The sequence below is a fragment of the Carassius auratus genome, chromosome 35 (assembly GCF_003368295.1).
Source record: "Carassius auratus strain Wakin chromosome 35, ASM336829v1, whole genome shotgun sequence".
NCBI lineage: Eukaryota > Metazoa > Chordata > Actinopteri > Cypriniformes > Cyprinidae > Carassius > Carassius auratus.
Genome location: NC_039277.1, coordinates 3,758,186 through 3,880,321, shown reverse-complemented (window position 1 = coordinate 3,880,321; position 122,136 = coordinate 3,758,186). Strand labels below are relative to the sequence as shown.

Sequence of the window (122,136 nt, the reverse complement as noted above, 5' to 3'; positions counted from 1 at the left end):
ATTTAATTCAATTCAATTCAAGTTTATTTGTATAGCGCTTTTTACAAAATAAATCGTTACAAAGCAACTTTACAGAAAATTATGTTTCTACAATATTTTGTAGTAGCTAGTAGTTTGTGCACATTTGACAGGATTTTAGAAAAAATAAAAATAATAATAATAATACAAGACGTAGTCAGCTAGACGATGAACTATCAATATTATTAATTAAGTTATTATATGATTCAGTCACACATTTAGCAATAATTGTTAGTTCTGTTTGTTGATTCAGGGTTAGCATCATCTGAGGTCCTCTGAGGGTCAGCATCATCTCTTCTCAGGTGTTCTGGATCCAGACTGGAGCTTGTTTAAATCCTAGTTACCACGGGATGTAAATCCTGTGGCGAAACATAGAAACAAAATACAGACATCATTAGCATAGCTGCTGATCCAACAAAGTAAAATTAGTTTAACCCAAGCTAATGAATAAAAATGCACCTTTGAACAGATGCAACTACACTCACAATTAAAAAGATACATTATTCGAATGCTTGGCGAAAGAGATGTGTTTTTAATCTAGATTTAAACAGAGAGAGTGTGTCTGAACCCCGAACATTATCAGGAAGGCTATTCCAGAGTTTGGGAGCCAAATGTGAGAAAGCTCTACCTCCTTTAGTGGATTTTGCTATCCTAGGAATGACCAAAAGTCCAGCGTTTTGTGACCTTAGGGTGCGTGATGGGTTGTAACGTGGTAGAAGGCTAGTTAGGTACGCTGGAGCTAAACCATTTAGGGCCTTATAGGTAAGTAATGATAATTTGTAACTGATACGGAACTTAATAGGTAGCCAGTGCAGAGACTGTAAAATTGGGGTAATATGATCATATTTTCTTGACCTCATAAGGACTCTAGCTGCTGCATTTTGGACTACCTGTAGCTTGTTTATTGAAGAAGCAGGACAACCACCTAGAAGTGCATTACAATAGTCCAGTCTAGAGGTCATGAATGCATGAACTAGCTTTTCTGCATCAGAAACAGATAACATGTTTCGTAGCTTGGCAATGTTTCTAAGATGGAAGAATGCAGTTTTTGTAACATTGGAAATATGATTTTCAAAAGACAAATTGCTGTCTAATATAACACCCAGATTTCTGAATGTAGAGGAAGTAACAGTACATCCGTCTAGTTGCAGATTGTAATCTACAAGATTCTGTGTAGTGTTTTTTGGTCCAATAATTAGTATCTCTGTCTTATCCGAATTTAATTGGAGAAAATTGTGTGTCATCCAATCTTTTACATTTTTAACACACACTGTTAGCTTAGATAATTGGGAAGTTTCATCTGGTCTCGTTGAGATATATAGCTGAGTATCATCAGCATAACAGTGTAAGCTAATTTTCCGTATTTTCTAATAATATTACCAAGGGGCAACATATATATTGAAAATAGAAGGGGACCTAGGACGGATCCTTGTGGCACTCCATATTTTACTGATGATAAATGAGATGACTCCCCATTTAAGTAAACAAAATGGTAGCGATCGGACAGGTAGGATCTAAACCATCTTAGAGCCTGCCCTTGAATACCTGTATAGTTTTGTAATCGATCTATGAGTACGTCATGATCTATGGTGTCGAATGCAGCACTAAGATCAAGTAAGACTAGAAATGAGATGCAGCCTTGGTCTGACGCAAGGAGCAGGTCATTTGTAATTTTAACAAGTGCAGTTTCTGTGCTATGGTGGGGCCTAAAACCTGACTGAAATTCTTCATACAGATCATTTTTATGCAGGAAGGTGCTCAATTACGATCTTATCGTAATTAAACCAGAAAAATGTAAAGTAAATGAACAAAAACAATTTTTAAAGTTTGGGCTCATAAATATTAGATCACTCGCACCAAAAGCAGTTATTGTAAATGAAATGATCACAGATAATAGTTTTGATTTACTCTGCTTGACTGAAACCTGGCTAAAACCAAATGATTATTTTGGTCTAAATGAGTCTACTCCACCAAACTACTGTTATAAGCATGAGCCCCGTCAGACTGGTCGTGGCGGAGGTGTTGCAACAATATATAGTGATATTCTCAATGTTACCCAGAAAACAGGATACAGGTTTAACTCTTTTGAAATACTTCTGCTAAATGTTACTCTGTCAGACATGCAAAAGAAATCTAATGTATCTCTTGCTCTGGCTACTGTGTATAGACCACCAGGGCCGTATACAGAATTCCTGAAAGAATTTGCAGATTTCCTCTCAGACCTTCTAGTTACAGTTGATAAGGCGCTAATCATGGGAGATTTTAATATTCACGTTGATAATGCAAATGATACATTAGGACTTGCGTTTACTGACCTAATAAACTCCTTTGGAGTCAAGCAAAATGTCACCGGGCCCACTCATCGTTTTAATCATACACTAGATTTAATTATATCGCATGGAATCGATCTTACTGCTATAGATATTGTACCTCAAAGTGATGATATTACAGACCATTTCCTTGTATCGTGCATGCTGCGTATAACTGATATTAACTATATGTCGCAGCGTTACCGTCTGGGCAGAACTATTGTTCCAGCCACCAAAGAAAGATTCGCAAATAACCTGCCTGATCTATCTCAACTGCTAATTGTACCCAAAAATACACACGAATTAGACGAAATTACTGACAACATGGGCACTATTTTCTCTAATACATTAGAAGCTGTTGCCCCAATCAAATTGAAAAAAGTTAGAGAAAAACGTACTGTACCATGGTATAACAGTAATACTCACTCTCTCAAGAAATTAACTCGTAGTCTTGAACGCAAATGGAGAAAAACTAACTTAGAAGTTTTTAGAATTGCATGGAAAAACAGTATGTCCAGCTATAGACAGGCTCTAAAAACTGCTAGGGCAGAGCATATCCACAAATTCATAGAAAATAACCAAAACAATCCAAGGTTTTTATTTAGCACAGTGGCTAAGTTAACAAATTACCAGATGCCACCTGATTCAAATATTCCACCAACGTTAAATAGTAATGACTTTATGAATTTCTTCACTGATAAAATAGATAACATTAGAAATACAATAGCGAATGTAGATTCTACAGCGTCTAACACTTCAGTTTCATCCATCGCACCCAAAGATAAACTGCAGCGCTTTACAACCATAGGACAGGAAGAGCTAAATAAACTTATCACTGTATCTAAACCAACAACATGTTTATTAGATCCTGTACCCACTAAATTACTGAAAGAGCTGTTACCTGTAGCAGAAGAAACACTTCTCAATATCATAAACTCATCGTTAACTTTAGGACACGTCCCAAAACCATTCAAGCTGGCGGTTATCAAGCCTCTTATTAAGAAACCAAAACTAGAACCTAGTGTACTGGCAAATTATAGGCCTATTTCAAATCTTCCATTTATGTCTAAAATTTTAGAGAAAGTTGTGTCTGCTCAATTGAGCACCTTCCTGCATAAAAATGATCTGTATGAAGAATTTCAGTCAGGTTTTAGGCCCCACCATAGCACAGAAACTGCACTTGTTAAAATTACAAATGACCTGCTCCTTGCGTCAGACCAAGGCTGCATCTCATTTCTAGTCTTACTTGATCTTAGTGCTGCGTTCGACACCATAGATCATGACATACTCATAGATCGATTACAAAACTATACAGGTATTCAAGGGCAGGCTTTAAGATGGTTTAGATCCTACCTGTCCGATCGCTACCATTTTGTTTACTTAAATGGGGAGTCATCTCATTTATCATCAGTAAAATATGGAGTGCCACAAGGATCCGTCCTAGGTCCCCTTCTATTTTCGATATATATGTTGCCCCTTGGTAATATTATTAGAAAATACGGAATTAGCTTCCACTGTTATGCTGATGATACTCAGCTATATATCTCAACGAGACCAGATGAAACTTCCCAATTATCTAAGCTAACAGAGTGTGTTAAAAATGTAAAAGATTGGATGACACACAATTTTCTCCAATTAAATTCGGATAAGACAGAGATATTAATTATTGGACCAAAAAACACTACACAGAATCTTGTAGATTACAATCTGCAACTAGACGGATGTACTGTTACTTCCTCTACAGTCAGAAATCTGGGTGTTATATTAGACAGCAATTTGTCTTTTGAAAATCATATTTCCAATGTTACAAAAACTGCATTCTTCCATCTTAGAAACATTGCCAAGCTACGAAACATGTTATCTGTTTCTGATGCAGAAAAGCTAGTTCATGCATTCATGACCTCTAGACTGGACTATTGTAATGCACTTCTAGGTGGTTGTCCTGCTTCTTCAATAAACAAGCTACAGGTCGTCCAAAATGCAGCAGCTAGAGTCCTTATGAGGTCAAGAAAATATGATCATATTACCCCAATTTTACAGTCTCTGCACTGGCTACCTATTAAGTTCCGTATCAGTTACAAATTATCATTACTTACCTATAAGGCCCTAAATGGTTTAGCTCCAGCGTACCTAACTAGCCTTCTACCACGTTACAATCCATCACGCACCCTAAGGTCACAAAACGCTGGACTTTTGGTCGTTCCTAGGATAGCAAAGTCCACTAAAGGAGGTAGAGCTTTCTCACATTTGGCTCCCAAACTCTGGAATAGCCTTCCTGATAATGTCCGGGGTTCAGACACACTCTCTCTGTTTAAATCTAGATTAAAAACACATCTCTTTCGCCAAGCATTCGAATAATGTTTCTTTTTAATTGTGAGTGTAGTTGCATCTGTTCAAAGTTGCATTTTTATTCATTAGCTTGGGTTAAACTAATTTTACTTTGTTGGATCAGCAGCTATGCTAATGATGTCTGTATTTTGTTTCTATGTTTCGCCATGGGATTTACATCCCGTGGTAACTAGGATTTAAACAAGCTCCAGTCTGGATCCAGAACACCTGAGAAGAGATGATGCTGACCCTCAGAGGACCCCAGATGATGCTAACCTTGAATCAACAAACAGAACTAACAATTATTGCTAAATGTGTGACTGAATCATATAATAACTTAATAATATTGATAGTACATCGTCTAGCTGACTACGTCTTGTATTATTATTATTATTTTTTCTAAAATCCTGTCAAATGTGCACAAACTACTAGCTACTACTAAATATTGTAGAAACATAATTTTCTGTAAAGTTGCTTTGTAACGATTTATTTTGTAAAAAGCGCTATACAAATAAACTTGAATTGAATTGAATTGAATTGAGCAGACACAACTTTCTCTAAAATTTTAGACATAAATGGAAGATTTGAAATAGGCCTATAATTTGCCAGTACACTAGGATCTAGTTTTGGTTTCTTAATAATAGGCTTGATAACCGCCAGCTTGAATGGTTTTGGGACGTGTCCTAAAGATAACGATGAGTTTATGATATTGAGAAGCGGTTCTTCTGCTACAGGTAACAGCTCTTTAGTAATTTAGAGGGTACAGGATCTAATAAACATGTTGTTGGTTTAGATACAGTGATAAGTTTATTTAGCTCTTCCTGTCCTATGGTTGTAAAACACTGCAGTTTATCTTTGGGTGCGATGGATGAAACTGAAGTGTTAGATGTTGTAGAATCTACATTCGCTATTGTATTTCTAATGTTATCTATTTTATCAGTGAAGAAATTCATAAAGTCATTACTATTTAACGTTGGTGGAATATTTGAATCAGGTGGCATCTGGTAATTTGTTAACTTAGCCACTGTGCTAAATAAAAACCTTGGATTGTTTTGGTTATTTTCTATGAATTTGTGGATATGCTCTGCCCTAGCAGTTTTTAGAGCCTGTCTATAGCTGGACATACTGTTTTTCCATGCAATTCTAAAAACTTCTAAGTTAGTTTTTCTCCATTTGCGTTCAAGACTACGAGTTAATTTCTTGAGAGAGTGAGTATTACTGTTATACCATGGTACAGTACGTTTTTCTCTAACTTTTTTCAATTTGATTGGGGCAACAGCTTCTAATGTATTAGAGAAAATAGTGCCCATGGTGTCAGTAATTTCGTCTAATTCGTGTGTATTTTTGGGTACAATTAGCAGTTGAGATAGATCAGGCAGGTTATTTGCGAATCTTTCTTTGGTGGCTGGAACAATAGTTCTGCCCAGACGGTAACGCTGCGACATATAGTTAATATCAGTTATACGCAGCATGCACGATACAAGGAAATGGTCTGTAATATCATCACTTTGAGGTACAATATCTTTAGCAGTAAGATCGATTCCATGCGATATAATTAAATCTAGTGTATGATTAAAACGATGAGTGGGCCCGGTGACATTTTGCTTGACTCCAAAGGAGTTTATTAGGTCAGTAAACGCAAGTCCTAATGTATCATTTGCATTATCAACGTGAATATTAAAATCTCCCATGATTAGCGCCTTATCAACTGTAACTAGAAGGTCTGAGAGGAAATCTGCAAATTCTTTTAGGAATTCTGTATACGGCCCTGGTGGTCTATACACAGTAGCCAGAGCAAGAGATGCATTAGATTTCTTTTGCATGTCTGACAGAGTAACATTTAGCAGAAGTATTTCAAAAGAGTTAAACCTGTATCCTGTTTTCTGGGTAACATTGAGAATATCACTATATATTGTTGCAACACCCCTGCCACGACCAGTCTGACGGGGCTCATGCTTATAACAGTAGTTTGGTGGATTAGACTCATTTAGACCAAAATAATCATTTGGTTTTAGCCAGGTTTCAGTCAAGCAGAGTAAATCAAAACTATTATCTGTGATCATTTCATTTACAATAACTGCTTTTGGTGCGAGTGATCTAATATTTATGAGCCCAAACTTTAAAAATTGTTTTTGTTCATCTACTTTACATTTTTCTGGTTTAATTACCATAAGATTTTTTCTAGATCCTACATTATATTTATATTTTGACCTCACTATTCGGGGAACAGACACAGTCTTAATAGGTTTTACAGCGCAAGCACCTTTAGCATTTAAGCGGTTGGAACAAAACTCATCATAATGGTTATTTGAGAATTGTCTTACTAGTCACATGGAGCGAAGTGTCCTGGAGATGTTGTCAGAGAGAAGCTCCGCTCCAATTCTGCTGGGGTGTAATCCATCAGAGCGAAACAGTCTAGGACGCTCCCAGAAAAGATTCCAGTTATTAACAAATAGCAGTTTCTGTTCTTTACACCATGACAACAACCATTCATTTAAAGCAAAAAGTCTACTGAACCTTTCGTGTCCTCGTCGATACGTGGGCAGTGGTCCTGACACGACGATCGTCGCCGCGGGCGTCGTGCTGCGAACCGTCTCGATCAGGCTGCTGAAGTCCCTCTTCAGCGTCTCCGTCTGCCGCAGCGTGGTGTCGTTAACCCCGGCGTGAAGCACGACCGCTCTGGGGCTCTCGCCGTCCTTCAGGATCGCGGGTATCTGCGCAGAAACATCGAGAACATGAGCACCAGGCAAACAATGAGTGTGCACTTTACCTTCGGCTAACGTAGCACTTACGTGTCGGACGATGGAGTCTCCGATGATCACAGCGTCGCGTCCTGTCTCGCGGAGGGGAGCGAAGCGGTTCTGGATGGAGATCTCGAAGATAGGAGGGGGAGAAGTCGTCGCCCGGGACCCAGCTCGCGTCCTCCGTTGTGGATGCACCCAGGGTCCGTGGTGTCCCGGCGTCGCAGTGAAGGACATCTGGGAAGATTGCGTCCTTGGTGCACCGGGCCTGCGCAGAGAAACACACGGAGTAGACGTGGTGGGACTGTTAACAGCACGCTGTATACTTACCCCGGACTTGTGAGCGTCAGCCCGGGATGATTCCAGCGCGGCTCTCCGCTCTCTCAGCTTGGCCTGCCTATGTTCCAGGTCGCGAATCTGCTTCCCCACGGCCTCGAGCTCGAGCTGCACAGAGTGGAGACATTCATCCGCCATTAAAGCAAGTAACAGTGAGTACAGCAGTGGTAATGTGTGAGAATAGAGTATTAGCAATGTAAGCGCAGTTAGCAGCAACCACGCTTGCTGATGCTAACTGGCTAAAAGCTAATAGCGGACCCGGGAGATCAAAATAAAACTAGTGATAGCGAGGCGCTCTGATTGTTTTTGTTGCAGAATACAATAGAGGATATATTCACGCGTTATATAAATGGAAACAATGATGTATAAAATTGATTTTTAAGTTAAAAATAGTCAATGAAAAGAATATAGTGACGGAGCTCAAACGCAGTACAGCCGTCAACAACAAGCAGGAAGTGACGTCCTTATATATATATAAAAAAAACAAGTATGGGGCCGTTGAATTTAAGTATTAATATATTTTTTTTTTTTTTTTTTTTTTTGCTTTAGTAGAGTCAAAACCTTAAAAAAACACTCACTGACTGCAAACTTCTAAAAATTGTCTCTCATATTCACAGAGGCTGCATATCCAGTAAAAACAGTAATAGTGTGTACAGTTTAAAAACAAATAGTTCCTGTGGGAATATATTTTTAAATGTATTTTATTGTAATTACATACAATTCAGACAAATTTTTCCTTGCAATTTGAGAAAAAAAGTTAGAATTGTGAAATGTTGTAAATATGTAAATTACATATTTTACATGCATATTCTACACATTTTTTGTAGAAACCAAATAAAAATTTTTTTCTCTCTATTATTTTTGAGGCAAGTTTAAAACAACACTTATTTCAAAGCTGACCCCAAGCTTTTGATCGGTATGAATCAAAGTCTCGTGACATTTCTGTGGGAATGTATGATCTGTTCAGAATTGTGCATACAGCGAAAGTCACTGGGGTCCAAATATTGTTTGGGACTTCTTGGCTTTCATTGTATGGACGAAACAATTCAACAGTTCAAAAGATCTTCTTTTGTGTTCAGCAGAAGAAAAAGTTGTACATGTTTGGAATGATGTGAGGGTGAGTATATATCTTTAATTTTTTCAGAACAGTGCACAGGTGTGTTTACATGATTTAAAAAAAAATGCTTGGTATTTGGCAGCTATTTTCTATTGCATCATTTCCTGTTGCCCCCATCACTTGATCTGACGTCATTTCTTTTGATCAATTTGATATCAGCCCAGTAGTTTCAGTGCATATCTGTGTAAATAATGGCGTAACAGCAATGCAAATAAAGGCACAGGGATGTGTGTGTGCTGGCGGTCAGTGCTCAGTGTTTGCCGGGCTGTGTGATTCACTACTAACAAGTGTTACCAACCATCTGCTCTCCCAGTCCTCCGTCAGCGCTTCACTCACCCGAAAGCACAAGCGTTCCCTGCCATTCTAAGAATTCCTGCATCCTGAGGCCGGACTGTTGTGTCTCTTTGTATTATCTGCTCTATGATCATGTCTGTGTTCTTGCCCACAGGACACCTGTCAGTGCTTATCTCGTATCAGCCCATTGTTAGGAGAACAGGGCATGGATGCAAATGAAAATGCTGTCTTCCTGACAACTCGCTGTTATTTTCTGTAGGCAGCATCACTAACATGAAAGAGTCGTCTAAAAGTTATCTCTGTTTAAATATTCATATCGATGCATTATTTATTGCATTCTACTATGGCTGTAAAGAGTTAATTAAAAATACAATTGCTGGCGAATAGAGAGTTGATCAGTATTTAATATTTTGTGAAGTTTAGAATATTTTTAATACATTAGGCATTTTGAAAAGTATGTTTTCTAATGGACGTTTGCTTGTGCATACAATACATAAATCAGTCGAATAAAACACTAGGTGGTGTGGACTAAAGAGTGATTTGTTTATCGTCTGTTTTTAGCAGACTTACTGAACTGGAAGTTTCACAGTAAATGCTGAACTAATAAACAATGCATTCAACTCATGCAACGAGTTATTTTTGAATGGCGTATCTTATGACAGACAGTCTCCTAAATTATCTAGTGAGTGTACAAATTAAATAAATTAAAAAAAAATTAGGAAAGAAAGAAACGCACGAAGCCCACATGACATCCGCCACAAAAGCTTCTATTTACATAGCATTTGGTTAGACTGCTACAAACAACCTTCCTATTACTAGGGTGGTGGGTGGTTACCAGGTTACCAGTGTTGCTATCTGAACAGACCTAACGCGCTGTGAATGTTAGAGTGTTGTGGCTGGTTGCCAGGGTGATGCGAAGCAGTTGCTAAGGCAGTTGCTAATTGTTACACCATTACTAGTGTGTCATACAGCTGGGCTCTGAAAGTGCTCGAAAGTGTTATTACACGAGTAGTAACTACTATGAGTAACTAGAGTGTTGTGGGAGGTTACAAGTGTGCTGTGACACCGTTGATGTTCTGAATGGAGTTAATGCACTACTAAGGTGTCTCCCAGAGTGTTTTGGGTGGCTGCTAGGTGGTTGCTTGCTTGCCCGAAAGTGTCACACCCTAGTTTGATATTCTGTTCTCTAGATATGACTCCATCAAGTCTAAGGATTGTTTTCTGCCATTGTTGATACTGTGTGCAAAGGCGTGTAGTGATTCAGTTGCACAACAACATTTTTCCAACACATTTTTCATCTGTCCTAACAGTGAATGATGGGCTTATTCATCGCGGTGCCTAGGCAGTTGTGTTTGGCCCTTTAAATAAACACTTCAGATGACGATTCTTCTGAAAGTTCCAGTCTGGTCTTCATAGGGTCCAGAGTGCACCTAACTCACTGGTAACTAAGCAAACCTGATCAGTGTTATCTTAAGGGCTTTGTTCATTCACAAATGTACATGTACTGTAATTGCTCGCTAAATAAATCTGAGGGGGTGTAATTGTTCTCTAAACTTGTTGAATAATTGACTGCGAGCTGCTAAACGTACAGAAGAAAAACTCTCCTCTCAGCATTGGTTGATTAACACACTTGTCCTTCCTTGATGGCTCGCTGAAAGGAAATAGCTGTTTTACATAAAGTCCCAGACTGTTTGTCAGTGTACTAGTTAAAGGATGTTTGAGTCCAGGATTATCAGTTGTTACAGTGTTACACAGGCTCTGAGTTGTCTCTGGGTAGGTGCCAGGGCACAGAGAGGAGCTGCTGAAGCTGAAGTGTCTAGTTCAGCTCTACAGACAGGACTGCCGCCTGCTCAACAGCTTCCTCTCCCTGTGAATGCTTCTCTTTGTTGGACTCATCCCATCATCCAATCAGCACACTCTTAAGATTAGGGGACATGATCCAGAAAACCCCAGCTGCTCTCTGGATAAGATATTTACTGTCAAACTCAAAACGGAAGAGGAGTTTTACTAAATGTGTCCCACCAAACCCCTTATAATGAGGTCACATAATCTATCTATCTATAACATATAGTTATAAGTATGAAAATACATATGTAAATTTGAATACATAGTAATAACTGATTATATAAATTATATCTATCTATATACATCTGTCTGTCTGTCTACAGTATCTATCTATCTATCTATCTATCTATCTATCTATCTATCTATCTATCTATCTATCTATCTATCTATCTATAGTATCTATCTATCTATCCATCTGTCCATCTGTCTGTCTATCCATCCATCCATCCATCCATTCCGTCTGTCTGTCTATCCATCCATCCGTCTGTCTGTCTATCCATCCGTCCGCCCGTCCGTCTGTCTATCCATCCGTCTGTCTGTTTGTCTGTCCGTCCGTCCGTCTGTCTGTCTGTCTATCCATCCGTCCATCTGTCCATCTGTCCATCCGTCTATCTGTCTGTCTGTCTATCCATCCATCCGTCTGTCTGTCTGTCTATCCATCCGTCCGCCCGTCCGTCTGTCTATCCATCCGTCTGTCTGTTTGTCTGTCCGTCCGTCCGTCTGTCTGTCTGTCTATCCATCCGTCCATCTGTCCATCTGTCCATCCGTCTATCTGTCTGTCTGTCTATCCATCCGTCCGTCCGTCCGTCTGTCTGTTTGTCTGTCTGTCTGTCCATACATCCATCCGTCTGTCTTTCTGTCTATCCAGCCATCCATCCGTCTGTCTGTCTGTCTGTCTATCCATCCATCCGTCCGTCCGTCCGTCTGTCTGTCAATCCATCCATCCATCCATCTGTCCGTCAGTCTGTCTGTCTGTCTGTCTATCCATCCATCCGTCTTTCTGTCTATCCATCCATCCATCCGTCTGTCTGTCTGTCTGTCTATCCATCCATCCGTCTGTCTGTCTGTCTGTCTGTCTATCCATCCATCCATCCGTCCGTCCGTCTGTCTGTCTGTCTGTCTGTCTGTCTGTCTGTCTATCCATCCATCCATCCATCCATCCGTCTGTCTGTCTGTCTGTCTGTCTGTCTATCCATCCATCCATCCGTCCGTCTGTCTGTCTGTCTGTCTGTCTGTCTGTCTGTCTGTCTGTCTGTCTATCCATCCATCCATCCATCCATCCATCCGTCTGTCTGTCTGTCTGTCTATCCATCCATCCATCCATCCGTCTGTCTGTCTGTCTGTCTGTCTGTCTATCCATCCATCCATCCGTCTGTCTGTCTGTCTGTCTGTCTGTCTGTCTATCCATCCATCCATCCATCCATCCGTCCGTCTGTCTATCCATCCATCCATCTGTCTGTCTGTCTGTCTGTCTGTCTATCCATCCATCCGTCAGTCCGTCAGTCTGTCCATCCGTCTGTCTGTCTATCCATTCGTCCGTCTGTCTGTCTATCCATCCGTCCGTCTGTCCGTCCATCCATCTATCCGTCCGTCCGTCTGTCTATCCATCCGTCCGTCCGTCCGTCTGTCTGTCTGTCTGTCCATCCATCCGTCCGTCTGTCTGTCTGTCTGTCTGTCCATCCATGCATCCGTCTGTCTGTCTGTCTATCCATCCGTCCGCCCGTCCGTCTGTCTATCCATCCGTCTGTCTGTTTGTCTGTCCGTCCGTCCGTCTGTCTGTCTGTCTATCCATCCGTCCATCTGTCCATCTGTCCATCTGTCCATCCGTCTATCTGTCTGTCTGTCTATCCATCCATCCGTCTGTCTGTCTGTCTATCCATCCGTCTGTCTGTTTGTCTGTCCGTCCGTCCGTCTGTCTGTCTGTCTATCCATCCGTCCATCTGTCCATCTGTCCATCCGTCTATCTGTCTGTCTGTCTATCCATCCGTCCGTCCGTCCGTCTGTCTGTTTGTCTGTCTGTCTGTCTGTCCATACATCCATCCGTCTGTCTTTCTGTCTATCCAGCCATCCATCCGTCTGTCTGTCTGTCTGTCTATCAATCCATCCGTCCGTCCGTCCGTCCGTCCGTCTGTCTGTCAATCCATCCATCCATCCATCTGTCCGTCAGTCTGTCTGTCTGTCTATCCATCCATCCGTCTTTCTGTCTATCCATCCATCCATCCGTCTGTCTGTCTATCCATCCATCCGTCTGTCTGTCTGTCTGTCTGTCTATCCATCCATCCGTCCGTCTGTCTGTCTGTCTGTCTGTCTGTCTGTCTGTCTATCCATCCATCCATCCATCCATCCATCCATCCATCCGTCTGTCTGTCTGTCTGTCTGTCTATCCATCCATCCATCCATCCGTCCGTCCGTCTGTCTGTCTGTCTGTCTGTCTATCCATCCATCCATCCATCCATCCGTCTGTCTGTCTGTCTGTCTGTCTATCCATCCATCCATCCATCCGTCTGTCTGTCTGTCTGTCTGTCTGTCTGTCTATCCATCCATCCATCCGTCTGTCTGTCTGTCTGTCTGTCTATCCATCCATCCATCCATCCATCCGTCTGTCTGTCTATCCATCCATCCATCCATCCATCCATCCATCTGTCTGTCTGTCTGTCTGTCTGTCTATCCATCCATCCGTCAGTCCGTCAGTCTGTCCATCCGTCTGTCTGTCTATCCATTCGTCCGTCTGTCTGTCTATCCATCCGTCCGTCTGTCCGTCCATCCATCTATCCGTCCGTCCGTCTGTCTATCCATCCGTCCGTCCGTCCGTCTGTCTGTCTGTCCATCCATCCGTCCGTCCGTCTGTCTGTCTGTCTGTCTGTCTGTCTGTCTGTCTGTCCATCCATGCATCCGTCTGTCTGTCTGTCTATCCATCCATCTGTCCATCCATCCGTCTGTCTATCCATCCATCCACCCGTCTGTCTGTCTGTCCATCCATCCATCTGTCTGTCTCTCTCTCTGTCTGTCTATCCATCCATCCATCTGTCCATCTGTCTGTCTGTCTATCCATCCATCTGTCTGTCTGTCTGTCTGTCTGTCTATCCATCCATCCATCTGTCCATCTGTCTGTCTGTCTATCCATCCATCTGTCTGTCTCTCTCTCTGTCTGTCTATCCATCCATCCATCTGTCCATCTGTCTGTCTGTCTATCCATCCATCTGTCTGTCTGTCTGTCTGTCTGTCTATCCATCCATCCATCTGTCCATCTGTCTGTCTGTCTATCCATCCATCTGTCTGTCTGTCTGTCTGTCTATCCATCCATCTGTCTGTCTGTCTGTCTGTCAGTCCGTCAGTCCGTCTGTCTGTCTGTCCGGAAATAGTTTTGTCTTCAGTTGTGTGTCACAAGGATTACTCACCAAAGAATCACTTGTGTTCAGTGACAGACGTGTGCCAAAGCATAAACCCCCATCATCAACTGCTCTCGAGTCGGTGGGTTAAATTACTTTCCCGAAGGCTGGATCAGTTTTCTCAGACCCTGAGTGCTCTGAAGCCCTTGTGCAGGCTAGGTCTCATTACAAACCAATTTCTCCTCACCCACACATCCTTGAAACACAGTGCAGCTAATTAACAGCAGCACATCAATGGCATGCTAGTGCAACATCACCACTGGCAGAAACACTACAAATTCAAGGGGTTCTTGTGAGTTACAAGGAAAAGCACTGATTTTTTGCATTGATGTGTTAAAAAGATATTCTGGAATGTTTCACTCTCCATTGACAGAGGGTAAAATGATTTAATGATTTGTGATGTGTTTTGCAAATGCATATTAATGTGCTTAAACTGTACATACTCTAATGTTACAAATGTAATACATCTGTTGCAGAGCACAGATGTTCACTCCTCTCATGTGCGGTTCTGAATATTCATGTATGGTTTCCACCAGTGTGAGAGAGAGTATGCAGCAAAATACTTTTTGGAGTACTTGTGTAATGTGAATGAATGGGGTTTTGGGTCTTGCCCACTGCTGTTAAGAGTCTGGAGGGGATGACTTTCACATGATGCCTTATAGCTTATAGAGGTCATGGGACATATTGCACTAGTAGTTTCCCCCTGCCTATTAGCAGAATAAAAATGTAAGGAATCTAGAGCTGCAAGCTCACATGTCCTCTTAGTTTCAGTGGAATGAGGATTAACCCTGCTTTTACAAAGTTACACAGCATTTGAGATAGCATGCTACCATACTATACTTGCCATTTCTGCAATATACTTTGCATAGTATGCAAATGTTTGTTATGGCCTCCTACATTAGCATTCTACACAATGAATTGTGCTAAACTTCATCTTCAGTTTCCATCATATGGGATGAACAAAAAATTATATCAGGAGTGATTTTTTACTTCCTCCTTTTTTGATGGGATTCCCAAACGCTATTTTTAAATACAAATTTGGATAAAAAATTCGAAACAACCATTAGTTATGCCACATGCAACGTATTGAGGTCATGTGACATCAATATAGCACACTATTCTTAATATCATTGTTGCAAAAATAATCATGTGTTTATCATGTATACAGTATTCAGTAAGTATGCCATGCTAGTATGGAAGATCAAATAAAAACACTAACTTGACATAAAAAAAACACCTTTAAATGTTTGTCCAAACTTATGTCTTTGCGGGTTAAACTGTTTTTATTTTTATGGTTACTTATTAGACCGTACTAGAGATTTATTTATTTTCAAATTATTATTTTAAAAAATGTAATTTATTTATTTTTTTATTTATTTTATTATTCTTATTGCATTTTTATTTAATTATATATACACATGTATATATATATATATATATATATATATATATATATATATATATATATATATATATATATATATATATATATATACTTGCATGCATATTTACTAATTTGAAATTGAATTACATTTTAATTACAATTGTTAAATGTAATGCAAATTTAAATACGTTTAAAAACTGATAAGTACATGTGACATTTGTAAAATATATATTTTTTTGTTTAGCAATTTCATTTAATTTTTTTTTATAATTTCTTTTTTTATTTACTTTTTTGCTGATTTACTATTTATTTTGCAACTGTCTGATTCTGCGACTGGTGTAGCTCAGGTTGTCTGCTTGGACATAACAAGTCAGTGTTTGTAAGCTAACTGTTAGCGTCCGAATTCCTCGTTGCATTGTTCTCATTTTTTCTCATTAGTGTCATATTCTGTGTGCACATTGCTGTTAGTATGCTAGTGTCTTTTTGGATCTCAGTTGTGGATAAGAGCAGGTGAGGCTTCAGACGGAGGCAGATGTAATGCAGTCTGGGTGTGGCGTCTATCTTTCACACACACAGAGGTATCTATGTCTCATCTCGCGACTGTCTCCACTGGGGAGTGAGAAATCTGAGCTGGCATTTGTGTAGGTGTTGAACACTGGCAGTCCCACTGGGCCATCTGCTGTAGCAATGTGTCACTGTAATTAGGGCTGGATGGCTTGTGTCAGATAAGACTGCTCCTTTAAAGCGCCGTCTCCTGCAGCTGCACACGCTATCAGCTGAACAACGCTTGACTGCCGGCTGGACACACTTCTGGCCAGGAAGTTAAAGGATCTCATTGCAGGCAGAATCATCAGTCCACTCTTATTATGAATGATCAATGTGAATGATTGACTTGTGCACCATTCACCTATGAAGTCAGACTGAAGGAATGGTTCCCCCACTAATGACCTACTTTGTCTTGATTTACTCGTGCTTTTATGCAAAAGAAGTAGTTCTGAAGAATGTCTTATCTGATCACAATGAATGTGGATGGTGATTCTGAGCTTTAATAAAAAAAAGAAGCATAATATCTAAACAGTGAAAAAATGAATGATTTTGACACTATCACGAAAGTCCGCAGGGATCCTCTCTTTGATATGGTTTCGTCTTTTATTATTATTATTATAATTTTTTGCTAAAGTTTCCATGTTTTTGTTGGTCCCCATGAATTTGATCTTTTATAAATAATATATCTATTTTTTAATTAAACATTACATTTTGTCTAAATATTTTTAAATACACTACCATTCCAAAAGTCTCTAAGGCTGAATTTATTTGATGAAAAATACAGTAAAAACAACAATAATGTGAAATATTATTAGAATTTAAAAGTTTTCCAATTGCAAAAAAAAAAAAAAAAAAAACGTTTTTTAATAAAGTATATGTATCTACTGTCAAGTTTGATTAATGTATATATGTTCTGACTTTAAATATAGTGTGCTAATAACATGGACTGATGTTGTGAGGATGTGCCTGCAGAGTCTCATACCTGAGCTGAATGATCTTGTGCTTTAAATCACTTCAGGACTTCCAGATGCTCCCAGCCACAAATAGGATGCATCAGTACTCTATGGATCCAAAGCACTCATTCATCTCCATTTACTGGAAACACGATTCAACACCAGGGATGAAGATCTGGCGTGAGAGACTTGATATGCTATATTTCTGTAGTAAACATAAATCATGTTTGCCAGTTCACAGACAGGTCTGTTAACAGTAAACATGCTGAACTTGCATGACAGAGACAGAGGAGGCAACTTAGGGAAATGAATCTTAACGGAAATGAAACTGTGAGCTTTTATTGAAGCTCATCAGCGTATCTAGTTTCTTTCATTTTTTGACAGTTTCTGATGTGGAAAATTACTATATCTACACTGTCAGCCATAATTTATATATATATATATATATATATATATATATATATATATATATATATATATATATATATATATATATATATATATGAAGCTTCTTTACATTATGAGAAAATCATATTTCAATCATGCACACGATGTGCTGTGGATTTGACCAAGTTATATCTTGTGAGAAAATCTTGTAAGTGTAATGCAGAATTTAACTCTATTAAATCATTTTATTAAAATTAATTTCATTAATCGCCCCAATTGGCTAGAATTAGCTTTGTGTGTGTTCTGATGCCCTCTTGTGGTCTAATGATTCGCCTCTTCATAACCTGACAGGACAGTAAAAAACTATTGTAGCAAAACATACATTGTTACAACTGAAATTAAATTATTTATTTTTTTCAGCACATGATGTTTAAGTTGCATTCATCGGTAACCTGTCAAACAGCGTGCTACATTGTTGTCATGATCGTTACTTTGTCGTCCATTACGTTGTTATCATCTAGTCATTAGATATTTGATTATACTGAAATAACGTTTGAAAGTTGTAGAAATTACTTTAGTTTTGTCAGTGCAATCAAATAAGTCGAAGTTCATTTGTCGCTGAATTAGGCCTACTTCCAGTTCATTTGAAACAGAAATATAAGTTCACATATTAGTTTGTACTTATTTTGTCTAGCATTTATTTCTCTGCTCTTTTGACATTTAGTACAGTATCAGAAGGTGACCAGATTTCTGAAATGAAACCGGGGTCAAAATATCACTGAAATCTCACTTGCGATTATCTCTGACTTTAAAACAGGGACAATATATATTTGTATGTTTTTGTTTTCTAAATGTTGTGGGTTCCATATATTAATATCATAATCAACAATAATTAATTACAGTGATGTTTGAAGATCAAATTGACCCATTTAAAATTTCTTTAAATGCTTTTAGAAATGGATCTAGTCAGGGTTATTGTTTTGCGTTTTAGGCTCATTTTGAACGCAATGTATGTGTTTGCTGCAAATGTAATTGTGCGAGTGTAATTGATGTGTTTATTATTTTTATATCAATTTGTGGTTGTGACAGAGGAAGTTTCAGGAATGTTTAATCACTGTGTGCAAAAGAACAATCCCTCACGTACCATGCCTCCTTAAAAAGTGCACACAAACACTATTACTTCGTTTTAACATACATTTAGTATGTCTGACTTTTACGGTTTAATTGTTTTGAATATGCTGTTAAACAGGGACATTTCTCGGGACAGGACACCAAAAACCGTGACCTACTGTACACACAATCAAATCGAATATCAGCCCCGTCATATTTTGTGTTCGTTTACTCATTAATTCACATTATCTGCTTTATAATGGCCTCTTATACAACATTAACCTACTTCCTGGTCGCTAGAGCTATTTTCCTATAAGGAAGTTAACATGTCCAGGAAGGTTACATCAGGGTATAATACTACACTGCTTTCTTACCAGGTTGTGTTCCTGATGACAGGCTTTCCAAGTGTTTATCACGATGCTAAAGCACTTATAAGCAGTTTTCTAAATGCCTTAAAGGGACAGTTCACCAAAAATAAAAATAAAAAAAATCAGTCATTTGCTCTGTCAAACCTGTGTGACCCTGACTCGTTAGCATTGACTTGCATCTTATGAATCACCAAGGACCACAGTTTCAGCTAAAAATCTTCTTTACTGTTCTACTCCAGAAAATAGGAACCTCTCAGATGGTCAGAGGGGGAGTAGATTAACAGCAAAGTTTGGTGATTGTTTTCTTTAATCAGAGCAGGTTTAGACAGAGCAGCAGATAGCAGAGTGAGTTAGTAATAAGCAGAAGAGGTTAGAGGAAGACCGTTCAGTACTTTTACAAACGCAAACCATTCTCTCTTCAGATACAGGCACTGAAGAAGCACGACTGTGTTTGCTGAGCACTGAACACTGAAGGAAATCTGCTGAATTAAGGACAAATCCGGAAGGAAAGACATGAAGACGCAGAGGACAGAGGAAAGTACAGATGTCATGACATTTATTCAAAGCATGCTACAATTAAAGTTGATTAGGAAAACGTCAGCAGGGTGGGTAATAAGAATAATAACTCTAATAATGAGTATGCATAATAATACGCCATTCATGAACAGAAAAAGAAACGCTTTCTACAAAAACAAATTAAAAAATACAAAGAAAATCTCCACTCAATCATGCACTGCAAAAATTAGAAAATATGTTTCTTTAATAGTTTATCTTCTATTTGCATTTATTACATCAAACTCATAAACTGGATACGCTCATCTCTCTCCCCAATTCCCACAAGTCACACAAACGGCTTTACAAATGAAAGCTGGTACTGGTATGATATCAAAATACAGAAGACAAACTGTGTTCTTATGTTAATTTCCATAAATATAAAAACCAGTTCATATTGGTGTGTGTGTGTGTGTGTGTGTATCTTGTTCCCCGAAACCATTTTAAACATTTTTTTGGCCAGGTTAACAATAAAATAATAAGGGAACATATATATACAGCATTTGTTTCCGTTTGGTAGTGAAACATTCATAATAACTATAAATTAGGTATTTCATTGCGTGTCGAAGCATCCTGAGATCGACTCAGGCACTTCTGTGTGTGCGCTGTGCTTGAGCGACACCTCAGTACGCTAATTTAGTCTAGCCCCTCCCTTTTATGCAAATGACACCAGGCAATTTTCATAATAAAAGCCCATAAATTTAGTCGCGAGAAGAAAATAGAAAACATCATGGCTGAAATTGAAATTGTTTAGATCGTAAGGGTCAATTGCATTGTAATAAAGCGATTCAATCGATTTCAATTCAATCCAGTCCTTTGGTTTCAGTGGTTAGTTTGTCGTTATGGTCTCGTACGTTTTAGAGTAAAGCTTTTTAATGGAATCGATGACGATATAAGCAACAAGTGTAACCGCTTTTCTGTTTTACAGATTGTGGTGAGCTGTTCATGAAATACTGAAAGTGTAAGGCGGTTCGAATGAATCCATGAGGGCCTGGTAACACATTCAGAATCTGGTTTGACGGGGGAAAGGATATGGCTTGACCTTTCTGGGGGAAACGAACAGAACAGACTCGTAACACGATCGAGAGTGAGAAATACAAGACGTTTGTTGGTTTCTGATATACAGCCAGGAAATAAGTTACAAATAAGCTAGATGAAAGGCACATAAACTTTGGTCCTGCATTATTTGTGACTTTTTCAGTAAAAAAAAACCTGAAACAAAAACATACACGTGTGTGAGTGAGCGCGGATATCGATGAGAAAATGTCTTACAGCACAGAGGAACGTTGTTGCCTGAGTCAAGACGTGGTTGGAAAATGTTTCGCTTCGAGAAACAAAAACAAGTGACTTCTTGCGACTTCGCGGACACGTTTATGGAGTCTGGCTTTTCTCCTGTTGATAAATAAAAAGCATCGCAGCTCTTGGAAGCAGATCGACTTTCTGCTTGCGCGGCTGCGTATATTTCGCCTTTCCGAGCGCTTCTGACGGCCCTGACCTCTAGCGATCGCCCTCGTTCCCGTTCGCACACATCGGTGGATTTACAGACCCAGATCTGCTTTTGTAAAGAGGCAGAGTGACAGACAACAATCTTGAACCAGTTTTCACACTCTTAATAAAGAAAATCAACCCCCCCCCCAAAAAAAAGAGCAAAAAGTATCACAAAAGAGCAAGAACGAAACAGGCCTAAACCCCTAAAATAAATCAATAATAAGATACAGTAAATAAGACACAACTCCAAAACACACAGGCGGAGGTCTCAGACATCAGCATCACTGGAAGGCAGACCTGAACACTCAGAGCGAATGCTGTGGGCTTCTGGGTCTCTGCGCACTCGTTCTGAGGCACATTCAGACGATAAGAGATGATACCAAGCAGATCACACAGTATATGATACAGTCCACATTGGCAGATATTGATTTCTGAGCGGTCATTCTCATGAAAAACTCGCCGGCATTACATTATGGTTTGTGGGAGGTTGCCAGAATGTTGCTATATGGTTGCGAAGATGTTCAGAGTGGCTTTAATGCATTGCTATGCGGTTGCTAGGGTGTTGTGATGGTTGCTAGGCGGTTACTTACTGGTCCAAAGTAAAAAGGACCCACCTCCGAGTCTCTAGATTAGTGGTCGATCGATTTTGATTAATTAGAGAGCAAGGTGGCCGATATAAATATGATATATCACACTGTTTCATATAAAGATCGTAAAAACACATGCACACATAAATGAAATGCATATTTATTTTACATAATATTTACTGAATGTTAGAATTTGAAAAATGTATAAATAAATAAAAAATAGTTGAACTTAATGAAATTAATAGATTTAATTAGAAGGTAAAGTTTGCAAGTCAAATTTACTACATATTCAAAGTCTTTTGATTAAATTGCACGCGCATTTGATGACGGTAGAAAAAAAAAAGTATTACTATAGTTTTACAATACTTTTTAGTATAGTTCTGTGTACTAATTTATTAGTCAAAACTGTTAAACAGAGACGGTAAACTAATGAAGATGGAGAACGGGCGCTGCCAGAATAAATGTCCTGCGCCGTCAAAATAAAAGTCCCACTTCTGATATATTGGGTAAACAGAATTGGTGATACACCTTGGTGATATATATCAGTCGACCACTACTCTAGATATGATTTGGGTGGCTCCTTTAATGAAAGTCACAGAATTTTTCTTGCCCTTGTTTTAACAATTCGCTTGGCGAAAAAGTGTGATCACATAGAAAAGAACAGAAACTTCACAGATGTGCTCATAACAGCTCATAAATTCATACTATTTAATAAGAACAATACGCAAGCTTACAGCAACCTCCATCTCTGAGCGCAAAATATTTATATCAGAGATGGGAGGAACATAATTGTGGCCTAGAGAGGCTTTATGTAACAATGGTACGCGGGTCTAGCATACATATGTACACACACACACACACACACACACACACACAATCATCAGCGAGGGAGAATAGAGACCCACAGCATGCTCTGAACATTGCTGAGTTCACCGTTCATTTTTCTAATAAGAGCATTCACAGCACCATACATCATAACTTACATCTCATTTCATATTAAGACCACATGGTACTGAGTCCCCACAAAATGTACATCTATAAGCTACACAACAAAAAAATTAAAATACAAATCAAGATCAAAATAAATCAACCCTCTCACCAATCCCACAAAATAGTACATAGGATATTTTAGGTAAAATTTCTAAAACCTATTTGATTATGAACACATAATAAGGCACGTAATAAGAAATTAGGTAAATACACAGTAAATATGATTTTTTTTCACCATGATTTCTTGAATGATTATAGTGGTAGAAAAACCCGATGAGGTTTCAAATTTGATGTTTTTCTCTTCCATAAAAAAGAACAAATTACCAAAAATAAGTAACTTTTTTTTTCTCAAAAAATCTTGACAATCCTTAAGATATATAGACCTGAATAGTTTTGACTGTAAGACTGTAAACTTCAACAAAATTCAATTTCTTTTGAGAAGTGAAAGCGAAGTTTAGAATCGCTTCAGGTGAAATCGGTCAAAGACAAAAAAAAGCCACTACCCCTTGCCTTGCATGAACATGAAGATTGTTGATTCATTTCATAACTGTGATTCAAATGGACACTGATAGAGGATATAGCGCACAGGCATCGAAGCTGCTCCCTTTAGATGCTACTCAACAGGTCTACAGTGACCCTCCTAGGAATGTTAAGGCCAGATTTTCACTAAATGAAACAGCACCTTGCATCGTACGCACAAGAGTCATCATATATCCCAGACAGTCCCAATGAAAACAGTGATTATACATTAGTACTTACTAAACATACATATACATATACATATACAGAATCAGATTTTGTATATGCACACCATTGCCATGATCCAAAACCTAGTGAGCTGCCTATTTAAATGACATTTTAAGGCATCACAGGTGCGCTCCTGGCACGAAGGCTGTTCCATCCTTCTAGGATATCCAATTTTGGCCAAATCTAAGGCAGCACTGCATGTAACCGTTGTAAGGCAACCCCAGAATGCACTGTGAAGCTCATTCAAGACGGTGGGCGAAACAAGGCAAATGTCGGTAAGGAATATACTTATAATTCACTGAAAAAAAAAATCTATAAATCTGTTTAACCCGTTTAAAAATGGATTATTTTGACTTCAGGCCGAAACACCCTAAAATGAATCAATCATATGAATCTACTCATTCCAGAGCTTGACATTAGCATGTTGCTAGGCTAATGTTGTGATACCTGAAGTATAGAAATGCATAGCACAAGCAAATATTGAGTATGTTCTAAGTATTTTAACATTTATGCAGTGAGTGATGTTTGTCTAGACTGTCTATACTGAAAACAAGTCAAATTTCTAAATCCATTTGTCCTGTTGTCGGAAGTAGCGCAAACGTTTGTAGTATGTCAGAAGTAGAACAGGGTATCAGTTTACTGTTTACAGTCTACCACTGTAATAAGTGTAAAGAATTCATAGCAGAAGCTCAATATTGACATGTGCAATGCATTTCTACGATCAGACTCATTAGCTTAGCAGCATGCTAACTGTACTAAAATCAATCAAATCCAATGCTATCCTTCAAACGCTGCTCAAAACTTATAATATATTGATTTTTTTAACAGAATCAATGAAGGAGATGCTAGTTTTGGAGTATATTTGGAGCATGCAAGCATTTCAATGATGCCAAAGTCTTTGTGTAATTGGCATAGAAGAACATCTCTACCTCTAGAAGAAAACCTCTGGCCTGGACTCTATTGGAGGTGAGTTTCCTGTGCTATTAGTCCGTTTTAGAGCTCTCCAGATCAGTCACTTATGGGCTTTCATGGCAATTATGCAATTCATGCAGCAGCTCACTAGGTTTGGGAACTAGGCGGCATCTTCAACTCATTCTGAATCGCTCTTTCCTTTAATATTTGGTTTGGTCAGATGCAGAGGCATTTAGTTGGGACTGCAAGGCAAGAGAGAGTGCCACCCTCTTTTCATTTGCTGTGACTCAATGAGCTTCACTACGGTTTCTACAGAGCCCATGGCTGAAACTCTCACACCTTTGGCCAAAGGCGAGGAGTGAAAGAACAGAGTAACGAGCACAGGACCTTCTGCCCCTGTGTGGAAAGATGGAGAACAAGAAGAACGAAAGGAAAAGACTCAACTGAGAGCAAGAAGGGGAACAGAATGGAGGAAATCATCAATTTCCCATCAAGATCACGGGCTATACCATTCACATTGGGAATTTCACTTAGGAGGCGGAGCCTACTATCAGGCTGGGCGTTGCTGATTGGAGCGTTCCAGTAAAGTTGACAGCTGGCCGTAAGTTTTCCGGAATGATCGAGCATGTTTGAAAATGTTCACCCCGGTTCAGAGGAACCTGATCGACTGGACAATGACACCGCGCCATTGCACACAGATGTCCTCTGACAGCATTGCAGGTGCAGAGAGCCCACAAAAGGCTGGTCTGTCTGATATAAAATTTTCATAATACAAGAAAAAAAAAAAAATCACGCCATTCACTATCTATTCACAGATGCCTACCATCTGGCTATACATCTTTGCACAGTAAACAGATATGAGGATGCCAAACATTCCCCACGGTGCCTGTCTTCATTTCAAATCAAAGTGCTGAGAAACAAAAGATTTGTATGCTGCGATTTTTAAATGCACTCATTCTTGAATCCATAGCACTCTTGTTTTAATGCTACTCTGAAGAAAAAGGACAAGCCCATTGGTTGAGACCGTCGCTACAGATTTTCTTTCTCCAGCAGCACCTTGATGATGCGTTCAACACATCCCACGGGAAATGCGGTGCTCCGTTGAAATAGCCAGTGAAAATGAAGGTGTTATTTTTGGGAGGAGGCACAGAGGAGACTCTGCCCTCATTAGGTCTGGGGTAACAAGGCCATTGGGCTACAGGAGAGTCAGTCTCCAATGTAATCGGCAAGTGTGCAGTGAGGAAACTTCCTCAGCATTGACTTTTTTGAGAATGTTCTCATGTTAGTTTGCGTTTCACAACAACAAAGTCCTTGCCAGTCGACTAAAGGGGAAGTCCTTCTTCCTCCACACGGAGGTTCCCAGAAATGTCACATTGTCATGGATATCCCATGTGTCTTCAGCCCTGGTTTCGTGAGAGTAAATCATTCTCACTCTGAAACTGTCTAAAGGTTCTGCAGTAGTCTCGTATTTGCTTTTTTGTCTTTTCTTTTGAAAATCTCTAAAACTACCCCATGAATATCTATAATAGTTTTTTTATAGTTTGTCAGCCAGTCTTATTCTCTGAACGAAACAGTCAGACTGCTGAAGGTTGAAGGGCTGGAACGGGGAGGATGGGGAAAGGGTGTGTTTGTAGTGAAGGCGGTGCTAGATGGTGGATTTGGAGAAGGACACTCGCAGATGGTGGTTTTCTCCAAGGTCATGGTCGTGGAGGTCGATAAGAGCCTGGATGGCTTCTTCCACCGAACCCAGCTGGATCAGCGCCATCTTGCGGTCTTTCCTATTAATCATATATGGATAGTGAAAATCAGACACTGGGTGATCCTGAAACAACTCAAGATCAGCCAAAATGTAGGACCAGTTGGTCCAATGACATAGGGTCCGAGATAAAAAGAAAAGAAAAAGAAAATCTTTTGAAACTAAGTTTAAAACATATTCGTGAAGGTTTCAATTGGTGTTGAATCAACATTTACAGAAATTTTAACAAAAACATTTAAATAATTTTAATGACTACTTTCAAATTGTCACATGGGGTAACCATAAAGTAAAATGTTAAATCATATTTTCCTTACAAAAAACTACTTAAAGGGAAAACCTGAAGTGAAGCATGTTGGTAACCAAACAGTTGCTGGTAGCCACTGACTTCCATACTATGGAAGTCAATGGCTACCGTCACCTGTTTGGTTACCAGCATTCTTTAAAATAACAGAAGAAAGAGCTACAAAGGAACCATCCCTTTAAATAATGTGAAGTATGAATGTCCTTTCCTGCTCCTAGAGGGCCATTTAGTTACACATTGTTTCCTAGTAAACTTAAAATCAATGTTACATTTTTAGAGAATTATGTAGACATTGTTGATAACATTCCATTTATGTTAAAAAAAAACCTAATCCTTATCAGCCATGTTGTCATGAAGAAAGGAATAAGCAGACTCTTCCCCATGTGAACAAATACTTACTAAAATCAGATAAATGAAGGATGAAAAAAAACTAAATGTGAACAGAACTCACTGGAAAAACTTGAAGGCCTTGACTGTGTATCCAGAACCGGCAAACAGGTCTTTCAGAAAATCATCCGTAGTGGAGGGACTGGGGGAGGAAAGAAACAATGAACACAGTGTTTATAGAGGACAAAAATAACACCTTATCTACTGCCAACAATAGTGCTGTACTGAGCGTGTGGTGCGCAGTGCGTGGGTGTGTGCCAGTCACTCACGGGATGTTTGAGAGGTGCAGGGTGGCGGAGGGAGGGAAGATGTTCTGGAAGTTCTTGGAGCCGGGCTTTTTGAAGCGGTGCAGCGGGCTCCCACTGAAGTCTTTGGTCAGGCCTTGGTCCTCCTGACCCTCCCTGGGGAGCTGCACCGTCTGGTGCTTGGAGATGGTCACACGGATCACCTTACCATACAGACGCTGACCGTTCAAATGACTCATCGCTTTACAAACAAACCCAAAGATAATGTGTTACAGATACGCTTTAACCCTGAGACACAAAGTATTACACGCATTTGAACAACAAAATGTCATGCATACAAGTATATTTCAAAAGGAAGTTATTTCAAACACTCGACTGATGATGTGGAGTAAAAACATATTACCGTTCTGGTAACACTTTATAATAACTGCATGCTATTAATCATTAGTTAAGCATTAGGAAACAGTTAATTCATCATTTATAAAGCATTAATAGACATTTATAAGCAGTTTATAAATACAGATATAAATGCTTTATACCTGATTTAAAAGCATATCTATAATGTATTTAATAATTGTTTTTTCATACTTTATTAATGATCAATTTATCATTTCTAAATTAAGATTAGCATTATTTACACACCAGTTATTAAGGAGTTGTCAGTGGTTCATAAGATCACTTAGAAATTGTAAGTAAATGATTAATAAACTATTTAAATGTGCATTCATACATATTTTTATTCAGGCATATAGTAATGGTTACTTATAGTGTTAATAAATGGTTTATTAACATGTATTTCTACTGTAATTCAGGGTTAATTCAGGTAGTTATAAAACATATGTAGTTGTTAGTTAACTATTTATGTGAGCTCATCTAAAGTGAGGACTATTTATGCCGTGTAAAGCTTTTACAAATGAGATTTAAAGGGTGTTAATATTTCTATGTTCTGTATCACTTTGTTGTGTTTGTTTCTGTTTTTTGTTTAGAAGATAACTGAGCCTTTAAATATCCTTTATAAATGCTTTACAAGGCATAACTAGTCCTCACTTTAGATGAGCTCACATAAATAGTTAACTGACCACTACTAAATGCTTTATAACTACCTGAATTTACTACATTTCTTGTGATCTTATGAATCACTGGCAACTCCTAAATAACTGGTTTGTAAATAATGATATACTTCATTGAGAAATGATAAATTGATCATGAATAAAGCATGAAATTACACATTATAGATATGCTTTTAAATCAAGAATAAAGCATTTATATCTGTATTTATAAACTGCTTATTACTGACTATTAATGCTTTATAAATTATGAATTATCTGTTTACTACTGCTTAATTAATGATTAATAGTGTGCAGTTATTATAAAGTGTTACCATATTCTCTTTATGTTGGACAGCAGGTTTAGAAATGCTACTCGCATGTGTTACTTTTTCAAACGCACACATTCAAAACCGATAACATAAATAAATAATAATAATAAAAAAAAAAACAGAATAATGATTACTCTACAGTCCTAGCATAAGAAATCTATCAGACTGCAGGAGTAGAAGTGGGATCGAGCGGGATTTTGTGTTGCTGCCCATTTTATGAGACATTTAGCAGAAAAATGCAAGCTTTATAAATATTTCATTCATAGCTCTGGCTACATCCAGCAGCGATACAACCACACTGATTTGTAGCTGTCATACAGACACAGAATGCTCTGATAAAGACGCCTGAACAAAGGATGAAGAGTATGTGTCGAGATGAAAAGGATTTGAGAGTAAAGCCTGACGTACCGAGCTGGGCTTGCGTGGCGTCTGCCATCTGTATTAAGGCATTCTCTTTCTTGTTGAACAGAATCTTGACTCTGTGAACATCTCCGTACACTCCTGCAGGGATAAAAGAGAAATTACGTTTTTTGGCTGAACACAATTTACAGCAAATAATACGTTATCTGCGGATCTCAGGGTTTCATTATTGAAGGCAGAGGGCGACGGCAACTCCTCAGATGCTTAGACGAGAAAACATTTGAAAGGATATCACTCACACTAAGGTCTGTCTCTGATGTTGACAGTTATTAAATTGTAGGGACCATAACAATGACACACACCGAGCGTGTGAATGGGAGAATTTCCAAGATTCATAAAACGGGTCACAACACACAATCTGCAAATAATCTCCCGAATGTGTGTGTTCGTAAGGAAATGGTCTCATCGCTCAGCATCTATCCTCTACTGCCTTCATAAAAACAGCCGTCTGCGCATCTGATCTAGAGGAGTAATAAATTCATCCTTACCGAATAAAATGAAGAGCCCGTGTGGTGATATGCTCTGCAAGAGATGGGACAATATCATAGATATCATTCAGTACTGAAATGTAAAAAGCGCTAAAAAAGTAAATGTATGAAGAAACATTAATAAATGATTTTCTGTGAAACACTGATCACTTCAATGTGAATGCCGGCCACTAACGCTGCAGAATTAACAGAAGACAGAAAAAAAAAAACTATATATACTGTATCTATACTATACATTTTATAAAACTGATATATATTACACAAAAATATGAAGCATCCAACACTGATTATAATAAGAAATGTTTCTTGAGCAGCATATCAGAATGATTTCTGAAGGATCACGTGACACTGAAGATTACAGTAATGATGAAAATTCAGCTTTGCATCACAGGAATAAATTATAATTTACAATTAATTCACACAGAAAGCAGTTATTTTAGATTGTAATAATATTACACAATTTTTACTTTATTTTTGATTAAATAAATGCAGCCTTTGTGAACAGAAGAGACTTCCAAAAACTTAAAAAATATTAATATAATTTTATATAATATTTTGAAAGTACCTAGATCTGTAGTCTAATTATCAGTTTCAGCCATCAAATTTCATCTCAGAATCATACTAATGTCTACATGTTAAAAACCAATCTTTTGTGTGCTTTTTAAAAGCTTAAAAAACATTGTTGTTAAGTGGAATTAAATAAACTTTAACTGAAAGTAAAGAGAAAAAAAATGGCATTCCTTATTTTCATTTAATTTAACTTGATGTACTAAAATGACTAAAACTAAAACTACATAGATATTAAAAAATGAATACAAATTCAACTAAAATGAAAATAGAAAAAATACATAAAGAAAGACTCTTTCCTACCATATATTATGACATATAAATGAGAGATTTGCGGTGGAAGGGCTCAAAGAGAAGGGTAAGTCACTAATGTTGACATCAGTTATGTCACGGGATGCTGGTGTTGAGGGAGGGGATAGACACTCACTTCAGGGTTGAGGTTGGAGACGAGGAGCACAGAGTGGATGGTGGTGGGAGTCATGCCGTGGATGGTCATCCGTCCTGTCATTGCTGATGAAGGGATGGTGAGAGGTCCCAGAGCACCAGGCATGGCCTGCATAGACAGACCTGAGCGGAGCGGAGCGGGATGGGAAGGGGAAGACGGGAGAGGAGGAGGAACGTGAGAGAGAGGACAGGAAACGTTCTCACAACCTGTTGCTGCTTTTTCAGATAAACAAAATAAGGTCTTCTTGTAATGGCTTTTTAAATCAATGTGTTGAGGCATGCTGGGTAATTTAAGTCCAGATGAGTATTGGACTGGACATTTAAATAAAGCCAGCAGCAGAGATCAGGGTCAGGACTGGGAAAATAGTATTTTTTGCATTTTTTGATCAAATAAATGCATCCTTGATTTGAGCAGAAGAGACTTATTTGAAAAACATTTTAAAATCTTACTTATCCCAAATTTTAAACAGCAGTGTATATATTTAATATAACACATATTAACAAATTAAATTGTACAAATAACATTTATGTTAATGTTAAAATGTTGTCTCTAAGAAAACATAAAATAAGACTTTGTAAGTAAAGCTGCACACTGACTTTTAAGTTTTAATATATGATGAAATATGTAATTATAGATCAGTGCAATGCACTTAAATTGGATGGATATTGATTAGGGGTGCACGATAAACATCAGCTGATAATTAATGTGCATCTCGTCAGTAAAGCCAGTTCTCTAATCAGTGGTAAATTCCATCACGTGTGGTTACACATAGAGCAGCTGTTTCACCACGGAGCTGTGTTAACTAACAATTTGCACAAATCCACATTCATTATCATCCACTGATTTGCGCAGCTTGTTAGTTTGCTAGCTGATATTTATCGTGCACCACTTATATTGATCTTATAAATCAAAACAGTGCAAACTAATCAAATGCCAATTCCAAAGGCAAAGTTTTCTATCTGCACACATTGCTCAGTCTGTTTTCAGATCTGTATTAGTCCCTCTTCTCTTTGCTCATTTTGCTGGTGTCAATCTGCAGATGCACCGTGCAAGTGTCTCAGGTGATGACACAGTAATATCTCCAATTATTCAGTCTGAAGACTGTCGTGAGCCGCACGACGCTGCCTCCATTACTGAGACGTGATGTGAGAGTGTGACTGTGTCGGAAAGCTCACCTGCCTGATGGAAACCGATAGCAGGAGCGAAACCAGGCGCCCCGGGGTATGGAGAGGAAATGATCCCAGGAGCCCCTGCACACACACACACACACACACACGCAAAGAGTCAGCAACGATAGCAGTGTGTGTGCATCAACACCAACACAATGAGATTTTTCAGGGTAAGAAAGAGTCTCATATTTCTCAATTAAAACTCATTTTGATATTTCTTTGGGGATGTAAAATATATTATACGTATCACGGTGATAAAACTGTTCTGATAACGTCATAAAGATAAAAGCCTCGTTACAGAGATTAATAAATTTGTATAATCTTTTATCACTATTTCATTGGTAATAAAATATAAAATGAACCAGATTTGTTATAATATTGAGGATTCATATGGGGAAAGTATACAGGAAATGATGTCATAGAGAATGATACAGAACGATATCATATTATTATTATTATTATTAATCATATATATATATATATATATATATATATATATATATATATATATATATATATATATATATATATATTAGTAAATCAGTGTATATCAGTGATATTGTTTGATTATTTGATCATTGTCATTTTTATGTATGTCTGCGATAAATACGGCAGTATTTTTAAGGATGGATTAATTTCTGACATATAATATTACAATCATATTGTCCTTTGTCATCAATGGTTCATTGCTATGAAAAAAGCAAAATAAATATTAACAAATAAAACTCAATTTCACATATTTTGACCATTAAGGCTAGTTTAATGCATTTTGTCATGTGATGCAACTCCCCAAAAAGGTAATGATATTTATAAATTAATAAATATATTCATAAAATATACTCGTCATCCAAATAATAATAATAATAAAAATGTATTCAAGGTGCAAGGGCGATGTATTATTTCTTTGTATTGGTTACACCGCATGACATTTTAGAGTCATGGAAAGCAAACCTGTTTTTTTCTTGTTGTTTTTTTTAATTGGTAGAAAAGTATTTAACAACCAAGATGAACACAGGAACACATTAATTAGCTCTTGGCACATGTGTTTTAGATTCACATTTGTCCTTTTCGTTCCTCTAGGATTTGCTTTATAAAAGAAAATATAACTTCTGTACTCCCCGTATCATTGTGGTTTTATTATTATCCTACAATTTTGAGCTGACCACGCTGAGACATGCAGATTCATGCAATCAACAGTTTGCTCATGTAATATCTCGAATCCCCAGAAGGGAAGGACTTAAGTGTGGCACTGTTGTTTAACATGGATTTATTCAGCGTATTGAGATGTAAACCACCACAGAGCTCCGAACAAACAGAGTACATACATTTCAAAACAGTCCTACCGACAACAAGAAAACATTTTCATGAGGGGTGTTGCAGAAGAAGGCCGACAAAATGGCAGTGGTCTAATAAAAGCCGCCATTTGAGCAACTTTTATTGCTTTGGCGGGCGTCTGGACATCACCGAGCGCCCCTGAGATTCTGTGCCCAGAAACAATTCATCAGCTCTGGTTTACAGACACACACACAAGAATACACACCGGGCTTATCAGTATCCACACCGCCTCTCGCTCGAGACAGCACAAGTGATTTACTGAGCCTGAGACAACAAGATGCGTGGATGGGCAGCCACAGTTATCTGCTGCCTCCTCTGACAATCACACACACAATAAATCTACTCTGCAAACGCTCCAGCCCACAGAAGTGTGTGTGTGTGTGTGTGTGTGTGTGTGTGTGTGTGTGTGTGTGTGTGTGTGTGTGTGTGTGTGATTAGACCTGCCCTTTGATAGTGTGCGTGCCACCAGCTGATAGCATTATAATAAAACACACGGGTCGCCCAGGTAAGGAGGAAGTGAGGAAAATATCTGTTACACTGGTGTTTCTAACGGAAGAGAAGTTTAATTAGATAAACGGACGGGTTTGATTAAAAAACTAAATGTCAGTACACGCACAGAGACAAAAATGTATGAAATATTACAAGTTGGAATATCAATAAAGTATAAGGTAGACACAAGTTTAGAGGAATAGTTCACCTGAAGAAGTAAATTCACTAAATTTGTATTCTCCTTCAGGCTATCCAAGATGTAGACGAGTTTGTTTCTCCATCAGATTTGGAGAAATGTAGCATTGCATCACTTGTTTACCAGTGGATGCTCTGCAGTGAATGGGTGCCGTCGGAATAAGAGTTCAAACAGATGAAAAAAACATCGTAATAATCCACCAATAATTCCCACCAGTCCAGTCCATTAATTAATATCTTGAAAAGCAAAAAGCTGCATGTTTGTCAGTCCATCAGTTAATGTCTTGTGCAGGTTGATAAGAAAAAATTCATCATTAAGATGTTTTAACTTTAAATCCATGCTTCTGGCTAAAATATGAGTCCATGAGTCATTTTCTTCTCACATCAAAATCCACCAACATATTTGTTTAGAACTGTTTTTTCTTGTAAATGGTGCTTGATCTGTGCATATTTCTCTCCTGATTCTGAAGAATGACTTTTTCACTGGAAGAAGCAATGTTATGAATAAAGGACTTCAATTAATGGTGTATTTGTTTCTTACAAGCATGCAGCTTTTTGCTTTTCAAGACATTAATTGATGGACTGGACTTGTGAGGATTATTTGATGTATATGATGTTTTTATCAGCTGTTTGGACTCTCATTCTGACGGCACCCATTCACTGCAGAGCATCCACTGGTGAGCAAGTGATGTAATGCTACATTTCTCCAAATCTGTTCTGATGAAGAAACAAACTCATCTACATCTTCCATGTCCTGAGAACACAAGTACATTTTCAGCAAATTTTTATTTATTGGTGAACTATTCCTTTACATTTTTTCACATTAAGCTGTAAACATTATGTAGTGACAAATAAATAATCAAAGTGGATTTTTTTTTCAATAAAATAGTGCTAAATTCCTTAATGCCAAACATCAAAATTTACATTTAAGTACTATATATTTTTATAAAACCATTTATATAAAAACATTAATCTGGCATCCTTTAGCTTTCTATCTCTGAGCTAGAAGAAAAGCACAGTCTAAAGCAGATCGTTTGCGTGTGTGTGTGTGTGTGTGTGAGACAATATATGGGTACAAGTTGGCCTTGATCAACTGGGTTTAGGTATAATGTGGGATGTTGTGAATCTAAGCGAATAAAGTATATTCTTTAAAACTATATGTATATATTATATACAATAGGAGACAAAGGTTCCCTTAATCAAACATTTGTCCACATATTTCAGTGTATATGTGTATGTGTCTTACCAAAAGCGGTCTGCATGGAGGGGTCCAGCGTGGGCTGCCCGTCCCCTGAGGGCAGGTCTAGACGTGTGAAGTCTCTGCTCTTGTCGTTGTTGTACTTCACATTCAGACTGGTCAGCTTGGAGAATTCAACACGGAGAGTGCAGCAGCCGTTGTAGATGTTCTGCCCATCCAAAGCCTGACGCAGACACCAAACATTATTATGCCATTCTCTCACAAAAAAGAGATGATAGTTTGCTTAAATAAAAGCAAAAGCCTATCTTAGAACAATCATATGTTTTTGCATATTTCATTTCCCAAATTTACATTATTAGAACATGTTATTGCAAAAATAAATCTCAATGTCATTAATGCACTGATATATTTCGAAAATAATATTTATTCAAATTAAAGTCAAATTACATTTATAGATGAGACTTACGAAATTAAATTCTAAATGTTTATAAAAATACAAATGTTTATTTACTTCACTTTTTTATTTTATTTACTTCATTTCCTATTAGATTTACCCAGCACTGCACATTTGTCTCTTCAATAAAAAAAAAGCAACATGTGCAGTGAACTAGAATCAATAAACTCTGAAACCATGCAACCTCGAAAATATATCTGCAAAAAAAAAAAGCAATAATTTTCATTTAAAGTAATCTCTCCCTTTATTGACCCTGATTATTGGCCATTATAGTGACAAAAATGACTTTCTCTGTCAGTTTACCTGTAATCTCCATCTCGTTTTTGCCATTTTGGATATATGAACCTTAGATAAGAGAACAAGATCGCCACTAAACATGACAGTTTGCTTCCTAATCCACTGCGACATTTTTATTATTGAATTGTCTGTGTAGGCCTGAAGCAGGTTTGGCAGGGTGGATGCGATGTGAAATAACTTCTCCTGTGGAGCCAGTTCATTTGACAAATGCAAATCACATCTAATCCTGACAGTGGCCTGAGTAACGACAGGGACGGACAAAGAGCTGTTCTGAAGAAGTCTGTGCGGTTACCTTTAAACAATCAGATGAACAAATTCTAAAACGTAGGTTTATAGTCTTATACTCAATGACAAATCTACACTTCCGGTTGTCGTGAGGATTCAAGGCTGGGCTCTTTTGACTCTTTTGTGCTGATAAGCAACCAACCAAAAGTCTGAAATTTTATACCCGTTTACCTGAATGTCATAAACATCATTTATTGGAAATAAAAATCATTTGTAACATTAGAAATGTTTTTATTGTCACTTCTGATCAATATAAATCATCTTTGCTGATTACAACGATCAATTAACTAATAAACCTTTGTACGCCTTTGTACATATAATGTTTAAATCTACTTTTAATTAGTGTTACATTTCTGTAATTGATCATCGCTTGTGCTTTTCCAGCCGAAGACGCTGAGAAAGTAAAATGCTTTTGCGCACAATTGTTCCTTTTTGTAGCAATTTTAAACGAGAGGAAAGGGGGGCTTCATCACCAATTTCAAAGAAGACCCCTGTCCCCGCCCCTCCTGTTACACTAACAAATACTCTCTTTGTGCAAGGAGGCAATGCAACATGGCAGCCGCACAATAGATAACACCCTCAGACCAGAGGAGTAATTACTTTCTAGCTATTTTCCCCCTGGTGAACTGCATTGGCATTCATTAGATAACCTCAACGGTGACATATTAATTACAAGGTGGTTTGATTTGTGCGGTCTACTGGGAGCTGGTTTTCCTGCCGTCTTTCTGTTGCTTTGACAAATTTTTGGCTCAGCACCAAAAAATACCGGAGAGCACCAAAACTGTGGTGAAGGAGGACTGATCGTGTGATTGATCGTGAAGATTTATACGGGACGGCTGCGATTAGGAAGCAGCGCTGACCACAGATAAACCATCTGTCTCCACACAGCCTTAGGATATAAACTGCTTGCCATGTTTTCATCCCACCCAACCCACTTCATCCCACCAATGAGATAATACGAGGAGCCTTGTGTGACTGCGGGTTCTGTTTCGGTACTGACCACTTTGGCGTGATGTGCGTTCATTGGATCTGCGTATTGTAGCAAGGCCTGGAACTGGTTGTTCTTGGTGAAGGTAATGATCTTCAGGACCGTTCCGAATTTTGAGAAGATCTAAATGAAGGAGAAAGACAGGAAAATGAAGGACAGGCATGTCAAAAAGTCTAGTTTAAACCAGCTCAAGGTTTGCTCATCTGGTAAAGCAAGTTCAGCTGCCCAGCTAACAATTTTACATTCTGGGAACGTTAGATATTGGTTCCCAGAACGTTCCCAAGAACGTTCCCTATTGGTTATCCAGGAAAGTTTTCTAAACGTAAATATAACGTTCCCTTAAGAGTAGGTTCCCGGAACGTTCCCTTAAAGTTATAAAAATATAACCTAAAAAAAAAACCTACAGGGAACGTTCCAAGAATGTTCTCCATAGGCTATGAAATGAAACCTAAACATAACCTACAGGGTACGTTCTTGTTTGTTTCCCAAAAAAATAACCAAATGGGAACCATACGGGAACGTTAGGGGAACGTTCTGTGTTTGCTGAGTGGTCACCCAACCTGACCAAGATGTTTTGAGCAGGTTTAGCTGCTCAGTCGGCCGATCAGTGGCTAAAACTCCAATAAAGCCAATTAACCTGACTAGCGGAAACCATCTTTGTGTCCCACTGAAACCAGGAAAAAACTTCGGTGCTGGCTTCCAACATTACATTTCAACTTTTGAGTCCCACATGACTGGACTACAAGAATTCTTTGAACACCAGTGTTTCCTTCCACTTTGACCTTGTGGAAAGGTAACTTACAAGGTCGATAGTTGATAAAGTAGGAACTGTACATATTTAACACTGAAAACAGTGCAAGCAAATGAATGAGGTAATAAGTATTTGAGATTAGAATGTAAATATCCCACTTGATATATAGCAGAAAGCAAAAAAAGTGTCATGATTACTTGATGTATTGATTGCACGGTGATGTAACTGAAAAACCATGCGGATATTATAACAGAAATAATACCAAATATCAAACTGAATCAAGATATTCCCAGATATTAAAACAAATCAAAGTTGGAATCAAATAAAAATTAAATGAAAAGTTTGTGGTTCTGAACTGAATCAGGAATCAGTGCCAATTCCCAGACCCCTTGAGATCAATGACAAACGTCATATGAAAGAATCATAACATTTTGGTATAGTGTAGTCTTACCTGGTGTAGCACTTCTAGAGACACTGGGTAGTAGAGATTCTCTACGATGATACGAAGCACAGGACTTTGTCCAGGCATCATTCCACCGTCACTGGCTGTCGCAGTCCCAGAGAGACTCATATTCCCAGAATGCACTGCATTGACAGCTTGCAGAGCAGCCTGAGCCCTCTACAAATGAGACATACAGGGTTAACTTTCTGACCTGACATTAACTCTTCTAAAACTTTACACTCACACCAAGTACACACAAATTCACCTCAATCTGCACTCGTGGGTACGCCTGATTACCCTGGCGCTAAAATGCACTCTCAGCAAATGACTCTGTAATGAGCCGTTTTACATACTGTAAAACTAATAGCTCTGGGTAGAGTAAAACTATAAAGGAGGCACTAAATATGCAGAGATGCCATTCTGAGTTCGTAAAAAGACAGCAAGATAAATAATGTTAGGGTTAGGGTTAGGTTTAATGCTAGAGCTTCATCAGCCTGTCACACAAAGTGGAGCACTTTCCAACTATAAACAAGACCAGATAGTTTTGTTTTCAGAAAGTTTCTTTTTCTTTGCCAATTTATGACACAGCAAGGTTGTTTCAGGCTGACATATCTAGACAAAAATTACCTTGAAACATTTTTGAAGTTTTATTACTATTATTATTATTATTATTATTGAGTACTAAGTATTGAGTACATGTATTCAGGGTGTAGGGAAATATTTTATTACTTTTTACGGATGGCTAGTCATTTTATCAAACACTATTACAAACACTATTATGACATCATTGAATTCAATGATGACCCGCCTTTAACTGTCATTTTGCTTTATTGATACACTGTTTTCCTAATTAATGTTGTTCAGTTGCTTTGACGCAATCTTTTTTGTTTAAAGCACTATATAAATAAAAGTTACTTGACTTGACTATTACAGTAAAAAAAAGAACCGTTTCTTTAAACAATATGAATACAAAATGTACGCCAAATGGTCTCATCATGCTGTAGAAACCCCAAAATTATTCCAAGATAGCTGATAGCTGGAACAAAAAAAGATTTTTTTTTTTTTTTTTTTTTTTTTTTTACGTGAGTAAAATATCATATTCAAGGTTTAATTTTTTTATTACTTTTTACTGATTGGTACACTAGACTAAAAAAATAACATGAAAAAACTAATATGAATACAAAAGGTACAGGTGGGGTCAAATTTCTGAGAAATTCTGTGAATAAAAGAGCACCATTGTCAATAGTATAGCCATATATGAAGCACAGCTCACACAGACGTCACTTTCAAACCAAGCAGCTTTCTGATGGTGAATACATGAATCTGCATGGGAGCTTTTTCATCCTCACACAGAACTCATGATCATGCAGATTCCTAATAAAACACCGAAGTAAAAATAAATGTGACCGTGCCTTAAGAACCTGACAAATGCATTTAAACTCAATTACTATTAAATTATGCTTTTCTATAATTTTGGATAACACTATCTGTCATTAACCCTTCTATGCTAGCGAAAGAGGTATTTGAAAGTGTTTGGAGAGACAGTAATTCTCACCCCCTGATTGAGCAGATTATCAGTCTTGAGCTCACGGTGGTTGGAGTACTGGATGTAGACGGGCTGGTTGCGGACATGGGGTGTAGCTGTGGTGTAGTAGTTGACCATGGTGATTGCTGCTTCTTCAGAAGCCATTTCTATAAAAGCCTGCAGTGCAAAGAGAGACATACTGTAAGTGCTCAACCCTGATAACAACAGCATTCAGATAATTGCACATATGTGGTGTCAGTTAATCCAACCTTTTTCTATTCTGTTTCAATGCAACACTCAAATGAAATTAAAATAAGTGGGCTAAAAAAATTGAGGTAAAGAAGAATAAGTGCTGCTCTGCACTTATGAATGGATGATAGAACAAGCTTAATGATGACTGTAGCACAAACGATTCAGGATTTAGTTTAAAAACACCATCCATAAGCATGAGCAATACCTCTAATAATTATTCTGACCTCATCAAGCAAGGTGTGAAATAGATGCAAAATCTGACAATAATAGAATCTTTTGAAGCCCCAATCAAATCAAGCAGCAAACAACTAATTATGCAACAGGGGCATTATAAATCTGTCTGCCGGTCTTTTCTTGTCTGAATATGCCAGTTTCTATTTGAATATGAAAGACACTCGAGTGGAAGCGGGAGACTGCCGTGTTTTTGCAGGGCTTCTGTTATTAGATGGACCTTGATGTGTTTGAAAAGATGCACACTTCAGTTTTTATCACTGGCCATCACTAATGAAGCGAAAAACAGATCTGGACCCTTGTCCTTACCATCCCTTATAAAGGAAAAATACAGAAAAAATGCTTATTTTATGATGGTGGTTCTTATTGTAGTGGGTCTCATGACAAAAAAATGTCTGGATGATATTTCAAAAGAAGATCCTGGATGTGGAGGTACTGGGCTGGTGTGGTTACACGTGGTCTGTGGTTGTGAGGCTGGTTAGATGAACTGGCAAATTCTCTGAAACTCCTTTGGAGATGGCTTATGGTAGAGAAATGAACATTCAATTCACAGGCAACAGCTCTGATGGACATTCCTGCAGTCAGCATGCCAAGTGCACGCTCCCTCAAAACTTGCGACATCTGTGGCATTGTGCTGTGCGATAAAACTGCACATTTTAGAGAAGGGCTTTTATTGTGGCCAGCCTAAGACACAACTGTGCAATAATCATGCTGTCTAATCAGCATCTTGATATGCCACACCTGTGAGGTGGATGGATTATCTCGGCAAAGTAGAAGTGCTCACAAACACAGATTTAGACAGATTTAAGAGAAATAGGACTTTTGTGTACATAGAAACAAAAGTGTTGCATTTATAACTTTGTTCAGTGTATATATGCAATGAAGGAGCATCCAATAATTTTCCTCAGTGAAACGTTTTTATACCCTAATTTAATTTAAAATTACGTAAAATAAATACTATGATGTTGACATTTATAAATTAAATAATATCATTTTTTTTTAATCAAAATAAAGATTTGTTTTACTGAGAATATGCTTAATAGCCTAAAATAAATCTTAATAACCTTCATTTTTTATGTCCAAGACAATCCCAGAGACACAACATTGTCCCCTCTGAGGAAGTAATCCTCCATTTCCTAAATCATGTTACACAGTGATGATCCACACAGAGGTTTAACAGTGAGAATATGTATGCTGCTTTTCTCTGATCTTATTCATGCCATTTAATTCAGAAATGTCACTGCTAAACCAACATGTATGTGAAAGGTGAGGTTCGAGAATCTCAAAAGGCACATTTCAAACCCATCCGTGTTTCTCAAATGCCTAGTGATCCAATGGTCATGCTGCAAAATCCTTACAGAGCTGAAAGAAAGGGCAGTGATGTGTTTCCAGTTCAATGCATCACCTACTTGGTTTTTCCCTTTAAGCATCAACAGGTTGGTGACTTTGCCGAAAGGGACTCCTAGTGAGATGACCTCTGCCTCAGACACTTCGATGGGAACTTTGCGGACGTGGAGGACGCGGGAAGGGCCACAAGGAGATCGTTCTCCTTTATACGTTTTACTGTCAGTGCCATTAGCTGCCAGAAAGGAAAAAGAAAGAGACAGATTTTAATTTTTTGATTTTACCAGTTTTCCAAATGCCAAAACTGGCATTGATGTACATGGATATTACAAAAGCAACACCGAACACCGAACACAATTATTATTGATTAACTGACAATAAAAATGTCACCGCTACAAAATATTTTGCAACGTTTTGGCCTCACAAAGTGCCTTCAATGAAGGTTAAGATACAGCAGACAGACAGACATGAGCAGAAAGACGAAACAGACAATACGACAGTAGTGGCCAGCATCTCTGACGATTCCCCTTGAAACAATACGACAAGCCTCTTTCAAGATTAAGCAGACCACTGTAGCCGGTCAAGACTCCAAATGGCACCCACTGTGGGGCGTTTGGCACTTGGCTATGTCCAGGGGCACATCACAGGCTGGTGACAGGTTTAACAGAGACAGACCGTGGCGGAGTGCCTACCTCAGCTTTCAACACTTCTACAGCTTTCATCTTCTTTCAAGCCCATGCACTGCTTGAATTTGATTGATTGCAGATAACGGCATCAAAGCAATCAGTGTCGGGTGCAAAATGAAAAGATGTTAGAATGTGTTTACATTTGTCTTCCTAACATATTACAGCCTACAGTGGGCAAACCAAACCAAATTCCCAATGTTAGCTAAACAGCCAGATGATGACAGACGTCAACATACGAATGGGTTTCTTAAACTTAACATTAATCTGGGATAGGAGAAAGCATTTTAGCTCTGAAAAGTTGCACACGTCACCCTAAAGTAACCTCAAGTCATTTTGGAAGTGAAACCAATGAATGTGCAGAAATTGCTGCATTGTTAGACTCTCCTGTTATGTGTTTGTCTAGTCATTGGTAGGTCACGCATGAGCAATAATTATAAAAAACCTCACACGTTCCTCAATTTGTCTATGTGTAGGTACCAAATTCTCCATGATGAATGCAGTAGTGCACGAGCATGAGTGAAAGTGAGATCTCTCTCTCTCTCTCTCTCTCACGCATTGATACACTCTCTCTTTCCAAAGATAAGCCTGCCGATGAGAGGAGGCACAGCAGTGCACAGAAGACAAAGTGCTGCCATCAGCAGGACATCCAGCCACAATTGAAAAAAATGAATAGGCTCAATACAGCGATCCAGACCCTCGACTCACTGGTCAGCACAGTGATCAAGACCTGCCCTTTACAGACTAGTGATCTAGCTCCTCACAGTCAAGAACCGTGGTCTGATCTTTCCCTCTCAGTCCAGAGATCTAGACCCACTCCTCACAGACCCCCACAGTGACCTCATCCCTTCTTCCTAGTCCATAGTTTATGATGTAACAATGACACTAAAAGAAGTACCCATGTGACTAGACAACCAATAAGAGTCGAACAATTGTAGTGTGTGATTTTCAGCTGTTAAAATGAATCAATGCCGAGAGGATCTAGTGATAATTCACTCCAGAGAAGGGATTTACAGCAAGAAAACAAACTTGAGCAAAGCAACAGGCATCAAACAATGTGTAAGCCTATAGAGGTTCCTATAATGAGTGATGGCCTTCTGGTGTCTGTCTCTAGGTGTCTTTCACAAGCTGGTGTCAACAAGTGTTTAAAGTATTTAAAACCATAAGTGTTGGTTTCGTACTCAACATCATGCAATTTGATTTAAAAAAAAAGGTATGCATGCTTAAACCATGTATACACATACTGATTCCTGTACAAGCAGATACAATATAATCAGTGTTCCAATGATGTCCTGCCTAGTCAGACTGCTACAAATACAAGCCCTTATTTAATACTAATGAGCTCTGTCTTAGTCCAGACCCTGCAGATTCAGTCGAAAGCGATATGGATAATGAAAAACAAGCATGCATCTGCAAGACATCTAATGTTAACACACAGAGCATGGGTCTGATTAGACAGGCAACAAAACAACATCTCCAGTGGAATAACTCGATGCAGGCGGAGGCAGTAGCCTACCACATGCAGAGAGCTAGCAAACTGAGAAAAGAAACGAGGTAATCCCTTTAGAGCACAGGCAGATTGTGTCCATGATGTTTTCACATACTGCAGAAAAGGACGAGCAAACACAACACACTGATTTTTTTACTAAAATGTAATACCTATAAACTGCTGTTGAATAGCTCTTAGTCTGTGGTTTTCTTCCCTGGAGGCTCATTCTACATATAAAACATGCAAGTATAAATTAAGCTCAATTATGCTTTATTATAACTGAACCTACTGCAACCATGGATTTTTATTTATGATGCATGGATGAGACTCTTATGTGTCCTAGAGACACAGCAGGCACCAGGAGAGCAGAAAGATGATTGGCCCACTTTTCCAATGACCCTGTGTTACCAAGGTGACCACACACATGACCTATCGAGGCATCTGGCTTCACCATGGCGATTCATCTCATTGTGCCATTAACAAATCGTATTGTGTGTTTAATGTGATTAAAGGAACCATCCCTGGATCGAATATGCCACAGGCATTTCAAGAGGAAATGAGTAAAGGATCTTGGAAATTCACTGGTCGTACGTAAACTCAATGTGCAGAATGGATTGTGGGAAAAAAGATACATTTCCTACATTACTTATGCATGCTAAAACAATTCGGCAACATTTTAATTTAGGGACCAGGTCTCACTATTAACTAATTGTTTATGAGCATGCATATTACCAGCATATTGGCTGTTTATTAATGTTTATAAAGCACATATTAATGCCTTATTCTGCATGACCATATAGGTTATAGATCTATATTAATAAGCAGCAAATATGAGGCAAAATTCATAGTTAGCTGAGAGTGAGAACTGATCCGTAACTAAAGTGTGACCAAAATGTTAAAAAATTACCCATTGCAAATATTGCCAAATGATTCTGTTTTTAAGGAAAACTTGATGATAATTTGTAAAATTACACAGTTACGTACAATACACATTTGGTTAATTGCTTTGCATCACAGAAACAAATTATATTTTTAATTAAATTTAAATTAAATGTATGCATTTATTAGACGCTTTTAACCAAAGCGACATACAATGCATTCAGGCTAACAAATTTTTACCTATCATGTGTTCCTGGGGAATCGAACCCCCAACCATGCACTTGAAAGCGCAATGCTCTACCAATTGAGCTACAGGAAAACTAAAATTAAATAAAATATATTAAAATAAAAAACAGAGTTTGTTTGTTTAATGACAATTTTTTACAATCTTTTTGCCAACTTTTTAAACTAACAAAACAGTATTAAGACGACAGGAAATGAGCCAGAATTGTTCTCCCTCATGAGTCAGGGTACATATGCTAACCGCTAAGCCATGGTCTCGACCTAATGACATTACAACTACAAGCTTTTTTCTTCTCACATTCGATTATATGGGACTGGTTGAAGTTGGTTCAAACTGCTCAGAATTACAATTCATTCTGTCTAGAGTAAGAATGAGGATAAATTTGCTTTTTAGTTTGCATGAAGAGTTTTCATTATACTACACAAACAACTCCAAAAAAAGTAGACAGATTTTGAACAAAGCCAAAACAGCATGAGGAAGTAGCTCTGCAAATGGCAGGATTTCTCCAGCACTGAAGCAGCATTATCTGTTTGTAGAAAGCATCCGTTCTCCTTGATATTTGTCTACACATCACCCAAGAGACTAGAGAAGAATCTTTTCCTCGCTGTCACAGTCAACTCAGCGATGCACGGTCAAATCCCACTACAGTAAAACTGTTGCTAGCACACCACAGAATTCACAGAATGCAGTTGGCAACCGAGCTCTCTGTGACTTCCCATCAACAATTCCCACAGCTGACATTCCTGGAATGCCGTCCTTCACCACAAGCATTACCTTTGTGCCGTTCCACCTGCCTGTTGCTTTGTCACAACCACTTTCAATGAAAAGTCAGAACATTTATGAGCCATTATGCACTAGAGTAAGAATGGAGTAGTGTTCAGTTTGATAAAGACTGGTTACACCCAGAGCCCCGTCAGACATGTCTGATCAGATCATAGTTATGGGCTGCACTGTCAACTTTGCCTGGAGCAAGAGGGGGAATGTCAGGTTTGACAGAGCAGAAATGCTCTTGTATTGTTCAGGCAGAGTGGTCCCAGTAGACAGCAATCAAGTGTGCATGTGTTTGCAAGGTGGAACGACTCCGAGCCTTTGGCCTCTCATATGCTTGATGTGCTGGAACACACGGTTTGCTTCACATGGGAAAAAAGATCTGGTCTTACATGCTTTTCAGATCGCAGGCTCTGATGTGCAAGAGTTCATAAACTACAGCCACAGGTAAAAAGCAGCAACTACCGGACCAGGGTTGGTGGTTAATAAATTAAGAGATGGGAGGAGATGGGAACAACAGCAACAAAACTACTGGAGATGCGACAAAAATAGACGGTCAGGCTGACGAGTGCTAGTGTGAGGTGGTTAAAGGGTTAGGGTTAAGCTGTTCACATTAAAAAAGTGAACAGCTTAAGTCATTTGTGGATTAATGCGTATTAGAGATGCGAACCGTTTAAAACGATTCAGTTCGATTTGGTGAACTGAATGATTCGTTCGTGAACCGGATATCCAGACTGCTTTGTTTTCAACTCTTTCTCACAAAGACACGGAAGAGAAGACAATGCTGAATAAAGTCATTGTTTTTGCTATTTTTGGACCAAAATGTGTTTTCGATGCTTCAAAAAATTCCAACGGTCCCTCTGATGTCACATGGACTACTTTGATGATGTTTTTTCTTACCTTTCTGGACATGGACAGTAGACCGTACACACAGCTTCAATGGAGGCACTGAGAGCTCTCGGACTAAATCTAAAATATCTTAAACTGTGTTCAGAAGATAAAAGGAGGTCTTACATGTTTGGAACAGCATAAGGGTGAGTTATTAATGACATAATTTTCATTTTTGGGCGAACTAACCCTTTAAGAGATTTAAAAGACTAGTTTAAACATGTACAAAGACATTTTATCACTCATACCCAGCTAACAGAAATATGTTCCCTAGAATGTTTTGCTAACATTACCTTTAATTTATGAAAATGTTTTTTTTTCTTTTTTTTCTGAACATTCTCTGATTCTCTCATTCAGTTTTCTTAAAGTTTAAAGACTTTTAAAGCTGTTTATGTGACGTTAAAGGGAACATTAATGGGAACATTCAGTTTTTTTATTTTGCAAACATAATGGGAATGTTACTTTTGAATATTCTAAAAACCGTCTTAGACAAATGTCCAACCATACCTTTAAATGAACGTTCCATTAACTTTTGTAACGTTTCTAGTATCGATTCTTGAAGATGGCTAAATTTGAAAATAATTTATTAGGGACAAGAATATCTTTTCCAATATACCAGTGAACAATTACTTAAAAATATAAATATATAATATTTTTTATATTTTGAAAAATATACAAAAAATAGCCAAATAATTATATATAGGTAGATAATATATTTCTTAAAATATACTTTGAAAGATAGTCTATATATTAGCAAATATATTTTTATAAAATAAATTTAAATGTATATTTGAGTTTACACACACACACACACACATATATATATATATATATATATATATATATATATATATATATATATATATATATATATATATATATATATATATATATATATATATATATATATAAATTTTTTGCTGTATGAGCATGACTTGCTTCTACTATGTTTTTAGCAAAATTGGTCAGGCAAGAGTAAAGATGTCTAGTGGTACAATTATTATTACTCAGTTAATGAAAAAACAACACAAAACTTGAGAAAGGGATTTAAAACTCTTTTTATCAGCAGTAAACAGCAGGGACTATATTGACCTTGATGTAAGATATCAGCACAAAAACTCCTGGATGGCTTTGTTATGGCTCCAGTTTTGAATAGCAATGACCATATTGTACTGCGGAGGCCGTTTCGCATCAAGAAACCTAAACAATGATACAGCTGACTCAATAACAGATTCTGTAGAATTCTGTGTCAGAGCTAATTTGACTAAATACTAAATGCTAATGACAGGGTATTTCAGATTAGCGGTTGACAAATACAGGGATTTTAATGGCCGACACTGCACAAGAAAACAGTGTTACACAAGGTGGTTAGCTGATCTCCAAGCCTGACAAAGCTGGTTAGGCAGGTCTGTTTGGATGGTTTTAACCAGATAAACTGGACATGACCAGCAAGCCACTATAGGGTTCGTAGTAAATCACAAACATTCACAAAATAATATTTGAAAAAAGAAAAAAGCGCATTATTCACTGACAAGGCTGGAAATATATTTTGAATTTGACAAAGACAAACACAGATACACTCTCATGGCAATTCACAGCTACTTTACGTTTTGATAAACTTTTATGAACGAGTACAATTTCATTCAAACGTTTTTTTTTTAACCCTATATATATATATATATATATATATATATATATATATATATATATATATATATTTTTTTTTTTTTTTTTTTTTTTTAAATGATGCATTTTGGTACAATTTAAATTGTGTTGGCGAGTAACAGCAAAATAACAAAATATAGAAGCTGTCCGGAGGCTATCCCTGATCATTCCACTTCAAACTCTGAAAACAATAGACGCACTGTTTCCTCTTCCAAAGCACAACAACATATTAAGGATTATTGTTTACCAGGGGGAGGATGAGTGACCAAGAGAAAATAAAAGACAGAGAGGGATAAGAGAAATGGGGTCATTTCATTCTACCCTCTATTTTATCTCCATTCAGATGCTGAACAGCTCATACACTCGCCAAACATTTCACTACCATACACTGATCACTGAAGAGTTTGTTTACTATCGCTGTTAAAAAAGGTTAAAAAGCAATTAATGATTTATTTTTACCATATAAAATAAATAAATGGACATGAAATATTGATACGAGAGACATTAAACTAGCACAGCTGCTACGTGTTAAATCAATTGTTGGAACATCATTTAGCGAACATTATACTCCACAATGCTGTAACCAATCAGAATAAAGTATTATTTCGTCCCACTTGTACACTCTTGGTTACATTAGCAGAAAAGAGAAGTAATTTCAGAGGCAGGGAAGTTTATTAAATGTTCATAAACGATTATGAAAACACATTTGGTGTGAACTGTGAACACTGACGCCTATTAAACAAACAGGGATGGCATTGATTTCATGTGGTACCAAGCATGAATAACTCAACAAAAAGGCCAAGTCAAATCGCCTCTTTCATCTCTAAAAGTGTCTAGACTGTTAATGGAAGTGATGCTGAGGAACAGACAGTACCTGTGGATGGAGTGGAACTGCTCATGGTAGTAAAGCAACACGAGGAGGCGGAAACAGGAGGCTCTCCAGATGCCCACTGAAACACATGAATATGAAAGTTTCAGTCAAAATGACAAGTGGGAATCTGAACAAAGATGAGAAACCACCCATTATGCCAAATTTGGGTGCAAATATTTTGAAATATCCAATTCAAACCTGTAAAGCCAACCATTATGAAGCAATAAAAGGGAATAAATTCAAATGTACTCCAAACAGAGTGCTTCACTAATCTATTCTGATTTCTACGTCCGAAATCTTTGAGTTAAAAGCAAAGATCAGCGTGGCGAATGCACAAAAGCAAACAAAAGCCCCTGTGTCGCATTATAGGACTGTTTTCAGTGTAGAAGGGAAATTTCAGCAGCGCATCAATTCCTTGAGGACGATGTATAACAAGCACACAAATGCATCCATTAGCTGCAAATTATTTGTGAGGAGGGTGGATGGAGAATACAGTCTATTCGGCTACAAGATGGCTGGCACGTGATGCTGCCCTCACACTCGAGAGGAAGTGTCTCCATTTGTGTTGTATTTCCTGAGTGAGGCACTCACAGCTCAGGGAATACTGTTGTAATTGTCTTTCTAGTCAGTTTCTAATTTTAGAGCATTTTTGACTGTGTTGGACTTCTTGTGCTACACGATAAAGAATGTGCAATGTAAGCATATGTCATCACTCTTATTAACTAATGCCAAACGGTACATTTGTAAACACCACATCATTAAAAGCACATAGGAAATTCAAAATCAGAAACACTGAACAACATCAACCAACAGTTAGCTCCGGTCCTCAAATTTTTTTGTTGAAAGATTGCTGAACAAGAAAATTGCAGGATCGCTCTTCACGCGTTTCTCTCACCAGAGACTGAGAAATGGGAGACCTGAAGCGGAGCTGAGAATGCTTTGTGCGGGAATGTGAAACTGCTTTTGTGCCACTCACATACTTTTTATTTTTATTTTATTATGATTATTTTTGCGTTACTTCACAAATAAAAGCTTTATATTTTTCTTTATTTGGAACTATTTTCATTGGCGGATTAAATATATGCAAACTTCCGAGCTGAATTTTGACTCAAAAGTTACTTCTTGTATATAGAACTGGTGTATAAAAACAACTAGTGTTGTCAAAAGTACTAATGTAGGTACTAAAATTTAGTAAAAAAATTTGATTCCCGCTAACATTTTGCGCGCTCTTGAGCAGATTCTTAAACAGCTCTGATTGGCCATTGTGTGTCTATCAGCGGATCCCTAATATATCTGCTCATAGACAGATCCACTGATAGATGCAGCTTTCAATCTGTGTGTAGAGCTCGGTGAAGCCAGGATCACTTTAGCCAATCACAGACATATCTGTTGAGCACGAGAACACAATGGCCAATCAGAGCTGTTTAAGAATCTGCTTAATAGCGCTCAGTTTTAAAATTTCAGTACCGACTGGTATTGACATCGGTACTTTTGACAACACTATTATGATGTTTTTCATACATGTTTAACATACTAAGAAATTAGCCAATCACAACAAAGGTCATTTACATTTAGAAGTCTTAAAGGTACAGAAGCTAAACCATACTGTTTAATTCTAAAGAACGGAGATGGTGGAAATATCTCACAAAATAAAATGACAACGAATTTTGCTGCGAGATGCCTAGACTAATGTTACATGCAGACTTCAGGAAAAAATAAACTGCTATGAATGTCAGAGGCATGGCCAGATGGGTAGAGCATGTGCTTTGACATGTTGTGTATAATAAATTAAATTAATTAAATAAAATGGCTAAAATTCGTAACAAATGGTCAACAGGTATTTGCAGACCAAACACCAACGTTAACTAAAGCCTCATGCATACAGGTATAAAAACAACAACCTATAAGTGCAGCCAAGCAGACATCTGAGATCCACTGCAGATGTTTATGACACAAGGCAGTTTGTAGCTCTTATTAATAATGAGTTCATGCACAGGGTCCACCGTTTGTGTTATTCAACTCAGCCAGGTGTTGTTGGAAGGGAGAGCTCTCTTCACAGGCGGAGCTACCTCCATGCCCTCTCCCTATTGGTGCGTTACTGTCGCCTCAGACTACCAGGAAAGAACACAAAGCTTATCTTTGCTTTTTTTATACAAAATTCAAATGAGTCCAGGCAGAGTATGAATTTGCAGAAAAGCAACAACAAAGGAACAAAACCAATAGAATCTCTTTACCCTTTACAGCTAAGCCCCTCTCTGATGTCTGTGACATTTTGTGTGCAGAGACGGAGCTGAGGATGATGAAACATGACACTGATGCTCAGCGCCCGCATCGTAATCGCCATTTCTCTGAGCACGCCCTCTGAGGGTCACACGGCAGGCCAGCACTGCTCGCCAACCCCAACGTGCCATTTTCCCACTCTGCCATCGTTATAGTTAAGTGTCTTTAATTAGTCGAGGGCAGTTCGAGAGAGAGAGAGAGAGAGAGAGCGAGGGCTGACTGCAATTATATCCTTTCACTGGCATTCTCTCATCAGCTTCCAATTCTGTGTGAAAACTGGAGCGCTGCTCATTATAGAAACAGACCGTTTTGACTTCAATAACCTCTTCAATAATCCTTTTGAAATAATGAGTGTTTGGATTTTCTAAATATTTGATCATCAGCTCGTCAGTTTCAGAGATATTCGGCCACTGTATATACTTGAGGTGATATAAATAGAGCTCCTTCGTACGTCAAGGGAGGTTGCAAATATAGAAACACGAAAGGATCTGTCCAGGTCACACTTCAGACTGAAATGAAATAAAACAAGTGATCAATTCGATTTTGTATTAAGAAAATGAAGCCATTTTAAGCCCCGTTAAGATCTGTTGCATTATTCTTTACATTTTTTTGTTTCATGACAGTTAGTCACATTTCCCTCCAGCGGTCATTACCGTAACGCAAAATCTCATTACTTTAATGTCATCTACATCGGCCAGATCATTTTATCTTGGTGATATATTTACATCAGAAGAATTTACAAACCAACAATATTCAATATAACACTAAAAAACCAAACATTTCTGTTTTGCTAAACAGAAAATGTGCATCAACAAATGTAAGATTTTTATATAAGACTCGTTCACACCAAGGACATTAACTATAACGATAACTATAAAATGATCAGAATAGCTGAAACTTTGTGAGAATTAGGCAAACCAAACCACACCAGGCATAAAAAGTACATTAATGAACTTTAGATTCATACATAAGATCCATTTACACCAGTAACTATAGGATAATAATTATTACGATACCTACAACTATAACATTTCAATTATTGCTGTAATACTGAAGAAAGCATCACAGTTATAACAACAGCACAAAGAAACCATGGAACCATGGAATCACTGGAATCACTTTCAGATCTATTTTCTCTGAACCATAAAAACATTTACAGCCAATCAGAAACCAACCTGCTTTACACAGCTCAAGCACTTAAATACATAATGCACTGGTGTGGAGGTTAATATTTATTATTGTTATAGTTATATTTCTAATGTTTTTTTTTGGAATGAGCAGGCCTTAGCACTTGCCTGACACAGAAAGTGACCGTTCTGTCAACTGCCCCAAACACTATTGGGAATAAATTAAAAAATAACTCTGTTGAATCATTACAGTAATGAGATTTTGGAGAGATGATGAGATGATGAGGTTCATTCTCCTGAAAATAATGACATAAATAGGCTTCATTTAAAGCCTTTTAAAATAAGCTTCCTTTTCCTTTTGCAAAGTTGTATTATTCTTCTTTACTATTATTATTTTGAGGTGAAATATGACCTGGGAATAGTTGCATTAACTACTTAGACTAGTCTTAAAAGTTAGAAAAATATATTTTTTCTGCAAGACTGGTCATAACATTTTAAAGTCAGTTACATAATAACTTGGATTGGTCTAATCTGAATCTGTAAAGTAAGACTGATAAAAACATTATTAACTGCACTTTAAAAAAATTAAATGTGATTTTAATAGTAAAAAACTGTCAAAATGCTACAGTACAGACCTGTTAAATGGTTAACGGTAATTTTTGAACAGACGTTCCCAGAATTCTCTGTGTGGCATTTCAAATTTTGTTTGATTTTGATGTTTTTTCTTTGAAATAACTATGTTTCTTCTTGTTTTTTTCTTATCTGTTATGTTTATTATGGTTGTATGTTACATATAATGTTGTTAAATTCATGTTTATTGGATATTTCAGTTGAATTAGTCTCATCATGATGGTGTTTAGTGCTTGTGTGAATCACACTGTGCACCTTCTATGTATCTTATTATTTAAAAGCTGCTTGTGATGGGCTTTGTTTCATCACGTGACTTTCTCATCACCAACTGCTTTTGGTGGTTATTAGTGTATTACAAAGGTACAAAACAGATTTCAGTACTTCACATTATATCAGTTAAATTACGGTATTAAACTGTAAATTTAAGGTAAAACAGTTAAACCTAAGACGGTGTTGCTATATTTTTTATAGTATAATTCTCACAACCACAGCTGCCGGTTTTTTACAGTATATTTTACAGATTTATTTTTTACAGTGTGCTATGTCACATTAGTTCTTAAGACACAGTCTTAATGTGGTGACTGTTTATGCAACTGGCCTCTGGACATGTTTTCATGAGATTCACACTGTCAACATCACTGTAAGTCGCTCCAGGTGTTCTACTTCTATTAATTAATGAATAAATTCATCTTTCTTGTTTATCTCTCTGTGCATTCACTAAAAACAAAGCTTTACTGAAGCTAATGAAAATGCACAGGTGTGACTGGACTTCTTGATACATTGTTTCCTCAACAACAACAACAACAAAAGCTGCTGCTGCAACTTGTTTCTTAACATTATTCATAAGACGTGTTGCTGTTGCACAAAAAAAGAAGAAAAAAAACACCTTTGATTGATCATTTTAAAATGAAGCAGAAAAGAAGACAAGACTAAAGATAAGTTAATAATGGCTTGATCATTTTCCAGCCTGACGGGAGATATTCTGTAATTAACAGGGGCAGAGAAAATGAAATCAGGTTGTCAGGGTTGCAGATGTTAATAATGTAAAAGCGCAATTTTCACCGTTCATTAATCTAGAGAGCACATCGCTGGAGGTTATCTGCAGGATTTTTTATTTAAGTGTGGACAAGCTATTGTTTTGACACGCAGCATCAGGGCATTGCTGAGAAAACAGGGTGTAATGAAAAACATACATGAGAGTTTTTCTTCAAAAAATAATTCACTCAAAAATGAAAGTTTTGTTATTTACTCGCTTTACTGAAACTTGGTGCATCATGTTTGGTTACAAGACATGTGTGAACCAATGTTATTAAGCGTCGCTGTCGTCAACCTGGCATGATGCATCCTGAATGATGCACCATATTTAAATATAAGCAAACTAGGGCTGCACAATATTGGGAAAAAACAGACATACCTGTATAGCTAAAAGAAAACAGAAAAGCAAAATATTGCAATGTCAGTTATTTTTTCCAGATTGATATGAATCTTATTCGTTCAACAATGATTTTGGTTATTTTGTTTTTGGGAGCACACATGCATAGAAAATTATATATTATCTTCTGTGGAACACAAAAGGAGATGTTTTGAAAAATGCTCATGCTGCTCTTTTCCAACAAGTCCATGCTGTTCAGTAAATGGACAAAACCACTCATGGTCCACTCGATGGCAATACTGCAATATTAATTCAAAATATCATGCACCCCTAATGCAAAGACAAATGAAAGCTGCGATTTTAAGTATATATTTTTTTCAGTTATTTTTGTCCTGTGCCTCATGCTAAGCCAAAATTGAGAGAAAACAGTCACAGAGCTTGTTTTATCATTTTCAGATCTTGACATCCCGAGCCCCTTATTCAGTCACATTGAATGGAAAAGAGCAGCATGAACATTCTTCAAAACACCTTCTTTTGTGTTCCACAGAAGAAAGACTCATACGAGCTTTAGGGCAGATAATCGTTTATAGGTGAACCATTTCTTCAACCTATCTGTCTCAGAAAAGACAATAAAACCACTTTATTAACATGGCATGTCAAATTATGGTAATATAGTGCATAGTTTTTGATGTTGAAAGCAGCAAATAGAATAACCATGGAAACAGGAGGAGGAGGGGGGAGGGTTTGCCTTATGTAATATTCAGTACCAAAGATGCCACCAAAGAGGATATTGGGACAAACTGCCCTCACAGCATTAAATTACAGCTAAAATTCACAATACAAACAAAGCGTTTATATTGCAATCATGAAAAACACAGCTCACTGAGTCCATCTATAAACAAAGATATGTCACAGGCATCTATCTGAAACAGGCAGTCAATACCTGCCTGCGTCGGCCGGTGAAAGAAAAACTATCACTTCCCTGGAAAGGCACAAATATTATACAGCTGACAGCAAACAAATCAATATCCTCAAGTCTCAAGCCATCCGCTTCTACTGGGTTTCACCACAACATGCTGCTGTGCCAAATTGCCCTGTTACCACGAACATTGCCAGACGATAATATTTTCCATCAGACCAAATTGAGGAATTGAAGAGTGAATCTGTGGCAGAGAGCTCTCAGTCGAAGCAGGCAACAGGCTTTCTGGATGACCGCCAGGCTCAAATGATCTTTAGTTTTCTCAATCTCCTCATGCGACGGACTCAAAACAAGCTAAACTAGCGCCTGGCCTCCCAGCTTGGGCTTAAAGGGAAAAGCAGGACTAACGTTGTTCTCCTGCAGCGCGAGCAATTTTGAAATGAATATCAAAGCCGTTAGACTGACAACAGAGCGTCTCCTTCCTGACGGAGATATTATGCAACGTGTGAATAATTCCTCAGCCATTTGCTGTTTCTTTGATGGCCTTGTTATTCAAGTTAGTGGATCTAGAGATCATGCGTGCAGAGGCAGGCATACAAATTTGCGCAATAATATCTCAGAGTTAAAGAATTTAGGGTGCCATTGACAGGGCAGGTAAATAACTGTTTAAATAACTGAATGATCTGTGAAATATAAATGTGTTTTAACTTGCAGGTTAGGATCAGATCATGACAACAACTGAATTTCACCTAAAAAGGACACAATGATCAAATTCATAAGACTTTTATTTTGTATAATTTCTGTTATCGCTACCATTAACAAATGCAATTGCAAAAAGGAGGAGATTTCCCTGAAGATTCTCCCCGTCCGCCGTTGCTTGGACAAACAGATGCTTTACAATGGTGCCACAACGTCACACATTTCAGGAAAGAAACCTACAAATGGCTCACTTATCCCTCTCTCTGTATATTAAGATGGGAAAGGAGAAAGCATTTTAACATTTATTTATTACACATTAATTAAAAAAGTCAAAAATCAAGTCAAAACAACCAGCATCATAATGATTTTCAACTATCCAAACATGCAGGTACTCGGTGTTCAGACAGCAATGCATCCTCAAGAACACTTTTAACTGCAAAGTAACTGAAAAAAAAAATCAATCTTACAATCTTTCCAAATATTGCTGCTTAGCAAACATATATTTTAATACAAGGTTGCCATATTGAAAACACATGGAACAGTAAACCGTGTCAACAAGGACTTTCATCAACAGATGGAGTCTATAGTGCAATGAAGCACAAAAACCTTTCGTTTATTAAAAATCGTTAAGTGTCAGCAGCTTGAGAATTCAGTCAATCCTTGATGCGTAAACTGAATTAAATCTTATGTGCATCACAAGTTTCAGGGTAGAATTCATATAGAGCTAATGGAGAAAGTGTGTTTTTTAGATGCTGCGGCTGGTCATTATACATTTTTCACTATTCTAATCACTTTTAAACGGTGACATTCATTTTTAAAAGGTAAAAAAAAAGGTAAGGTAAAGGAAAAGCATGCATCAAAAAAAAAAAAAAAAAAAATCGAAATGATGCACAGTGTCTTCAAAAGTATTTCATGTGAAAACACATATTAACTTAAATACTCAGCAAATATCCGAATGAGCATAGTTTACATTAGTATAATATTTCTGATAACATAGTCAAAATTTGATTAAACAAAATAAGTATTCTCCAAAAACAAACTGTCAATGTATATGTATACTTGTTTATGACTTTTAGACAGCACATTAATATAAATCATTCCACACAACAAATGCTATTTTTCCTTTTTAAATGCAGACTCAATGTGAAAGTTTGCCAATAAAATAAGAACCACACAAGCAGATCTGTACCTTAAACTCATCTCCAGCATGTCAGAATATTCCCGTTCATAAGCGACGAGAGAGAATTAAAGAGAGGGACAGAGAGAGAGAGAGAGAGAGAGAGAGAGAGAGAGAGAGAGAGAGAGAGGTGCATGAGGGATGAATGGAAGAGTGAAACAGACGGACATCAAAAGAACCGTGAGGGTTCGAGGGAGACAGAAGGACAGAAGGGAAGATGAGCCGAGGGAGGAGGAGGGTGTTTCATGGGCGTGTGTGTGTGTGTGTGTGTGTGAGAGAGAGAGAGAGAGGCAGGATATGCGCGCGTTCACGCACTATTGTAAAACGGGATGCTGTCTGTGTGCGTGGACAGAAAGGAGAAAACCAATTAGAAAAAGGAATCTGTGTCTGCCTGCATATTAACCGACAGCAAACAAGTGAACGTCGTAAACGGTAACCTCATTCCGCTGTTAAGAGGGCGCGAGCATCATAACAGGAACGAGACGGAGAGCAACAGGTCGATGAGCAGACAGTCTCCCTAGAAACAGCGGGAGCGCGCGGGGAACAGCTGTCCTGTGGTTTGGTGTTCGCTCGCTCGCGGACACACAACAAACTACAACGCGATATTATTATAATAAACTGTCTGTTTGGTCTCTCAGCTCGTCACTCGCGCGCTTACAAGATAAACGACTGCTCTTACTATTTCTGTTTTGACCTTATCCAACATATTTGCGTTTTTGTGCGCATTTTGAAGTATTCAGAAACGATGGATGGAAACGCCCAATTTCATAGAAAATCTATAAAAAATCCCTGGCAATACTTTGGCATGACATGGGAATTAATTGAGTAGCAGCTAGCAGTTCAGTGTACATTGATGGTTACCAAGTTATTGAGGTGAATGATGGGACTGAATAAATCCACTCATATTTTTTAAAGGCTGAACTAAAAGCGAGTATATTTCTGACAAAAAGCTAATTTTGAATGAACGATCTCTTTAAGTTGGAATGAAATTAGCGTAATGTAAATAAATCATGTTCTGCTAGCTAGCTAGTTTTCTAGTTCGGCATGTCACCACTCATACACTTGTGTTATATATTCAGCTTCACTGATTAAAATGGAAGTCGTAGCAGTAAAGTCAGTAATGAAAACTTTATCTAGCTGTAGAGATATATTTCAGTTTGATATGTTTGCAGTTTGTTACATTGCTTTTGGTGTAGGTAAGGTGTGAGATGAAGGACAGAGAGAGTTGTGTGTGTGTTTTCCAGCTTCATTGTCTATGATATCTATTATTGAGATGGGCACCCCGGTCAGTCACCGGATACAGCTGGACAAACACAGCTAACAGAACTTTCCAATTAACTAGCGCTGCTGAAAGAGCCTCCGACTTACTCTGTGTGACACTGAACGCAAACAACAGATAATATAGTACAAATGGAAAAGTAGATGAAAGGAGAAGAGAGCTGTATTAAAGCTAACAATGTAATATACAGGTTCACAGTACCACAGAGTAAAGGAAAGCTGTTACCATGGTTCATTTTTAAGGGGTCGAACACTAGCAGGCGAGGAGCATTTTACCTCAAGTAAAATTAAGGCCAGCAGATATTTCAACAGGTCTGCATTTGCTGTAACATGCTGGATCTGACGCATCTAGTGAAAATTGTCTGTGAGGTTATTTTCAAGACAACCAGCCAGATCCAGAGTTATAATTCAATTAATCATTTCTTTCTCTCTGAAATGCAGGAAGACAGCTGGACGAACTACACCTCCCAAAAAAGATACCAAGTTGTCACAGTGATTGCACGCTCTGTTTTTGAAGGTAGCAGGTGAGTTGAGATTGTTTTGGGGGCACTCCAAACCTCCCCAAATCTGCCTGCCGATACCCTCAGGAGGGCCCTGAAAGACATCCAGTGGGGAGGAAGGCTGTTCACTATCACACACAGGATTAAATGCATCAAAAAAAGAGTCAAACTACAGGTTCTTTATTAGGTTTTCACTGTGGATAGTTCAGGGACTGATATCCATCTAGTCTACATTCACACCTCAGACGCTGTCAGAACTGAGAGAAAACAGGAAAGTTAATCAACACCAGCTAATAAGCATTCACTTCCTGCTTGGCAGATTTTTTTTTTTACATGTTTTGTGATAAAAACTAGAAGAATGAAATAATAAACTACATTTATTAAATATTTCACTTTGTAACTTTTATTTTCATCCAATGAAAGATCACATTAAATGATTTTCATTCACATTTTATATCGACAAGAAGTGAGTTTTCAAAGAGCTTGTTATGTTATAGGCCTATGGCCTGTAGGTCACAGCCATGAACCACGCTTTGCGACTTGCTATTACTGGTCAGATATCAGGTGATAGTAGGGGGAGGAGCTTGCTAATTCTAGAAAGCATTTGATTGGACAGCGATTTCTGTGCAAGTTGAGTCATCAATATTTTCAGTCTTCTTAAAGAGATTAATATATGCTAAAAGGATCAATTGATGCATCCAGTTTTGGGTTTTTTAATGAGTAGACTAGCATAGACAAGATCATAGAAAGTCATTTTTTAATCATTAAAAAAGTTTTACAAGAAAATGTTATAGTGTGTACCTTTATGCACCTCTTTTCCCAATTTTCATTACCATAATGAAAGTGTGTAAAGTAAAAAATGTCAAGAATTAATAAAGTGTTTGTTTAATTCCTTTTGTTTATGCTTATTTAAATGACAAACAAAAAATATTGTTAGAATCTAATTAGAATTTTAATTGAAAATAATAGGAATTTAAAAAAAAAAAAAATGTAAAATACACTGAAAAAAATCGGTGTAGAATCAATTTTCACTCAGAAAATGCTATACAATTTCTGAATTAATTTTCATTAAAATAAAGTCCGGCTTAATTTTCTTTATGCAAAATGCAAATCCGACCTGAACCTGTTTTTGTGAGATGGTTTGCACTCATATTTAACCTTGGCCTAGCTATCAAAAACAAAACACAACGGATAACAAGAAGACACAAAAGAAAGAGGAACTGCAAACTCATGTTACTGTGGGGAGGGACAGACCGGTGTCCATTTCCTTTTAATATTGTAGGGAGGTAATAAAGAGGAGAGAACTGAAACCAGCCCAGCTGACGGTCGGTGAGGCCAGGTAGGAGCAGCCATATGATCCCATCAAACCCAGCCTGCCTTTTACTTGAGCTGCAGCGTCTGTGTTGGAGAGCGCAGAAACCAGAACTCTAAGATGTTCTGTCAGCCCGGCTTAATAAACTGACCCTGACGCTGGAGCATGTCAACATCAGAAACATATACAACTATGTGTTGTACAGAGACATATGCTCCAATTTTATTTTATTTTTTGGATTATCAACACGTTAAAAGACTCTGTTTGTAAAGTTGAACTCAACGATGCATTTCCTCTAAAAGGCTACTGCTGAAATAAAATAAAACATACTGACCCTCAAGTTGTTCCAAACCCGTATGGCTTTCTTTCTTCAGTGAAACACAAAAGAAGACGTTTTGAGGAATGTTTCAACTGTTTCTGTCCATAAAGTGAAAGTCAGTGGGGTCCGAACAACATTCTGCCTTACTGACTTAAAATATCTTCTTTTGGGAACAACACAAGGTTGTTTAAAAGATGACAAACAAGGATTTTGGTCCAGCAAATAAAGCTTCCCTCAACGGGCCGAAGAGAGAAACGAGGGACAAAACGACGTGGGAGCCAGGTTCATCCGGACCACTGCATAGTTCTCATTCCTCACAGATGAGAAGTGAGGTGAGGAAGAAGGGGGAGATCTTTGGGTTAAACACAGGAGTACAGTAGAACAATAGCCCTGCTAGCCAAAACACAGGCCTCCAGTGGAGACCAGAATGCCAGCAGAGCGCTAACAATGCTCAGCAGTCAAAATACTGAAGCCTCTGCTGTAACACAGCAACATGAGGTTGTCTGTGGTGTCTGATGTGAATAGACACTTCAAGTCTAAAGTATATGCTGGTTTTTATGTGTATGATAGGGTATGTGTACAATTCATTGTGTGTTCATTTCACCATTAGCATTAGCAAACCCTACTCTGTACACTCAGTTCACACATGTGCCTTGAGATTTGTGCAGTATTAGTTTTTCCACAAGGTGGCAACACTGGCTCAGACTGTTGTTTCAAAATGATAAAATAAACGAAAGATACAACACCATCGGAAACATCGGAAACGCAACAACAACAACAGACGCTAATGTTGCATGGCTAAAAAATCCATGCAACTCGTTTGAATGAGCACAATTATATTTGTATCAGTCATAACTATGACACTAGACAAGGATGATTCTTTCTAGTGTGCAAATGTCAAGTGGCTGTATTTGTGCAAACTATCAAATGGAGTATACTTGTAAAGCTATGCATTCAACTGTACGCATATGCTAGGTGTTTGCATCAAGTTTTAGTCATGTATGCATCACTATTTCAGTAAAGGCTCGATCACACCAAAAACCATAGCTATATTAGCATCCACACAAACAAATATTACCATTGTGTTTATTATAAGTGCACTGCAGTTTTGTCGTCTGTCGCTTTAAATGCTTGATCTCTTTAAAGTCAGGTTGATTCTGATTGGCGGTGAGTGTTTTCAATGATTCCCAGCTTGAAAAAAAACCATTCTGAAAGTGTTTTCAGCAATATCGTTCGTGTATCGTTATCGTTATAGTTGTGGTGTGGACTTAGTATTAGGATGATTATTAAAAAAATGCATTGTTAAAGTTATCATCCTTACTGTTAATGTCCCTTTGCTCATAATTGGGGATAGGGATTTCCAAACAGAATAAAATTATATGGGTATGAATAATGCAGCAAAGTTATGATTTAAGAACAAGCAGTCAAATTATTTTTGATGATACCGAGACTTATCTATAGTTCAGAGACTTAGGGATGGGCCCTTTTGACTTGGGTCAGGAGGAAACCTACTAGCAATGCTCTAGAAATTACCCAGAACACCCTAGCAGTTGCATAACAACAAACTCAGAACCATTCAGAACAGGTTACCTGCCGTATACTGTAGATCCTGCCAACACCTCTGTATCACACCAGTGAGTTCTGCGTGTCTACCAAACTCAGAAGTTTCTCCAGAAAATGTTAAAATCAAGTTAGTTTTGAAACACTTCCAGAACTGGGCCAACAGAAGGCCGCTGCACTCATAACGGCTGACAAGGAAGAATGGCATCTGCTGAAATAGCAAAAAAAAAAAAAATTACTCTAGAGGATCAATGATGAAGTAGCAGTGAGAAGTTTTTCATAATACCTTCAAGGTCTGACTTTGCGGGTATTACAAAATATACAAATACAGATGGACTCTAGCGGCGAAAACTGATTTTACAGTATTAAAGAAATATATTTGCGAGAACTGATGATTGGAGTACGAAGTGTAAAAGAAATAACAGGATTTCCTAGTCATATGACTGTGGCATTCTTCACAGAATTAACTCAACACAAAATGAAACAGTCACGAGAAAATGGGTGACGGAGGGGTGAGGTGGTAGATGGGAGACATAACTAGATTTTTACATTTTAGTAATGTTAAGTAGTAATGTAATAAGCACTTACTAAGAATAATTATTTATATAACGTTAAAACAATTATGTCAATACATTTGTAATGTATTAAAAAAAAAAAAAACGATCCATTAAATATACAAATAAATACTTAATCACCTTATTAACCTGTATATGGTGCTGATTTAATAGAATCCCTAGTTTTGTGTTCAGGTTATGAAGAAAAAAGACTTCCTGGTCTCTTCAGTCAAGTCGACACCCAATCATGTTGTGTCAATTGCTTTGCTGTTTTGTCAGAGAAAATTCAACGGTGTCAGCAAAGTGTTTTTGGAAGGATATTTGAAAGACTTCCAGTGACAGCATCTCTTGTTTAATAGCGTGCTCTCTTGGCGAGAGCAAAAAAAGGGGCAGTAGCTCTAGAGTGCTGCCAAAAATGGAGAAAAAATAGGCATTTGGGATTTTCCCACCATCATTTAAGGGAGTTCAGTGTTTGGAAAAAATGAGAATGCCATCCTCTGCTATTGAGTTTTTTTCAACAGGCTGAGTCATGTTTTGACAATGCATGCTTTCTTTTTTTTTCATACTAGATGCTCATGAATAATGGGATATTTGGATAATAATAGAAAACAGAGGCATATGCCGTTTAATGTGAGTTGTACAAGCGTAACACATCAGTCGAAATCTTAGCGAATTGGGCGAACCTGTTTGAGGCTTCAGACATGATGCTCTGGTAAACCAAACTTCTGTCAGGCATCTGTTGTGCCTGAGTTTGGCAGACTTGCAGGGATTTGCGCTGGGGGAGACGGGGGTGTGTCTGGCGTGGCCAACCCCTCTAAATCTACTCCCTGTAATTTACTCTGGGCTGTGTTTGCCACATACTTCACTCCTGATTCATTCCCAAACATCTCTCCAGTTAGAAGAAACAACTTTAATTATGTGCAGAATAGCATACTGCCAATCTATCACACTACACATAGGATTTCTGCAGGATGTATATTTTGTATGCATGGAATACTTGATGTACTACATTTGGTAAAATGTGACCCTGAAGCCCAAAAGCAGTCTTAAGTCGCTGGGGTATATTTGTAGCAGTAGCCAAAAAACAAAAAAACATTGTATGGGTCAAAATTATTGAATATTCTTTTATGCCGAAAATCATTAGGATATTAAATAAAGATCATGTTCCATTAAGATATTTTGTAAATTTCCTACTGTAAATATATCAAAACTAAATTTTTGATTAGTATATGCAATGCTAAGAACGTCATTTGGACAACTTTAAAGGTGTATCTCGGCCAAATATTGTCAGATCCTAACAAAGCATACATCAATGGAAAGCTTATTAATTCAGCTGATGTATAAATCTCAATCTTGAAAAACGGACACTTTTGTGTCCAGGGTCACAAATGTGCAGTATACAACAGAGCACTGGAATACTGTCTCCCACAATGCAATGCACTCAGTTTGACCTTCCATTTCCAGTGATGAAAAATCACCCACAATGTAAAAAAATCTCTTCATTGACACAATATATGATCAGGCCACCAAAAGAATACATTTTCTGAAAATGTAGTAGCTATTAGGCCATCCAAAATGCAAGTAAGTTCCTTAAAAAGGAACAGATTTGGAGAAATGTAGCATTTCATCACTTGCTCACCAGTAGATCCTCTGCAGTGAATGGGTGCCGTCAGAATGAGAGTCCAAACAGCTGATTAAAACAATAACTCTCACCACTCCAGTCCATTAATTAACATCTTGTGAAGGACAAAGCTGCATGTTTAAAATGTCTAAATGATGGATTTGTTTCTTAATGTGGTTTACTTGTGGATTATTGTGATGTTTTTATCAGCTGTTTGAACTCTCAAACTGACGGCACCCATTTAATCTGAACTGCTAAGCAAGAGATATAAAGTAATATTTCCCCAAATCTGCTCTGATAAACTAACAAACTAATGAAAAATGCCATTCATCTCTTATAACAGCATAGCACCGACAGAAACAGAAGCCTTTCTCTCTGTGTGTCTTGAGTGGCTATTAATTGTTGAACGAACTGTTAAATAAATGCCTTTCGGTGGGAAACCTGTATAATTTGGACTGCAGAGAAGCATTCGTGCCTTAAACACTAGGTGAAAATGCAGTACTCTTATAAGTGTTCCCAATCCTAACACATAATGAAAACAGCTGATGGTTTTCAACGCTATTTATTTGGCTCATAATATATTAAACAGCTCTACTAACCCACATAAAAGGCAACACACTCGTCCACAAACATCAGCTGTTAATAGAATGTGAAGTGCTTCATCTTTCACCTGAATCTGCAAATGCTGAAAGCAGTCACTTGAGTGTTGTTTAATTTTCCTAAACAAAAAGGAGAGACACACTTAAATGGGTGGAACTATCATTGGGATACTGCCCAATGTGAGTGAGTGAGGATATGCATACGAGAGGAAGATGATGAATGGCAGGAAGCTGGGGATTTTACCAGACGTCAACAACATCTCTTGCTGTAATCCTAGTTGGGACAAATGAGCTGGATGTGACTGTCAACCATGACAAAATGTTCATGTTAACTTGAATTTATGTGATTCCAAATGCAGTGAACCACAAATTAAGATGTTTTGAGAAAAGTTCATGCTGCTCTTTTCCATACAAGCAAAGCAGGGTCTGTCAAGCTGTAAACAGGACAAAACAGCACCATAGAAACACTATAAAAGTAGTCCATGACTCATGTTTGCCAGGTTTTCTGAAGCCATACGATAGATAGATTTTTATGAAAACAGACCAAAATCAAATGGAAGCTCTGTTCCCATGTGTCAATCAAGTATTATACATAAATAAGTCAAATAAAGATTTTGAAATGTCCTTCTACTTAAGTGAGTTACTTGCAATTTCTCTGTATTTATTTGAGAAATTTACAAGGCATTTCATCGTTTTGAAGTAAATCCTACACCAAATTGTATTCAGTGTACAATTTTTGATGTCATATCTGATTTGCTCTTTGATCAGTGTTTATATGTGAGTAAAAGCTTAAATTAAATCGGTTCATCATCTTATATGAAGTGATTGTGTCTCAGAAGACATAGATCAGACGGTTGGATTCATATGGATTACTTTTACAATGTCTTCATAAACTTTTTGAGGTGTGAAAGTATTGGTTTCCTGTGGACTTTCAACTGAGGGACAGAAGTCTCTCCGTTTTTATTAAAAATATGGGTTGAAAATGAAAGAAAGTCCTATGGTTTTAGAACAACGCGACGGTGAATAACTGATGACAGACAGCTGATCATGGCAGGGTTGACATCACTGACACCAAAAATAGATAGTTTACACTATTCTTTTTGAAACTGAACACACTGCTTTCTTTGAATATGCTCCTGAGGAAATGTGATTTGAGAGTTATAGTGTAGGGCAAGATTATAAATATCTTTCTTTCAAGATATTTGTCTGCTCTGCACACAAAGCTACCATTCGGAAGATATTGAATTTGCACAAAAGTCAAATAGAGTTGAGCTTAAAATGGTAGGGTTTTGCTGTATGGAAAAACAGCATCCTTCTTTTCTGTCCTACAGAAGAAAGATAGAAAAGAAATGCTGGGGTGAATAAAACACGACAGAATTTTAATCTTCAAGTACTGTCTGTTAAACAATTTACAGTACGTTAAACGTATTCAAAAGCAGCTCTTTACTGAACATACTGAAGCTCGGGAGCTGGTTTTGCATGCTGCCATTATTCATGGTAACAAAATGAGGAACTCTCTGACAAAAGCCATTGTTGCTCGTCTCCGCATTATTTTTCACCATCAATCATTTTGATGTGTGAGTGCCATCATCTATACGAGACCAAAGACATCCTTTGGATTGAGCAAACTCTAAAAAAAGGTAGCATTTCCCACTAAAAATAAGCTGAACAGTAATGGGTCAAAGGGTCATGCTTGGTTGATGGCAGGGTGAACAAGGCATCTGTTCCAATGATTGCAACAATTTTACTTCTGCAATGCATTTCTGAGCAAAACAGGATATTAAATGAGAACAAAGCTTGATTTTATTCATTGGATGGCGAAAAGAGGCTTTTGTATGACAAACTGTTGAACAATAAATGGTCTTATTACATTGTTTTAAAGGCAAGTTAATACAATTTGACAATGCATTAAAAAAAACAAATGTTGACAACAACGTGATGTTTAAGAGCAGCATTTCACAACAGAGCATCTGAATTGAACAATCTCTCACCTGGTCCAGCAGTTTACAAAAAGAAGTGCAATAAATCAAGAAACAAGGAACTAGTAAAGTACAGTCTTCAGCAACACTGATCAATTTGGCATCTATAAACAGCAACATGCACAATTTTGCAAGAAAATGTGAGTGGTGTTTGTGTGTGCCATGCAAAATCCAAAACTGATAGTGATAATAGTGCAATAAAAGACAAGCATTGCAAGCACTAGTAAGTACATTATTATGAAACCTTGAAAACATGGTGCAGAGGCTCTTCTTAACTTCTGCGTTTTATGCAAGACTCACATTTTCTGAAAACACACTAAAAGCTCTCTACCAAGATTACATAGGGACTAATGAAATAGTTACCTTAGCTAAACATAAAAGACATTCTTCTGACTTTTAGAAACACAAACATGGACAAGCTCAAATGGATGTGATCAAGTGCTGACTGAACATTAGGAAGAACTTCTGGAAATGATGATAACAGCTAGTAAACTTCATATATATTCTCAGAACAAACCCAGGCATTTACAAAGGAAAGAAGCGGTGCAGTATGTGTGGAAACGGAGGGTAGTGTCCATATGGCAGACATGTGAGTGGGTGAAACGTGTCACCGTCCTACTGAAATCCAGATAAAAACACTGGTATATTTGAAATACTCCACAGCTGAAGAACAATGGCACAGCATTTCAATCTGACCGAACATCTTTTAATTGATATACATGTGAAAATGTAAATATATGCACTCTGGGAGGCATACGTTTATTAATAGCAACATTCAACATTTACACAAGATTTTTTATAAAGCCTTAACTAACCATTACGGTCAAATTGTGTGAAGACTGGTTATGTCTCAATGCAAGAGAATGATGGTGACTGTAAAAAGAAACCAGTAAATGTCACATTTAAGGCAAAACTCAGCTTGAGATGAGCTAGCATGAACGCCACGTGCATAATGTTGGTTATGAGTGTCGGATTTGAGCAAAAAAAAATATATATATAGTAATAACTAATTTATAATATTTGTAATTTGTATGTAATAACCAAAAATGTAATCTGGTGTTACCATCAAATATTTTTATTTTTTTTTTAATATTATGAATTATTGATTCATAAATATTATCACAAAATTTAGAGTCACACCAAATGACATTTTACTAATCTAATAAGGTATAAACTGCTGTTCTTTAATTAGTTTCCCAGTAGGTTTCTGCATGCAGGTTGCACCACATGACTTTGATTTGGAAGTTTTCAAATATTAATAAGCAGTGAAGTAGTATGTTGAAATATTATTATTTTTTCTAAATAATAAATAAATAAAAGCCTATAATTATTATTATTATATCAGGACATTGTTATCAACTTGACATTTTAGATGATATAGACCAAAGAAAATGTCATGTTACTGACCTAAAAGACTAAACTCGATTTTTTTTACTTTTCCATCAGTGTGTCGAGGGCCTATGTGATGTGGTAAGGGTTTGTTTCCACCACTCTGTGTGGCTACTGTGACCGCCTCATATAAGGGGTGCAATACATACGCGCTGATTTGGCGTGTGGTGTGAAAAAAGGTTGAACAAGTACCACTTAAAGTTCAAAACACAGGTCAGCTTTAGGATGCGTGTTTACACTTCAAATAAGTGCGCTATCACAAAGCTGCCTTGTCATTTTCACATGCCTCCAATAAAAATAGACCAGCAGCTTTCAGATAAATCTTCATAAGGTCTCTGATCCCTGTGAGGCCAACCATCACATGACAATGTTTTTCTCTGTTGTGCTCTAGGCTTTAATAAAATAACACAAGATCTAGCGGGACAGTCCACCACGTAACCTTCTGTTCTGACATATAACAGGCGATTCTTTGCCTTTAATAAATCACCTTGCCATAAAAGCACTGATCTGGGATCAGTTTGAGGCTTCCATGTCCGAAAGAGTTTGAGTACATGTACAAGGAGAAGCCGATGCCTGATAAGCACTCATTTCCTGCCGTGCTTTGTATGTTCATGGTCTGTAGACTGTGACTCACAGGTGTAGATGCGGTTTTGAATAGCCTGCTCTTATTTGTCATTGAATTAAACTTCCTCATGGTAACAAATAATACCTCAACATTTTTCAAGAGAGGCATGCATCTCTAAGAGATCAGACTTAGCAAAACAGATTCAATTGCATTGAACGAGGAATCCGATATCTAGTAACCGAGCAAATCTTGGTTAAACCAAACAGTTGAAGGTAGCCTTTGACTTTTAGAGCATAGAAAAAATACTATGGAAGTCAATGGCTATCCCCAACTGTTTGGTTACCAGCATTCTTCAAAATATCTTCTTTTGTGCTCAATGGAAGAAAGAAACTCATAGAGATCTGGAACGACATGAGGGTAAGTAAATGATGACAATTTCCATTTTTGGGAACTGCCCCTTTAACTTCTTGTTTAGTGAAGTGAATCTGAGAGTGCTTTGCAATTTAGTATTGATCTAAGCACTGAAGGTCGAAGGTCGTAGAGATACCAAACTTAGTGGGATTATTAGAAATCCCACCTACCTATGACACAAAATGATGCTATGATAAGGCAATGGTTTTGCCAATATGGAAAAAGTTATCAAAAGCTACGTTGAAGTTTTGAGAAGGTATACAGTAATCAAATGCATTGGTCTGGCATTGGGCATTTTAACAAACTGACCTATAACTGCTGAATGCAAAGTCCTAACTTAACAAAATTTGGCATACTCAGACAGCTTGGCAGTCTGAGGACATATGCCAAATTAGGTCAAATTCTACATGTAGGGTGCGCTAAAACTAAATATAGATTATTATTATTATTTTTACCCAACACACTCTCATAAAGAAAGGCTGTTTATTTGCATTGATGGTTCCATGAAGAGCCTTGAACATCCATTGAAATGAACCTTTCTTATAGATTATTAAAATGTTCTTGTGACTAAGAAACTGAACATTTATTTTTGATAAACAAAAATGGGTTTTCTATTGCATGGCTATGAAATCCCCATTTGGGAACCTTTATTTTTAAGAGTGTTCTTAAATACTTTAGAAAATGGGTTTTCGTAATCATTATCATTTATATTTCCCCAATGAACCTTTCAGTGAAAGCTTTATTTTTGAGTGTGTGAGGATGTCATAGAATCATTCTTAGTATTACAAAAAGAGGCTCCCTTCAAAATATCAAACATTTGAATGAGGCGAGACCTCGAGATGAATGTGAAACCATTCATGCAACAGCAATATGAAGGGGTTTCTGTTTTACCGGTATTTTTTTCAGACCTTGTTGTGCAGGAAGTATGGGCAAAAAGCTCATGATGTTTCTCGCCACAATCTAGCAGAAGAACTTCCTCAACATCTCACACGGGTTTGAGGAAAGTCTCCGCTATCATGCTGCTAGTTATACCTGCACCCCACACTGAGCCGAATTATCACAGCTCAGACGTATCAAGAGGAGACAGACAGGATGAAACATTTCCTCCTGAAGACAACATTAGTCTAAAAGTGAAATGTTTTAGATGAATCACCCACATGAGGCAGTAAAATTCCCATCACATGCTTTCCATTTCGGAGCTATAGTGATTGGGTTACAATGCATTATAATGAACTGCAGAAGCGATCATTTCTAATTCATGTGGGACAGAAGGCTGGAGTCTTTTTTTGTGCAACAGTGGAAAAGAAAAGTGCATTATTTGGAGGAATCTAAAAAAAATGCAAAAAAAAAAATATTTCAAACCAAAATCAAAAGAAAGAATAAACTTTATTTTGCAAAAAGCAAATGACTGTACAGAATAATTACTGTTGTAAAAATTGTTGTGATGTGTTAATTATATAGTATACATAATCACTAAAACACACACACTTTCTGTCCTTACAATATTATGCAGGTTTTGTATTACAGGAATATGGATTGAGGGTTAAATGTGCTTAATTGTCATGATGCTAATATGACACTGCAAAATAATCTTAATGATCCTAAAACAGGCTTCATTTACTGTATTTTCAATGTGACAAGTCTTCTTGAGCCTAGGAAATGGGGCATTTCATCATTATTTAAACAAAACCATAACAAACCTGCACAATTCAAGGTACTCTGACTGAATCCTATTTTTACGAACAATCTATATATTTGTATTTCTAATTTAAATTGGAAAAATAATTATCATTTGGAAAACAAATGATAAAGAAATGCATGTTTCATACCAAAATCAAAAAAAGAAGAGGAAGGGGACTTAAAAATGACATTTTGTGAGATCCATGTTTATTACAACGGATTTAAATATGTGAACTGAACAAATTCTAATCAATGCTAAATCATGTTTCCATGCTCAGAAACCACAAATATTGATTGTTTTGAGCACAATAACTGCACCTTTTTTAACTGAGGGCATCAGTTTTTGCTGACGACTTGTCAGGCCAGTTTACAGCCCACAGGGCAACATCTCTCAAGTACACTCAAGGTCAGTTATTTAGGTTAGAGGGCAAGCTTATAGATCACACTTAGAATGAGGATGCAAGTCAGACAGAAATCGGCTAATGTATTTCTAATTACATCACTATATATCACAAAGCCTTGTGCCACATGGCCTCCACTGAAGCTCTGCTATAGCACCAAAACTACATTTTTCAGTGTCGAAAGTAGAATTTTAGCAACTACCTTCCTTTTCTCTCCTTACTTCTGTTTTAAAAATCTGAAAAAGATTTGCATGAAAAGAAAAGAGCTGCATGTCCAACATTTACCAATCATTTCTTTGTATTAAGATTAAAACCAATATTATTTGTAGTCTATATTCACTTATCTAACTAAAACAAGCCCTCAAACACATTAGCTTTGTCTAGCTGTGCTCTGTTCCATTGCATCACCGTTGGCTGATTTCAGGACTCTGTGTTACCAGATGCCTCCGTTATAACTGAAGCAACACAAACTGAAGCCCTCAATACCAGGTGGACACCTTCCACATTTATTAAAAGCTAATGAGAGAGACCAAGGCATCGTGAAAAATGGGCATTCAGTCTTTCAGAAGCAGATTGTAATCCCCACACTGTCTGATGATGGAAATCCCCCCGGGGAGGGTGAAGTGCACAATTATCTAATGCTTCAGCTGCAGCTGCACTTCATATGCATTACTAAGTATACTGTACTACAAAATTAACTGTGAGCAAGATAACAAGCACACTAAAAAGGCTAAAAAGTGTAGTGCTATTATGGGAACCTGCTGCTGATCTTTGTTCTGTGTGGACAACGTGAGAAGCTTTCACGAGCTTAGACACTGAGGCACTTCAGCATGAACCACAACAAATCTGTAACCTGTGCAATTCAAGGTGTGGAATATATCTTTTGATTAAATCATGTGATTCCTTAACAGCTTTATGTTGAGATGGATCTTTTTGATGAATCATTTGAACTGGTTCACTAAACCGGGCCTCTGAAAGATTCTTTCAGGAATCAAAAACTCACCAACTCAGTAAGTGCCATGGCTGTGTCTAAAAATGCTACTTATATATTTATATAGAGCACTATCTCAGGAGACAGTCATTTCTAATGGTGTCTGAAATCATAGTGAATATCATTGAGTGCACTCACATAATCCCATAATGCACCTTAATAACAAGTGTACGGCCGATGTACACACAACAGCTAGCATGCACTGTGTGGTGCCAAATTAACTTATTTGTTACATTAATTATCTGTTACAGTTACTGAGAAAACAAAATCTATTACATTTCCAAAGTAACCTTCCCACTGGATACAGCCCATATCTTTCAGATTCAGAATCGATGATGGGAAGAACAGCTGCTATACAGAAAAATGATAAATAAAACGTACTGGAATATGTTTATGACTTGATGACAGTTTTATCAGAATGCATATGAGCCTGTTTGAACAAATAAAGCATGCAAACTACACCCCTGACGCGCACACAGTCACGTATTGTAATAGCGCATTATATTTCGATACTGAATAACTTTATTATTTTATGAATAAAAATGGTAACAACAGGCTTGCATGTGTCTACAGTGAACACGATAAAAGAGTGAAATACGTCAGGGACCCGCGTGACGTACAGAGTCACTGAACTGATTTATGAAACAAACTGTTCGAACGAGTCGATTCCGCGAAACGAGTCACTAAAAAAGGGACAAGAAAAACAACAAGTGACTAAAATAACATCTCTGTGGCACGCAGTCCGACACCCGGGCACACGAGTGTAAACAATGACAGTTAAGCACCACAAACAACCCCACATATACAGAACACGCAAAATAAACGATAAATACTGTAAACGCGCGACTGCGCACAAAGGGAGCGCGCTGTTTGTGTGGCAACGCGCTGGCCGTGGAAAAGTCGCCAAACGTAATATCGCGATATAAAGAAGAATATCGCGTTAATTCTTGTAAAATCCTCACATAAAACCCACTTCAGAGCGTCGGTGGACGAAAGCGCGAGGAAACGCTGTTTTCTAGACAGATTCGCTTCAGAAACGCCCCTTCACGACATTAACATGGCAGCAGCACATGAGGAGCTCTTATTATTCTCCTAAGTCTTATCACTTCACAAATATATTTACCTCCAATTCATGCCTTGTTTGTACATAGACGAGCAAGATCTGAAAGCAAACGACGAATGGTTATATAACAAAAGCTACAAGCAAAACGAAATTGAATTCTAAAAAACAAACCCACTTCCTTGAATCTAACTTTGATCACGCTATATAAACCGTGCTATACGCCCATATTTTGCATCTCAACAACATTCACCGATTGTAACCCATAAACGACATGCATCATAATTTGAATACAAGCCAAACAATAAAAAATAAAAGACTGTCACTTAATAATATTCCCAATTTGCATTTAAAAATAAAAACAAGCAGCCTGAGGTTGCAACTCCAACATTTTTACGCGTTCACTCCCTCCCCCACTTTTCCTCCCATGCCATTTCTGACGTGCCATAATTATCATTACATACAATAATGCAACCCCTTCAACACAAGAACAACTCAACAAGCGCGTAATAGGAAAATAAGACACTGGAGACTCACATACCCATCCATCGCACAGAGCAGAACAGAGGCGAGGCGAAATAACAATGCAAGCGCAGGAAAATGAAGGAAGGGTGCTGCTGTTGGTACAGTTCGACTGCCCAACACAAATTCACTCTCAGGCACAAAGGCACGCACACACTTCCTGCTCCTGACGCGCGCGCACGCACACACACACACACACACATACATGTACAGACGCTTCTCTGTACAAAATGGCCTCCCTCTTTCACCAGACACACCTTTGAAGAAGCGCGTAATATGTTTTGTTGCTGGACGTTTTGTTGAAAGCACCAATATTGAGTGCGCAATGACGCGCGACAACAATAAGTTACGCGCGCCCGCTATTACCAAGCCCAGCGCGTGGTTTGGGATCATTTGTTTATGGTCTCTGCACTAGGAGCTCTATAGAGGATAATCTTGTTGCTGGAATACATTTATTAATTAAGGTAATGGGCCTTGGGGAAGAGCTTTAAGAGCTTGACACTTGCAATAAACACACAGTCGATACATTCATTCTGCTTTCCGAGGGTCGGACACTTCCTGGAATGAACTCTTTATCGAACATGTGAAGCTTTCTGGTGCATTGAATTATTGATTAATAAATAATGTCCCCGTTTGTTTTAAATGATGACTATTTTTACGCGCGTGTCGTATGAGGGCAGTGGAGATGTTATCCTCTCTGTAGATGAAGCGTGTGAGAACTTGTTACACTTGTTGGACCAGTTGAACCGCAGTCTTGTGCTTACATGGAGTGTGTGTGTGTGTGTGTGTGTGTGTGTGTGTCACATAAAAATACTGTGTGACCGCACATTCGTAGCCTAGATGTGAACTATTCAAGTGCATTGAAAGAATAAATCAGCCCAAATTTTAATGCCGTAGTTCAGGGGTCTCTAAAGTGGGGTCCCACCTTAAAGTGCCGGGGGTCTGTTAAAAGACCTTAAACAAAATAAATGCATTTGATTAAAATTAATAAATATTACTCTAATAAATAAATGAATTAAATCAATATATTTACTTTAAAATAGTACAATAGTATAGCAATAAAAACTAAATGTACTCCAAATACAATTTTCTGATTTATAATATTATTAATTGGGTCTTTAAAAGATATAGCTGCTGTAAATGTTAGGAGGGGATGGTAATGTTTAGAGGAGATTGAGAGTCTGTGGGTTATGTGTAATGTATGTACTGTACATTTGGAAGAATTGACTATAAAGCAGACTTGATTTATGTCTGCTTGACTGAGAGACTCTGGGGGTGTTTACATGACGTTCTGGAAACAATCGCACGTCGTAAAAATAAAATAAATCTCAATAGACGACAACCAAGACACAGGGTGTAGGAAACCCAGGGATATATATAAAAAAAGCAAATGAGAAAGAGATCTCTGTAGTTTTCATTTGCATTAGTAGAAAAACATGCATCAGTATTAATAGATCATTGATATTATTATTTTTATTTATATTAATCACCATCATAGTTATTTTTAAGGGATTTGAATATACATAAAGTGATTTATTTTTGTAATTGTATACACAATTTGACCAATATAGTGTTTCGTAATGAAAACTATTTTTTTGTGTGTGTTTTATTAATCGGTTCTAAATGTTATTCATGGTGTATTATGAAAGACAAATGTATTATTGTTTGTGTTAATATGCATATAAAAAGTTTACTTTATCGCTAACATCGTTTATTTGTTTACATGTGAAGTAAAGGGTAAATTTTTCTTAATTTTGATTTTTTTAAAATAAAAATCTCATAATTTATTACAAAATAAACAACTTTGTCATGTTTGCTGTTAGTGGAATCATGCGTTACTAGACTCTTTGAATAACACATAAATCAATGAAGTATTTGTTTATTTATTTATGTAACTTATAAATTTTTCCCCCCTTTCCATTCACCATTCTTTGCCGAGGTTTTTAATGATGTGTCGCATAATTCGAATGTTCCTTTAAAAGCAGGAGCGCGTTCACGACTCTACCGGAAGTAGATTCAGTGCTGGCGCAGTGGAGTCTGTTACTGGAGTAAAGGGCACATTCACAGCCTTCGTGTTTTTCTGGAGCTCTTTGGCTTGCACAACACGGCTTCTGTTTTATGTTACACGCATTTCTCCCGCAGTGCATTCCGTCCCCAGATCAGACACAGGAGCCACAATGCTGCAGAACACGGGGTGAGTTTGTCTTTTGCTTATTAGCTACATTACACGGTAGCACGCTAATAAACATGTTGTTGACAAGTGTTTAAATACTTCTGAACTCATTCACGCTCGATTTCAGCTGTGTCATGAATGAGAGACTCCGACTGTGTTGACACATTATTACACCCTGTTCCTACATAACTATTTAATACTATCTGCTAAAACTGATACGACATTTCAGAAGATCATCGAAACCCGTTTTCCTTTATTATGTTTATATTATTTTTTTTTATTAATTTGACCTTTAACCTAATTTCTTATGCGCAGCGCAAAACATGCCAGCACAAACAATACCACGATTAACATTGTTATATTATACATCGCTGGTTTATGAAACGTAGGACAAAGTGGAGTAAAAGAAGTCATAAAAATACATTCACAAGAGCCTGTGTGACCTTGCTGGAGTCACACAGGAGAGAGAGACACTGCTGACAAAAAGTAGGGACACAATTATGCAAAATAACCAGTTATGTTTTTCCTGTGTGTCATTGTTTGTATGGTGCATCGATTACATTTTGATGCGAGTGTTTTATAATTCATATGCATTCACTTTAGGAAGCTGGCAGGATGTACTATCTTCATTACCGGAGCGAGTCGAGGTATTGGCAAGGCCATCGCGCTCAAAGCTGCTCGGGACGGTGCCAATGTGGTCGTTGCTGCCAAAACCGCTGATCCTCACCCCAAACTGCCGGGCACCATCTACACAGCTGCTGCAGAGAGTGAGCGAGCACAGTTACTCTTACACACAAACATTACACAGAGGAAGGCTCGAGAGTCCAAATCCCTTTCATTTTCTCCATAGCTATAACTGGATTTAACTTTTCAGCACATCTCTGAGATTTAGTCTTTTTTTTAAAACCAATAGCTATTAAACAATAATGTTTAATAGCCAAATTCCAAGTTTTTTTTTTCTGCATTACCCATAATCCTGATGAGTGAGAGCCACCAGTAGTGAATGGATTGCAGATGATTTGTTCAAGCTGTCTTCCATGCAGTGTGTATTAATTGTTGTTTATGTAGATATCATAACAGGCTATAGCACTGTTGTGAAAACTGATGGGTATTACCAGGCCTAAAGTACGCCAAGATAATGTTCCTGACACTGTCACTGTCATCAGGCAATGAGTTAATGATGTTAGTCTTTTATTGGGTTCCCCATTACTCCACCGCCTGGACTCTTGTCACAGTGCCATGATTGTGGCTTTGATTAATGGAATCCCAACCAATCATCACTTGATTGATTCAGCTGTTACAGTACAGTTGTTGACCGTGTGCATCATCTCTTGGACACAACATGCATTACTCTTCTTCTAATAGCTGTTTCCATCATGATCATGTGCCATGTTACAAAGCGAAGGTAATCTCAAACTGGTTTCATTACAGTCAATTCAAAAGAGTTTTAATAAAACACTTTCACAGCATGAATATGCAGAACCTACACTACCGTTCAAAAGTTTAGGATGGATACAAATTCTGAAAGGAGTCTCTTACGCTCACCAAGGCTTATCTGATCAATATACAGTTAAAAAGGTAACTTTAATATTTTAAAGAAATAGCTCATGATCCTAAAATGAAAAATAAGCTGCAAATGTACTCACCCTCAGGCCGTCCAAGATGTGGATGAGTTTATTTCTTCATGCAAAAAGATTGGAAGAAATGTAGCATTGCATAACTTGCTCAGCAGTGGATCCTCAGCAGTGAATGGGTGCCGTCAGAATGAGAGTCTGATAAAAACATCACAATAATCCACACCACTCCAGTCCATCAGTGAACTTCTTTTGAAATGAAAAGCGGTGTGTTTATAAGAAACAAATCCACAATCATTAAGGGATTTCAAACCGTTCCAACTAAAATATGAGTCCTCTATTCATCGGACTCAGAAGAGAAATATGCACAGATCAAGCATCATTTAAAAGTGAAAATAGACAAAACTTTTTGTAAACTGAAATGTTTGTGGATTTTGATGTGAGAGGACAACAGGGGATGAACCTTTACACTGAGGAAACGTTATTATGGATTATAGACTCATATTTTAGCCAAGTTTAAACGGCTTAATGATGAATTTGTTTCTTACAAAGACACAGCGTTTGGATTCACAAGAAGTTCACTGATGGACTGGACTGTCGTGGATTATTGGGATGTTTTTATCAGCTGTTTGGATACTTATTCTGACGGCACCCATTCACTGCAGAGCATCCACTGCTGAGCAAATGATGCAATGCTTTTTCATAAATAATTGAATGTGGTAAGTCTGTGACCAAGTAATGTCTGATTGGTAGTTGAAGCTGCTGGAGGGAAGGCATTGCCGTGCATCGTAGACGTCCGTGATGAGAAGCAGATCAATGAAGCCGTGGAACAAGCCGTGCAGAAATTTGGAGGTGAGTTACTGCATTTGAGATGTCTCGTACTCCTCTCACTCAGGTGGGTTATAATTAGTTTTGTGTCTTCTGTGGTGCTGTTGACAGGGATTGACATACTGGTCAACAACGCCAGTGCCATCAATTTAACAGGAACCCTGGAAACTCCAATGAAGAAAGTCGACCTTATGCTAGGCATCAATCTCAGGGGAACGTACCTGACGTGAGTAAAAGTTTTTTTTTTTTTTTGAGACTCACCGATGATCATAAACGACTTATTATAATTATTTTCTGTGTTAATCAAAGGTTTGTCACAGATGTTGTCAGGAGAGCTGAACTTGTTATGAACTCTTCTAACTGTGTGTTCATTACAGGTCTAAACTGTGCATCCCACATCTTCTGAAGAGCAAGAACCCTCACATACTTAACCTCAGCCCACCTCTAAACCTCAATCCCATCTGGTTCAAAAACCACACGGGTGAGCGAGAGCCACAGCATTCTCACATTCACTGCTCCAGGCCTTTGGTTTCAGACTACCGCTGGACATTTATTTGGTAATGGTGACAAATAATGAGACTGATCTTTTTTTCTGTTGTGTCTGTGTAGCGTACACTATGGCAAAGTATGGCATGTCCATGTGTGTACTTGGAATGGCTGAAGAGTTCAAGGGATCTATCGCCGTTAATGCCTTATGGCCCAGGACAGGTACATCAGTCATTAAATAATTCAATTCAGAGATCATGAATGCATGAGTAGATATGTTGATTCAGTAATCTATATCTACAGTACTCCTACAAATGACAGTTTTAGTGGAATATTGAAGCGACAATTCACCCAAAAAAATTCAATTCTGTCATTATTTACTCATCCTCACCCATAAAACGTTCATTCATCTTCGAAACAGTTCTGAAGAGGCTTTAAATGTTTTCTGTCCATCCAAACAAAGCCTATTCCAACAAAACTTTGATGCTTCAAAGTTTTCCTAAAGACATTTTAAAACTAATCAATCCAGTGGGTCCAAGTTTTCTGAGGAGATGCAATTATTTTATTTAATAAACAGATTCATTTAGGTTTTCATTTGCATATAAATGCTATCAACGCACATAAATAGAGCTTTTGAAGAACCAAAGACCATTATTCTTGCTTGTCTAGCAGTCATTTTATAATAGTTTTTATTTATTTTTTCATAGTAACTGCATGGAAAAGAGTGAACAGAACACTGGCATTCCACTGAAATTCTTACTATTACATAGATTCTAAAAGAATAAAAAGAATAAAATCATCCCTAGGGTCATTATCATTAACTAAATCTAAAAAAAACATTTAGATTTACATTATAAGTTTATGTAAATAAATTAAATGTAATATTTATCATTTGGTTTAAAAAAGGAAAAGAAAATGAAACTGATAAAAACGACAAAAACTCAACAAATTAACTGTAACTTAAAGTGAAAACCGATATGTAAAAATAACATTCAAAACATTTACAAAAACTATAATAGCATCAGTGAAACACTAATAAATCCCACATTTTTTTTTTCTTGTCAAAAATAATTTTCACTCTTTCCTAATTGAAGTATAGTCGTATAATGAGCCATGTTCCAAAATTACTTTAAAATACGGTAGTTAAATTAGTTTAAAATATTAATTTAATACACATTCCCCATGGTTTGTTATTATCTTCTAAACTTCTAAATCCACATGACAGTGTTTCAGCGAGGATGATTTGTGTCTGACACAGACGAGTGTAGCTTTTCCTGTATCTCAAACAGTAGAGCATTTCGCTAGCAACACCAAGGTCATGGGTTCGATTCTTAGGGAACGCTAGAGGTGATATAATGTAATTATACACCTTGAATGCAATTTCGCTTTGGATAAAAGCATCTTCCAAATTCATAAATGTACACGTAGCATTCAGATTTGTATGCTGAACTTTTTATTGATATATTCAGAGCTTCAGAACAGTATGTATTGTGAAACATGCTGTGAAAACCAAGTGGGATCGAATGTGAATCCAAATCAACAATGATAAGTGGATTACTCTTGTTGCATCATCCACCCTCAGCCATCCAGACGGCAGCCATGGACATGTTGGGTGGTTCTGGGATTGGTAAACAGTGCAGGAAGGTGGAGATCATGGCTGATGCAGCCTACGCCATCTTGAAGAACCCCACCAGCTTCACGGGACAGTTTGTCATTGATGAGGACATTCTCAAAAAGGAGGGCATTAAGGACTTTGATGTGTATGCTGTTGAGCCAGGTTGGTTATGCAATATTAATATGTTAATGTGGTAAAATAAGTAGTGCATCTTCCTATTCAATCATTATGAACATCAGTAATGTGATTTGTATATTTCCCAGCACTTCTAAGTATTTTTAGACCCTGTATACAATAACATGACATATCACTGGAAACACAGCACATAAAACATGTCTTCTTTTTTTTTTTAGGTCATCCGTTGCTTCCAGACTTTTTCTTGGATCAACAGCCAGAGGATCTGGCCAAGCAAATGAAGGAGCATGGTGAGTTATGAGGCATAACCAGCATGTTTAATTAATTTTGTTCTTCTTATTGATTAACTCTCTCTCTAGGTGCCACTCCAGCTTTCAAGAGTGGAAAAGCAGATTCTGCCCCCACGGGACCCATTTCTGACATGTTCAACGTAATCCGAGGAATTCTCAGTCCAGATATAGTGAAAACCACACAAGGAGTGTACAGATTCGACTTATCAGGTAGTTATGATATCATATTTAAAACATTTGAGTTAACGTTTCGAGTTTCAGTCAGTGTCTGCAAGCTAAAACACTGTGAATACTGAACAATAGGGTATGGAAGCACATTTATTCCTCATAAGAAAAAAACAAGCTTTGGTGAATCGTAATTATGACAAATCTGAATCTCAAGAAGTCGTAAAATCATATTATGAAGTGAATTTTAGAGATGACAAATAAAACTGATGAGATTGTCATTGCTGATTTACAAGCTTATTGACTTTTAGTTTCATCATTATGACAAAAAGTCATAATAAAAAGTAATTCATATGACATATGTCTGAATTATGATAAAAAAGAGAGAGATGTAAAGTAAAAATTGAGATATTGTCCTAATTATGTAAAGAAATTATTATTTTTAAGCTTGTAAATCAAAATTATAGGAAAGTCATTGGTTTATCTCAATTTTGTCCAATTAGTTTTATAAAATTATGTTCCACTCCCTGATATCACCTACTTCTGACTATCAGTATCAACTCATGATTCACAACTGTGTCTTCAACTACTATTACCGTCCCGCAGACTTCAGTTCCAGCCACACCTCATCTTGATTAGCTGGTTCAGGTGTGTTTGATCGGGTTAGGAGCTGAAATCTGCAGGACAGTAGTTCTCCAGGAGCAGGATTGGAGACCTCTGACTGGAAAAGATATGTCCCACCCTTCAAATCTGTGTTGAATGAATGTTTGGTGGCATGATTGACAGGTGAACATGCTGGAGTCTGGTACATTGATCTGAAGAACGATGCAGGAAGCGCCGGCAGCGGGGAACCACCAGTCAAAGCTGACGTCATCATGACCCTGGACAGTGCAGATTTCATCAAGATGTTCGGAGGTAGAAGAAGTGTCACTGCTGCACTTCACACACACTACCGACATAATTGCATCATAGAGGATGGTTTGAATCTGAATAATAAAAAACTGAAGCACTGATGAAAACCATGTTTTTTATCAATAGGGAAATTAAAGCCCACAATGGCCTTCATGTCTGGAAAGCTGAAGATTAAGGGTGACATGGGCCTTGCCATCAAACTGGAGAAGATGATGGCCATGATGAAGTCTAAGCTGTGATGTGATCACTCACGCTACCATCTCCTGCCTTACATGATGTACATGATCTCTTTTCTAAAACACTGTTTGCATTCAAACATTTGTTCAACTGATACATATTTTAATAAAGGATTTTCCTTTATACTTGCTGCGCTGCATGTTCTAGTGTAGTATATAGTATTACAACATCATTCTGAAAAAAGTCTTTCAAAAATTGACCATGATAATTCAGTTCAGTCCAATTCAAGTTTATTTGTATAGCTTTTTCATGATACAAATTGTTGCAAAGCAGCTTCAAAGAAAATTTAAGTTTTTACATTGTCTATGAATAGATTAAAGGGTGATGTTCATATGGCATAAAGGTACGGTAAAATCAAGTATTTAGTTAATGACATCAATTCAAACAATACAGTGAACACTTAACAGCAATGATTATATGGTGCAATCAAAATTACAGAATTATTTGGTAACCACCAACATACTATGATGACTGTAAAATCTCAATTTAACCACATTACCATAGGAACTCATTTAAAGAGTGTAAGAAGCTTTCTAAATCTTTGTAAGGTTATTATTATTTGTAGGCATTACTATAGTAATTAGTCTACTTTAAGGGATGGAAATTTAACTCCGAGATTAAAAAATTGATGCTTGCGTATTTGTATTTTCCTCTTGAAAATGGTTTTAGGAAGTCACTGGATAAATTTTTTTTAACCATCAGCACAGTATAATTAAAGTACATTTCAATTTTCTGTCTTCATAGTAATCCAAAATTAGTTTTAGTAACTAGCTGACGCTCACATTGTATTACAGTGAATTATTTAATTTTTTTTTTTTACTTTTGCTAACAAAAAAACGATATATATATATATATATATATATATATATATATATATATATATATATATATATATATATATATATATTGTATCTTTCGAATTAATGCAAAGAACAAACGTGGTTAATTGTTCTAAACACGTGTTGCAATTTTTCTACAACCTCTTCAAGAACTTTGGAGGTGTTCACTCAAGTTAACATTCCGCCATACACGTCTTCTCTGCCACGAGAACAGCCTGTTATTGTAAATAGAAATGCATAGATTGACAGAAATAAAGAGTGCTGTCAAATACAAATTTCATCCATGCACATTGCCAACATCATGTATCGCGGACACGTACTTCCGGTGATAGCGGAAGTACCCGCCACACGTCCATCAAAAGCAATATTAATGGCTTTTGTATAAAATACTGTCAAATACAGAAGAACCACGTTCAAATGGAGCGTATGCATTGAGAAATGATGCTTGATATCGCGCAAAGAGGCGGTGAACACCGTGCGTGAGCGGACACCGGAGCTGATTCTCCGTATGAAGGTACATGACGCTTTTCTCGGCTCTTTGTGTTGATGCAGCTCGCCACACTGACGGGACGGGCTCTGTGTCCAAACCGAGACAGCTGCCTGCAGGGACAACATCCCTGGACGTCACACACGCGACTGAGGAGCAGGATCGCGGTGGATGTCGGCAGCTCGCTCGGCTTTCAGACAGAGTCGTGTTGTTGTGAAGATAAACCCCGACATCAGTGCGTTATGTGTCACAAAACTGACGAGAAGAGAGCTGATGTAGTAAACAATGGCTGTGAGCGATGATCTTGTGGAGCTGTTGCTGATAAAGAGTGTGTCTTCAGCCTATTCCAATATTAAAAAGTAATAAAAGTACCTTGGTAATTCCATGTTTTTGTTTTGAATATTGTGATAAATTAGTGTACTAATTATTCATTATGATTGCATATATTGAAATGCCATCACTAGGGCTGAAACGATTCCTCGAGTAACTCGAGTTACTCGATTACAAAAAATGATCGAGGCAAATTCCTCTGCCTCGAAGCCTCTTTTAATTTATTTTAAATCTCACGTCAGGTTCTTTCGCAATGATTTTTTAATGTGACACATTGCGTTTACGTCACCCACAAAGTGGAAGGAGACGCAAGCGCTGCATCCGAGATACTGCAAGGAGTCAGCAGTGTTTTGATTAGAGCGCGCGGGCAAACGTGAAGAGAACGTCGTGGCGTGTGTCCATTGCAAGATAGAGCTGGCATACAACAACTAGGGCCATATGATTTCCGCGATGCAGAAAACGCGGAGGGAATCGCGGAATTCAGTCATAAAAACGGAGTTTAACAGTTTAATGCGGAATGGCACGAAATTTGACAAATTGTGAATGAATTAATCAAAAATAGGTCATTGCACTTACATCAAATCAAATATGGACTAATATCTGTAAATATTAAGCCGGAACAGTCTATTTAAATATGAATCCTGCATGTTCTGTGTGTCTCATTTAATGAATGGAGCAGAAGCGCGAGTTCCTTTATCACACACACTGAAGCGCGCGTGCTGTTTCACTAAATAAGGATGTGAACACATGAACAACATCTCCAGAACTGCTCTGACAGAGTCACTTCATGAGCATTTGACCGTTGTCACATCACAATACAAAGAACTGTAAAGGTACGTCGACCCGTCAAAATAAAAGTCCGTTTTTTTTAAGGTTTAATCACACTACATTTCTTCCATGTTTTATTTTTAATAGTAAATCCCCTTTGTTTACCAAAAAGTTAAGGTTGCTTAATTTTTAATAATTAAAAGATAAATTAAATTAATGTTTTATGTGTTTAATGTGCATCTCAGAAAATGCTTTATTTTAAACCCCAACTGAATGGCACTTAAATGAACTTAATTCATCTGTCAACTTTATTGTCATTGTTCACATTACGAGTACAGACAGAGAAACAATGGGTAATAATTAAATGTTTATTTTTGATGTATGCAATGCATTTTATGCATTTAAAAAGTAAAAAAAAAATTCTAAAAAAGGAAACTTATTTGTTCATTTTAAGAGCCCCAGGAGTCTTATTTTCTCTCGCATAAATAATATTGCACTTTAATTAAGCAAAAACACATTTTATCCGATTACTCGATTAATCGATGGAATTTTTGGTAGAATACTCGATTACTAAAATATTCGATAGCTACAGCCCTAGCCATCACTACACCACAATGTCATAAAGTACTTTATTGTGAAGGAGTATCTGATCACACTGATAAAAGGATTGTAATCTGTTGTTGACCTGCGAAAATGCTTTTATTTCGCTTTTTTATTTTAAAAAGATGTTATATTTTGTTAATGTGGCAAGTGTTCATATAATCAGCCGTACAATGAAAACAATTAAACTGAAAAGTTCAATTGAAAATGTAAAAAATACCTTATTTTTGTATGTCACCTTTTTTTCACCCTAAGTTGGCATGCTATAGAAACTCATCCCGTCTATTTTCTAAATGCATATTGATGATCTTATTGTGAATGCTACATAAGTAAAATCGGTTGCAGATAGCATTTCAAGTTTATCGTTCGCAAATAAAAAAAAAAACTATTAAAAAACATATTCATTTTGTCATCTCAGGGGAGGAGGCTCAACATGGAGGACTGCTTGCACGCGTCCTCTGACAGTCTGGCTAAACTGGTGAAATGGGCCCACAGTCACGGGACGATCTGCACCTTGATCCCCAACCTCAAACACATGCTGAACGAGGGCTCTCACGGGACCCTCACGGCCCTGTGGGGCTGCAGCGCGGGGCACGCCTACCACTGGCCCCTCAACACCACCTGCAAAAAAACAAACAAGGAACGCAACCTAGAAAGCCGGAGCATCAACACGGACAGCATGATCCAGGCGGTCTCCATCATGCAGAACACCTCAGAGCGCTTCCTCGGCAGCGGCGCCAAAAACAAGAGCGATTCCAGTCAGATCCACAACTCCTGCGACATCTCCAACTGCAGCGAGCCGTCCGAGATCGACGACAACGGCGAGGACTACAACAGCCACCTGTACGACATCGTCTGCGAGTCCTCGGCCACCGATGAAGACGGCGACTCCGACTTCAATCACGCCTCAAATATCACGCCCAGGAAAAGATCGGGAGCCGAGGACAGCACTGACCCGGCGTTGAAGAAAATCAAACAGGAGAGAGGCGAAGACTATTACAGTGTGGCCAACCCTCAGATGCCCAGCAGCTCGGATGTAAAGCTCACCACACAGTCACCCAAACCCAACGTCCAGACCACCCCATCATCCAGGTCTTCAATGTCCCAGAAGCCTTCCTCAGTAGACGGGGACTCCATGACGGTCTCCTCGTCACCGCTGGACAACTCCCCTTCGTCTATGATCAAACCCCTGCGTGCACCGTTTCACGTGACCCAGAACAAAATGCAGGTGAACTCCAACCCAGCTTGCAGTCAGAGTTTGGCCACCTTGCCCCATTCGGGAAGGATTGACGCTATGGGGGTGCTGCACAGGGACGAGTATCCCAGGCCTTCCTTGTCTTACGGAGAGGCTTCTGTGGGGGTGAACCCTGAGATGGATCTTCTAGCAGCACAGGAACTAAATACAGAAGCTCGAGCGGACAACACAGGTAAAGACCCTTATCTGCACGAGACGTCCTGGAGTTTGTGATGAGAAGGGCTTGGGAATGTTGTTAGTTAAATCACACTTAAAATTTTTCAATGCCATTTTATTAGAGAACATAATGCCACACGCATGTGACTTCTGCAAATAAATCCTGCACAAGGTTTTCTTACACCGGAGCTATTTTTGCAGTTACTTTTAACAAACTGGTGGTTTTTAGTTGTAGTAGCCTGTTGACAATCCTGAAAAAAAGGTTTAAACTAGTCTTACAAGATAGTCTTCTATTTTCCTTTAAAACTGGTAATATGTTTTAAATTCGGTTACATAAAGTTAGTTAGATTCAAATACAAAAAAAAAAAAAAAAATTGAATACTGTTTGGCACATAGGCTAAGTTTATGCAACTGAATTTAGGATTTTCCTTATTTGTCAGTTATAATCATCAAAATTAAAAGAAATAAACATTTGAAATATATCAGTCTGTGTGTAATGAATGAATATAATATACAAGTTTCACTTTTTGAATGGAATTAGTGAAAGAAATCAACTTTTTGATGATATTCTAATAATATGATCAGCACCTGTACATACATGCATACAAATACTTGAAAACACCTTTTCTGTGATCATCCATTAAAATAATTTATATATATATATATATATAACAAAGATAAGATAAACATATAACAGGAAATTATTATACGACCCCATTCAGGCCTTCATGACAGTTTGGGTCTACAAGTCTCTTAAAAAATAAAAATAAATAAAGAAGTATGTTACTACTTTTTGCTTGATGGTTACACACCAGTCATTTAATATAAACTGTACTTGAAAATTGATAGAATACAATTAAAAAAAAACCATGAAAACCAAAGTACATTTCTAAGAACTAGAAACCTTGGACGCTCTTATTTGTCACATTCTTTTCTAATGTTTTATGTTTTGAATCTTTCTTAATGCTTGAAAGCCACGCTTGTGCAACATCTTTAAGACAAATGACACTTGAATTGATATTGTGTTATCTAATGCAATGATATGCATTACTTGTTGTAGCAACTGTATAGTGTTGAAATGTCTTTTATTCTTAGATTGAGCTGAGCCTTTGTTTGCTTGAAATGAACATAAATCCTTTGAATGATCTCAGAGTGAACATGAAGGTGCTATAAATAATAGTAAAAAGTGCAACTCCAGTGTTGCTCAATCGTTCAGAGCCTGGTGCCTCGTGAAATGTACATTCAGTTTGCTTTGAACATCGCTGAATGCAAATTGAATGCTTCTGAATAATTATTTAATCATGCCATCACACACAGCAGTCACACACTGAATGCAAATAAGATCATTTTAACCGGAAAACATCTTAACTAGCCTGAACAAAAATCCATACTCATGATGTACTTGCATAGAAATAGCAAACAAACCCTAAAGGTTCGTATATTCTGCGTGTGTTTGTGTGAGAGCCGTGGGTGGAGTGCTGTCTCATATTGATTTTCCTAATCACATTGATGACATTGTCTCAGTCAAGGCTGTAAATTAGATTTATCACACCGCAGGAGTGTAACCCAACACCACACAATGGACATGAAACAGACTGGGCGTTGCTTAAACCTCAGAAGTGATTCAAGCCGGGCAAAAAAAGAAGAAACTGCATTCAAGCAATGATTTGAGCTGGGAGTGAACCTCTGCTTTTTGCCTGCAATATCTTCTTTAAAGTATTAGTTGACACCGATGATGTACCCACCCTCAGGCCATCAGAGAGATGTAGATGAGTTTGTTTCTCCATCAGAACAGATTTGGAGAAATGTAGCATTACATCACTTGCACATCAATTGATGCTCTGCAGTGAATGGGTGCCGTCAGTGAAAAAGTCTTCTAATCTGAATCGGGAGAGGAATATGTACAGATGAAGCACTGTTTACAAGCCAAAACTGTTCTAAATAAATCTGTGGTTGGATTTTAATGTGAGAAGAAAACAGGAGATGGACTTTTTCACTGGAGGATGCATTATTATAGATTATGAGCTCATATTAAGCCCGGAAGCAACCGTTTAAAATTAAAACACATTAATTATGGATTTGTTTCTTACAAATGTGCAGCTTTTTGCTGGATTGGATTGGTGTGAATTATTGTGATGTTTTAATCAGCTGTTTGGACTCTCATTCTGACGGCACCCATTCACTGCAGAGCATCCACCGGTGAGAAAGTGATGCAATGCTACATTTCTCCAAATCTGTTCTGCTGAGAAACAAACTCCTCTACATCTTGGATGGCCTGAGGATGTTACGTTTTACAAAATGTCATTTTTGGATGAACTATTCCTTTAATGATAATACAGCTTTATGTAAATATGCTCATGGATTTTCGCTGCTTGTTCAGTGCAGTTAAATAAAATAGTAAATGCAACACAATACTTAAACATTTTATAAAAATGTTATTGCATGCATCTATTGACACATTTCCAATTGAACATTTGCATCAGGACTAGAAGGATCATTTTCATTGATCCAGATCCAGACTGACACAGACACATATTAAAAGTAAAATAAATAAATAAATAAAATCATCCATCCATGTAGTTTTTTTTTTTTTAAACGAGAACAAACCCAAACAAATAATTTCAGTGTTGTTGAAAATGTTTGATTTCATAAAAACAAATGTTTTCCTCGTTTTATTTAAGTTGCTTGTACATCATAAGTCCAGGTGTGACTTTCTCTTATTTGTGATGCAATTTCTTTTTATCATTGTGAGGGCCAAGTAAACAATATGAAACCGTTACCTTTTAATTTGTGATTTAGTGTTTAAGTTTTTCCCCCCACTAATTCTATGATTACTTTTTTTATGGTAAACTTCAATTTTCTGGGAAGTGAGTGTCTCTCTCTACACCACATTATGAATAAATTCACACAGACAGTGATTTAGTCTGGGTTACGCTAGTTAATGAGATGGCGTCCTCTCCCATTCTGCAATAAGGCATTAAGCTGTTTTCCCAAGAGTCTCTGGGGATATTTGACATTTCAGTCAAGATGGAAATGGATGAGGCTGTTATTGCTTTAACTCCAAATAAACCAAACGAAAGTAACAGGTGAGTTTTCCGGACACCTTCTCTCTTTACTGAGAGGTAATGGATATCAGTAGATTGTTAAAGTGTCATATGATTGTGTTTTATCTTAAGATAATACTGATCTCTCTTTATTGTGGACAAACTATAATTGTGTTCTGTTTACAGGTTCACAGGAGAAGATGGATTACGCTGTGATTTTGAAAGCCCTCCATGGTTAGTTTTGGTTTTTGTGCAAGAACTTGTTAAGCTCTAAAAAACACTAGTTTTATATTAATTGCTAAATCTCAAAAAATCTGTCAATAACCTATCCTGCTCATATTTACTTAATTAAAGGAAAGGAATTAGAAATGGTGGTTTACATTGAATATTTTAAGAAACACTAGGATTTTTTTATTATTATTATTGTAAGATTTTGTATGATAATTGTTGTAACACTCTAATCAAACTGTTATGAAAAATAATATTCTTCTTACAGTTAAATTAAATTTTTTGCTGGATTAAAAAAAAAAACAGTAATCAAAAAAAAAAAAAAATAATAAAATATATATATATATATTTAAGAAGTGTGAGAAAAAAAGATGTTAGAATTTGACAAGAAATATTATAATTATATTATATATTATTTTATGTCAGAATGCAAGCAATCTTGATGAATCTTCCGTGTTTTTTAGCACAATATATTGACAGGTTTTGTGATATTGACGTTAACGCTACAGCTGTGCTGTGACACACTAGTCGACTTTTTCCTCTGTGTTTATTTTTATAATGAATGAATCTGCATAAGGCAAATGAATTTGGAGGAAACATTGCATCATGGCAAATAAAATAAAATTTCTCTGATGAAAATGGCTTTATTGTCTGTGGACTCGCCAGATGTATGAACTGAAATCCAGACCAGTCCTCTACTGTGATGATGTGAGGGAAATGCATTTGGTTTGAAGTGTGTTGTGATTTGGTTTCCGCGTGCTGATTGGTCTGGACGGGAGAGTTCGTCCTCTATTAAAGCTCCTAAAACACTCATTTGATGTATTACAGAGCATCTGATTCCAGCCGCACACGGTTCAGAAGAGCAGTTCTGCCCGTCAGATCTCAGTCCAAACAATGAGAGGTATTTTGAAGAGAGAAAACACCTGGAAGAGTTTATAACAAGCATAGGTGAGCTGGTGAATTCAGCCTCCGCTATATCAGTTTGTAGTCATTGTGATTGATGCGCTGTCAGATTTGCCAACTAGGAAATTATTTTTAATGCATGTCTCATTATTTATGCAGATACGATAACTCTACAAAACCTGCAGACGGTCATTGATCGGATCCTGGTGTTTCACGAGCGGACGCAGATGCCTCTGTCCAGTCCGGCCCGGCTCGGGGAGCAGGAGCTGTTTCCGGGGAGCGGACTCTACCTGCCGCACTACAAGCTGGCGTCCATGCTGCAGGAGTCCCGGCAGGACAGCATGAGACTCTTCCACCTGCTGTTCGAGCACTTCTTCAGCGAGGAGGATCTGAACGGAGCCGTGGCTTTTGGGAAGAGGGGGAAAGTCCCAGACGGGAAAAAGATCTTGGACAGAAGAAGAGTGGATGGGATTATGTGTGAGTATTTGAAACGGGACAGCTGACTGTAACTGAACATCCTGAAATGATTTAGGGCTGTGCATTTTTCCATTCCACTGTTTGATTGATTTATTTGAAATGTATCATATTTATCGAAAGTGAGATAAACAAGATTTATAATTCAAAGAAGCTGAACCAAATTGATCAGTTTATGAAGAAATCCTGAAAAACTTTACGTTCCACAAAAATATTAAACAGCAAAACAATTTTAGTGTTGAAAATAATAATAATAGCATATTAGAATGATTTCTGAAGGATCATGTGACACTGAAGAAATGATGCTGAAAATTCTGCTTTGCATCATAGGAATTAATTACATCTGAAATATATTCACATAGAAAACGGTCATTTTAAATTGTAAACAATATTTCACAAAATATTTCCGTTTTACTGTAATTTTGAACAAATAAATGAGTCCTTGATAATTACAAGAGTCTTATCTCAAAAACATTAAAAAGCCTCTAAAAGCCTCCAGCCTGAAAAAAAAAAAAAAAAAAAAATATATATATATATATATATATATATATATATATATATATATATATATATATATATATATATATATATATAGTACAGACCAAAAGTTTGGACACACCTTCTCATTCAAAGAGTTTTCTTTATTTTCATGACTATGAAAATTGTAGATTCACACTGAAGGCATCAAAACTATGAATTAACACATGTGGAATTATATACATAACAAAAGAGTGTGAAAAAACTGAAAATATGTCATATTGTAGGTTCTTCAAAGTAGCCACCTTTTGCTTTGATTACTGCTTTGCACACTCTTGGCATTCTCTTGAGCTTCAAGAGGTAGTCACCTGAAACAGTCTTCCCACAGTTTTGAAGGAGTTCCCCGAGAGATGCTTAGCACTTGTTGGCCCTTTTGCCTTCTGTCTGCGGTCCGGCTAACCATCTGGATTGGGTTCAGGTCCGGTGACTGTGGAGGCCAGGTCATCTGGAGCAGCACCCCATCACTCTCCTTCTTGCTCAAATAGCCCTCGATTTCTTCAGTGTGACTCTACAATTTTCATAGTCATGAAAATAAAGAAAACTCTTTGAATGAGAAGGTGTGTCCAAACTTTTGGTCTGTACTGTGTATATATATATATATATATATATATATATATATATATATATATATATATATATATATATATATATATATATATATATATATGGTTGTTCACTCTTAATAGCTTAATGTTTTTTTGTTTTTTTTTTTTACTTTCAATTAGATTTAAAATCTTAGACAAAAAAAGACAAAAATCTCACTAAAATAATCGAGGATGTTCTAAACTGTTTTTCATAAAATTAAGGCGTTTTAGTATTTTTAGTATTTATTAATTGCGCTGATATAACAATGCATAATATTAAGAAACATTCATGTTTACATATACATTTTTTGTTGAAACCTTACAATACTTGAAAAATGCCACATGGCTTGATAGTTTTGAGTGGTGATACAAACACATCACTGAGTCAAAGTTTGAATCGGTTCATTGAACCTGATTGATTCACAGAACTGATTCAACTGTTTTGCTACTTAATTTTAAGTCAGAGACTAATAAAACATTACTTAAATTTAATAAAATGCACTTAATAAAAGTTTATTTAGTTTATTATATTACAAAGATTGTGTTACTATTGTTTGTTTCAAAGCCATTAGTAATTTTTTCTTCTAATTTCTTAACCTTACCCCTCACCCCCAATATTTTTGATTAAAATGTAATTTCCTTTTATTTCCTTGCAGCGTATGTTCTGCGATGTTCTACTATAGACGGATGGACACCTGTGGAGTCATCTAAGCTGAAGAAGGCCTGTATTAATAAATGCAGGCTTCGAATCGGTCAGAAAAAGAAGCAAGAATCTTCTCAAGAGTCCTTTATTTTTTGTGACGAACAATCTTCAGGCAAAAATGACCCTTCCTATATGTAACTGCTGATCCCCAAAAATGTCCATTCACGTGCAAATGCTATTATTATACATACAGCTGAAAGGAAACCAGTGGTTTAATGGAAGTCTTGGACATACAGTAAACGATTCAGTTTGGAATCATTTAAAGTTGATTCAGTTCAGCTACTACAGCACTAACAGATGAAAGATTCAGAGTCAGACACATGAACTATTTCTATTACATTCATTTCAACAAAACCAACATCATCTATACTGTTAGAGTTACTGGCTATTGACATGTTTAGTCAACACAAACCTGTTTTTAACCATTTATACCTTTAAAATAGTCTAGTGGCTATTCATGTTAGTATCCATGTAGCATTGTAACAATCAAGACAGGATATTTTGAGTTTTCTCAAACCATTTTGATGGTTTTTACTCATACCCAATATCTTTATATATAAAAATGTGAATTATCACTATTTAAAAACCACCTTTATTACTTTTTTTCCTCTGTTGGTTCCATGGGATGATCTGTTTTATCGATCAGCATCACACTAAATTGACATTAGTGTCATTCCTTGTGCATGACTCACAGACAAAAGGTTTATAAGCATCCCACAAGTTTTATTACTCTACTGTTTCTTATTACATGTCATTTTTACTTGACTGAAATCATGTCGACCAAACATCAGCTAATAAAGTCACTGCCAGAAATGTGAGATTAGGTTATTCAACAGTTAACAACCTCTGTCTTCACGATATCCCCAAATTCCTTAGTATGAAATGATGCAATGAGTGTGTAGTGAAAAAGTCACTCAAGGGCTTCCATATTTACAATATTTAATGGGATTCTTTGGATGGCATTAGTAAAGCAGACTCTAAAAGAGTGGAGAGCTCAGTAAGTCAGATCACATTTCACAAGCAAGCATTATGTTTCTTATAAAAACTGGCATGTGGTATGTATAAGCATTTATTATGGTTATGAAAGGTCAGTCTTTTCATGGTTAGGAAGTCTTCACCTGACTGGTTTTAAAAGTCTTTGTACCTATAATCTGACGCTGAATTTATCTGAGCACTTCTACAAAAACTGATGTTTATTTACAAGTGTGTAAATACTCCATTATCCTGGTGTGTCTTAAGTGGTCTTATTTGTCATTTTCTGATGCGTTACAATAAAGTCAATGACAAAATGTTGTTTGTAATCCATTTTTGCTTTGAATCAGTTGAAGTTATTCCGCTACTTTTGTGCATCATTTTTTAAATGATTGATTCTTTATTCAATGTATTTTTATTACCAGTCTGCATCAATGATTCGGTGGCATTACTTTGAGGGATGGTTTTTAAATTATCCTTTTTAATCACAAAAATAGGTCATGGTAGAAAAAATGGTAGCAAAAATAAGCACACTGAAAGAAAAGTCATTTAAAGAAGTATTATAAGGAAGATTTCAATTTAAACTGTAAAAAAAATTAATAATAATCTGTCCAAAAGGGTAGTTTTTATCAAGTAACAAAAACAAAAATAATTATAACTGGATCACATTTGAAAATTTTACATGGCGATGAAAATAAATTGTATTGGATAGAGAAGTGATGCGTTTTGAGATGTTATTACACCGAAAAGACTGAATCCAGCTGAGATGCATTTGAGTATTATATTAATCATACTCAGCAAGTACAGCTTTGTGCTGTAAACAATTATGCAAGTTATTCCAAAAGAAGTGTCTGCCCTGTACTATAACTTACTGCTACTGTGCAGTGAAGTCAAGTGGCTAAAAACAATCATGACGTAAGATGCTGAAAAACAGTAAGATGCACTTAAACAAATAATGACAAACATTGCAGGTGAAATGTAAATGGCTCCAAGGTCTACCATGGATAAATTTGACTGCTGTACACACTTTATGTAGTTAGCAGTGATTAATTTGGCTAATTAAAATATATAAAGAATTCAATTAACATTTCAAATTAGTTGGCCTAAATATTCACCACCAGCCACATATTTCTGTTTTCTGTTAATTTGTTATTCTTTAAACAAATTTCAGCTTAACATATAGCTATATCTTCCCAGAGGTAGTAGGAACTCCTGAGGTAAAGCTCTGTTTCTATTTCAAACAGTTTCTCCAGCTGTGCATGAAATAGAGAGACTGAACGCACTACTGCAGGCAGAGAGAAGCAAAAATGAGTTGATGGGTGAAACCATCAGCAGCCTGAAGCAAGACAAAGAGCTTCTGCAACAGGAACTCACCAAGAAGGCTGAGCTCATCTGTGACTTCCTGCAAGACCAGCTACGACCAGGTGACTCCTCCTTACAGTCCCATCATACGCCATTTCTGGATAATAACTAGTTTGTATGATAGGAAGGAAAGCATGGATATCATAATGGAGGTTGTAATTTGGATAAGGAATGTCTGTTTTCTTCGATTGGTAGATAAAAGAAGGACACTTTCATCAAGTCAGATGGAGGCAGGAAGCTCACACCAGATTATCACCTCCATTCCTGAAGAGGGCGCCGTGTTTGACTCACCTGCCCTCTTCGATTCTTTTGAGGAGGTGGAGTTGCATCCACTGGACAGGCAGAGGACCATCAAGATTTTATCAAAGAGAAGCAGAGACGGCGAGAACACACGTGTCCGAAGTAAGTACTGTAAGGCTGGGATTTGGATCCAAAGTCTAGCTATCTTTGATGGGCTCAAAAGATGAAATGGGATTCGTTAAATTTAAATTATATCTCATTATTAATGAAACATAATGCTAAATTGTGATTGTCATTCAATTAAAAAAAAAATTCCCAGTCTGCAGAGCTTCACTAAAGAATTATGTAACTGTTTTTCAGTGAAAAACGTTGTGGGTGTGATTGCACGATACATGGCGGCACTGCAAGAGTTTCGACGCAGCATTTCCATGAAAGTGGCTTTTGACAGAGTTGGCGTTGACCGCAATACCATTTCGAGAACAGCAGCCATTGCAGAACTGAGCTTGGCGGCTCCTGAAGTCTTCCACGCTCTGCCTCCATGGGACGAGAAGGAGGAAACATTGGCCCACTATGCATTCAGATGCCGACAGGCCATGGACGACAGCATCAAAGCCAAGATTAAAAGCATGAAAGCAAAAGGGGAGCTTCTACCAATCGTCAGCAAATAAAACATTTCACTTATCTGATTTACAGTGGGCATGAGACCACTCTAAAAGAACACTTGTATTTCTCGTCACATTTCAGGCCTTGACCTCTTTTGTCTTCATCCATTATCCTTATAGTGATTTATCGCAGCACATTTGTCAGAAACTTTCAATCGTTTGTTATGTTGTTCTTGGCCAATTTGGCTTTTAAATGAAATCAAATAATTGTTTTTTATGCCTTGAATCAGTATAATTTTGTTTGACCAGTATTTACTTCAGTGTTAAACATTAGGTATTACTGGTATTAATAACTGTACGATTGCATGCTCACTACCATCACAAACTACAGTGTAAGTTTGTTCTTTTTGACACGACACCTCTTCCTCTCTGAATAACAGATTAGTGTCATATAATAAGATTGCCAAGGTGAAGCCTGTAAAAATAAGTGCGTAATGTTACACTTGCATTGTATGAAATGACTGTTACTGTGAGTAATAAATACTGTAGAATATCACAATGTCAAACCTTTTGATGCTTGTGTATTCTGTTGGAAAAATTATTTTGCCATTGTGTTGACAATTAAAAACCCAGTCAGCAATACAAACAATACAGAATTAGAGATTAGAAATATTTACCTAGTCACTGTTTGCTGCAAAAATGGACCTTAGTCAGGATAGCCCCCTTATATTTATTATATTTAGTGTTCCTGTAGCTCAACTGGTAGAGCACTGCGCAAGCAAGCACAAGGTTGGGGGTTTGATTCCCTGGGAACACATGATATGTAAAAATTGATAGCCTGAATGCACTGTAAGTCGCTTTGGATAAAAGTGTCTGCTAAATACATAAATTTAAATTTATATTTAATATGTTGCAAATAAAAACGCTGCTGGAAAGAGAGAAGTACAGTCTGTTCAATGGATTGTGCATTCAAACCCTTGTCTTTCCAAAAATGTCTTGTTGACAAAACGCTCTTGAAAACATGCTTATCTTAGACCAGTGGTTCCCAACCTTGGTCCTGGAGTGCCCCCAACAGACACAAACACATTTTAGACATCTCTCAAATCCGACACACCTTGGAACAAGTCTTGGAGCCTCTATCAATAAGTTGATGAGTAGATTCAGGTGAGTTTGTTTAGGGAAACACATAAAATTCTGCAGAACTGGGAGTACTTGGGGACTAGAGTTGGGAACCACTGCATTAAACCAGTAATGAACTGTATGTTTATCCCTCATGAGAGACAGAAATGCATTTGTATTCATGTCAAACTAAATATGCCATCTACCCTAAGATCCATTTAGTTTTTCTTAGCAAAACATTTTTGACATGAAAATACTACCTTCTTCCCTATCAGCAGACATGGATGAGAGAGCATACCGAGAACAGAATGAGAAGACCATTCGCAGCACTCAAACAGCTCTTCGCAACTTCCTGGTTTCTAAGTATCCAACCAAGACCAGAGAGATAGTATATATATATCAATCATATTTGAAAATTGACAGCAAATAATAGTTATGTTTTCTCCAGATTATGTAAAATCATGAAAAAAAGACAATCTAAAAAACAAAAACCTTTACATTAATGAAAAATCTAAGTAATAAACAATTATAGCTTGAGTAGCAAGTTTTTACAAAACAGTGAGTGAGTCCTTCTAGCTAATGTTGATTTACTACGGGTTTAGCCTGGGCAACACAGGCATTTTTAGGTTACCAAAGGAGGAATCCTGAGTGATGAAGAGGCCAGATGAGTGTGCATGTGCATGCCGAAACCAAACCAGAGAAAAATGCACATCTGATGGACATTATCAAGAACAAACGAATACTAAAAACTCCCTGTATGAAGCCTATGGCACCTGTAAAGCTGCTTTCTGCTGTGCTGCTGCTCGGCCTGATCCCTGAACTCCTTCACAGCTGGTCGAGAGAGGGGGATGCTGGAAAAGAAAGGCCAAACACTGTACTGTCTGCATTTGATATGAGTTCTTTAAGAGTATGCAAAATGAAAGAGAGAAAGAGAGAGAGAACCAGTGAAAACCTGAAATCAGATGTTTCTAGTGATAGTTATGGATATAACAGATAGTACCTGGCTCCTGGGTTATTCATAGACTGACTCTGTATCAGGCGTCTCTTCTCCTTATCCAGCTCAGCTAGAATAGCAACCCTGTTTTTGTTTTACAAACCTACCGAGGTCAAATTTACAGGTTAAATCATTCGAATGTGGAATTGAAAATTGGCAAATCTAGAAACAGAGCGAGAACGACTGATTAAAGCTTCACTCGCAATGTGTGACGGGGATGCTTTGTTATTTTTAGGGATTTTTACGTTACTTCGAAAATTATTATTCTTTTTTTTTTTTTTTTAAAGGGCTTTCAATTATTATAAAAAATGATAGTCCAGCTGTTTCTGGCATCTGATATGTTACAATATTTACCTTAATATAAATATGAAACAGGAGAAACTACCATAAAATTTACGCTAAACGGACGAATGTTGTCCTCTCCTCTGATAAATAAAGCAGCTCTCTCTCTCACGCGCGCTCGCGCACAGCCTGGAGAACCGGAGCGAGTCTGAACCTTTGGAACGCTCGCGATTTCTTCTGAATGTTCTAATAATTAATTCTCTTTATTTTGTTATATATCTTTTCCTTGTTATGCTGCTATTTGGACTTCAAATATCACCATAACATATACATTTACATGACATATACATTTTATGTTTCACATGTTAGCAAAAGGCAAATCAATTTTATGTGTGATTATTATTAAAATATTTTATTGAAATTAAATTAATTTGAACTTATTTTTCTAGAAGCACAGGGTTCAGCAGCTTCTATATTATTGGGTAGCGTAATCAGCTCTATGCAACATAAATTAAAGATAATTTTAAAAAAGTATTGTTTACCTGACATTTGGAAATCAATCAAACAATGAAATGAAGAAATAAGTGCTTATAATGAGGTGTTAAAATTAATAAAATCACTCTTTTAATGACTCTGAAAATAAATTTTCATTGTAGCTCAGAGGGATTTTAATTCTGATACATGGTATAAATTTAAACAGAAAAGAATGGACAAACAGAAAAAAACAAAAGCAATGAACAAACTCAATGTGAAATATGAAACCATTTTTACATTAGTGAAAGGTTTCATTTGTGGAAAAAACATAACAATTTTCCGATCGGTACAAAGGAGCACTAATATTCATTTACAGTTATACAAGATACAATTGACTGGCTAAATACATTGTTCATTATCTTCTTTTTCGAAAAAAGAACAACCTGAAAATCATTTGTATGTGTCAGAAATTGAATGGAGGAAAGGGTCTGGAATATGAACAGCATTTATCACCATAAAATATGAAATAGTAAATATGAACATGTTGGATGGCACAGAGGAACCCTGTATTATCACGTCTTCTCTATAATAGCAAAAAATACTGCAGGCATATGCATCATTTGAAAGATGTGGTTATGACAATATTAAAAATCGAAGACAGCACCAAAACAGCTGATGAAAGACAGGAATGCAATAACGTGAGTCGTCTAGCAGATTGCTTGCAGTCGTGCAGCTAAATAATCTTTAATATTAGTTATGAGGACATTTACACAAAAAAGCCCTGAGTATAGAGACGGTTGTTAAGGCATAACATGGTGCATAAGCAGTTTATTTCATAAAGGAAATATGAGGAAACATCACCCTATTCCACATTTTTCCTAAACGGTTTGAACAGAAATATGTCATGTGAAATGTAGGGCTGATCAGAAACCCTCAGCTATAAAATGTCAAAAATATCATGACAGTGTGATGGTCTGTTTAATGGTGAATAAAAGCTGTATTCGACAAGCATGTGTGACTCTGGGAAAGATAAGAGTATTAAGTTCCTCCAAAGTTTTAGTAACTGTCTGATATATGAAATAAAACTGAATAAAAGCAGACTATTTTGGCAGATTACATGCAGCAGTTTTTATTTTATTTTTTTAATCAATTGTTAACGCTTAATCTGTGTTTAAGAAAGCAGACTTCCACAGAGCACAGTGAGGGATCGTTTGAGCTGTTATGTGAGAAAGCACTACGTAAAATGAAGTCTAGTGCTCTGAAATAATGCATAAAAGTCCATGTTAAGCACCAGTGCCAACCAAATCATGGCTTCAGCCAAACCTAAAGACAGCCTCCAGTTGATGAATCTGTTTCTTATAGCAGTTCTACCATAGAAACATTTAATATCCCATTTAATATATATTACTTGCCTTCAAGAATGAAACGCATGCCAGTGAATCACAAACAGAAAACTTAATATTTCACCCTAAAACCTCAAAAAAAAAAAAAAAAAAAATGCTATGAACATAATCCTATTTTTTGTACCACAAAAATTACCTTTATATATTATTTAATAAAAATAAAATCATTTTATTTATTCTCATTAACATAATGTTTTTAAAGAGTGATCCAAACCAAAAAAATATTATTTAAACGATCATACGGTTTATTTTCTTGCATTATGCATACTGATAATCTTATTATATTTATAAATTGTATATAAATGTATTTTTTATTCTCATTACTGTAAAATTTTGCTACTAAAAAGAAACCAAACAGTTCTTAAAAATAGAAAATTATAAGTACTGTAATGAGAATGACATTTTCCTTGCATTACATGAAATTTGACTATGCAAGATTATCCTTAATTTATGAAAAACATTTAATATATAATATTTAAAAAAATCTAACTTATTTTAATCTAATTACAGTAATGAGGAGTTTTTCCCTTTTATCATACACATATTATATGGTTTATGAAAATTCTGTATAAACCAAAACTCACTTTGATTCTCATTACTGAAAAATAATATGATACCAGAAAGTAAAAATACAAAAAATACAGTAATGATAATGACATTTTTTCCCTGCATTATGCATAAAGACTGCAGTTTCATAATGATAATGGAATTAAGGCAGTAGGTCACCCAAAAAATAACATTTTGTCATTTCTCCACCCTCCTGTTGTACAAAGAGAGTTTCTGTTACTATTTTTCTATTATCTTTAACCGTGAGAGAGACAAGAGAAAACGAACACAGACACATTTCTTAAAATCTCTTCTTTTATGTTCCACAGAAGAAGGAAGTCATACAGGTTTGAAACAACACAAGGGTGAGTAAATGACAGAACTTTCATTTTTGGGTAAAATAACTTTCTAATGGCTCCTAAAATAAACTTGTTTTTCTTTAAGCAAAAAAAAACAAACAAAAAAAACCCAACATCTTATTTTGGGATGTAGTATGGACTGGACATGTTCTTGGCAGGTTTCAGGAGATTGACTCGAAGTGTTTTAGCGACTCCAGACGTGTAGACTCATCAGACTCGCAATATGGACAGGTTTGGTTTAATTCAGCCCTGACAAAGCGGATCAACCAATAACTGCAAAGAAAACCCAAACCAAACGAACTTAGTGAAAAGAATCAGTGAGCAGGTTCTCGACTGATCTGTGGACTGAGATGAAGGAGCATATCCTCACTACTGGATTACGAAGCTTATTTAGCTGCTCTTTTCATCAGTGAAGAGTAATCTCATCAGATTTTTGGAGTACAGGAAATCTGTACCGCCGTGCTCCGCTTCAATCTGGTGTGACTCTTAGACCGGCTCGGCTGAATGTCTGCATGCTTGAACATGAACCCGATTCTGATTAAGGAGCGAGATCTGCAGTGAGCACTTAAACAGAATGAAGCTACAGCACAGGCTACTGACTGTATACAAGTCATGATCAGACGACTTATTACATGTGCAGGGAAGTTCCTTCCGCATCCCAACTGTCCCGAGGTTATTAGAAAGAAAAAAAATAGTGGAGCTTTCTGACACCGGTGAATGAGAAGATGAAAATCCAGATTTAAAAGACAACCAAATATCATGATTATGCAGATTTAAAAGTGGAAAACTTTGCCAAACAAAACAAAACCAAAACTACCTTAAAATTGCATCCATTGCTATAAAATAAACCCCTTCCGGTAAAGCAGACAGTGGGAGTCCATCGCAGGGGCTACAATGAAGTACTGTAGTCCTCCACAACACATCTCTCTGGCCAATGGGAAGTTCTGGTTTGTGTCTTTTTATTAGAAGGCCCATGAATCCATATGAGGGCCGGTAAGAGTGCCCCCAGTGGAGCCCGAGTCTAGGTTCAGCAACACCATGGGTCTGAGTCACGGCTCTAGCAGCTGATGGGACAGTCCGTCTTGGCTTTGCCAGCAAAACTAACGATTCTCCTGAGGCAGCGACCAAACTCCTCCAGAATGAGGCGCTCTGCCACGGCCTGAGGCTGGTTGTTGAGTTCGGCCTGCTCGGCCTGCTCCAGCAGACAGTCACACGTCGCCTCGGCCACTTCCTTTGTTACGAATGTGTATGGCAACCTGGAAAGAGATTTACACTTGAACTATTACAAGAAGATGATTTTGTGTGTAGGTTTTCCATTAGAACACACAGGAAATTACCTAGTAACCACTTTAAATCTATATTGCTATGGTATTAGAAGTAGTTTTTACTCATTAATTGCTGTGTGGTTCACTGAAAAGCTGCTAGGTGGTTGCTTGGCAAATTGATAGGAAGTTGTCAAAGTGCTTTGGGCTGTTGCTAGGGAGCATGGGTAATTGGTGGATATATTGTGATGTACGGACGATAATGCAGAGCTGATAAAGTGAAGGTGGGACGTACTTTCCGCCTCCGCTGGTGACGGCCGGTGTGGTTCTGGTGAGCAGGTCTGAGATCTGGGAGGACAGTTTGGTTTTGGCTGCGGTTTGCTGCTGGACTCGCACCTCTGCAGCGTCTGCCAGGTGCATCAGCGTCTTCCTCTCCGGGCTCTCCTCGAAGTTCTTGCAGCCCATGCATTTGCAGATGGACGAACACATGATCTTTGCCTGCAGTGAAGAGACGACAGAATGATATCTGGTCCTAAACATCAGAGAAGACTGACCAGATCTTCTACAGGACACTTCCACATTCTTTGCAGAGTGCAAACACTCACCTCATAACACTCGCAGTAGTTCTTCAGACAGCCAGACTTCTTACAGTTGCAGCCTTTGCTGTGTCTCCTGTCGGACTCCCCTTGTTTGCCTTTGCCGATCTTGGGCTTGAAAGCCACAGGGTTTCGGTCTAAACATGACTGGGAGAAAGCACATTACATTTTATGCCTATAGATATTCAAAGCATTGCAGCAGAACGGTCATGTACAGAAAAACAAACGAGATGTCAAGGGCGTTGGCTTGCTATTGCTAGGTGGTTGTTAACTGGCAAATAGAAATAAAGGCACATTTGAAGTATTATGTTTGTAGTGAGATGAAAAAAAAGACAATGGAGATCTACACTAGGCAGTAATTCATTACCTTAATGGCCTTCAGTCTTTCACTCTCATGATCAAGGTTGTTAAAGCAATTAACACAGTTGCAGTTATTACAGAACTCCCCGTTGGCAAAGCAATCACAATACCTGTGAGACGAGAGATTCAACTCTTAGTGTAAATGCAAGGTACTATTCATAAAAGAACTGCAGTTGCTGTAAAGGTGATGATACATGAGGCAACGTTTTGAGGAATGTTGCAGAGCAATGCTGCTTGGTCAGTTACCCAATGAGAATGGCCACTTTAGACCGGTCGTGTGCCCTGTGTCTCACTTGTTTTCCTGCTGACGCCAACACTGCCCACCAACATTGCTCAAAAAGTTGCCCCATGTATCATCACCTTAAAAGTAACATAAATGTTCAAAAGTGGTTAGATTTTTAATGTTAAAATTTCTTATGCTCACTAAGAATGCATTAATTTGACCTAAAATACAGAAAATATTTTTTAATATAATTTATATAATATATAATTAATGTAATTTAAAATAACTTGTGTTTTAATGTTTTAAATTTTTTTCCTGTGATCAAAGCTGAATTTTCAGCAGCACTGCTCCAGTCTTCAGTGTCACATGATCCTTTAGAAATAATTCTACTATGCGGATTTGCTTCTCAAGAAATCATCATATTAATTATTTTATTATTAACGGTTTTGCCCAATTTGCTGTTTACTATTTTCCTAACTGGAAAATTCATTTTCAAGATTTCGAAAAGAACAGCAGTTATTTGAAAGTAATCTTTTGTATCGTTCTTAAATTCAAAATGCTAAACATTTTGGAATTTTGAAATGATCAAATTTAAATCAATTCAATGCATTCATCTTGAAGTATTAAAAAAAACAAAAATCTTACTGACCCCAAACATTTGACCTATACCAAGTTATATGCATGTATAGACGTAGGTTGGATGTCCAGATATCGGATATGTATCCAATTAAAATCCACATTTGGAAGTGGCTCAGATTGAATGCAGAAAAACAAAAATCTAATCTCATGAGGCTTTTTGGGTTTATATGTGTGCAACAAATTCCAATAAGATGAGAGCAAAAAAAAATCAGATTTTTTTTGTGCCAGGGTAAATGCAGTAAATGCTTGACAGGGAGTGCTTGTGAGCAATACAATTTGAAATTAAAGTTGTACCTGTCTTAATCTGCTTCCTGTCTGTCAGAATTATCTGTTCTTACTGGTGAATTTGACAGTATGTGAACTGAACTGCAGATTGTTAAAAGGAAGGAAATTGTTGTAATATTCTACAACTGGATCTGGAAACTATGAAAGCACTTGCCAAATGCAGCAGCGGAAACAGGTTACACCCTTTATATGGGCCATTTTCAACTTTAAAAGAATTGAAACAAATGCTGGGTAACATACAATTTCAGACACTGTGACCGCGTGCAGTTGCAGGGTTTTCTCGGCCTTGAAGTTGCTTCAGACGTTGATAAACTGTAATAAAACACAGGCAGAATGCAACCTTAGAGTTAATTTGTAAATATCTGTGCCCTGTGCTGGCAAAATGAGTCACAATGAATACATATTAAGGTAATAAAGGAAGTACCAAAATAAAAGTTATTAAACATCTAAAATTATTATTTGGAGCATTGGGATTGCTAAAGGGCTTAATGAACTAATTTTTGTAAAAACATAAGGAGGGACAATTTTTTTTTTGCCTGTAGCTCAATTTAGCCCATGCACATTCTGACTCATTTTGCCAGAACGGGTCACATACACACACATTGAGGCATGTGGCGCTCGGCTCACCCATTGAGTGAAAGCCTGGCTTGAGTCTGTATGGGGGTGGCGGTTGAGAAGGTGGAGCTGCTGGTCAAAGTCACAAACGTAGGCTGAGCGATCTATGGGAACAAGGAAAGTGGGAGGATCCCTTTAAACAACCAGACAAACTCCTACATCCTGCTCCATCGCTGACATACGGACCTGTGTAACGTAAGGGGCTGGCAACACAGCATAGCCCATGTTCCCCGAGCCGTGGGCGGGGGTGAGCACAGTGCCCGGCGGCAGGCTGGTGAGGTTGGGCTGGATCTGTGGCAGATGTGTGGCTGGCATGATGAGACGCTGGGGTGTCTGACTCGTGGTCACCACCTGAGCTGCTGATGTCAAGGGTTTGGGTACCACCTGGGTTCAAGATGTTCAAGCATGTGTGAACTGTTTCTGATGATTATCAGATTATATACACAAAGCCACACAGCAAAAACACCAAAAGCTGCGAGATCATCCATAACAATGGTGTCACTGTTCAACTGTATGTGATGAACGGGTTGTTTGACTGTGTACCTGTTTGATGCTCTGTGCTGGGACGATGGGTACAGACATCCGGACTGCAGCATTCATCATTACAGGCTTGGCTTTGTAACAACACAACAACAGATACGTTATTGCATTTCCTTAAATGATTACAAGTCATTTCATTTTCAATCCTATCATTAAAGTCATTCTTAAAAACCGAATGCTGCAATGCACCCATTAGAAAAACAATATGCACTTTAATTTGCTTCAAAATCTCAAGCCCCATTCACTGCCATTACACGGCTTGAAAGAAGTCACATACACCTAGGATTGCTTGAGGACGAGTAAATCATGGGGTAATTTGAGTTTTTTGGGTGAATTCTTCCTTTTTCTCATCCCTCACATGGGTTGACTGTGATATACTGACCTTGTTGGATGGAAGGGTTGGTGTTGGTGCTGCCGCCCGACTGTGGTGTGGTGCTGCCAGTGGTGGCCGTTACCAGTCGCACATAATGGAAGCGGCTTCCCGGCACCTGGATCTGCTGCACGTTGTGAGGGGTGGCGAGGGGGATGATGGTCTTAAACTGGGATGTTCCCACTCCTCCCACCGTCTGCACTGGCTTTACAGTCTGTACACAATTAGGCATTAAATGTAGTCGACATGTAAAATTACACTTATTCATAGTTTCCAGACATGTTACTGGCTTAAAGACCTGACGGGAAAAACATCCACAGAACTGCAGCACAAGCCCTTCAGTTTTCCATCCGTTTCCTATACACAAATATTTAGATCATCTCTCAAAAAGACAAAAAAAAGATGTGTGAACAAAATGCAAGTTTTGGCCGTATGCATTACATTTAAAACACCCGCTGAAATACTTAAAGTACCTTTAAAACAGCAATATTACAAGATCAAATTCAATACAAATGTGTGCTTTTTGCAGGCGAGCAGATGAGCTCGGAACATGAACACAATGCAATAAAGGGTTAAGTGTTTTCTTTAAAACTGTTTTCTATGGGAAAACATTTAATGTGAAAGTTTGCGCATTGTGTTTATATTCTGGGTTCATCTGCTTGCCTGTGCCAAGTCTGCACTGGTCAGCACTGGATAGCCTTATTTTGCCCAACATGTGGACGTTCCTGTAAGGGTGTGACGTCACGTGAAAGCTATGGATACAGGCTGTTATTACAGGATGGGGCAGTTAAAAATCTATATTCGACTTCATAGCAAACTGGTTCTAGTTGGTTGTACCTGTGCGGTGGGCTGGCTGGTTCCTGCTTTAGCTGGAGAAGTGGCAGCAGACTGTTGAACTGTGAGGATCTGCTGGCCCAGAGCCACATTAAGCGGCAGCGTCACAGACTTCTGGGGTGAGTTTGGAGACTGACTGGCCACGGAAACTACAGTCAGCTACAAACAGGAGAAACATGGGAAAGAGGGTGACATCAGAAACCATAGTGTGGCCATCATTGAGAAAAAAAGGCTTGTGATTACGATGCCATATTTTAGATTTAAAAGACTCAAGACCTTGCTGGGAGACTTGAGAGGTGAGATGGCGACTTTGCTGTTGCCAGATGTATGCTGTGGCACAGTACTGACGGTCTCACCAATGGTGATGGTGCGTGGAGGTGTCAATGGAGTACTCTGGGTAACAACTCGCCCTGTGGACGAAAGAAAGGAAGTCAAATTTAGATATCATAGCTGTGCTATGTAATAATCACTCTTGCTCATTTTCTATTTTATAAAGAGTACCAGTCACTACAGGAGCCACCGAAGCTGTGCTGGACAGTCCTTTATTGTTCAGGGCTTTTGTGATGATCAGCTTTGTTATCATCGGTCCAGCTGTAGACACTGGCGGCTTCTTCGTGATCTGTGAAGAGAAATGTGATCCTTGGCAATTATTTCAGATGCCCATGATAGACACTGAACAGGAAAGAAGATTGAACTTTAAGCTCATTAAATTAACTAAATTACATCTACTATAATAACGCATGCCATTTTTCCATGAAGAAAATATTATGGTGCAGAAATGGCTACAAAAATGTATATTATTATAAACAACAACAACTGAATATAAATGATTTAAAAATACAGTTAAACATACATTTTATTGTTTTATAAATATGACTATAAATATATAAACAATAATAATTTTAATAGTAAAAACTAATTTTAGTAGCTATTATTAAAGGGGTAGTTCACCATATTCCATAATTTATTCACCTTCATGCCATCCTAGGTGTACATGACATTCTTTCAGACAAATCCAATCGGAGCTATATATATAAAACGTCCCCAACTCTTCCACGCTTCATAATGGCAGTGAATGGGTGCTATCTTTTAATATTCCAAAAGATGTCAAATAAAGTACGTCCATCCATAATGAAAATTCAGGGGAGGGTGGGGTGTAATAAAGACCTCCTGCAGCAGATCAATGTGTTTTTGTAAGAAAAATATCCATATTTAAAACTTTATAAACCATTATCTCTAACTTCCGCCAAAGTCCTTTTAGGCAAGTCGTGCCACTCGGCCGCCATCTTGGCAACGCCTCCGGGCATTTCAGACTAACAAGACCAGGCTCCTATCTAAATGAATGAGGATTGAGGAAGTGGCATGTCTCTTATAAATGGTCTCTGCTTCCGCTAACTGTTGTATATGCATTCATTACGGCGGATGACGTAGGACGATGTGTAAGGTCCAGTGAAAAGTAACGAATGCAGAAGCCCAGCAGAGAGAGCAAAACAAAACACTGGTCATGAATTAGAAGAACAAAAAAAAATTTTGTAAAGAAAATGGCAGAGGTATAATGATATAAGCCATGAGGGGACTGGCTTTGCTACAGTATGGAAACTTTGCTTCCTTTGCTCCTGTAAACAAACATTGGTTCTCGTGAGACTAGCATATTCTTGCCGGACCTTACACTTATGTCCTACATCATCCACCGGAATGAGGTTCTTTTATGAATGCCGTACAACAGTTTGCAGAAGCTATATATAGATTTATTTCGTACAAAAACACATTGATTCACCACAGGAGCCGTGTGGAGTACTTTTTATGATGGATGGATGTGCTTTATTGGACTTCTTTTGGACTATTTAAAAATAACACCCACTAACTACCATTATAAAACTTGAAAGAGCCAGGATGTTTTTAAATACAACTCCAACTGGATTCGTCTGAAAGAAGTCACATGCGCCTAGGATGGCTTGAGGGTGAGTAAATCATGGGGTAATTTTCATTTTTGGGTGAATTATCCCTTTAATAAAACTAAAATTAGATATTTTAAATGTTACTATAAAGATAATAGCTCATTTAAAAAAATAAAGCAATTAAGCCGGTTTCCTTTTTTTGAAATTACTATAAAGATCATTAAGATTAATAATAAATCATTTTAAAATACAATAAAAAGGCATTTTCCTTACAAGTAAAAACAATGTTATTTATTACAAATAAATGGCTTTATACAGTTATAATAAATGAAAACATCTTGTTAAAATACAGTAGAAATAACACTTAAAAAAAGAATAGAAATAATAATAAATTTAAAAAATACAGTATAAATACATTTTTACTTGCTAAAAAAAAAGAAAAAAAAAAAAGTTTTTCTATTCTTTCCATGCTTGAAAGTGTACAAGTGACTAACAACTTGTCGGGTGCAGCAATTACAAATTCTTACCTTAGTTAACCTTGGCACAAAAAAAAAAAGATAAGATAATAATGAGAAACTGTGGCCAAGAAAAGACCCTTGCAATTAAAGTGTCTCTTTAGGGTCTTAAAATAAAATGGTAATATATATATATATGCTTAATTTCTGCAATGTCTGCATGATGAGTGTTTAGCGAAAGGTTGTAAACGCCCACCTGAAGTGTCTTGAGCTGCTGGGCCTGCAGTGTGGTGGAGCTGCCCATCAGCTGACTGGCTGAGCTCACCGCTATCACAGGCTTCCCTACGCTCGTCAACATTTTGATCTGTGTCGGCTGGGCCTTGGCATCTCCTGTGCACTGGGTAGTGGCGGGCTTGTTCCAAGTGTGAGGCAGAGCCAACATAATGGGCTGCCCTGTTTTACTGAGGCCAGCAACCAAGAGTTTTTGGCCCTCTGGCTTGAGCACAGCAGCGCCTGGAGACTTGCCATCTGCAGCAGGGGCACCAGCCACTTTGTTGATGATGAGCTGGTGATTGGCCGGGACAGTAACGCTGGAGATTTTGGGGAGGTTCTGAGTCACCGCAGGACCGGTGGTTTTGGTTGAGGTGGTGGTGGTCATGGTGGTGACTGTTATGAGGCCCGAGGGGGCAAGGAGGAGTTGAGTTCCTGAGCTGGTGCTGCACTGAGCATCAGTGGAGGCGGAGCTCATCTGCATAGATGTGGTGGCTGGACACAAGCTGACGATTTCAGGCACCTCTGTCTCCATTGGGACCTGCGGCGGCTCAGGTTCAGATTGGGGAGGAGCAGAGAGGTGCTCGGTGGGAAGCTCCTCTTCCATCGCAATGGCTTCTGTATCCATAATCTCATCAGGGAGGAGGCTGTTGAGCTCAGGTGAAACCACATCCATCATGTACAAAGTTACTGAAGTCACACTGTGGGGAAAAAAAACACATCTTAAATGAGAAGCTAGAGATGAGAATATATTACTGAAAAGCTACTAGAATTCATTATATGCTGATTTGCTGCTGAAGAAACATTTAATTTTATTATTATTATTATTATTAATGTTGAAAATAGTGCTACTTAATGATTTTGTTGAAACAGTGATAATTATTTTCCAGGATTCTTTGATAAATAGAAACAATGTAACAATGTAAATTACTAAAATGTATCTGCAGAATAAAATCATTCATTTCTTAACTTAACCTAAACTTCTAATAAGTATTTTTCTACTTCAAAAAGGAAAAGGTGAAACAAACACACACACTCACACACATACATGCATACATAACGTTACCACGCACATAAACATTATAGAGTAACGTAGTTTTCCAAATATTTCCCATCATATATTTCCATGACATTAGCCTTGCAGTAATTCTAATGATTTTTCTGGGTAAAGAAAACAAGTTAAATATTTAAATATACTCTGATATTGCAGTGTTTGTGGGCACAATTTTTTCTTTTTCAACATGTATAGACAGCATTTTTGTATATTATATATAGTTGTCAGTTTGGAGTGAAACTACTAGCCCAACCCCTGATATCAGCACAGCTGCATAATTGTCACATAATAATCTGCTACAATCATACTGGCGGGCCATTCAAATTCCCATTTTCACTAAACGCTGCACAAACTGCGAGCGACGCGACGCACCCGGACCGCTCCCATTCATTCCGCGTCGCGTCGCGTCCAGTTGTTTATTCTCAGCTGCTACGCGGCTCACTAGCACAGGAGCTAACCAGCAGTAAACACAATTATATTTCAAGCGCAGCTAACACGAAGTAGCCGGACAGTTATGTGCACCACAGAAAAGTGCCTTAAACAACATTTAATGCACGCGTTTAGTATCTTAAACGTAACATGTAAAATTTTCACTGCAGTTTAAACAACAGCAGGCCTCTGTGGACATGCCTGACAATAACAATCCGTGTTTATTCCTTTACCTCAACACTTAATTCACTGAAAGCGATCAAGAGCGTCTGTCAGTTTCACATCAGGCGGAGTCTGTTGATGTTCCACGCGCCCGCTCTCCTGACAATTCTGTTGCCATGGAAATAACTATTCACAAGCTCACTCATGAGTTACTGCGCGAGGACCAATCCTTCACTGAAACAAAACATGTTGATCTTCAAGAGTTATCATTCACGATCACTGCGCACTACACGATTGGAGACGGATTCTGTCAGCCAGAGAAGAAAATAAAGCCACACACAGGCTTTGACCAACAAAATAGAAACGACAACAACATTCTCACTGCAACTGTCCCTTCACTAATATCATTTCAATTAGGATCAATCAAGTCTATATCTAAAAAAACTTATTATTTTAAAATAATGCATGTTAAACAGTTTGTCCTTCAAACGAAAGCCACATAACTCTCTTAAAAGGTAAATGTCAACGAGCTTCGTATACCATATACGTTATATATATATAAAACTAGACTAAGTTTATAAAACTGAAATAAAAGGCAGTGAAAATACTTGATATTTATAATTACAATTAGCTGAATCAGTGCATATTGTATATACAACATAACACATCATAAAATGAACAACCTGAGCGAAAAAGTCGAACTTGTACTCCGTTTATAACCAAAATACTGCGTAATTAACAAAAACAACAACAGAAGGGGAACACGTCACTCTGCCTCAACATTACGCCTCATATATAAGTTATGTGTATAATAACACCTCACAGGTTCTCCGTGAAACTAATAGCGCAGTGAAGGGATGGTGAAGCAGAGTCAGCTGTGAGGTGTCTGACTGTCAGGATGAGCCTCAGCTAACTCTCAATGTTAGCAGCTCGGCTAGCGTAACGAGCTCGGATCATGAACGCGCTCTCGAGCTCAAAGCTTTTCTTACGCTCGCTCGAGACGCTCTCCTGAAGTCCTTGAGGTTTCCACCCGATCAGTCTCTGTGAAGCCCGACTCGGCGCCGCATCGCGTCGATCATCCGCTCGCAGACGAAGACGATTGTTTAAAATACCGCGCCGAGCGCCATTTCACCTCTAACATCCCATAATCAAACCACGCCTTCATCGGAAACAACAAATGACGTTACGCAGGAACTTCCGTGCAGCAGAAATAAACCAGAGGTTTCTGTTTTATAATAAAACATTATTCTATTTCCAAAATAATATATATATATATATATATATATATATATATATATATATATATATATATATATATATACATATGTATATATATGTATATATATATATATATATATATATATATATATATATATATATATATATATATATATACATATGTATATATATATATATATATATATATATATATATATATATATATATATATATATATATATATATATATATATATACACAACAGAAATATTGATGTAGCCATTTGGATCATATTTAAAAAATTATATTAACTATATTCACTTTATACATTAAAATGTATTCGATTTAATTTATATAAATTATTATTATATCATATTTGTTACTTTATTGTATATACAAATAGCTAATGTTGAAGTATAATATAGGCTTTTTTAGTTATTCTTTTTACTTTTAATTACTTTTGTGTATATGATAAAAAATATATAGTAGCACTTTACTGCAGTACACATTCATACTGTTTATTTACAGGACCTTTTATAAATATAACTCATATAGCTTACTGTATATATTATATTTTATTATATTAAAATAAAGTAGCACACATTGTTGAAGTAAAAATCAGAATGTTTATTTCTAAGATCTTATTGTCATTTCTTTTAGTTCTTATATTATATTATATTATATTATATTATATTTTATTATATTATATAGCACGTTATTGCTGTTTACTTAGGATATTTCATAAATACACTTCATCTAGCTCTAATATTCTATTCAATTCTATTCTATTAGCCCAGAAAAAAATGCAGGCTGTTTATTTATAGGAGCTTTTATAAATGCACTCCCTTTAGCTGTAAAGTCGCAGGTCTGCTACCTTTTCTTTCTCTGCAGACACTCTGCACTTTGACACTGATCTTTGTGTTAGTTACTATTTATGTAATGTATGAATTATTTATGAAATTATGATTTATCACATATCATTAAGAAACCATGTTTTTGATTCTATATTATCCTTGGAATTAATTAGATTGGAATAAGATAATAATTATAGAAATATAGAAATACACTGAATTAATTACTGGGATTTACATATATTATACAGGGGCATAGAATGTGTAATATATAATATATATCCGTAGACGGGCTCTGACCATGGCTCTGACGGGGTCAGTCTGTGAGGGGAATTAGTTTATAAAGGTTAAAAACTGTCTCTCAGCGCCCTCTGGCGTCCGGCGGGTGAAGTGCAGCGGCTCCCGGCTCTCAGCGCCCTCTGGCGTCCGGTGGGTGAAGTGCAGCGGCTCTCGGCTCTCAGCGCCCTCTGGCGGCCCGCGCCTGCGGTTGTTTTGAGCGCGGAGGAAGATGGCGTCGGGCGTGAGGCAGGAGCTCGCACAGCTGATGAACTCTAGCGGGTCTCACAAAGATCTAGCTGGGAAGTATGTCATTTCAAATCATCTGCTAATATTGTTACTTACTGTACGTCTACTGCATGAAGTAACGGTTGTGTAGGTATTTTCATATGAGAGACGTGCTGCTTTGCAGAGGAGGACAGGCTAACAGTAGCTAGTGTGAGATGATCTACCTGTCAACAACGCCTAGATTAGCTTTATAACTGTCCGTAGAAGTTACACGTACAAAAGATGTTATTAATAATGGTTAACAGCTATGAGAATAATTAATGGATATTCGTACGGTGATGTATTTTGCATCTAATGGTACATGTGCAAGGGCATGAGTAAAGGCTGTAAGTTTAGCTACTATTTACTGAATTAAAGACCCCATGAAATTAAAATGGGAAGATTTTAGACCATGCCTCTTAGGTTTGATGTCATTTGTGTGCTAGTGTGCACCTTAAAGTTGACATAATGGCCATCAGTTATTTTAGTCTTTCTTTTCTGGTAAAAAACAAAAACAAAATATCCTCTTGCATTTAGCGGAGTATTTAAAATGTTGTCCAATCAAATGCTTTAGAATTAGCATGCCCCGCCCACAACTCCACTTGCTTCTGACTAGCAAGTAACAACAAATCGACAATTCTTTTTATTTTGCTAACCAAAATTCTGTATTAAATATGGTTGTGGTTTCTTGCAGATATTTTAGAAACACATTTTAAGAAATGTGTTTTTCTGCACTGTTTTGACAGATATCGTCAAATATTAGAAAAGGCTCTTCAGTTTACAGATGCAGAACAACTTGAGGCACTGAAAGCATTTGTTGAAGCGAGTAAGTACACTAGTCTGGTGACATAGAATCAGCGTAATAAGAGAACAGACACATTCCTCTCATTACATCGTCTGAATGTCTCTCACTTGTCTCACGCAGTGGTCAATGAGAACGTCAGCCTGGTCATATCCAGACAGCTGCTGACAGACTTTTGCACGCATCTTCTAAACCTACCGGACAGCACTGCGAAAGCTGTGTGTCACTTCACCCTGGAGAAGATCCAGCCCAGAGTCATCTCGTTTGAAGAACAGGTACGTGTGGTGAAAAACACTCTCAGATCAATGCTGGGATCATGTGTGAGCCGATCTCATGCTCTTCCAGGTGGCTTCGATCAGACAGCATCTAGCCACGATCTACGAGAAAGAGGAGGACTGGAGGAACGCAGCGCTGGTTCTTGTGGGGATCCCGCTGGAGACGGGTCAGAAGTAAGATCACACAAACTGAAGCTTCTTATTTGCGTCTGCATGTCACCTAAAACCATGGATGATTAGATTATGTAGTTCACATCATCTGTTTTTTATTTATTTTACAGACAGTACAATGTGGACTATAAATTGGACACTTATCTGAAAATCGCCCGTCTGTATTTGGAGGATGATGACCCAGTTCAGGCCGAGGCCTACATTAACCGAGCGTCTTTACTTCAGAATGAATCCACCAATGAACAGCTGCAGATTCACTACAAGGTGCACCGTGTCATTTTATAATATGCTACTACATATAAAAAGCACAGGATCCAGTCGGGCTGGGTGGTGTTTCAAATAAATGATTTGTGATGTGATGATGATTTCGGTGGGATTGTAAAGAATCGTCAGAATTTAATTGAACAATTGTTTTATTTGTCCAAAAGGTTTTCTAATAAACATTTATTAATAAACAGCTTATAAAATTTCTCTTTTTTTGTATTTATTTCAACCGTTATTGATATATTTAAAAATTAAGTTAATATCTAACATATAACATAACAGTTGAAATATGTATGAATGTGTTAATATATTAATAATATAAACAATTATATTTGTAATTAAATTAATAAATGAAATTAAAAAAAAAATATATTTTTTATAATTACATTTATTAATTTAATAACAAATATAATTATTTATATTATTAATATATTAACACAAAAAAAAAACTTTAAATATAAATGCATTTTATCCATTTCTGTAGTTACTTGGCAGTAACTGCTATTTGGTTGAAAAACTTTTATAGTCCAATCCCAAAATGTTTTGCAGGTCTGTTATGCCAGAGTTCTGGACTATCGGAGGAAGTTCATTGAGGCAGCTCAGCGCTACAATGAGCTTTCTTATAAATCCATCGTCCATGAGACTGAGCGCCTGGAGGCCCTGAAGCATGCGCTTCACTGCACTATACTGGCGTCCGCAGGTACTCTTCATTACATCACTTACAGTCAAACTGCTGGAACTGTGGTTAAACCGTTTCAACCTCATTTGAAGCTGGTCACATGATATAATCAGTTCTTAATGTGTCTAAAAGGTCAGCAGCGCTCTCGTATGTTGGCTACGCTCTTCAAGGATGAACGCTGTCAGCAACTTGCTGCTTACGGGATCCTGGAAAAGATGTACCTGGATCGAATCATTCGGGGAAACCAACTGCAGGAGTTTGCTGCCATGCTGATGCCGCATCAGAAAGCCACCACAGCCGACGGTATTACATGCTATGCTTTAGTACTGTCATTCATTCATGTTCTTTGCCAGGAAAGAATAATGACTAACACTTGTCTAACGCTTTCAGGTTCAAGCATCTTAGACCGAGCAGTCATTGAGCACAACCTGCTGTCTGCTAGCAAACTCTACAATAACATCACATTTGAAGAGTTAGGCGCTCTTCTGGAGATTCCTCCTGCAAAGGTACAGCTGTGCAGAAAACATCTGCTGGAAATGAGTCTCTTCTGCTCACCAAGGCTGCATTTATTTGATCAAAAATGTTAATATTTAAAATGTTTAAAATCACTTGTTAATATATTTTAGAATGTAATTTATTCCTGTGCTTTAAAGCTGAATTTTCAGCAATCTTCAGTGTCACACGATCCTTCAGAAAGCCTTTTGTATACGAATGTCTTTGTTTTCCCACAGGCAGAAAAGATAGCGTCACAAATGATCACAGAGGGCCGCATGAATGGATTCATTGACCAGATAGACAGCATTGTCCATTTTGAAAGTAAGTTTGGTTTTTGACTAAATTTGTTGGATAGAAACTTAAAAATTCAATGTAAGAAACTTACATAATATGTTATTTATAAATATTTCCATCAGCGCGAGAGCCGTTGCCCACCTGGGACAAGCAGATTCAGTCCCTGTGCTTCCAGGTGAATAACCTCCTGGAGAAGATCAGTCAGACAGCACCGGAGTGGACGGCGCAAGCCATCGAGGCCCAGATGACCCAATAAACCCTCTTCATGCTCTTCTGTCATCAACACTTCACTTTCTCTCTTCTCATTGGTCAAAACAGAAAAGACTCCCATTGAATTTATAAATTTAACCCAGCACATATGTGTTAATGCTCTTTTAAGCATTTAAGCAAGTTTTCATGTTTTCATAGTTGTGGTCTGTGAGTATACGATGCCTACTAAATGGCGTGAAAAATTCCTTGTGTCTCGGAAATGTTGTCTCTGATTTGCACTGCTAGAAACAATCATTAATCAGAATGTCTGGTTATAATGTTTGATTTCAGTGACAAAAGATAAAATAATTGAAAAGTGAAGTACTACAAACCATGTGAACATGGTACCAATTCATTCCACAAGCCACTTCACATAGGCCTTAAAGGGATACTCCACCCCAAAATGTAAATTGTGTCATTAATTACTTAACCATGTCGTTCAAAAACTTGTAAAGTCGTTTTCAGAACACAATTTGAGATATTTTGGATGAAAACAAGGAGGTTTGAGACTGTCCAATAGACTGCCAAGTAAATTACCGTCAAAGTCCAGAAAGGTATGAAAAGCATCGTCAGAATAGTCCCATCAGACATCAGTGGTTCAACCATAACGTTATGAAGTGACAAGATTACTGTTTGTACGTGAAAAAAAAAATACAAATAATGACTTAATTCAACAATTCGTCTCTGTGTTTCTCCGCATCACCTTAGCACCATTTTGGAGAATATCCGCTGAACGCAAGCAGCTTACGCTCTTCTGTGTGGCCAACTTCTATTCGAAAAGTTAGAATTGCTTGCCATCCAATTCAGGTTTGGACAGCTGTCCCGGATGTGTGTCAAGTTAGGTTCTGAAAATAACAGAAGGAGGCTAGTTGTTCCAATTCACTCGTTGGCCATCTGGCTTCAGAGGTGTTATTAAAAATTCGGTATGGGGCAACGATGATTATGTTCTCCGGTCCAAAGTACAAACACTGCTTGCAAAAGGAGATGAGGAAACGTTTCCTTTAACGAACAGTGAGACTACTTCCTTGTTCCCAATGTAGCAAATAAGCTCTAAAGGGAAAATGTATTATATAAACAATAACAATTATTATTAATTGCAATTATTTATATCAGCTGCCAGTACTAACTGTAGCAGAATTAATATTACGATCAACTAATCTGTTCATCCAGCAAACATTCAGTGCAATTTAATATAAATTCTAAGAAATTATATTTTCGTGGCCACAATTTATTTTTTCTTAACAGTACTAGAGCATTAAAGCATGTGACAAGATCGGATCGATAAAGGGACATTATCCACAAGCGGTGACAGAATCGGAAACGTGGTCTTCCCTTTGAGCCGCTCCAGTTGAGCAATTTTCTGTGCCTCTGTCACTTAGGACCTTCCTCCTAGTGTCGAGCGAGTGGTTGACCAAGTGCTGTCAGTCAGTGGTTCCTGTCTTGAGTTTAGGACTAATGACAGTAAAGTAGTCCTCAAACCAAGCCATGGCTGTGTGCTGAAAGTGCTCTCCACTCCATTTAGAGCACAAGTCATTACCATTCTTGCGTTCCCCAATTCAGATGGTGAGTAAGGTCCCAATCCACTTTGCCTAGTTCTGGGTCTTCACTCAGAGCAGCTCTATGTGTGCTTCGGAATCCTCTCTAAAGGGCTGCAGGTTACAAACCAGAAATCTCGCTGGATAGTGGACACTATACCCTTGGCTTATGCCTCAAAGGGGCTGCAGTGCCCTATAGGTGTGAGAGCCCACTCCACCAGAGGAATGGCACCCTCCTGGGTGTGGTCCAGTGGGATTTATATTAGTATCAGTATCAGAGTTATATTATATTCAGTATCAGAGTAAAGAGGAGTTTCCTCATACGTTTGTCAATGCAACATTCCTTCCCTTATCTCAGGGAACTGAAGTTACATTAGTAACTGAAAAGTTTTTATGTTGATTATTAAATATACATTTATGTTTACAGACATCATGCAGTGTCATGCTCAAATTTCCCGCGAAAACCTACCGTACCACTAAAATTAGAAAACATTATTATAAACGAACCGTTGTGAATCGGGCTTTAGTAAGGCGATTTTTTCAAACACTGGCTGGTTATGTACTTGCTCAAATATTGATTTTGGACCATTTTTAACTCAAAAAAGTTACGGAATGAAGCTTTAAACAGAATTTACTTTTGATTTTGGCTAAATTAAAACTTCAATTTCAGTTCGGTGCATCACTAATTTACATGCCTAGGAAGTTTGCATTGTAAGAATGTGCAAAGGAGACTTGAGATATAACATTGACTTAGTAAATGCTTACTCATTACCCTACTCATTTATTATAAGTAAATTTAAGTGTGTAGTCAAAGCAACGTGAATGGCATCTTAACCCTAGATTTTGTATACGTAGATGCCTTATTATCAGCTGTTTCTATGGGCCACTATACGTACGCTGTCTGCCATAGGAACAGTCAAAGCCAGTCCTGTAAACACTTGAGATCGAGTTGACTACATGTGTCTGCAACCATATACACGTGTATGAATATCTATACAATGAATGAACATCTGCAATATTCTTTGCTGGTCAAAATCACTGAGATTACCTAGGACCCATTACTCATGAACCAGACTAACATTCCTTTATCAATGCATTTGATGAATAATTTTGGTAATAATCATAAATATATGTTTGATTCAGATGTCAGAGATTTGATGTGTAATTGAACAGAGCAAGATATTAATGTAGCTGAGATGTTTTTGTCTAATGAGTACATGGAGATAAGCAAACTGGAGCCTTCAATTCAGAAAATATAATGTTAGCATACATGGGTCAGTTTACTGTTTAATCAGTATGCAGTTTATTATGGTCTGTCAGTGTATGTCTATGTTTAATTTTAAAAGGATAATTAGCTAAATCTAAATATAAGATTGTAAATCTACAAGAAATTTTAATCTGAGTTATTTTACATTAAATGTTTCAGTCTAGTAGTGGTTGGTGTTACGCCCCGTCTAGGGGTAAAGGACGCAGCTTTAAATGAGAGACTGGAAGCAAGGGATTCCCTTTTGTTTTTCCTGAGATTTAATGTTATAAAAAAAAAAAGGAAAATCCAGTGTACAAATAAATCTTTGAGGACTGAAAAGGCCAAAATAACAAACAAAACCATCTTTTAAAGTACCCACTTTTCTAAACCCTTACAAAAGAACATCAAAAGGAAAATACAATATACTTTCTAAGCTCCCCAACCAAAAGTCCAAAAGAGGTTACAATAAACAAAAATTTGGCGTCAGTCTCCCTACCTTCACTAATTACTATTACTTACAAAGTTAAGCAAACAATATTATAAGGTGCATTCCAGAACAATGTCAGCACAACAGTCAATTGGGTCAAAAACCAGAACTGCTTCTCTTTCAAAGAACAAACAATAATCACAGTGCAAACCTGTTTAGCACACACAGTCAAAACACCCCAAAATGTTATATTTAAGTAGCTAGAATCTTCACCTAATGCTGTTGTTCTGTTGGGTTTGCAATGATTTGAATGTTTGCTAGCAGAACAGCCCCCGGCTGCTGTTGTTTTGTTGGGTCTGCAGTGATTTGAATGTTTGCGAGCAGAACCGCCTCCGTCTGCTGTTGTTCTGTTTGTTTTGCAGTGATTTGAACATTTGTGAGTAGAACATCCTTCTCTTGCTGTGTTTCTGGAACGTTGTGTTTTACAGTAGCCGTCTGCTGTGGTTCTGATGTTTTGGCATGTATAAAGGACGCATGCATGACGCGCTCTGGATGAGGACTAAGTTCTACATTTTTTTTGACTTTTTCTATTTGCTTCTGTCCTATTGTCTTTGCTGTGCCTTCAGCCATTTTTTGCAATTCCTTTATTATATACAGGTCGGTCTCCTCCAGCAGAAACTTTATATTATACTGGTATACAAGTGGTTGCAGGCAGTGAAATTGTCTTATAGTTATGAATACCCAAACGACACTTAATGCAAATAAAACCAATATGGCGATCACCTTAAAAAGAAAGCATATTAATTAATTGTAAGATAACAGGCAAAGATTCAGTGACTAGTTATACTGTATGTGATGCAAAATTGTATTTAACTTACAAATAGAGAAATAAAGCATGTGCTTATTATGACATTATTATTATTTAGATGTCACTATCAGACCTCTAACACAATATTTAATTTAATATAATGCCCCCCCCCCACCCCAAATTAATAAAATTACTTACGTGTGAGAAACCTTTTTGGACTCTGATTTCTGCAGCTTCAGCAGAGGTTTTGAACATTTTGCAAAAGATTTGCTTATTAGGAGGCAAGTCATAGTTTGTTGTTTTTAGACACACATACCAGTCCCCTGCTGAACAGTTTATCAGTGACTATATTTTTATTTATTTTCAATAAATGTATACAAGCTGAACTGAAGGGATAATTGCTATAATGAAAATTTGCTGTTAATTTACTCAATACATTTAAGATTTAGGTGACTTTCTTTCTTCAGTAGAACAGTAAAGAAGATTTTTAGCTGAAACCGTGGGCCTATAGGTTATTTATAAAATGCAAGTTAGCAGCTACCATCAGACTAAAATAAAAAAAGCGTATCAGGGACAAGATTAACAACTGTGGCTCTCGACAATTCGACAACTTCAACATTATTACTTACTGTATAATCCAGAGATGTCTGGTTCGCGAAATAATCATTCTTTGGAACTGGTTGTTTTTATTAAACTGTATACAGTGGCGGATTTAGGGTGACATGGACAACTGCCCAGGGGTGCGTTTCCCATACAATGACTGATCCTGTTGTGGCAGTGAAAAAACTTTGGGCCACCACATCTTTTGGTTTACTTTCCTTTTCAATTTGAGTGAT

The 122,136-nt window shown here is 37.5% G+C and overlaps 5 protein-coding genes and 1 long non-coding RNA gene across 16 annotated transcripts; 3 read left to right on the top strand and 3 right to left on the bottom strand.

Moving 5' to 3' along the window:
- Positions 1-19,867: 19,867 nt before the first annotated feature.
- ptbp3 (polypyrimidine tract binding protein 3) lies at positions 19,868-73,964 on the bottom strand. 6 transcript variants are annotated; one of them, XM_026219349.1, is made up of 14 exons: positions 73,791-73,963; positions 48,834-48,909; positions 41,409-41,578; positions 39,547-39,693; positions 38,001-38,168; positions 36,811-36,921; positions 34,823-34,997; positions 31,564-31,638; positions 30,371-30,510; positions 29,377-29,410; positions 28,877-28,969; positions 27,115-27,331; positions 26,910-26,987; positions 19,868-26,179 (listed from the first exon to the last, which is right to left on the bottom strand). In XM_026219349.1, exons 1-14 carry the CDS (start codon positions 73,800-73,802, stop codon positions 26,047-26,049), a joined length of 1,629 nt encoding a protein of 542 aa, XP_026075134.1. In that variant the 5' UTR covers positions 73,803-73,963; the 3' UTR covers positions 19,868-26,046. The 6 variants fall into 6 exon arrangements, with proteins under 6 accessions (XP_026075134.1, XP_026075136.1, XP_026075138.1 ...); XM_026219351.1 differs by having other exon boundaries at positions 26,041-26,179; positions 73,795-73,963; XM_026219353.1 differs by lacking the exon at positions 73,791-73,963 and adding an exon at positions 73,317-73,667 and having other exon boundaries at positions 26,041-26,179.
- A 1,812-nt stretch (positions 73,965-75,776) lies between these two features.
- On the top strand, positions 75,777-82,320 carry hsdl2 (hydroxysteroid dehydrogenase like 2). The gene is made up of 11 exons (XM_026219348.1): positions 75,777-75,969; positions 76,552-76,715; positions 78,276-78,374; positions 78,462-78,576; positions 78,728-78,831; positions 78,960-79,058; positions 80,419-80,613; positions 80,805-80,876; positions 80,946-81,086; positions 81,828-81,956; positions 82,080-82,320. The coding sequence occupies exons 1-11, from the start codon at positions 75,953-75,955 to the stop codon at positions 82,190-82,192; spliced, it is 1,248 nt and encodes a 415-aa protein (XP_026075133.1). The 5' UTR covers positions 75,777-75,952; the 3' UTR covers positions 82,193-82,320.
- Positions 82,321-83,287: 967 nt separating this feature from the next.
- Positions 83,288-96,643, top strand: LOC113054056 (uncharacterized). Of its 3 annotated transcripts, XM_026219345.1 has the most exons (6): positions 83,289-83,543; positions 85,633-86,641; positions 89,856-89,903; positions 90,726-90,845; positions 90,960-91,277; positions 93,052-94,369. In XM_026219345.1, the coding sequence occupies exons 1-6, from the start codon at positions 83,538-83,540 to the stop codon at positions 93,234-93,236; spliced, it is 1,686 nt and encodes a 561-aa protein (XP_026075130.1). In that variant the 5' UTR covers positions 83,289-83,537; the 3' UTR covers positions 93,237-94,369. The 3 variants fall into 3 exon arrangements, with proteins under 3 accessions (XP_026075129.1, XP_026075130.1, XP_026075131.1); XM_026219344.1 differs by lacking the exons at positions 89,856-89,903; positions 90,726-90,845; positions 90,960-91,277; positions 93,052-94,369 and adding exons at positions 95,315-95,494; positions 95,628-95,834; positions 96,033-96,643 and having other exon boundaries at positions 83,288-83,543; XM_026219346.1 differs by lacking the exon at positions 89,856-89,903.
- On the bottom strand, positions 91,111-98,912 carry LOC113054057 (uncharacterized). Of its 2 annotated transcripts, XR_003277346.1 has the most exons (4): positions 98,742-98,912; positions 98,394-98,490; positions 98,167-98,244; positions 91,111-91,245 (listed from the first exon to the last, which is right to left on the bottom strand). It is a non-coding gene; the product is annotated as an uncharacterized LOC113054057 (long non-coding RNA). The 2 variants fall into 2 exon arrangements; XR_003277345.1 differs by lacking the exon at positions 98,742-98,912 and having other exon boundaries at positions 98,394-98,630.
- Positions 98,913-101,537: 2,625 nt separating this feature from the next.
- On the bottom strand, positions 101,538-112,607 carry LOC113054054 (protein lin-54 homolog). Of its 2 annotated transcripts, none has more exons than XM_026219342.1 (14): positions 112,433-112,607; positions 109,785-110,499; positions 107,677-107,794; positions 107,452-107,585; positions 107,179-107,334; positions 106,354-106,555; positions 105,975-106,045; positions 105,618-105,815; positions 105,444-105,535; positions 105,057-105,128; positions 103,677-103,779; positions 103,319-103,456; positions 103,009-103,211; positions 101,538-102,707 (listed from the first exon to the last, which is right to left on the bottom strand). In XM_026219342.1, the coding sequence occupies exons 2-14, from the start codon at positions 110,475-110,477 to the stop codon at positions 102,509-102,511; spliced, it is 2,379 nt and encodes a 792-aa protein (XP_026075127.1). In that variant the 5' UTR covers positions 110,478-110,499; positions 112,433-112,607; the 3' UTR covers positions 101,538-102,508. The 2 variants fall into 2 exon arrangements, with proteins under 2 accessions (XP_026075127.1, XP_026075128.1); XM_026219343.1 differs by lacking the exon at positions 112,433-112,607 and adding an exon at positions 111,515-111,765.
- A 1,371-nt stretch (positions 112,608-113,978) lies between these two features.
- On the top strand, positions 113,979-117,489 carry LOC113054053 (COP9 signalosome complex subunit 4). 2 transcript variants are annotated; one of them, XM_026219341.1, is made up of 10 exons: positions 113,979-114,094; positions 114,802-114,881; positions 114,981-115,132; positions 115,203-115,306; positions 115,414-115,567; positions 116,117-116,267; positions 116,379-116,549; positions 116,637-116,752; positions 116,978-117,062; positions 117,158-117,489. In XM_026219341.1, exons 1-10 carry the CDS (start codon positions 114,021-114,023, stop codon positions 117,289-117,291), a joined length of 1,221 nt encoding a protein of 406 aa, XP_026075126.1. In that variant the 5' UTR covers positions 113,979-114,020; the 3' UTR covers positions 117,292-117,489. The 2 variants fall into 2 exon arrangements, with proteins under 2 accessions (XP_026075126.1, XP_026075125.1); XM_026219340.1 differs by having other exon boundaries at positions 116,379-116,752.
- The last annotated feature ends 4,647 nt before the right edge of the window (positions 117,490-122,136 follow it).

What these genes read in the sequence shown, in the direction of transcription:
- ptbp3 (XM_026219349.1), bottom strand. An exon ending in CGGGCTCTTCATTTTATTCG is followed by an intron (nt 28,970 to 29,376) that starts GTAAGGATGAAT and finishes TTATCCCTGCAG; the next exon opens with GAGTGTACGGAGATGTTCAC. An exon ending in AAGGCCTTCAAGTTTTTCCA is followed by an intron (nt 26,180 to 26,909) that starts GTGAGTTCTGTT and finishes TATGATTAATAG; the next exon opens with GAAAGACCGCAAGATGGCGC.
- hsdl2 (XM_026219348.1), top strand. An exon ending in CTGGTTCAAAAACCACACGG is followed by an intron (nt 78,832 to 78,959) that starts GTGAGCGAGAGC and finishes GTGTCTGTGTAG; the next exon opens with CGTACACTATGGCAAAGTAT. An exon ending in TGCCTTATGGCCCAGGACAG is followed by an intron (nt 79,059 to 80,418) that starts GTACATCAGTCA and finishes ATCCACCCTCAG; the next exon opens with CCATCCAGACGGCAGCCATG.
- LOC113054056 (XM_026219344.1), top strand. An exon ending in AGCTCGAGCGGACAACACAG is followed by an intron (nt 86,642 to 95,314) that starts GTAAAGACCCTT and finishes TATTTCAAACAG; the next exon opens with TTTCTCCAGCTGTGCATGAA. An exon ending in CGAGAACACACGTGTCCGAA is followed by an intron (nt 95,835 to 96,032) that starts GTAAGTACTGTA and finishes ACTGTTTTTCAG; the next exon opens with TGAAAAACGTTGTGGGTGTG.
- LOC113054054 (XM_026219342.1), bottom strand. Translation starts at nt 110,477, where the DNA reads ATGATGGATGTGGTTTCACCTGAGCTCAACAGCCTCCTCCCTGATGAG. An exon ending in CCAGCCAGCCCACCGCACAG is followed by an intron (nt 106,556 to 107,178) that starts GTACAACCAACT and finishes AATTGTGTACAG; the next exon opens with ACTGTAAAGCCAGTGCAGAC. An exon ending in CAACCCTTCCATCCAACAAG is followed by an intron (nt 106,046 to 106,353) that starts GTCAGTATATCA and finishes GTTGTTACAAAG; the next exon opens with CCAAGCCTGTAATGATGAAT.
- LOC113054053 (XM_026219340.1), top strand. Translation starts at nt 114,021, where the DNA reads ATGGCGTCGGGCGTGAGGCAGGAGCTCGCACAGCTGATGAACTCTAGC. An exon ending in GAAAGCATTTGTTGAAGCGA is followed by an intron (nt 114,882 to 114,980) that starts GTAAGTACACTA and finishes TGTCTCACGCAG; the next exon opens with TGGTCAATGAGAACGTCAGC. An exon ending in CAGCATTGTCCATTTTGAAA is followed by an intron (nt 117,063 to 117,157) that starts GTAAGTTTGGTT and finishes TATTTCCATCAG; the next exon opens with CGCGAGAGCCGTTGCCCACC.